General features: G+C 38.3%; 4 protein-coding genes across 10 annotated transcripts; 2 read left to right on the top strand and 2 right to left on the bottom strand.

Moving 5' to 3' along the window:
- Positions 1–42,805: 42,805 nt before the first annotated feature.
- On the bottom strand, positions 42,806–47,646 carry LY96 (lymphocyte antigen 96). The gene is made up of 5 exons (XM_005517086.3): positions 47,329–47,646; positions 46,281–46,370; positions 45,249–45,377; positions 44,301–44,353; positions 42,806–43,317 (listed from the first exon to the last, which is right to left on the bottom strand). The coding sequence occupies exons 1-5, from the start codon at positions 47,504–47,506 to the stop codon at positions 43,216–43,218; spliced, it is 552 nt and encodes a 183-aa protein (XP_005517143.2). The 5' UTR covers positions 47,507–47,646; the 3' UTR covers positions 42,806–43,215.
- Positions 47,647–56,788: 9,142 nt separating this feature from the next.
- Positions 56,789–60,274, bottom strand: TMEM70 (transmembrane protein 70). Of its 2 annotated transcripts, none has more exons than XM_088065567.1 (3): positions 60,221–60,274; positions 58,538–58,649; positions 56,789–57,464 (listed from the first exon to the last, which is right to left on the bottom strand). In XM_088065567.1, the coding sequence occupies exons 1-3, from the start codon at positions 60,257–60,259 to the stop codon at positions 57,007–57,009; spliced, it is 609 nt and encodes a 202-aa protein (XP_087921693.1). In that variant the 5' UTR covers positions 60,260–60,274; the 3' UTR covers positions 56,789–57,006. The 2 variants fall into 2 exon arrangements, with proteins under 2 accessions (XP_087921693.1, XP_005517469.2); XM_005517412.2 differs by lacking the exon at positions 60,221–60,274 and adding an exon at positions 59,710–59,865.
- Positions 60,275–60,712: 438 nt separating this feature from the next.
- Positions 60,713–72,679, top strand: ELOC (elongin C). Of its 2 annotated transcripts, XM_005517087.3 has the most exons (4): positions 60,713–60,853; positions 68,078–68,139; positions 69,563–69,706; positions 72,249–72,679. In XM_005517087.3, exons 2-4 carry the CDS (start codon positions 68,136–68,138, stop codon positions 72,437–72,439), a joined length of 339 nt encoding a protein of 112 aa, XP_005517144.1. In that variant the 5' UTR covers positions 60,713–60,853; positions 68,078–68,135; the 3' UTR covers positions 72,440–72,679. The 2 variants fall into 2 exon arrangements, with proteins under 2 accessions (XP_005517144.1, XP_014112054.1); XM_014256579.2 differs by lacking the exon at positions 68,078–68,139 and having other exon boundaries at positions 60,766–60,853.
- A 9,897-nt stretch (positions 72,680–82,576) lies between these two features.
- Positions 82,577–114,826, top strand: UBE2W (ubiquitin conjugating enzyme E2 W). 5 transcript variants are annotated; one of them, XM_005517088.3, is made up of 6 exons: positions 82,577–82,633; positions 100,744–100,835; positions 103,795–103,897; positions 106,357–106,512; positions 107,656–107,731; positions 111,946–114,826. In XM_005517088.3, exons 1-6 carry the CDS (start codon positions 82,619–82,621, stop codon positions 111,957–111,959), a joined length of 456 nt encoding a protein of 151 aa, XP_005517145.1. In that variant the 5' UTR covers positions 82,577–82,618; the 3' UTR covers positions 111,960–114,826. The 5 variants fall into 5 exon arrangements, with proteins under 5 accessions (XP_005517145.1, XP_087912367.1, XP_087912391.1 ...); XM_088056241.1 differs by lacking the exon at positions 111,946–114,826 and adding an exon at positions 108,471–109,490; XM_088056249.1 differs by lacking the exons at positions 82,577–82,633; positions 111,946–114,826 and adding exons at positions 82,726–82,887; positions 108,471–109,492.
- The last annotated feature ends 11,419 nt before the right edge of the window (positions 114,827–126,245 follow it).

Here is a 126,245-nt window from a genome sequence, read left to right on the forward strand (position 1 = left end):
AGCCTGGCCAGGGCTCTCAGTGTGTAAAACCTGTCTGCTTTATTGCTTTATTGCTCGTGCTCAAGCCTGGCTGATCCTGCTTCCCACCACCTCCACGCTAGCGCCCGTTCTGTGCGTTCTCACGGTGCCAGAGCAAGCATCCCCTTCCTTGGGGGATATAATCACATCTGACGACCCGAGGAGAAGGAGTGGGCAGGGGAGAAAGCAAAGGGAAAGCTCTGTCTTCTCTTCCCAGCTGGCAATCTCAGGCATTCAAAACAAAGTGGGACAAAGAGCCTGAAAACTGTGGGCAGCATCTGATGAAGAAGTTGTTAATTCAGAAGAAGGTAATGCAATTGGTAATGGTCTGTTCATGGCATTATAGGTTCTTTTTGAGAAACAGTATAAAGAGAGAGGAAAAATGTGTCAGAAGGGATATCAAGGGCCAGTCAGAGGAAAAGCTAGGGAAATACGACAGTGGGTGATAAATAAATTAACAACCTCAAAAAATACAACACATGCAACAAGAGGGAGATTTCCCCTTTTCCAGCCCCTTCTAGCAAGCTGTGTCACTTAAAGCTCCCTGTATGTCCTAATACAAATCTTTTCTGTCAGCACACTTGTTATTAAACTGCCTTAATTTCAAAAAGGAAATAGGAAAAAAAAAAATAGAAAACATTATTTTCAACCCCGATTTATGTCTTTGAAATATGCAGGAACTCTATCACAGAATTTTTCCTCGCTCATTAGTGCCAGCACACATTTTCTGTTCCGGAGAAGGAATACTTAGAGCTCCTCCTGACCCAGGCTGCTTTCCACAGGCTCCCGTCAAACAACAGGAGGCGAAGGGCCCCCAGGCACTGCCATCCCCTTGCAAGGACTATCAGTTTGCATTAGTCACAACAAGCCTCCTCCCATCACCCAGCTTTCTCAGCGTCCTTTGCTCGGGAACAGTTGCTGGGCTGAGGCTGTTCTGCTGTTATCTTTTTAGATTGCCAACAAAGGAAATTACAGGTGACTGACAGGCAGTACCACACTCTGTAGGGTTTGTCCTCTGGAACAGCAGCCATCAAGCTTTAACCCACAAATCTCAGACACATGGAGGGCAATTTCTAAATCTGAAAGGCAGCCATAAAAGCTTCATTATGAGAAGTGGAGTTGTTTTCTAATTTCCTGACCTTGAAAGCTATTTCTTAAGAGTCTGCAGGGAGCACAGCTTAAAACTTCATGTCTGATACTTTAAAACTGACATTTTAGAAAACTGGGAGTGTTGGTTTGGTTTGGGCTTTTTTTATGGTTTTTTTTTTTTCATTTAAAAAAAGAGAAGGGGAAAGAGTAGTAAGAAGAAGATCCATACATACTTTCTAAGGAGTTTCTCTTCCAAAAGTAAATTTTGCTGCATATATGTTCAAAAGCACTAATTTGGACCATTTTGAGATCTTCCCAGGGCACAGAGCTTCTAGAGCTGATACCTGAGCACATCATCTCTGCCCACATTCTCAGGCCTGTGCTTCCTATTTAGTTTATTTCATAGCCTGTTATTTCCAAGAACAAATTTCTTTTGCTGGGGTGGATGCAGTCACAATGAGAGGGATGGTCATACGGCAGCACATATTAGTTAACACTGATTCCTGAAAATTCTAACTTAAACCAGATACCAACATTTATTATTGAGTGTATTTAAATTTAAGGTAAAGAAAACTGGTTTATGTTATAAACCAGGATTTATTATATCAGTTATCCTTACCAGTAAAACTGAAACATATTCCTAACAGTGATTTAAGAAAAAGTGACAAGAAAGACAAAATGTGAGGTATGTTTGAGGTGGAATTTTTTTTTTGTTTATTTGTTTTTTTGTTTGTTTGTTTTTTGTTTTTAACCAAAGAATGAGCTCTAGGAAGATGTTACCTCCTTCTCCAAGGCAGTAGTGGTGTTTCAGTGTATTCTGTGAGATGATCACCTTACCAACTCCAAAGCGTGTATATTTGTGTATATGTGTCAAAAGAAATACCTTAAAATCCATATATAGTGTATTCTCATATTAATTCAAAGCATTTACATTTTGACAGGTTTGCATCTTGCCATGGATAAAAGAAGCCTGGACAACTATGTTAATGAAAGCCGGGAAACCAGAAACAGCAGGAAAAAACACAGCAGAGACCTCACAAACAGCACTGGGCAATGAGGAGGGGTAGGGGATGGGAAAGAAGGGGTTAAACATGCCAAGTTCACAGTAATTTCTGTTGAGTAGAATCACAACAAGGTTTGGGTTGGACCTTAAAGTTCATCCAGTTCTAACCACTCTGCCATGGGCAGGGACACCTTTCACTAGACCAGGTTGCTCAGATCCAACATTGCCTTGAACGCTGCCAGGAATGGAGCATCCACAACTTCTCCAGGCAACCTGTTCACCAGCCTCACAGTAAAGAATTCCCTGTTGCCATCTGTGCTGTTCTCCTTTGTCCTGTCACTACACTGCCCAGTAAAGAGTACCTCCACATATTTCCTGTAGGTCCTCCTCAAGTAATGGAAGGCTGCCACAGGACTGCCCTGGACTACATATTTATAAAATATATTAACATAAATACAGTATTTATGAAGTACATAACATAATTTATTTACTTTATATCATACTTTACAAAACAACTATTTTATAAAATAATTACCTTCACATAGCTAGCCAAGTCAGGAAAAGGCACCGAGGAAAAGACAAAAAGGAGGAGGAGATACATTATAAACCAGTCTAGACTCCATTTCACAATATTTGCAGTTTCAAGCAAGTGAAGCCAACCTACAGATAGCACAAGAAGGCAAAATGTGATCAACAGAGCCTTGGCAGCATCAAATCACAGCTGACAGCTGTGGTTAATATTTGTTCCTGTGCCTACCTGAGTGGTGATTTCAATTTGCAGCAGCAGTGATCAAACTGTTTTGATTTTCAAAGTGCTTCTAGGTGCCCAGTGGTTTGGTTATGGTTTCCAGTCTGGCAGACTGAACCTTCCCACACCAGTCTCACTTCTGGCAGTAGCCTTTGGCTGACCTCTTGGAGGGAGACCAGCCATGGACCACAGGCTGAGACCTGGGTAAATCTCCAGACACGGAGAAGGGTAGGATGGACATCTGCTAAGGAGTAACAAAACCACAGTAATTCCCATATAATGTTGCTAAATTGCTCATTACACCATGCAAATGTTTCCTGCATTGATTTTAGTGGAAGGAAGCCTCAATTCCTACAGCACTATCATTTCTAGCTAACTGTGATTTTACCCAGTAATATCTGTTCCCAAAACTTCTTGTCCAAACAAAAGGACTGCCAGGACAAGAATGTCCTGTGTGTGTTGGCCATCTCTCTCCACACAATTAATGAACCATTACTGTCAATGTGACTCATGGTGCAGAAGGATCACATGAGCTGGGATTAATATGATCTATTTTGCCCTATTTCCTACTTCTGTCATGTTACGTTATGCTTGCTGTATTACCTTTATTTACACTTTAAGGATGATAAATTAAATTAATCAGGGCACTACAGTGACAACTCCTGAGGGAAATACAGGCTGTTTTTATGTGAGTGGGTGGTTTAACTGCTGGCTTAAATGTCATCCAAATCCTCCATTTTTTATTCACTGGATAGGTAGTGCAAGAATATGGTGTAAGAAAAATCACTGATATGTCAGACCACCACGTGTAAAGTTGTCTGATGTTTCCTTGTCCTCCTCCACCTGAAGCTCATTTTCTCATTGTCCAGGCTGGGTGGAAACTCCCCTCCCAACAAGTGTAGAGCCCAGCACAGCCCAGTCCTGCCCCAGAGCTGCAGCTCCTGGTCAATAACAGAAACAATACACTTGCCCTCACAGCTCATCAAGAAATACAGTCCTGTTTGTATAAAAATACCTTCTTTTGAATATCTGTAAGCAAGAAAAGCAGCTGCCTGCAGAGGGATAGCCAGAAGACCTTGACACACTCATCCAGCTCTTGCAGCAGGAGCTTTGTGCCTCCTGTGCTCAGGGGCAAGGCAATATCCAGCCCTGGTTTTGAAATCCCTCACACAAACATCCACGTGCTCTGGGAGCTGTAGTACCATAATTCTGACAGTGGGAAAAACTGTGAGCCTGCACTTTGGAAGCTCATCTTACTGACACTTTATCCCCTCTGTGAAGCCAAGCGGGATGAACTTGCTGCGCTCCTCATGAACACTCTCTTCCACCATCTCCTCCAGCTGCAGAATTGTTACCAGCCTTTCTTTCTTGTTCCATTACCATTACATTCTTTCTGTCCCAAGAAAACTGGGCAAGCGGGCCAAAACTAGGTTTTTTTCCCATGCCTTGACTAAGTCTATGATTATGGAAGTCTAAGGCCTCACTGAATCATATTGCTCAGTTCTTCAGCATGAAACTTTCTCTACATGTAGCTCAGTAACAGTGATGGAAACGATCTGCTGTCAGTCTTACAAGTTAATACAAAAGCTGCAGCCTGTCTTCCTTGCAAAGCCATTTCTCTGACTAAGATCCAGGCCTTTCACAAGTTTGTGAGGTCCATTTTTAACTCCTGTTAGCCACGTGAAAGGTCTGGGCCTTAGAGAAATGGCTTTGCATTAAGACACCAGGTACTTAAACAGCTTATTTTCTAAGGGTGAAAATTTTCACTCAGCTAAGCAGGACAAACTGCAGCAAAGAGGACTTTGGTGTCTGTGTCTCCTGAGCACTTTCATCAACTTTCCCTTCAGTGTAGTGCCTGGTTCTGAGGCCCCCTGTGAGAGCCCATGCACCAGCACCCATCTCCCTCCAGCAAAGCCAGTCTTCAGGGCATGTCAGAACCCATGGAACACCCAGGATACAGGGGATCCTCTGTTCCAGCTTTTCCACAGATCCTCAGAAAGGGGCTCTGGCAGCATGCTAGCTTCTAGTCAGTCCTGCACTGCTTCTCTTTCATTCACAAAGCACCACTCACTGCACTGTGGCTTCTCCTAGTCAATGGTGATAACTAGCTTTCAAAAACATGTACATGCAAAATACTGAGATTGTGAAGGCTGTTTTACACTGATTCTGCCTTCAATTGGCCAGATTGAATTAACCTTAAGGAGAAGGAGACCCAAGTAATCAAAGTCTCATAGACAATGAGCACTTCTGTGTAAGTCCTCACCTAACTCTTGTGTGACTTGCTGTGGTCCAGGTGATGGATGTGTAAGTGTGGAAGGTGTGGACAGGCTGAGATGTCAGTCCTGGGGTGACAGATGGCCTGCTCAGCTAGAGAGGGCGTCTCAGTAAGACCATCATTTATTTTAGAAAGGGAAATTAGTATTACACACAATTAAAGGACGATAGGAGATAGCATCACGTAGAGTCATATCAAGTAGTAAAAAGCTTGTTAAAATATGCTGACCTCTCTAGCTAAGTCCATTTTGTCAGGGCTGGACAGTGCTTTTTCTATCCCATTGCGGTTCCCTCACAACAAACCCTGCCCTTGAGATATCCTATCTCCTAATCAATAACCACTGGCACCAGCTTGCTCTGGCTTCTCCAAAGCTGCTTTGCAGGAATCCGTCCCTGATGCAGTAGCACATATTGCTGCCTTCTTTACTTTCTCCCACCACAGAAATCTGCATTGTCTTAATTACCTTTATCTGTGACCTGATATTAAGGGATGCATAAGAGACCAGCAGATTCCCTGGGCTCAGCAGCCCCAGAGGGAGCGGGACATTCACCCTCTCCAGGTATCAGGCTCTTCATGCATCTGATGAAGTCACAGAAATAAAAGAGCGAGTTTGCTTTTCAGGAAGCTGTTTGAAAGCTCTCCTTTCTCTGTTGTGCATCAAAATCTCTTTTTCCTCTTTCTTTTCCCGTCAGAGATGAACATTGCATCCTTTGGGTCCCTCTTTCCTATTGCTGTGATTGCCCAGGTCTAGCTTACACTACTGGTATTCCTCTAACAAATAGCATACCAAGGCTTTCCTTATTTGCTTGGAATTCCATTTAAGCCCTTATTCCTCTATACACTGGAGATATTTTTCAAGCAAAAATCTAGCACAAAGTAACTTGATTCTATGATGCAAGTTTGATAATTATATACCTTAAATATACTTTTTTTTTCCCCCCAGGAACAAGACAATAATTTATGAGACTATTTTTAGTCTTTTTTAAATGTTTCTTTTTTCCATTTGGATGCTTCCATGAATGTTCCAATCACTACTGTTTTTATCCTAATTGAAATAATATTTTCACTTTTAGATTTTTTCCAGTGCATAACATTTTATTTATATATTTATAGTTTTGTATTTATATAAATATATCTACGCTAGCATTCGTGTGCTCATTTTATACTCAACTTAATCTTTTATATAATGTAAGCTTAAATTCTTTGTTAACTTGAGATCAAAATGAAGAGCTTTTTATGCCTTGCCTGGGTTATGAAGATTAAGAAAAATCTCTCCCTAAGTTATTGTATTTTTCAACATCTTTGCAGAAATTTTGCAATATTTCAAAGATTTTATTACCTGACCACAATTTTTTGTGTGTTTTAAAAGATTCTTAAATATCATTGGAACTTTAGGCATTATAAGACCAACTGTAAAATAATGAAGAACAGTGATAATTTAACTGCCATTTTAAATTGCTTCTAATACACAGAATCAAATTTAACACCTGTAAATTAAAAATCTCTTTCTAAAGTCAAAGATGTAGTGGCATAATCTTTTCTTGTTCTGAAAATACATTGCTTTCTTTAAACAGCTAGAATTCACCTATAAACATATTCCTGGAAGAATTTTAATATTGCCTCTGTCTTTTCTGTGAGGTTTATTGCAGTTTATACACTGCAAGATGAACATATACCCAGAGAGTTGTATTTTGAATTATCTGAAGGCAAATTACTCTGTGGGCTTACATTCTCAGAGACAGATCAAATTCTGATTTATCATTGGATTTGCTTCTCTGGTTGAGCTGTTCGTCAAGTTTAATAATCCTATTAATAAACTATAAAGGATAAAGGAGCTAAGGATTAAAGATGCTAGGTGTGTTCAAAAAACAAACAAAAAAATCCTTAGTAATAAGAAAAATAAAGTAATTTCAAAGACCAGAAAAGCTGATTTATTTCTCCAGATTTGAAGGCAATCACTGACTCCATATGGTATCAAAATTTCTGAGACTTTTCAATACTGGCTAAAAATACACCGTGCAAATGCTCATTTGTACAATACCGAGGCAAAGACAGATGGAAATTGCAGTCCCAGTCCTACCCTTCCCTCTGCAGGATCTAGGAAATGCTTACATTTCACTCCTGAGGCTTGCTTGGATTTCATTTCAAAGGGTAAGGCATGGTATGCAGATGAGGAAGAGAGCTCAGTTCCAGAACACCCATCTCAGGAACGTCCCCCTAAGCCTGGCAGAGGGCACAGAGACCTCTCGAGGCTCTCACCGGGCAGGGCAAGGGCTGGCACCTGAGCATCTGACAGCAGCACACGCCAGCACTCTCTGCCCACCCACAGAGCCTCTCCCTCTGCCCCAGAAGTGTCCACAGCTGGAGGAACCTCTGGGACTGCTGAACTGCACGTTTTTTCCTTCAAGCCTGGGCACAGCCACCCCCTGAGCTTTGCACACCTGGATGTCAAGAGGTTCCTCAAGCCAAAAAAGGCCCCTTGTGTTTTCTTCACTTACACAGGGGCGATTCCTTCTGACCTGAGCTCTCAAGCTTTGGTTGTGTTATATGAAACTTCAGTATCTTGGACTGATGTTTCAAAACCAATCACTGTATATTCCTGCATAAAATAAACTCCTGTTGAAGGTGTCTATATATGACAGTTAATCACGACTTAAGGCATTTTTCCTTTTCCTGTTCACCAAATACAATAGTAGAAAGGCTCTGTTCAGTCCCAGGATATCACAGACAACCGCATCACCTGAGGGAACTCCATGCTAGCATTCATATTTCAATTCCTGAACTGTTGGGAAGGCTATTACAGAACCTGATTTCTCCAACATATAGGAGTGTGGAGAAAATACTGAAAAACTGAAAATACTGAAAAACAAAGTTCATCAAGGAATGCAAGCATTGGTTATAGTTCACCAGAAGCAATCTGCATGCCTTAGGAGCAGGAACACTGAGGGAACTTGGTGTACTGCCCTAAGAGAGACAAGGAACGAAGGATGGGGTGGCACAGAGGTGTTGTGGTCATGCTCTGTTTAAAACAATGCAGCTAACAGGAGCTGAGCCAAAGAAATAACTCAGTGACTGAAAGCTGAACTTTGCTCCATTGACTCAAAAACACATATGACTTTTCATACTCTGGTATACGCTAAATAAGTAAAACTGTACATGCTTTACATGTATGACTAAAGTCATTCAAACTCCACTTAAACATGAAATCACATCAACTGTAATATTGCATTTTCTCCTCCCTTAAAAAAACCCCAACAATATAAATGTAGTTTTAATGGAAAAGGAGGTCAGAGATATCATCTTGGTATCCTGGGATGGTTAACCATGGCTGCACCCATCTCCTCCCTCATAAGGACACCCATAGGGTATGACTCAAGCAGTCACCTATACTGAATGCTTCCTTGGGAAATTCAGAACACAGCCTTGTGGTTGTGATCATGCCTTTTGCACTATGGAGTCATCTCTCAACTTACAGCATTCTTTGCTGGCTGTATTATTCATATTTTATATATTCACATGTATTTCTGCAGACAGTGTCTTTATCACTGACAATCCAATAAAAACCTGCATTTCTGTTGTTCAATAAGCTATTTTTCACCTGCCCATGAGAGGTATTGAATGCTACCAGACTTCTAATCCAGCTGGGAGAGTTCATTTGGCATGACCAGACCTCCAGTGTGTGGCACTATTAGTGAATCTGTAATCATGATAGTCCTGGAGAATGTGACTGGACTCATAGAGCCAGTTGGCTCTGCACTTCATTGCTCAGGACCTAAGCCCAGCCACCCCCAGCCCCTCTGATATCTGAGGAACAGCTGGAATACAAGGGGGTTTATTTTCTGCCAAATCTGCCAAATCTCTCCCTTAATACAACAGAAAATTTGCCTCACTCTTAACATGACAGGTAGCCTTATCATTTCAAGCCTAGTCTTGGCACACTGATTTTTAAAATTCATTACTTGGTAAAAAATAAAAAATAAAAAATTAGGGAGCTATCTCTAAATCTTTGAATAATGCCAAAACAACCAAATGCAACCCTCTACCAGTAGCAGATGCAAAGGCAGGCGCTAGACCCAGGCCCTGAATTAATAAACAAGCCTGAATATTTAAGTCTGGTACTATGGGAGCTGTTTATACATAGGAAGAAGGACCTGTCACTAAAGAACTTGACTGAACTGATTCACTTTGTAATGAAGGTGTTTTTCATTCATGAATTAAGGATGACAAAAGAATGCTAGAAAATTTTGTTCCTATATAAAGCTGATAAGGAAGTGTCACCTGACAAATTTTCACTGCTGTGAAGTTTCCCAGTTAGTTCCTTTACAAATGTGGAGTATATTGGAAAAGTCCAATATACATCAAATGTTTCATACATGGGCTTTTGGAGATCCACAGTGTTTCAGTACTAAGCACTGATTGCTGTGGAGGACACTGACACAGGGAAAAGTTGGTCCATCTAATGCCAAAGCAATGTTTTCCCTTTGGTACTCAGCATAAGAGGGGTGTGTGCCATTGCTCAATTAGTCCCAGGGAGGAAGAAAATCTAGATAACATGGAAACTGAAGATGTGCTAATGTTCCAGCTCCCCCAAACTCCTTGGAATGTCTTGTCTGAGTGCCTGGATATTCAGGGAGCCTGTTAATCTGCCTCACTACATGAATCTGAGCAACATGGAGATACCAAAAACATCCACATAAATACCTAAATTTAGTTTTGGCACAAAACTTCAGCAATATAAACCAACAGTCTGACAAAGGGAGAGCAGGGGGACAGGAAAAGATAAAATACACTCCCCACCTCCAAAACATCACTGTATTTTGTTAATATCTTTAAAGGCACATTTGAGTGACCAAGCCAGGTGAACCTGTGGCCAGACTGGGATTAAATACAGTGGCAACCAGTGATCCCATGGGAGGAGAAAGGGGAAGAAAGGAAGAGAAACAACAGAACAGTGTGTTCCTTCTGGCCCAGAGGCTGGGGTAAGAGGTCTGCCTTTCTTAATGAGCTTGTGTCAAAAAAATGTAGATTTAAATGAGAGGAAGTGTAATAATAAGCTTCCCTTTGATGCTGACTCAGGTAGGTCTAAGCCACTTCCAGCACCTTCAGAAATCTCCAAGTGTGAAGCTGCGGTGTGCCTGTTCAATATCACAGCTAGAAAATCACTACAAAACCAACCAATGAGTATCCTTTTCTGAACAGATTATGAACTTTCACCAGAGGTAGAACAGAGGAGCAGAGATGCCACCTGAGAGATGAGCAAAAGGGCCATAAAATGTAGTTCTCCCCATAACAGCAAGAAACTCTCTTACTTCCAACATAACATGAATCAGCATGTGCAGCCCAGATGGTGCAGTGAGGAGGGCTGCAATGCCTGGGAACAAATGAGGAAGAGAAGGAGGTATTTATCAGGAAGGAGGAAACCACAGCCTAGAAGATCCTAGGCTTGTTCTCGGTAAAATAGCCATCCAACTCTCTGGCTAATAAGAATAGTCTTTTCCACTTCCTGAGAAGGTGCAGTTATTTTGGATTCCTAACAGAGCAAAATAAAAATAAAACCACACAGCCACAAAGTATTGCAAACAGAAATGTCTCTTCTGCATCAGGGTTTACTGATTTTTAATTTTTTTTTGGGGGGGAGGTGAGATGGAATCAAAGCAAAGCACACTCTTCCTTTCCCAAAATAGGAGCTCTGTCTGATGATGCAGTAGCTGATCTGCATATGTTATTACTGCTAACAGCAAAACTAATGAGCAGATATGATATATGAGAGATAAGTTAAGCCAGCAAAAACAGGAATTTCTACTTTGTTCATTCTGCTTTACCCTGGTACTGAGAAATAGAATGAGATTATGGCTAGCAGAAAGAAAATGGTAGGAAAGGAATGGAAGAAGTTTTAATAAAGACTTTATTGGGTCCTATCCATTTTTTCAAGCTTGCCTGTGTTGAAAAGAATATATTTCAAAGCTTCCCAACACAATACTGCAAAGCGTGCCTGCTTTGCACTCTGTCTACAAGGCAACATCCTAGCCTCCAATGCTCTCACAGCAGGATATGGTAAACCAGTGCCTCAGCCTCTCAAGCATTTGAAATAATACTCAGGTCATCACAGAGCAAATTTCCCTGTAGAGCTTTACAATCACTTGAAGGTCTAAGGGAAAAATAAAATAATAACATAAACCAGCTGGCCTATTTCTGGGTCAGCACATATTCCTTCCTCCACCTTTCACCTGAACATCCTGTGCCCCTTCTGGAAGTTCCTTAATTAACCCTTACTTTATCTTACAACTATCAAATGTACATTAATAGTCATGTGGGGTCATCTTTCCAAGGTTACACTTCATGGCCTACACCTGCTCCTGCCTGTCAGAATTAAATCTGGAGAGTGCTGAGTTGCTCTGTAATCTGCGTCATTTGAAGATACAGCTTTTCACCTATACAGCAAAGTGCAATCTTAATTTGGGCTTTATGATGAGAGCAACAAAGTCCCAGGAGGGAAATACTCTCTTTACAATTTTTTTATTTTTTTATTTAGGGTGAAAAATAGGATGAATATCCATTTTGGGATTTTATAGCCTTTCTTAACTATCCTTTTTCTTTACACATGGTGGGTTTATTTTAAAACAGATTTCATTAATAAGGAAAATAATTCCCTTACCTGACCTTAGACATATGCAGCCTCCCAGATGGGAAGGAAGAGTGCTTTAGGCTAAATAGGCAAGTGATGTATAGGGTACAAACCGAGGAGAATTCCTCTCCTGTTCTCTGGCAGCTCAGCAGTGAGCAGTAGCAGAGGGTGAGTTCCCAGCACACAGCAGCATCGCTGCTCTCTGAGGGCGGTCTGATCCCCCTGCAGCCCCCACACGCAGCCAGCACGGCCATCCACATGTAAAGCATTCTCAAACCCATTAGTATTGGGCTGATGACTCCATTGGAATAGATATGCCTTCTGTCTGCTAGGGAAAACTCCCAGGGCTAAATTTGCTGTTTGGAAATAGTGAAATTTGAGGCAGCTGCAGGTTTTTATTAACTGACTTCTTAGCCAGGAACTGTGAAACAGATTCAGGGTTATTACACAGTGGTAGATGGAGTAAACGGTACTTAGACCACCACCCCAACAGTAATCACCGTTAACAATTGAGGAAAATAAATACTTTGGAGTGAATAATTTTAGTAAATATTACATTTCCTAGTATAAAATTTTACCCTTTGGTCCTGCAAAAAAGTATAATAATTGAAATTAAATTGCTTTATATCTTCTCTTTCACTTTATTCAAGTTAATAAAATATAAAAGAAGGAACAAGAAAGAGAAGAGACGAGAAGAGAAGAGAAGAGAAGAGAAGAGAAGAGAAGAGAAGAGAAGAGAAGAGAAGAGAAGAGAAGAGAAGAGAAGAGAAGAGAAGAGAAGAGAAGAGAAGAGAAGAGAAGAGAAGAGAAGAGAAGAGAAGAGAAGAGAAGAGAAGAGAAGAGAAGAGAAGAGAAGAGAAGAGAAGAGAAAAAGCAATGGAAAAGGCTTAAAATAAGTCCTGTCATTTCAAAGAGCTTATCATTGTATTTTGTTTCCTATTTTCAGAACAAATTCTCTGTTAAAAAAAAGTGCCCAATATCTTGTAAACTGTCTTGCAGTATTTCCGCAAGACATCTCCCTACATATAACAGTTTTATAATCCACAGCACTAACACCGAGTTTTTAAGACTTCAAGAATCATCCAGTAAATCTGTGCCATTGGGCTACATAAATTAATGTTTCCCAAAGTCCTTGATCTTGATGCCTTCTATCTTAGAATTCTAGAATGGTTTGGTGTGGAAGAGACCTTAAGTGTCATGTAGTTCCAATCCCTCCAATCCCATGGGCAGGAGCATCTTCCACAACACCAGGTTGTTCAGAGCTCCTTCCAACCCAGCCTTATCTTGTACATGTTATCTACATTAATCTGAATAATAATTATTCATCCTAACCTGTAAAATCAGCTATGTACCTGTTACTTCATTATAATATTCAAAATTAAATGTATTTTGATTATTTCTTCCAGGTGACATTGTTTGTGAAGATGAATTTGCTTAAACTCTATCTATGAAAAAAGTATGAAGAATATATTGAGGAGAGTATTTGTAAGAACTACTTGAAGTCATGCCAGTCAAACCTCAAAACAACCCAAAACAGTGCAATTTCTACACCATAATAGCTTTCCTTTTCCTTCTAACACACCCACATAGCAAGTATGCACCCCTTCAGTCACATTGATAACGCTACGTCTGACCACAGGAAAACATCTGACCTCAGGAAGACTGAGCAATATTGGAAAAGGTATTTGTTTCTGCTGCTCCCTAATAGCTCCTCGTTAGAATTGAAGTTATCTTTAGTAGGTGGATTAATATGCCTGTTGGCCAGAAATGGGGCATTCAGTGAATCCATTGAGCCAAAAGACATCTGAGTGTATGGCATTTTTACCTTTCCATTGTATATTTAAGGCTGCCTATTTAGCTGAATTCAGCTACTGGTATATATTCATGTACCTAATTACCAGTAAACACTTAGTAAATCTAGCAAAATTGTTAAAAAGGCCAATGTGCACACACATACACTCAGATGCATGCACAAAAATAGATAATACATTTTTGTACTTTGCGTTATACTAGCACCAGGTGTAACAGGATCTGGAGAAGATAAACTTCCTTAATTGGGGTACAAGAAGAGTTATTTTAAGAAAGACAGGATGTCTAGAGGGGTCAAGCCTTGGACAAAGAGATCCTTTCTGCTTTTTTTCTTAGGGAAGAGGAGACAAGTTGGCTAGATAAAAAAACTCTGTCCTGTTGCAAGCTTGAAGATGGCTCATAGCTCATGCCTCAGTGTCCAGCCAGGTACAACTGATAACACTTGTGTGGGACACGGTGGGCTGTGTGTTTCTACCCAGGTCCCTTACTGGGCAGAATCACACCCAGTATGTTCCATATCCTGGGCATTATGCTGCTAACAACTGACTGGTGTTACCAGCTCGTTTGAGTGAGTGTAGCTTCATCAACTCATTGGAAATGTGTCCATTTGCATCACTTGTGGATGTAATTGAGCGCTGCAATCAAGTTATTGGCATATTAATACTACTCCTGTCCCCATTCTCACCATGAAGACCCAGTAGATTGCATTATTGGGAAGGGCACCCTTCTTAGACCTCTCTAAGACTTCCCATCTGGGTGGGCTTCACTGACAAAACCAGTCAGGAACTGTCAGGGCAGCTGTTGCAATAGAACTGTAATGAAATAATGTTTGGTATTTCATGACTGAATATTTATTCTGTGCATCTCAGACAGCTTCTAAAACATTGCAGCTCTTTGGCCATTGTTATCAAACACTGGTATTGGGAAGGAAGGGGTAGGAATTTGGGCCCTACTACTCTGACTAGAGGATCCAAATCCTCATTTCTCTGTTAGGAACTTCTCTATGTTTTACATATGCATTTAATGCAATGACAGCATTGTTCTTTAGTTTAAGTATTTCCTTCCCACCCTGGCCTTTGTACCCTTGAGATGTTACTAGAAAGTACTTCATTTTTCTGGGTAAAATAACGTATTTTTAATATGTTCTAAAACATCATTGATCTAATGGTAATTCTGTTTTCTGCAAGTATTATAGTGTGAGCTCATAACACTTAATTATGTGTGACCATGACAACAATGAATCTGCAGGAGAGGTCTCACCAGTGCCTTGCAGAGGGGTATATATAGTAGAATGTACCCCTGTGGAGTTAATCCCTATGTAAATCTCTGCTGGAAGTGAAATATTTGATGTATTTTGGTGTCCTAAGTGACTTTTTTTCTCCATTACCATTATAGATTCTTCTGACTATTTTTTAATCTGTAATTTTCAACAGATAAACTCCTGCCATATTGCAAGAAAGAGCTGTTATTCTTCCCCTAAACAAATGAGCCAGCATTTTGTAGTGTTTAATCCAATCCTATTTCTATTATTTATCACAATCATCCCTTTATTTTCTTGTAGGAATCCTCTCTGTCCTAAGATCATGTCATCAGCAAATTCCATTAACAGACAAGTACTCTCTGTGGCAAGGTCATTAACAAACACACAAAACAGGACCTGGGCCAGAGATACAATCATGACCTCTTCCCAGCCTGATAGGGACCCTTTCAATACAATCCACAGTTGTCTCCCTCTACCTGATCCTTCAGCCCTTTTCCCCAGCTCAAACAGCTTCTCCTGTGGTCCTGTACCTAAGGTGTCAGTGCAGGCAATAGGGGTTAGGTAGTGCACTATCTAGCCAAGGTTATCAAGGTTATTTTTCCATGCCTCTCACACCGAATTTCAAACATTTAGAATTTGCTTTCTGCTCTTAAAGACTTCCTTAAAAATGTCTTTTGAATCCTTGCATATGCTGAAGTCAGAGTAGCACACCCAGAGTAATCTAGGAGACATTTATGAAGGAAAAAGTGTGGGGTTTCTGCTGGACTGGGGCCTGCAGTCACTTTGCAGCCCTGTTTCAAAGAGGCCTTTAATGAAGAGTAAAGGCTTCAGCTGTTTTCCAGTGACTTTGTGGGAAAACTGTCTGGACAGATTTATCAAACATTCCCCATGGCTGCAAATACCATCTCAAGCACATTGTCAAGACTAGAGAAGTCACTTCCTTCTTCCTGGCCTGTCCCAGGGAGCTCAGTGGGGCTCCTTGTGCCCTTTCTCCATACCCTTCAGAAGGGCTAACATGGCACAGGTCCTCCCAAAGCCTTTTCTCAAGTCTACTGTTTTTGTAATGAAATTATAAGTCTCCTCCATGCTGAAGTCTCTGAGTTCCTTTCCCCAGCTGACATCAAGGCTTGCTGGTTCAGCAAAAAATGTTTCTCTGTCATGTCCTCGTTGGTCACTGAAAACAAATTTTAAAATGTCATTCCTTTTTTTTTTAGATCAAAGTCGTATTGGTGAATAATGCTGGCATTCCATAAAAAACAATCCATGTTATTGCTAGTAATGTGTACTCTGGTTCATAGCTCAGAAGTTAAAACTTTTAATCATAATTCCTAAAAATCTGTATCTGATATCGTATTACACAGCTCCTCATATACACTCAGGTCAGAGTAGCAGCTCTGTAGCTACCCAGACTTCTTCTTTGTTCCTCAGCTGCTCCCAGGACTGCAACAACTCCTTCTCACATCCCTCCTGTAGTCCTTCATCTTCTGTCATTTAGATTGGTGCAGTATTCCCAAAGCCAAGCTTTTTCAGTTTGTGGTTCATGTATGTGTGATGATTGCCACAGTACATCAAGGTGCAAGCATGGCCTGAAGAGCTGAATATCCTCTGGTATGTCATCAAGGAAAACAACAGAGCTGTTGCTATTGTCACCATCACTACTCCCAACAAAAGAAACCAAAAATAAGTTTAAGAGCAATTGTGTTTAGGGAGCTACATAAATTCAGGCTCAAGGTTTTTAAAGGTAAGAAACAAATATGTAAAGATGGAGAACACAAGATGCTGTACACAGAATACAACAGAATACAACATGCTGTAAACAGCCTACATTAACAACATCTAACATTAACAATAACAGAACCGCTTTAAAAGCTAAGCTAGTTTTCACCATTCGTGTAATTTGTTTCCTTTTTATGTTTCACTCAACTTGAACAGTGACAGCTCCATTTGTATTTCAGTCAGTTCTGTTGTCAGGCAGCAAACCTATGTTGCAGTTCTTGTGTTGGAAATACTTCAAAGGAACAATTTGAAATAAACTCTTTAAACAAAAAATTAAAGAAAATCTTGAAAACCCCTTATCTTAAGGATTTACAGACTAAATAGATAAATTTTCCTCAAAACCTGACACAATGTAACTTCCCTTGGGTATTTAACAGATCTATTATGCTTGGATGCCTTTCTGCCTTTGCATAAAATATAAAGATGCAACAAAATTACCTTTTAATTTTTATTCATATTATATCCTACACACAATTTCCAAATAAAAGTAAAAACTGTGAAAGGTTGTTTGTTTTGAGAACAGCTAGATTTTATTTTCTTCTCAAAACTGGAAGACTTAATGCACAGAGAGCAGCACAAGCTCTTAACCCCCACTTTTTTTTTTTTTGCTGTACTGCAGCTCCACAATAAAACAACAGCCAGGAAATAAGCCACGTTGTTTTCCAAAAAACCAGTGTAATCACAAGTTAACTTCAGTGATTTGCATCTTCTGCCACTCCAAGCATTAACATCCCCAAAACCATCTTTGAAGAGAACAAGAAGAGTTTGATGATGAGAGCATTGTCATCAAACTGCGAGTCATCTTATTAATGATCAAAAACATAACATGGAGATTCAGTATCTCTGGACCTTTGAACAAATGACTTCTTGGAATAGCTCAAGACTCAGAATTTTAGGTTAATAATCCAGAATTTCTGCTCCTAAAAAGACAAAAAGGAAAGGAGAAGGCTAACACACAGTTCTGTTCCTTGTCCTTTGCAGAGGTAGAGCAGGTAGATTGTTTTGAAAAGGGGGGAAATATTCTGCCACCCAAATAAAGACTCAGACTATTTCTGTATGAGAGCTTTTGCCTCAGCTAAATATCTCATGTTATTTCCCTTAAATAAAGATAGAAGATGTAAAGACAAGGAAGTAGTTAGAGCTCCTGTACTCTTTGCTGGGGAAATGTCTGCAGCTGCAGGGGAGCTGATTCAGGATGTCTCAACAAGTAACATTACCAAAAACCTGACTGCCAGGGAAAGGCACACAGAACAGTTTTCTCCTGGTGACTTTTGTGACTGAAATTGTGGAAACAGTAATACAAGATCCTCTTATGCTGGCATTGTGCTCCCTGGAAATTCATCATGGTATTAATTGCATAGAGCAGAAATGGGTCCAAAACATATGATTTAGATTTAAAATCAAAGTGTCTCACAGTTTGAAGAAGTTTAAATTAATGAATCTGAACTTCCCCATCACTGTAAAATTACAGAAATAATTGCTGCCTAATGTCGCCAAGGAAGTTAAAAAATGTGAGAGCGTCAGATCAAAATATATGTAGTTTAAATTTAATGCAAGTCTTCTTTTTGCCACACTATATAATCAGACTATACAAATGGCAACAGAGCACACTTATCTCTGAATCTGTCCTCACCTTCTGCCAAGTCTCAGTACAATGTCTCCCCAAAGCTGCAGCTTTGGAGAAAAGATATCTGGAGCAGCACGTTTTGTGTGGCTCGAGAATTAAGTTTCTGATCCAAGTTCCTGTGATTATCAAATCCAGTCTCCATATTGTAGGGTAGTCAGTTTGTACTGTGGTTTGAACTTTGTTTTTCTGACAATTCAAGAACACCTGCCTAAGTGAACATTTCTACTTTCAAATACAATGTGCGTACCATAATATTACAGCAGTGTTCAAGATGAGGGAGCAGAAAAGGGAATCCAAATCAGACAATAGGAAAAATTACAATTACAATCTAAAAAATGGCAATAAAATTGTTGCAACAATTAAACTATCTTCATCCTTGCAAAAAAAAAAACCAAAAACAAAAACCAGGAGTTCTTTTCCAAGGGTAGCTGTGATCTACCCTGAAAAGAGATTTTTACCATCAACCCCAGAATGGACATTTGATTCCCATGAAAAGCTAGGGAAGTATAATCAGAGCAGCTTTGCTAGGCATAGGTGCAGGATGCCACACATCAGATGTTTACTCAGTTAATCTGAAGTGTGAAACTAGAAAGAGGAGCAGGAAGAGAGAGACTGTGACACAGTATTGTCAGGTCTTGTTTCTGCAATCCCTTCCCTCTCCTCAGAGCTGTGGCCATTTCTGCACACAGAAGTCACATCAGCTTTATTGAAATTGAGATACTTAAGCCAGCAACTTGGATGTGTGCAATTCTGCTTCAAATTAATTACTGGCTCAATCCAAAGTGATATAAATCAGTCTTAAAACCCACAGAAAGCTCTTCCTGTCTTAATTGACACATGATTACAGTATTATTTAAACAGCAAAAATATTTCAAGACCTCAATCGTGCAATCTGTGAGAGACAGGGTGGGCTCTTTCCTTGGGTCAGCCAGTGCATATCCAAAGGCAAAAAGCACAGGTGGGAGGGTTCAGAGAAGTTGTACTAAGATGCACTAAGGCAGTGGACCTGGTACAGCAGATGTTTATTTATAGCACAGTAGTAGTGCACATGCATTCCCTGAAATACAAATCCAGCTCGCATGAAGCAGGCATGTTTCCAAAGGTCTTTGGGAGAACGACAGACATGCTGCTGTTGGAGTTTAGCTGCTATTCAGCTATTTGTCCTTTTCCATAATGTATTTCCTAGCTTCATATTAATTTTTTTTTCTTAATAACTAGCTTCCTAATTGTTTGAGCTTGAGGAGGGAGTGGGCCTGGGGAAACAAAGGTTTTCCTGATGGCTGAAGGTTTGTGCAGAGGACACAACCATTTTCCCTAGATGTTGAAAATAACTTCATGGTGTGAACTGGTGCAGGGGTACTAGCATGGAAGGAACCGCTTTCCTTAATTAAAAATGTAGCAAGGTAGATCAAATTTAAATTGGGGTAGGTGGCCTCAGGCAGGCTGGCTTTGGTGTTGCCAGTGCCAGCTGCTGCCCCCAGGCTGGGATCAGCCTGCATATTGCCAGCAGCAGGAGGTCACAGCCCCTGCTGCAACCATGGCTGCTTTTCTGTCTGTGTCTCTTCTCTGCAGGGATCTTGTCGGCACATTGAAACATTTTTATACTCAATGGCACTGACCCTGTGAGAGATTATACCGGGACAAGCAATGTGAATGCTTTGCAAAACTGCAGCAGACTGTGGGTGGGTGCTAGCCAAGGAGTGAGGATGGGGAGGGTACAAATTCCCAGTGATTAGCTGTGTCATTTGGACACACAGGGAAGTGGCTGCTGGTCCCACAGACAAAAGTTTATATCCTAATTTGCCACCTGCCTTTTGTCTTCATCTGGACTATTTATGCACTTGAGGCGGCAGACGCTGATACCCTGCACCTCCAGCTCTCCCACAAACAGAAAGATGTGTGAGCAGAGAATTGTGTGGGCCAGCCCTGGAAATTCATACAGACCAGCAGGAGCCTAAAGAGAGCATGGCACTGGCTGAAATCAATGGTGGCAAGGGTAGCAGGCACTTTCTTGCCACTGGGTCCTGCCAGCCCCAGACAAGGGGTCACCAGTAACTCACCTGAAATCTGTGTAGCATTTCCTTCCCTTGCCTTTTAAGAGGTGATTTCACAAGACACCACGTCACTAAACAAATTTCTGGTTAATGTTTAGGCACCCTTTGGATGCAAAATAATGAATGTTAAAGATCAATGGGTGAATTATTGATCCTGTCAAAACTCTTTATAGCTAATTATAGCGCTGAATGCTAACAGAAGTGGCTATTGGCTACCTACAAGTCAAACTAAGGTCACTAGTATGTTTACAAAAAACTCCCAAATAACTTTAAATCTGGTACTGTTATAGTATTCCACCTCATACCTTCCAAAGACAATTCACACCACCTGGATTGTTTGGGCTGAGACAATGCTTAAGTACAAGGTCCTGCACCTGGGTGGGGAGGATCCCAAACACAAGTACAAGCTGGGTGGAGAATAGATTGAGAGCAGCTCTGAGAAGAAGGATTTGGGGGTATTTGTTGATGAGAAGCTCAATATGACCCAGCAATGCATGCTGGTAGCCCAGAAAGCCAACCAAAAGCAGAGTGGCCAAGCAGGTCAAGGGAGGTGATTCTGCCTCTCTGCTCTCCCCTCATGACATCCCACCTGGAAAGCTGCATCCAGATCTGCGGTCCTCATTGTGAAAAGGGTGTGGGCCTGCTGGAGGAAGTCTAGAGGAGGCCACAAAAATGATCAGAGGGCTGAGGCAGTTCTCCCATGAAGACAGACTGAGAGACTTGAGGTTGTTCAGCCTGGAGAGAACCCCAGGGAGATCTTACAGAAGTCTTCCAGTACCTAATGGGGGCCTACCTGAAAGCCAGAGAGTGGCTATGGACAAGGGTGTGTAGTGACAGGGAAATGGGGAATGGATCCAAACTAGAGGAGAGTAGGTTTAGATTAGATAGTAGGAATATTTTTTTTTCCTAGGAGGTAAAGAGGCACTGAAACAGGCTATTGAGAGAAATTGTGGATGCCCCATCCCTAGAAGTGTTCATGGTCAGGGTAGGTAGAACTCTAAGAAACCTGGTCTAGTGTAAAGTGTCCCTGCCATGGCAGGGGTGTTGGAACAGGATGACCTTGAAGATGTCCTCCAACCTAAACCATTCTATGATTTTATGCATTACTAGTTTTATGCAACTGTTACCCCTTTCCTCTCTAGCAACAGAAAGCATTGCCAGCATTTGTGTGCGTCTCCAGCTAGGCAGGAACTCACTACAAAGTTCTGTGTGTGTTAGATACAAAACACATTCCCACCCTGGAAAACAAAATAGCTTTGAAATAACTTCAGTGTCTCCTTTACTTTTCCAGGGTCATTTCTCTTGCATTCATTAAGACTTTGTGAGAAATAATTGAGCAACATGGGTTTTCTGCAGCAAGGAAAGTAACAGTGGAAACTGTGCTTCACCTATAACTGAAACTATCTGGACCTTATAATAATTTTTATTAACTATCTGGATTTTTTAAAAGCCATTGGTTTATATAAGTCAAAGTTAAAGCCCTATTACTTATGTCTCTTCCATTAACAACCATGAAGTGCATTTAAATTTGTTAGTCTCTCTCCTGAGGTCTCCGGGACAGGAACAATTTTCTCTTTCATATCTTTACAGGAAACAGTTGTACTCATTTCAGACACAAATTCAGCTTCCAGATCTAATTAGAGGTCTCCCAGGACACAAACCTGGACTATTCCTAGTAGCTGACCAAGCTCACTCTATCTCCCAGTATCACAAATAAAAAATCTCCACTGGCAAATTTGTTTAGAACCACAATTCTCCCACCAGTCCTTTTTACTGCTGTGATTTTCTAATAACAAACGTTCATCCAAAAATCACCATCAGCTGTTCTGTCAGGCCATTTATCAACACCCAATATGCTGAGATTTACTACAGAACTCACCTTGTTTGTTGGACACACACAGTTTAGGAGGCTGCTGTACTGCTGGGTACTGTTCAAGGTGTATTCTGCTGTCTGCACCTGCAGGTAGGTTGAAAAGGAGGAATTTGAGTAGAAAACTGAGAATCTGTCGCAGACAATGTAAAAAGAAAAGCTGAGAAGGCAGGATTTGGATGCATTGTGGCTATCCAGACTACATGAGAGAACCATTTTAAAATTATGCATACTTTCATGCTGGGATTTATTTTCCCTAACTTTATGGTAGATGTCTAAAGGCATCTCTACTGTCAAGAGAAAGAAGATGGTAGTCCTCAGGTACAAATCATCTTTGATTACATGGATATCCAAAAAACTTCATGAAGACGCCTCATGCAGTCCTATGTAGTTGTTTATTTATCTCCATTGATTATTGTAGGGTGGGCTGAGAGATAGTTCAGATGAAGACATTTCAGATATCTGCAGTTTAACAAGAGGAATCTCATTCTGCTTGTGTCTGAATCACACACCATGCACCCATGAAAGAGTCTTTCAAATATAGGACAATCCAGAAAGCTCTATTTCAAAGATACTTCATGGATGAATATGATTTTGGCTTCCTTACACTTTCTCTCCACTGAATTGGATTTTCAGCAATCCAAAAGAGGACAAAAAAGTACTTCTGAAGAATCAGACCCTTGATATGAAAAGCGAACATTCTGGCAGGACACAAAGTGCCTAATATTCATGAACTGCTTTTTTTTTTTTTTTACCCTTTTTATTTAAATAGAGATTTCCTTGTAACTTGCTCAGATGGCATACTCAATGCCTCAGGCAAGACTGTGCAGCTGCCTCTACAGCTTGCAAAGGACTTGGCTACATTACAAGTGTCATATTTTCTCACAGATAAATTGTTCTTGAATAACATTGCCTAAGTAATAGGGTTTCTATCAGTATCAGCTTTGCATACCTCCTTCCTTCTTTTCACCCTCCTTGTATCATACAGACATGTTAACTGTGACCACTGCAAAGAAGCTCTTTTTATGCCTTAGTTCCCCCTGAGTCCCTCTGCCATCTCCAAGGGAATGGATGGCATATGGGATCATGTTCCATATTCCTGCTGCCTTTTTTTAGCACCTGCTTTAAAAATCCAGGGCCAGGGTGCAATGGACAAGGTTTAGTTAGAGCCCAGAGCAGTTGTTGTACAGTAGGCTAGTGACTGAAGGAACTGTCCTCACCCAGCTTTACTTCCAGGAGCCATTCTTGCAACTCCCAGGTCTTGTGAGGACTCGCTGAAGGCAAGGGGGTGGATTTTGTGCATGTGTGACTTAGAGAAGTGTGGGTTTGCAGATTCTAGGAAAGGAATTGACTTTGATGTACCAACAGAAATGCACCTATTTTTGTTTATCTAAATCTCTTATTTCACGCTCAATATTTAATTTATATTCTCTCTTTCTCTGTGTTGAGAAGGGACAATACATAGCCACCTTTATCCTGAAGGAATTATCTTCTCCTAATTAAACTCTTTTTCTCTGTCCAAACAATTCCCCTGATGACACAAATTACATGTCATGAATGGCAGGAGATCAGACTGTGTAATCTCCTGAAGATCATGGGAGTGGCACAGAGCAGGTTGTTACTATACTTGCAGACCATGCACCCAGCTCCCTGTCCCTAAAACGGGCTAAACAAAAGATTTCAAACCTGCATTATGTAAACGAGACTTAAAACCCACCACATCCTTGTCCACAGGTTGGCAGCCCCTCTCTGTCTCTGCAGCTGTTCCTCACCCCACGTGCACCCTGGCTGAGCTACCCTGCTCAGAGCTGTGCCAGCAAAAGCTGCAGCTTCTATTAAACCAGAAACATGACAATCTTCCTCACTGGCTTTCAAAACCGAGTGCTGAATATCCTAAGGAACTCTGACACTGAGTTTGATCTCTTTTAAAAGTTTAATTTTGAATAAATGGAGTTGTCCACTGCTGAATGGGAGCAGAAGGGTTTGTTGTCTTACCCACCACTAAAAGAAAAATTAACCAAACTTTGCCAGGAGAACCAACAGGGAGATCAACACAAGCATAAACCAATATTTACAATATTTGCAGCACCATGTCATCCAGCTGAAGACAGCAAGATGACAGAGTGGATAAAATGACAACATTTTCTGCAGATTTTTCTATGTTACTGCTCCTAACACTGCTCCCACTGATGGGGGATAAAGTGAGGGCAACAACCATGAGAAATTTTAGCCAATGTTTAGTAACATGGCTGCAGCCCAAGTCATCATCCAGAATGTAATTCCACTCCTCTGAAGACTCAGCAGGGCTCATTGCAGCAGATAAACAAGTCGCTCTGTTACCCTGAGGCGTGACAAATACCCCTGTGAAGCTGCCTGGATGGAGAAGAAGGGATCCAGTGAAAGATCCAAGCCCACATTCCTACCTGGGAAGGCTGAAGAAAAAAAACTATCTCAGCTTTCTACTAGATGTTGTCTTATCACAGGCAGAGCATGAATCCCGTATCTGACCCCAAGGCACCAAGGCAGGACTTGAAACTGAATTCACTGTCACCAATGATGTCTTTCTCTCTTCTTGCCTAGGCAGAACATGTTGAGGGTGTAAGCGGGGTGCTCTGGGGTCACTTCTCTGCAGAGACATGGAAATTTCAGACAAATCATTTTGGGTATGTCTGTGTTAAGAGGGCTGAGGGACACCAACCTTTCCTGCTTTCTCTGGGGCCCCTCGAGGCCAGGAAGGAGAATCAATAGAGAAGCAAAGCAAATACTATCTGGCCTGCTACAGGCCACAGGCAGATATCCTTTGGACATAACAACTCTGCACAGTTCTTCATCAGTACTTCTGTATTTTTTCTAGCCCCAGGCTGTTATATGTCATATATCTGCAGCACCATTCAAATTTTACTATTTGGAAAAAGAAAAAAAGAAAAAACCCAACAATAACAACAACAAACAACAACAACAAAAACACCCAAGCTAGTAAAAAAAATATAAACCTTTTGAAGTGCTTTAGGTGTTTTGGTAGGAAAGAATATTAAAGCCCCAGAGAAATATGGCATGATAACTGGTGAACTCTGCCTGTGACATATGCCTCTCCTTAATGCTTTTAGAAAATAAATGAAGCTTGTGCTCCATAGCAACTTAAGTTTTTTATTTTTTTCCACAAAGTAGAGAGACAAAACTCCCAAAAGGTATCAGCAGCATCCCAGCACAGAAGAAATGTAATTTGTCAGGCCACATCCTTGTGAAATACTTCACATGAATTCTCTAATACTTCACTATAACTGGAATTATATGAACTTGGCAGGAACTGTGGCCAGTGGCCACCTCATGTTAGAATTTTACTCAAGAATAATTAATTGGCAGGATGTCCTTAGCCCAGAAAAGCCCATATTTAACATTTCCTAAACCATCATAAATTTCACCATCTGCCATCTTGCCCTAACATGCTCCCTGCCTCTTGAGGAGGCACAAAACCATGAGTGAAGATTTGAGTGTCTCTCTGACTACCAGAGTTAAAGCATCTGTCAGGTACACCATGTACCAGAACACAACACACATGGGCTACTTGAAGTCACACACTCAGTAGTCGATGCTTCTCTCAGACTATTTATAATTCCATCTCTTGGGGAGAGAAAACAACATATAAATTAATGCAAGGTCAGATTCTCCCATAGAAATTCTTTGTCATGCCCCTAGTTTGGTTCTAAGTTAAGGCCCTACTTGATTAAAATTGAATAACAAATAATGCAGAGAAAGCTGCATGTTGCTTGTAAGAAGCTCATGAGCTGAAGAAGCAGCTAAATTCACAGCAAACCTCCACCTCTGTGAATAATCCATTCAGAATTAGAATTCTAATGTCCATTAAATGTTCTCCTCAAACACTTGCTGAAAAATCAAGCCTGTATACTCAGCTAAGATACAGTTTTTGTGGACTCCTGTGCAGACTTTGGTCAGCAAAGATTCAGTGCTTTGTGGAGGAGATACTAAAGCTCAGACCCAAGTGCTTTCTCTCCTTAGCAAGACCATCACATCAGCCTGCATGTCCTGAAGTCTGCTTCTGTCCAGGGTGTGCCACCCCAGAAGCACCATGTGCTCATGGGACAGCAAGTCCATCACCTGTGGGATGAAGGGTTGCTCACAGTCACACATGTCTGGGGTGCTGTAGATGTGAAATGGGAAGTGATGATCAATGACTTGTCTAGAATTTCTGTGTGTAAAACAGCCTAGGAGTGTAGTTACTCTTACAGGAGCCCTGGACATACCAAAGGAAATCTGCTCCTCCTGAGCCCTGGGAATGCCTCAAAATGATACTCTCTCTCCTGAGGATAATGAATTGCACTTCTGCACTTCCCAGTTGCTCACTGACGATCATTATGCAAACTATTTGTTACACTAGCAACAGGACAAAACCCAAAAATCCAAAAGTATTGTCACTTAAACCTGTGACAAGCCACAGCCACAGTTGTGAACAGCCTCAGGTCACCCCAGCCCACAGGGAAGGTTGTGCAGCGATGGCTAGCAACAACACAAACCAGATGTCAGAACAGATCTCCCCCACGCCTTTTGTTACTCCTTGCTGAGACCACAAGGAGTACTTCCCATTCCTTCCTTGCAAGCAGCTGAGAGCTGCTGTACCCACATATCACTTTTCCATTGTCAGGCTGCTAACTGAAATTTAAAGACCTTCATTAGCCGCTTCCCATGGACCTGCATGGTGGATTCATGCAGTAGAAAAGCAAGGACATTGACTAATGAAACCTGACAAGTCTCCCTGAGAAATCCTCCAGGATTTCTGACCTCAGCAACTTGCTCTGTGTGAGATAACCATCCCATGGCAGAGTCAGCAATGGAGACATGCCTCAGCTTCTGCAGGGCTGTCAGGCCTCCGACAGACAGACCTTTAAGACCTCCATACAGTGAGGATATTTCTTTGCCACCTCTCTGCAGAATTGCTTTTACTTCTTTGTCTACTTGTTTGCTCTTAAGATTTCCATTTTCTCACTGGACTGTGTATTGCTGCTTCTTTTTTGTGCTGTTTACTCATGTGCAAGGAAGCAAAACGCAATGGCCAACTTTTAGTTTATTGTCTGATTTTGCTACCAGGCTCTCTGCCAAATGATTACTGAATTTCTAAAGGAACAGGCGCTGAAACGCAGGAGGAAAACGCAGGTGAATTCCACAATCACTTCCCCTCACACAGCGACGTTACTAAGATAAAGGTGCCAGACACAAAAGAGGTGTGGACTTCGAATTAAACCTGCAGTCTCGTGTAACACGGCTACTAATCCCTTGGCAATTTGGGTTCTCCGTCCCAGCACGCTTTAACCCAGCCGGGGAGGGAGCGCAGTGCCCGGCCGTGTGAACCCGCTGCGGCCAGCAGCTGCTCAGCCCCGGGAGCGGCGCTCAGCCCCGCACACGGCAGGAGAGAGGCTGCCACAGCAAGACCCAGGCTTTGGGTAATCGCTGTTTTTCTCAGCCGCATCAGGTGAAGGGGAGCTTTTGTCACTTCTCGGAGCGATGGCAGCAATCAAAGGCGCTGACTGCCGGCGCTCGAGGGGCCGCGGCGGAGTCACCGCCCGCCCGTGACTCCTAATGAGCGAGCGCTGCTCTAAGATTGCTGGGAAACAGCTTTTCCAGAGCACTTGCACAGACTGCTTTCTTATCAAACGGCAAATAATTTTAGAGCTTCTTCTTAAGAAAGGAAAGGAAGTTTTCCGCTGAAATTTGCCGGGTGGATTTAGATTTAGAGTATTGGCTCAGTAACTAAGTAGTGGCGTAGCCTTTTCCTTTGAAAACCCGGCCCCTTCCATCTTCCCTTTTGCTCGTATAAAGCAAGCAAAGTCAGGCAAGGCAGCCAGGACTCATGTTGTGATTCGTAATCGTAGGACTGAGAATCTATTTTCATTGACTGGACAACAGACAGAAATGGTGACTCTGCAGCTGACTCCCAGGACAGCATGTAAGATATGCATGGCATGCTGTAAGCTTTGTAGTCTCCTTTGCAGAGGAAAATTCCCTAGATAAGGACAACAGTAGGGAAGCAAAAGAGGAAAGATGGACAAATCTTACAGCAGCAGCACAAGGCCTTGGGAAACATTAAGGTCTCTTACGGATAGAAATAATTTTCATAGGCTGAAACAAGAAAAAGAGCAAATATTTAAATATCTGAACTTGAATAATTTGTTTAAAGTAAACCCTCACAAAGCACAAATGCAAACAACCTTACTTCACCCCAGCCTTTCTGGATCGAGACATGTCTCAGAGTAAATCTCCTAACACCTACAGAAATAGTGACAGACAAAGAAAAGAGAGAAACTTTAACTCTTATCTAGCTTAGGTGCCTTGGCAAAGATTTTTCTTATCCTCAAAGGCCACAACAGAGCTGCCTTCCTTTAAAAATAAATAGATTTGTTTACTAGAATTGTTTACTTTAATTTACAGGTAATTTATGGTGTCTTGATCTCACATCTAAACTGAATAATCCTTAGAGAGACTCATAAATTGAAGAAAAGGACAGTTTTCTCTTCCTCTTCTAGTTTTTTTACTTCTACCACACACTGAATTGTAATGTACTCTTTGGATATCTCAGTTTACACAATGACATACTCAAAAAATTAAATTTTATATTAGGACCTCATTAAATTTAAAAAAAAAAAAAGGGTCTCACTGTTCTTTATTCAGACAACATGAATTCTCTAATTCATCACTTTATTAATTCATGAATTCTCCAGCTCACAAACTCTCTAACTTCTATGTTGCTGTCTCCATGCCCCAGTGGCTGTGCCAGTACATACTGTGGTGTGGCATCAGCTGTATGTTGGGCCAAAACCAGAGCTGAATGGACAGTCACCCTTGCCACAGACCAAACTCTGAGAAAAACCAGAGCCTCGGTGAGGTGTGGAACTCTTGCCACAATCAGGGGAAGACTTGGGCACTCATTTAAGCCCAAATCAGGTAGCAACTGGTGATTCATTTTTCCAGCAAAGGGAGATATGTGATAAACATAGATATAAAAATATATTATCAGCAAAACTAATAAAATACAGTACAATAATACAACAATCATAGGATGTAATATAAGATGCAATATGCCATTTGCAGATGGTGCATATCTCATAAAAACACCATACCAATGATGTTCAGAAGTTTGTTCTATTTCTGTTGCAATTCTGACAGCGCAGCCAGTATCATGTTTGATAGGAGTGGTCACCTGTTTTGGACAAATAATAGCCATTTCATATTTGGTGATTAAATTTTCAGCTTGTCAGTTTGAAAGCACACCATGTCCTGTGCTGGCCCTAAGGGACCAGTGGGGTCCAGGTTGTAAGCCAGTCTGAAGTTTGCATTATGGTCTCTGTTAAGCTGTCTTTGGGTCTTTAATTACATGAGGTGTTTTAAGGTTAAATTTTTACTTCTCATTACCCAACTCAAATTTGATTCCCAGTAAATTAAATTAATTTAGCTCAAGTTGTCTGTTTCGCCCATGGCTGTAATTGCTGAATCTCTTCCTGTCCTTTTCTCAGCCCATTAGCATTTAATTATATTTTCTCTAGCTGAGGAGGGTTATGGATGCTAACTGTGAAGCAGGGAGCAAGGTGCCTGTGGAAATTGCAGGCCACATAGCTTTCTCAGTCTTGCCTGGGAAAGTGGCCTGAGAATTCATAAGGAGTAATTAAAACAATCCTCAGAGATAGAAAACAGCCTTACAGGTGCTGTTTGTCTGTTCCTTGTTTTCTGGCAAGAGAAGGTTGAGGGGTGGTGAGCCCCACTGACCAATGATGGTGATGTGTTAATTTACTAACCAATAAGAGTTTCTTTTCTGTACTTTTCACGTATCGGTCTATAAAAAAGATCTGAAGCAATAGACTGAGAGAAATTCTCCTGATCAACTCCCAAGAGAGTCTGTGTCATTCTTCTCACCATTCCTGATAGAGCGACATCTGCACCTTCCCAGGCAAGACTGAGAAAGCTATGTGACCTGCAATTTCCACAGGCACCTTGCTCCCTGCTTCACAGTTAGCATCCATAGAGGGTAGTGATAGAGTGCCTTTGGTGGGCACCTGGTATCCAGCCAGGGTCAACCCACACAGCTGCATAGCAAGGAATTCGTTTAATTCTGACACAGGATTAAACCAACCCTGGATGTGGTGTGTGTATGGTAAGCATTACCCAAATGGTTCACTATTTCAACCCCAATCACAGAGAATTTCCACTTTCAGAGGCACATGCCATGGGTTTAACAGAGTGTACTTAATGAGTAACCCAAAGAGCTTTTCCTTCCCTAAGATCTGCTTGAATATTGACAATACAGTCCTTTATTCTATTACAAAATCTACAGGTGACCACTCTCTGTACTATGCCATGACACATAAAGTCCTTAGAATACCAATTATGTTTCCTGCAGAGGAGGTAGCTTGGTGTCTAGTGAGTGAGCTGCAAAACTGTTCTAGCAGGTAATGGCTGGGCAGGGAAATCTGGATTTGAATTTGCCCTCAGATTGTAGATTTCCCTACATTCTCCTTTCTTCCTTAAGCTTTCTGTAGTCATCAAATACCATACTAAAGTGAAAAACCTTCTCTCATCTGTGTATAAACCTAAACAAATTATTTTATCCATAAGTGATGATAGAATATTATTGTGCAGAACTTCATTCTTCATTCTTAGACTTAAATTCACATTTCATGGAGTAGCCAGAAAAAGGCAAAACGTTTCAGTAAGATGTAAAATCAGGAGTGTCATCACTGTCTGCCATTAAATAAACAGGACAATGTTCTGTAAATTAAGTGCTAACCTGGTAAGTCTAATAAACCATCTCTTTGTTTTATTTTGCTGGCATCAACACCCCCATCATTAAACACTTAGATTTTTGTCACTAAGACCACTGTACACTGTATTTTGAACACAGTGTAAAAGCAGCTTTACATTTTGTAGACTGGATTTCCTATTTGCTGAACAGTCTACAAATTTGAAGACACATACGACCCACAAACACAGAATTCTTTATTTCTTGGCACCTAAGTTAGACTAAATATTGCATTCAGTATTAACACTGACCCATGGAGAAGTAAAAACTGAGTTAAAAGAAAGCTAAGCAGGGATTCCTTTAGAGAAGACACACATACAGAAGTCTGGGGGGACTACAAGATACTGAAGTCTCTATGTTTAAATAAACATCCAGTACTGTTTGGTTACCTTAGTCTGCTGTTATGAGGAGACTCAACCACACAACCTTTTATCTAACTATTCAGGGGCAGAGTTCAGTTTCTGTGCCTGGTCCAGGATGCACTCCCAGCTTTCTGGTCTGCCAACCATCCCTGAGACCCGTGTCTCCCCCGCTCAGCCACCTGGGCAAGGAAATTGGGATCTCCAGGCTCTGCATCTCTCTCTACAATGTAGCCAGATTTCCAGTGAAACCCCTTTCAGAACAACATGATTGGAGACTCAGCAGCATAATTCTGCATTAATGGACACTTCAGCTCCAGCAGGAGCATCATGCTTCTGTTCTCCTTGCACCTCCTAAAGCAGGCTCACACTTGGTAGCCCTGTTCCCCCAGTACTGCAGGGTGCCTTTATCTGCAAATCTGAAAGACCACTCACAGTCACTTTTAGAAAACTGCTGTTTGAGTTTTTTGGATCTTCTTTTTTTCAGATCCTTTGAATGAAAATCTTGCTATTCTTGGAATTTCAGTGCAAATATGGGAATTGTTCCTTCTCATTGCATGGAGCATTACAGACACTCTACAGCTGTTATAGGAACATCCTTGAGGTCCCCTATCTGCTCATTAGCAATTACTTACCCTATTAGCAAGCAGGTGAGTGTCACATTTCAAAGTTAGGAAATGAAAAGTCCTAATGCCATGGAACTTTTGTTGGATTAATCTCTGAAGAAACGTAAATTTAGATTAATTTTCAATACTTATAAAAACCTGTCCAGACTGTACTGCATCACATGGTCTCACCATAACCATTGCAAAGACTTTCTAGCTCTGAATAAAATTAATGGGTTTGTATCAACTTTCACCATGTGCAATTTGCCCAATAGTTGTAAAACAATACAAAAAGATTTTCTTTCTTCAGTTTTGAACAGACCATGACTGATAAAACCAGAAACAGGAGCCAATTCTGAGAACGTTTAGCACACAGGTTTAAATGAACTGTCTCATATTATCACTGGATTTTTGAGCACTCTGAATGCTGTAATACTCTAAGCTGTGGCTGCTTAACACCTCTTTACACAAAGTACGACTTTCAAGGCTGTACCTTGAAACAACTTGCACACATTTCCCACAGGTCAGTAGAGTTTTGTTGGTCATCTGGTTTGCGGGATTTTTGCTTTTTGTTAATTTGTGGGAGGGTTTGGTGTCTGCTGTCTATGATGTTCAGAAAATATTCAGATGACCATTTATCTTTATGGATGAGGTCTGTATCTGTACAGAAAGGATATGGAAAGACCTAATGTGGGTCTTTAGCACAGAAATGGCATCCACCCCAATAAACTCAATATTTTCATACCGTAACAGTATTCACAGCTTTGACCCAAATGGGGAGAGTGAAGGGAGCACCTGCATCAGGCTAAGTAGGAGCTTGGACTGCACCAGCCAGTGCTAAAAGAAGCTCCAGACCCTTTGTTGTGTCTGCTGCTAAAGCTTTTATATATAGAAGGACATACTTATACACACATATTCATTATTTGTTTAATCAGTTATTATCTTTGTTTCTGTATTTCGTTATGAATAAACATTTTTAGCATCTGTTGATTAAATAAAAAGCCTATCATTTTGTGGCCATATGTATCATATAGAAAAGCTGTATGAATAATAAGTTCAGTAGTCAAATAAATGTTTAAAAATATATTTATATAGAAGAGCTGGAACTTGTCTTGAAAAGAAAACTGAAAGAATGCAGAAGAGCATGGGGCTGATATGGGGGTGGTAACTGAAGATAACAGAAGCAAGAAAAAATGTTTTAAATTAATACCATGCCTGCAAAAAAGATGCATCTTATTTTGGCATCTTTGGAAAAGCTGCATCTAAAAATAATATTAATGAACATGTCATTGCAGGATATAGTCACAGTTGTATTCTGGACTTCAACAACACCACCAGCAAAAAAAACCCCACAACACAATTTAAAAAAACAAACAAAAACCCAAACAAACAAAAAAACAAACAAAGAAAAGCACAAAAAACCCCAACCAAATTAAAGAAAATGTGCAGAAGACATGTTTTCAGTTTCCACCAGAACAGTAGCTTTCTGCCAAACACTAACATAGAAGTTACTTTGCCCTATAGAATATCTTTGTTGCAGAAGCCACCATACAGTGTAATGAACTTGTTCATTTTTGTAAGACAGGCTTTGGATTGTTTTCTACTATCCCTTGCTTTCTCACAGCATAAGCACACTAGGCACTACCATTAATCACAGTTTTTCATTTGGATCCCTATTAGTTTCTTTAATATTCAAAGCAGCCCTGCTAGAGAGAAAAACAATAGCTCCAAGGCAACGGAAGCTGTTCATTTCTCTGGTTAATAATATTTCCCAGCCTTCCTTTCAGGCTGAGGCTGAGTTACAGAGGTACTTGCTGGATCCAAACTTCTCCATTTCTCTTCTTTCTTCTTCAGTGCCCAGGGGATGTGGGGAGAAGGCGGGAGAGATGGAGACCCGGCGGGAGCTGGTGGCTGCAGGAGCAGCCCCGGTGTGCCAGGGGGACACCAGCACAGGTCTCTGACTTGGGGCCAGGACACTCTGGCACAGGTCTCCGAGCCCTGCAGCCTCGTCCTCCTCCTGGATGCTCGAGCGGTCAGCCAAAATTACCATTCAAACCAAGGATCCCTCAGTGGACCAGGGATCCTTGACTGCACTCTGCTACCTGCTTTCTCAGTGGCTCAGCATTTTTTACAACTGTACTTGAGTGATGTCAATCACTCTCCGAGTTAATTAGTCTGCTTTCAATTACTGGGATAATTAACGCCTCATTTAAAGCAGAAAATAGTTCTCTTAATTTCAGTACTGTATGACTAAATCTGAGTTTGTCTCCAGCCCAACAGCTCCCAAAAGCCTTGACCTGATAGTGCTGATTGGGATCATTTGCCCAAACAAATTACAAAATTACAAAAGCTCTGTCTTTTCCAAGCTTTGCAGGATTCTTCAGGGCTCTCAACACATATTTTCCTTAAAGAATATCCAGGGCGTTGCAGAAGATTCCTTATACAACCATACAGAGAAAACTCTGCTGGCTGCAACAGTAATAATGCAAGTGACCACCACATGAGAGTCCACCTTCATTTAGTTATTTTTTATTTTCATATGGAGCATAGAAAAATGCTGATTCAGCCAGTGATCAATCCTTCAACAAAACCATCTTCAAAACTGTACGTGGAGAGGGGTGAACCTGAGTCACTTGCCTAGCCAAAAGCAGGATTTTTGTTTTGTAGGAGATTTTTGTGCAGCACGTTAATAGTAAGGGGAGGTGGGGAGGTTTTCTACTATGTGGAGAGATCTGCAGGAAACCGAAGACCTTCAAAAGTGTAGTTTCTTCAAGAAATCAAGGTTAAAAAACCTGCCTTTTGAAAAGATTCTTATTCAGTTTAAAGCTGAATGGAGTCAGATTTTCCTGTAGAAAGGCTAAATGAGCATTTAGATCTCTTGCATTTCATTTGAAGAAAGCAAACACCCTAGGAGCCAAAAGGTATTTAACCTACAACTAGCAATCACTAATATTTCTGGTTATATAAGGGACCCATTTTCACATAGTTAAAATTTCTCCTTTCTGCTTTGGTGTTTTTACTCAATCGATTTTCAGGAAAGACATTTTCAATACAACTAAACTTTGATCATGACAGTGACTGTGAAGTACAGTGTCATTCAAATATGTGCTTATTTTTGTGTTTCTCCATTTAGATTGGGAGAAGCTCAGAAGCTGAATAAAGATTTCTGTTCATCAAAACAAAGATTTCTGCAGATTTGGGGAAAATGCCTGTACCACACTGCTTGAAGGGTGCTATGTGATTGAGTTATTAAAGATGGGATCATCATGCTGTAGCCAAAAGGGGGATGTTAAAAATGAATGACAGGCCTGCCTGAAATGAGAGTATAACTACACATGCACCCTTAATATTCTTCTAGCATTGCTTGGAGTTTTTGCATAAAATTTCTTGCAGGAAGAACTTTTTGTTGCTTGACAGATTCGAACTGACAGTCTACAGGTGAAAAGCTTTGTGCCACATTGCAAGTCGTTTGAGTCATTTGGGACAATGGTGACAAGGAGCATTATGTGTAGGCACTCACCTTATCGGGGCCAAGCTGCAAAAAACCTCCTAAAAAATGCCTTCATTGACTTAAGTAAGTTCATGTCATGCTTAAGGATGTGTAGAACTTGATTCTATGCACAGGGCTTCCTTTCATGTTTGATTGCTCATTTTTTATTCAGCAAGAAATAGCCTGTCAGTCGTCAGCAAGGATAAGCTCTCCAGCACTGTAATTCTGAGAGCAGTTGTTGATTTTACAGAGAGGCGCTAACTTGCAGCCAACCCCCTCCTTTTATTCTGAGCTTGATACAACTTTGGAAGTGCTATTAAGAATTTAAAGCCTAAACAGAGTATATTCCATTTCTTTCCTGAACATTTAGGTATTTATCTTGCCTGTTTAAAAGTCAAAGATTACCTTTTTCCACCCACCACCCCCGCCCCACAACAGAAATTAAATACAGAAATGAACAGAAATGAATAGAGAAAAACTAATATAAAGCATGCAGGCAACATAGTTCATCAAGAAAAATCATCCAGGCCCAGCAAGAGACACCAGACAGAAAGATTTCTGACTACAGTACACACTAGGGCAATGTACCTCAAAATATACTGAATTTTTCTTAGTTTCTCAGCCTTCAGATAGAACATAAAAACAGAGAATGTCACTGAAAGACTCAGTGATTTGGTCTAAAGGTTACACCAATGCACTTCTTGTGTTAGGACTTTTTTGATAAAACAGCCACATTCTTTATTGTGGTGAAAAATGAGACAGTTTAGTTTGCCTACCATCTTGTATTTCCCAGAACAGTGGTCATTGTGATATCCCTTGGAAACATGCTAGACCATTGCAAAAAAAGGCAGAATTTTATGGCAAGCACCCATGACATCAGTTTAAACATCCAAAGAATGCATATGGTCAAGACCCATCAGAGTTAGGAATCTGTCTCTGTTTCTATCTTAGCAAAATCCTTAGGTTATGTCATATGCTCTACTGTGCCATGCTGTGTGCTTTTCAGACTGTTAATTCCTTAAAATACAAATTACAGTGGAAACTGCCTTGGAAAATAAGGATTATTTCAGTCTGCCATGCTCTGCAGAAAGTTATCTTGCATGGCACAGAACCAGCCCCCCATTGTGTAGGATTTGTGGGTTGCTCTTTGGAGATGTCAAGCAATCTTTCCTGTAGAATTAAGGGATTCCAGGTCACCCTCTTGGTGTTAGATGTTTAGTAGGTGCTCTGGATCTGGCTATGATTCACATTTCAAAGAACCCTTAAAATATTATTTTACTAATTTCATAAATATTTATATGGTATGCAGCAGGGAAGCAACAGTCCTGATTACAAGCTGCTCACAGGAGGCACCACTGCAATCCAAGTGCTAGGAAACCTGATTGTCATAATTGTAATTGCTGAACACCTCGAGCTTATGGAGAATTTTAGCACTTGTCACAGAATTATGTGTCTTAGTCATCCTTGTATTGACAGAATGTTTGAAAAAAATCATCTCCTTCAAATAAACCTAATATTAATGCTTGACATGGATATGGCAGTGTTTGTTGATCAATATTTCAAACACTTCGCATTTGAACGTATATTTCAGGTAACTGTTTATCCCACATATACTTTTTTCCTTATTTACTTCTATATTTTCAAAACTGAAATTATATTTATAATTTTATTTTGTATTTTCTCCCAGAACACTGTGATTTTGGGGTGAAGAAGTGGATTACCAAAGCAATTGATGGTACCTGTCAAAGAAGCAATGGTAAAACAGCAAGCAGTCGTGTTTCCACTCCCAGCACAGCAGTGACAGTGACTGTGGACTCTGCAGAGTGTTGTTTCTCCAGCAAGGCCAAAAGGAGACACTTCCTCCTGTGTTGCTCCCCACTCTGCTCACAGACATTTGGGCTTGGCCTCCTGAACAAAGTAACTTTTGTACAAAATATTTGCTGTAGAACCAATACCAATCTGGAAGGAAATACCACTTCTTTATTTTATCACAGAACTATCTACACTTAAATAAAATAGTTTGCATTATGACTGCACTAAGATTGGGATAAATAAAATTATATATTGCTGAATATGTCCATCTTGGAGCTTCAAGGAGATTTGGACACCTCTAGTAGAGTTTATCAGAAGTTGGCACATCAGGTCCAGAATGCCATTAAAATATGCTTTAGATTTTGATCCACACTTAAGTGATCAGATAGTTGCATTAGGTGAGCACTGAGGTCCCTCCCAACTGAACTATTTTACTCTAAATTTTGGTTACTCTATCCATATCTAAAGGTGCATACGGAGGAGGCATATCAGTCTGTCAAGTTTTTCTATTTTCTGGAGCATTTACTTTTTGTAAAACCAGAAGTAATAAAAAAAAATTATAATTTACAAAGTTAAAATACATGGTTTGATCTGCTCCCCCTGACAACTTGCTTCCTGTTGTACTCTTTGCAAAACTGTAATGTTGCTCTTTGCTCATCAATTCCAGAAAAAGGCATATAAAGGCATTTACAAGTGGGCTGTACCCAAAAGGACAACTCAGGTTGTCAGGTAAGTACTAACATGAGTACAGTCATCAAAGCTTGAGTCCTGTCTTATCAGCAAAATCACAGTGATTTTGTGGCACAATGATCTTTGCTTGAATAATAACTATTTGTCAAAAAAAAAAAGCAGAAAAGTATTTCTTATTTGCTGATGTGTCTCAAATTTAAAGGAATTGAAGCCTCCTATTTTTAAAGCTATTTGGTCAAAATAAATACACAACATTCTGCAGTAATCAAAATAATTTCTTTTCCACAACCACTTTTTTTCCCTACTACTCATCTGACAATAATGTTTTTTTGTCTTAATATTTTAGATAATTCTAGATAGTAGAACAATAATAGAATATTAGAATTAGAGTATTATAGAATAGAATAATCTTTAAATTTCTTTTTTTTTTTTTTAAGATCCTCTTTCCTTCTTAATTAGAATATTAAAATCACCCAAACTTTCACAGGTTAGAGAAACAGTACAATTAGCAGTCAAAATCATTGGAATGTAGCTTGGAGAATCAGAAAGGAACACTCCTGCTGACAGTCTGTTTTCTGACAGTCATCTGTGAAACTTACATTAATGATGTTCATTGTTCTGTCTACATTACATCTGTTTCAAAGCAACTTTAGTGCTTTAAATGAAATGAAATGAAATGAAATGAAAGCAACTTTAATGCTTTAAAGATAGTGGGAAAATTCCACTACATGCAATATCCACTGACATGTAGCACATCACTGCAGTGTGATATATGATTAGGAAAGATAACTACCAGTCTGTTCTACTGATATTCAGATGTGAAATAAAGTCATGTCATTCTAAAACAGGGTCAAATTAATTCAGAGTCATAGTGAACATTTGCTCACTCTCATATGCACTATGTTTTTTATTGTTTCTTCCTTTAGGCATCTTGTAAGTGAAGGACTGATATTTCAGTTCTACTACTTTCAGAAGACTGAAGCTATTATTTTGTTTTCTGTGTTTATCTTTATTTTTTCTATGGCATTTATTTATTATTTTTTTCATTTGTATTACTGAAATTGTTAAACTGCACTGCTGTGCTAAAAATACAAAAATCATGGGTAATATAGTGAAAACGGAATGTGACTGAACAGAATGTATTTAAGAACTAAACCAACTTCATAATCAGTATGGAGGTACTTCTTCAGTAGAGATGCCAAACCTCTCAGAGAAAAAAATACTCAGTGGATGTGTGCAGTTGGCAGGAGTTACAAGTTAAGGAAAAAAGTATAATCTACTCTGTAGTTCTCAAAGGTTTTGTGCAGCACAGGGAAATGGGGAGACAGGAATATTAGTACTTAAAATGTGTGACTGTTCCCTCCTGTGAACAAGCAGCCAGGCTCGCTATTAAAAGTTTTGCTTTTAGTTATGTCAGCAAGAAATTATTTTAGCAAGAACTTTGAATTTACAAACACAGTACTCGTCGCTAAGACAGCCATTTAAGCTAAAGCTCAATGAAAAATATGTTGTGGGAGTTTTTTTTCTTCCCATACAGAATCTTTGGGAAGCTGTGATACCTGGCCAAATATATGTATGCATATATATATATGCATATATATTAAATATATGTATTTTATTTACATATATTTTTCTTTTTGCCAGTAGTAAAATGTATCTCGAAGAAAAGAGGTTATGGACACACCCATCTACTGCGGCCAAGGGATCTACAAAGATGCCTGGGATCCACAAGGCAAGTACGTGTGCACAGTGGCTATTATCCAAGATTTCCAAAATCCAGTAATTCCTACTGCCAGCAAAAAGACTTTCCAAATTTCCTTTCTCCTTTCCTCTCTCCCCTAAGCTCTGCAGGCAGGAGCCCCCTCCCTTCTATCTCTTCCCATTAGAAATGTCACTGCCCCATCTGCTGCCCCTGAACTCATTCGTACCGGCAGGGACTCACGGGCAGAACGAAGGAGCTGAAGTAGTTCAGCAAAATGTGCTACACAGACCCTTCCAAGGCAATTGCTAGCATTTTCCACCAAGAAAAAGTGTTGTGCAGAAGGGACTAAGGCTGCTATGGTTCTTTTTGATGCCTGTAAGACAGATCAGGACGCATGTCCTGCATCATTAAATCCGACTCCTTGCTGCAGGGGTTTTGTTTATTTGTTCTGCTCGAGTGTGTGTGCTTTGTGCCATCCAAGCTAAGTGGTGACCAAAGGAACTGTTTCCCTGGACACAAGAGATGCTACTGTAATACCTGAATTACATGGAATTACCTTTGTGCAACCATCTCAAATGATACAATTTCAGCCAGCAAATGTACATGTTATTGTGGTCAGCAGGCCTTCACTTACTTGAAATCATGAATACTTTATGGCTTTTATACACAGCTCAAAAAGTGTGCACTCTTATTGGAAACCACATTGTACAGGAACTGCTTCTTCTCATAATTACATATTTGGCAACAGAGGGTGAGGGGGTGAAGGAAAGCCATTTTCCCATCTGCAGAAAATCCTGACAGCCTCTTAAAAACAACAGTAATGAGGGAGAGAAAAAGGGGTATTTGTGAAGGCTTTAGATAACAATTTTATGTAAATATGCCAAACATAAAACCTTCCTTGATTTACTTTTGTTTGCACAGGAGGAGGCTTTGCACCATCCACTGGAACTCCTGGCAAAATACAAGGATCTCAGGGCAGGTAGCTCTCACAGAATATTTTAAGAAATAAATTCTTCATTGATGTTCTATTTCACAGTATTCACACCGTTCCAACTCTAGACAGAAGCAGAAAATTAAGAAGCAAAAAATGGATCGAAGTTTACTGAACCAGTAAAGTGAAGAAACGGGAAACATTCTGATTAGTCTTTACCAAGCCCAAGTAGCTCACTTCATCCTGAGTGAACTCCTCTTTGCTGTGGAGCCCTGAATAAGGGCTCATGGAAGTTTGGAAAGGAAATAAGTATTAACTGTTGTCAGCTCTGGACAACAGCAGAAGGAAGCAAGGAAAGCTTTTTAAGAGCTCTGTCCCAGGAACCAGACATGAAAAGCAAAGCTCTGCCTTCAGCTCAGCCCTTCACCCTACAGTTTTACAACAGTTTCAGGGTAAGTTTTTTGCATGATCTGACACCTTACTAAATCTATATCCTCTTGTCCAGGGGAGAACGTGGTGTGGCAGTCACCAGCACTTGAATAAGTGGAAATTTCCAGTTATAGAAGGAGAAAGCTTGAGGCCTTTGAAAAGTCTTTGCTTTGTAAAGCATGGCCCCTGCACTCTGCCTTGCAGTCCTTTCTGCTGGCATGTACAATTTTAACCCTTCAGCTGAAGGTCTATATTGTAAAAGTCTGCAAGGCAAGATAGTGAGTGCATATGTTTATCTGTAAATGTCTCTATTCAGAGACAGAAATTCTATGTATACCTTTACATGTCCTGTAAATTTTCTGTCACATCCATAAAGCATTAAAACATGCTTATGTAAAATAGAGCACATGAATGTCTTTGATCTCCAGGAGTATTAATCTCTCCTACTTGTGTTACTTGCTGCTTAATAAAAAAAGTATTTCTTCTAACACCCAAATAATTCAGACCAGTGAAAATGTCAGGACACCCTGTCAGCGAAGATGGTTTTGAGATTTGTGGTTGCTGGATGCTGTGAAATGTATACACAGGGACATCACAAGATAAGACTGTTCCATAGGTCAGTAATTTGAAACAGACAGTACTTGAAAGAAGCAAAACAGAAGAAGAAAGGTAGGTATTGCTTATCATGCTCTCAGACTGCTCTTTGACTGATATTTCAGGTTAGGAGTAAATTCATCACAACTGTGGTAAATCAGCTCAAACATGAGCAGAACATGCTGTGATACTCCATCTTGGACCACTCCTGGAATGGTGTGTGGATTGAATAAAAGCACAGATGCTTTGCCACCATCACTTAGATGTAATCATGGTTTCTTATCTCCAGTCATTATACAGTTCTACTTCTGTTTTTATTATTTCTTAATGGTTTTGCTTTATTTAGCCAAACTAGCTATGCTTAAATCCAAGTTTTAAATGGAGTATCTACAAACTTAGGTACTGGGTTTTTCCTTGAGCTTTCTGATACCAAGTTTGAAAAACATCTTTCTTTATGTGTAAAGGGAGATTAAAAGCTTCACTTCTAATTTGCATGCTTGGTATTTAGCAGTCTGAAAGAGGGTTTGTTTGTTCTGGCTTGTAATTTTTTTCCAGGCATTTGGAAGCAATCTGCTGCTAGACACAGCACAAACTAGCCAGCACAAAGTGCAGCTTCAACTGTGTCCTGTTAGTTGGAGAAAAGTCTCTGAACTCACTAAGTTCACTAGCCCTGCTGTCTGGGGGCTGAGGATGAAAACAGGATAGCACTTTTCCTAAGGATCAAATCTCATACTCCACCAAAGTCTTACTGAAGGTCTTGGGTGCAGAGGAGCAACAAAGAGGGCAGGTGGGTACGCAGTGTTGGCTGCCCAAGGGACAAAAGCTACAGGAAAACTTTAGAAATGCTTTAATAGATCAGCCTGTTGGGTGACACCATCCTCCTCCTTCTGAAGGACACAGCTTGTGTAGTCTCTGCCCCTCAGACTCTGAGCAAGAGCTAAAAACATTCTGAGGGATTGCAGTTGCAGCTCTGGATGGCTAAATTCAGCTGTACCGTATCAGTGTAACTGGAAACATGTTCCACTTTGGATTTTATCCACATCAGCTACTACCATGTAACAAATAATTACTCCTCTCTTTCAGCTTGGTGTAGATAGAGCAGAACAAAATGAAACATCAGAAAATAATAGGAGAATAAAAAACATCTCTTAAATTGATTTTACAAACAAGTTTTATTGTTACAAAAAAGGAAAAAAAAACCCAAACAAACCAAACCCCCTGCCCCCCCACCACCTCACACCAGGGTTCCCAAATTCAATTGCTGTGTTATTTTAAATTGAATACTTATGAACTTCTGATTCTTGCACTTCAGAACTTCTTGATTACTTTATCTCAGCCTGAAGGACTCAACATTATTGTAACTCAAGGCATAGCACCAAAATGTAGGACCTGTCTGACATCCAGTCAGGGTAATTCCGTGGATTAATCAGGATGTCTGACTCCAGAGATTTTGTGCACATTGGCTGAGCAACTGATTATGGCTGTGCTACAAATGAGTAAGACTATACATCATATAGCTTCCCAGACAGCACATGATGTATTCTGCCTCAGGAAATTCAGTGTGCATATTACTTCACAGCTTGGATTCCAGTTTCTCACAGAAGTGACCTCCATGTTCTGGAATTATTTGAGAAGTTTGTGGCACTCAGAAAGCATCTTGTTTTACAATCATGGTAAAATTCAAGCATATGAGCATATTATTCTCAGAATCATCAGAGAATCCTTGCACAACAACACTATAATAGCCCTAAAACAAACACAAAAGAAAAAAAGACAATTAGTGCACAATACCACCCGCTCTTGTCTAAGTGGCTTCTTGGAATGGTTCTGGTGACTTCTGATAGAATTGGAAAAGACAGATTCCCATCAGGGACTGTTTTCATGGGTGAAGTCAAGTACATGAGTGCATGAAAATAAAAGTGTTCAACTTTCTTCTCATGGCCAGAGTACTCAGGAACAGCATTTCCTGGTCTAGCAAAGTCCCATCAGGGAGTGTCAGGTCTACCATAAGTTTCTCATCTATAGGAGGACAGCTGATGGCAGAGGATGTTCCTGTCCATTACCAGCTCTGGGGCTACAAGAGGTGTTGGACTGGATGGAGTCCAACACTGTTGGATGCCCAGGAGTTAAGGGGGATGGTGGAGATTTTGGACCAATAGGAACTCTTTAGTGACATTTTTAGGGATTAATGGGGATGATAAGGGCCTTGGAAAAGCTCAGACAACTGATGAGTCAGCTGGAAGAGAATGGCTTAACCTGAGGACTGGTGCTGCCCCTGTGTTTAACAGTGGAGCATTGCTTTTACTTTTTGGAGATTGTTATCCCTCTTCAAATCTTTGAAAATGGTTCCATGGAGTAAGAGAGCAGCACATGAAGAGAATGTAAAATAAAGAATGAAGTGGGCAGAAGGAATATGAATGGATCTACTCAAACAGTGAAAAGGAAAGAGAATAATTTACCAAACAAATTGAAATAATTAAGGTGACATTAATTGATTACTTGGGTCTTTTCTTTTATAAAATAAAGGAGGAATGATAAAGGAATATAACCTTAGAACAGCTAGCATTTCAGAGATGCTACCATTTTAGTGTCATCACTTCTATTATAAGAAAGCTTTCTGACATTTCTGTTTTCTACAGTTTGGGTGAACATCTCTCTTCAGAAAAAAATATACCTGTAAGTATTTGATTTTACTATTATTATTTCTTTATACGAAACATTGAAAAGTACCTTTGGAAACTTTATTCTTGAGCCTTTAATGTCAAATGCTGATATAAGTGTTTCTGAAAAACAGAGATAATTATAATACAAAAAGTTACTTAACCATAAAGCCATCAATCAGACTGCCTAAATAACTTCAAAGCAATATGGCATATCTCTCAGCAGCAGTTGCCAATGTCCTTTACTCTTTCACTGATAAAGCCCTCACCTGGTTCTTCTCTCAGATCTCTGGCTACTTGTTGAAACCTCGTTAGAAAATAGAAATTAACCACAGTGCTCCAGCACCATCTCCTCCAAACACATCCTACTGTGATAAATCCAGTAGTTTAACTTGTAATAGCAGTTCACTTGAATGGTAAATGAAGTGAGCTGATAATGATTTTTAGAGAAAAGAAAACAGACTGTATTTTGACCTCCTTGCAGGTCTTTTTTGGCCTTTAGTCTGCTTGAATTCTCTGAATCTGGGCCTGTGTCATTTTAATACTTCTTAGCCCCTGCCAAGGGATTGACTCGACTCCATAAAAAAAAAAGAAAAGAAAGAAAGAAAAACAACAACAACAACAAAATAACAGCACCATACCTGGGTGTAGAAAATCTCTTAAAAAACATGTCCAGACACATATCTAAATAAACCTTGTTCTGGATATTAGTAGTGCCCACATCACCTCTCAAGTTTCCTGTTCAGTCCAGTCAAGTGCAATCTTTCCATCTCATTTTAGAGACGTTTACAATAAGAGTCATAATGAGATGAAGGATATTAGTAGTCCTCATTTATGTAGATGGAAATTGCAGTACAAGGAAGTTAAAATATAGATTTTGGACATTTTCTACTTCAGTGGGGTTCTGGCACTGGAGAATTGCCTGCTCTGAGGTCTGCTTCCTGCCAAGCAAGGTCTAGATTGTGGAGATAAAAATCTGTTTGCATAGGTTGGTTGCACCATGTATTTTCACACCAACCTCCTTTCAGTGTTCCGCACACTGAGTATTCATCATCAGCTCCGCTGCAGAGGAGTTCTTTCCAGAAGAGTGCTTTGGCACCATCATACCAGACATTGAAGACAACCTTCAAAAAGTGGATGTCACTTCCTAGTTAAAACATTGCAAGTAAGAAAATGGTAACTGGTGGGGAGGAAAAGCATATATGGAGACATGTCATTTAGATAAAACCTAGATTTTTCCAAAATACTGTATTTTTGTAAGACTCCCCCAAAACTAAAAAGGTATATATCTTGAAAACTGCTACTTCCAGAAAAAAAAAAAAGAAAAAGAAGCTATTTTTGTTTTTAACAACAATCACAACAAAAATTAGTCTTAAAAAGTATTTGGGAGAACAATTTCAAAGTCTGGTTTAATTTCTTCAGTAAAGAAAAGATAGTTCACTCAGCTCCACAGCTAACCTAAACAAGTGCTCAAAAGAAGACCTTCATTTGAAGCAGGTGTTGCAAACAATAATGAATGCATCAAAAAGATGTCTTTCTAGGGAAGCAAACCTACTGCAGAAGTATGATATGTTATGATACAGCCAGGTCCTAAACATTTCATTAGCTGAGCTTGATGGATTTAAGCTGGGTTTGAAGACCATAGTTAGGTTTGCACACAAAATCCAGTACCATTTCCAGCTTCTGGAACATGCATATTCTTCATACAAGTCCTGCCATATTTAGATGGCCTGATGATACTCTCTTTCCTTTAAAAGGCTTGGATCTTCTCCAGGCCAGAAGATCAAAATGCACATAGACCTAAACTGTCACAGATTTGCATGTACAGTGACAGTCTGTATGCAGGGCTCTGGTAACTGCTCCAAGTAAAACTCAAATGCATTTTCACAAATCATCATTTCTGTCCATTGCTGTAGTTTATCCATTCCATTTTTAATCCCAGAAAGCAATTTCCAGAATCACTGGGCATTTAGAATGAAGTGTCAGTTTTTCAGTTGTATTTAATTTTTAGCATTTCCAGAATATATTTGCCTGGTTAAGAGAGACTCACTTGGAATCCAGGTAAGAGCAGCCTTCCAGACAGATTTGTTCATCGTGCTGCAAGGTGTCAGATTAAACATGAAAGCATGAGCTGTAGAATCTACAGAAAAAAAGCATTTCACATTGATAGTGTGAACAGGCTTCTCCATAAAAATAATAAGAATATGCAGTTATACACACAAAACCCACATACATATTTTTAAATGTATTTAATATAAGGTATATGATATCAAATAGTCCATATATGTGGTAAATATTAAATATGTATTTTAAATTGTATTATTAATTATTTTTAGATTTAGAGGACAAAACCAGTATCATATTTCTTTAAGTAAAAAGAGAAGTCAATTTTTGGTTGATGATATTTTGCACAAAAAAGACAAGAGACAAAAGAACCATTATTTCTCTTTTGAAGATACACAAACTTTTCATGAGCACTAAACTAAATGGTCTTCTACTGAAAATATCCCCACTTATGCTAATCATGCTGACAACAGCTAAAAATGTTTTTCATGCACCAGCATATTTTCCAGGATAATGTAAATGAACTTTTGAGTAGATTTGCTATGTGAGTGACCTTCCTTGCATTTTTAAAATACACAAAATATCAACCCATGACACAGACATGGCCAGAAGGGACACACTATGCTGTCTCAGAGCCTGATTGGTACCCCAGCTTGACAGAATGTCACATTCTTTCTTTTTTTCTACATAATTCAAGCTTTTCATTGTAACATACTGGTTAACTCAATAGGCATAATTTATACAAGAGAGTACTGTTGAAACAAGTTTAAATCCATTATCTTCTAACATTTCCAGAACGAAAACATGCCTATATGAGAATAAAATTCTCTCTCTCCTAGCTGCTGGAATCAGCATTGTAGTAAGATTTGTGTCTATGAAATAAAATTCTTATAACAGAGTGATTAGTAACAGAAATATACTTTTTATTTTTCTATATTCCTCAAAGAAACAAATTTGAAAGAAAATTCACAATACCTCAGACTACAGTAATTATCATGCATAATTAAGAGAAGAATTACCTATTTTTTACTTACCACAAAAAGCATAGGACATTTCAAGATCTGGTGACATACAAATGAATTCACTGACTCCAGGGGTGAATAAAATGCAAAAAAAGAGTCCAAACATGGTTAATTTTTTTTTTTGCTTGGTGTTCAATGGTATAAAACTTCGTTTGGGAGAAAGAGGAAGAAAATTCAGCACAGTCATCATCAGTCACATGTCTTCAGGGAAAGTTCTGTTATTTATCAAATTCTTTGCAACCTTTGTTAATCCTATTGCAACACGGCCAGTTATCATCACACTAAATTTTGTTGAGAAGAGTAATTCCTGCTTTTGTTGTTACATTTTACCCAGACAATGCAGCTCAAACCAGGAGTGAAAAATGAAAGAGAAAACTATATGAAATGAGGAAGTGAAATGACACTATGACTACCAGAAGCACGTAAAGAGCAAGTTTAGTTGACTCATCAGGTGTAAGATTTTTAAAGGCATCATTTCAAACACAGAGTTTCCTGCACATATTAAAGAAGAGAAAAATATGTAACTGATGAAAAATAAGTCCATTCTTTTATTTTTATGGTAGTCAGTACCTCTCACTGGTTTTCATAATAGATTTCTTACAAAGCTCACCGTGCTTTAAGAATATGCCAGAAATCTGGAGGAATGTAATTAGATGATGTATTACAAATGGAGCTGAATGCAACCATCTGACATTACTGGGTAGAACCTCTCTTGTCCTGCATGATGCCAGACACCACCTTCAAAGCTGTATCTATCACAGTTACACTTAGTGGGAACAAATTCAAAAATTGATGCAATTACAACTGATAATTCCCATATCTGACTCCCAGAGTCTCTCTGCCGCCTTCTCCCAGACTTCTCCACAGTCTCTGCTGGAGAAGCAGCACTGTGTGGTTTGCCCAGAGCACAGAGCCACGCACAGGGGACACTAAAAGTGAGTCAATGACTGGCAAAAGCTGTCCAGTTTTACTGGCATGTTTCTGTAAGAGCACAGAATCTGTCACAACTGAAGGTACCTTACAACCTCATTTTACCCTGTGTTGCTGAAAACACTCCAGGTCACAGATCTTGATACCCAAGTTTGTAACACCAAAACAAAAACCTCTTAAAGCACTTTTGCTATTAGATACACATAATTATTTCTGTCCATTAGTGAATTACACAAAAAATAACGCATTTTCCTGTGTCAGCTATATCAATCCTGTGGACTAAACAGGTTCAGCTCTTACTGCACAAACCCAGCAGTGCTAACAGCTAGCCCCACCTAGTCCCAACTACAGGAACAGATCAAATTAAGCATAATAACTCATTCAGGAAAGCACAACTCCCTCTAACTGACAGGAAATACAACTAATTCTTTTTCTTTTGCTATAATAAAATATGGAAATCTACTGAATTTAAAGGAAGAATGACTTACAGAAATGAAGCAAATCATTTTCTCACAAGTTACCTTCTTGGTTTGTGTATATATCTGCTGACTTCTCTTAGATCAGAAACTGTATTTATTTTTTTAAGAAAAGAAGCAACACATGAAATAGGTATTTGAGTTTGTTTCCCGCTAAGTGGGAAACAGTAAAAATTACAACACATATACCTTAATCAATTGTTCTGACTCTCTCCATTCCCCATCACAATGCCTAAAAGCCTTTATTCTCACAAATTCTGTGCATATTAGGTTAATATTTTACATATTAGAAAGGTAAAGTAGCAGAAGATTAAGAAATTGTTTTTCAGAAGTCTGAACATGTAACACAAAAGATAATTTAGGAATAATGATGTGCAAAAAAACCATGACTGATTGTGCCCAGAGATGGGGGTAGCTTCTAGATTAATTAAGGAAAGTGAAAATTGAATTAAAGGTGCCTGAAAGTACCAACTAATGAGCTACTGTAATAATTCACAAAATAAGATAAAAAAATTAAAATTTAATGCAGCTAAAGAATTCTCTTCAGTATTTCCAAATCTTTCTATAGACCACAGGAAAAGACCACTGGCCTGACAGAGTTCAAAATTTTAAGAAATTTACAGTATTTGGCTTTTAGGTGGGAATTCAAAATTATATAACTTTCCTGACAGATTTCCAGAGTACATACATCACACACAGATTTTTGCTGCTGTTTAACAGGATGCTATAAAACATATAAGCTCTTTGAGATCATAGCAATAACACAGTTCTGTTTCAAGGTGGACAAATTTTGCTTAAAATTTTGTAAGACATGCAGTGAAATTGAAATAAATCAGGCTGTAATAGTTGGCAAAAAGAAATGGAGCAGTGAGACAGTCACAAAGGAGCAATGAAGCAACAACTAAAGAAGAGCTACCTTTTGCACGTACAGCAAAAAAAATATTCCTTTCAACCACAAAGCCATGACCAGTGGTGTGAAGGAGTTTAATCTGTGAGAAGCCAAGCCAGGCTCTCTGCTGAGTCTTCTGTGGCTCCAATAGGTTTAGGACAAGTCCCAGGTCAGTGTGAAGCGGGCAGGAGGTGGCACTGACCGTACCCCACTGATATACAAGATTTCCCAGCTGAACGCCTGGCCCTCTGTGGCCAGACTTGCTGCTGCTCAAAGTGTTGGGTGGCTGATGCACTCATGGGCAGAGTGGAAAGAGCACTGCAGATTGGCAAGATTTTACATAAAACTCTCTTAATATAAACGAAGACAAACTCTCTGCTGAATTGTCTTTCTAGACCTGGTTCAAGCATAGGTGTTTTTTATAGATACTTGCTGCAGAAAAGTTATAGATGAGGAATGAGTCCCCCCTGGTGGCTCGGACAGACACATGCAAAAACCTCCTGCTCCTTCCTTACTGTACTTTTATTGCACAGGTCAGGACTATTCCAATGCTTTAAAAAGTCAGTGTAAGAAAGCTCAGTTTAAAAGGATCTGGCTGGCTAAATGGGAAAGCAGGAACAATAATACTCTGGTATCACAGCTAAAATAATCTTTTTCACCATGATTATAAAGCCTACAACATTGACCGGTGTGTTTGCTCAAACTGTCATTATATCAAAATAACCTAAATTATTTTTAAGTATTTCCAGCAAATTCCATTTTAAATGCTTGTGGTTTTTCATGCCAACATTGATGCTATTCATAGAGGTGATCTTTTGTGATGACTACTAAAGTCCCAAACTAGTGCACTAATGGTGTGAGGAGTCTGTTCTGTTCCTTTTAAGTCAGTATGAGGATCACTGTAGATTATAAAGTTCTATAATTTTACTAAATCCTCTTCCTTTACAATAATCTTTTGCTTATATATTCCTATCCAGAAGAAAGGTGAAAAAGAAAGAGAAGTGGAAAGAGGTACACAATGTTACTTCACTGAGGTTTTGTCAGTGAAATACTTCATTTATTCCGAAATGCTTTGCAAGTGTATTCAGTAGGAACCAGCTTTCATATCCCATTAACAGTACATAAATTCAAGTCTAAAGAATTTAGAACTTCATACCTATGACTTTTAATTTTTTTACATCTGAGATGCTGAGAATAGAAGTTTATTCCAAGTTTCCTCACTGATTTATGGTTAAAATCCTAAAAATAATTCATGATATTTTTATCTTCTTTCTCAATGGATCCAAAAAGTGCTTAACTTACTTGCAACTAAGTTTTTCAAAATAATCACTTTGTATTTGGATTGTTGGCTGCATGTGAGTACATTGACCACGAGAAGTCTAAATCTGTCAGTAAAATCTCCCTCAGAAAAGAGGAAGGTAGACATGCTCATATATATAGTTTATAATATACGTGATCATAATATCCCATCACAGAAAAATAAATAACAGTACACCAGTATAGCAGGGGAAAGTACTCCATTTCAAAGTGTTAGTCAGGCAGAATTAAAGATTATGTCATAACTTTTGACATGTAACAAAATTTCGCTTTAATGATAAACCCTTCTAAGATGTTAACCACATTTATTAAATAAAGAGGCAATAATAATTTTCCTTGCAGGACCATTTGTGAGTTTTTCAAGTAGATTGTTTTGTACCTGGAAGCAGACATTTATTCCTTCTGATTCTGGGCTTAGGCTTGATGCTGAAGGCACTATAACATATAGAGGCTCTATATAAGGCATAAGACTGCATTCACAAAATAAAAACACACTCAACAATCGGCATGAATAGAAAACTGCAGACTCTTCTCAAATCCCCTCACCCAATCTTTGACAATGTTTATAGTGGAAGTTGAAAGTCATGCCCAGGGATACAATAAAGAGGTAGAGGATTCATTTCCTTTACAGGCAACTGATGAAGTGCTTGAGCATGCCATGGGAGTGCAAACCAAGGACAGTGCACTGGCACATATCCAGTGGTGAGTTGGTAGCATTTGAGTAAGAAACCAAGGAGTTTTGAAACATAGAAAAAAGGCTGTGCATTACTCTATGTTTTGTTAAATACTGTATGAACTTTGGCTTAGTGGTTTGATTTGAATATATGACATTAAACCACTGGAGACTATTAAAATATAGCAAATACATACCAGGTGGTATAGCTTTCCTGTGCAAACAATTATGTTGGATGTAACTCCCTGCCTCTTGCCAGTAGCTTTATGGTTTATTCTTTGCAAGCCAAGTTTAGGACTAAAGCTTACAGTTGTATTCTAAAGTATTCATTAAACTATTAAATTTGTCAAAAAGAAGAGAAAGCAGAGGATGAAGGGATAAGAAAGGGATGTGTCCTACCTGAGGCTCACAGTAACCACAGCACAGCAACACTGTCTACCCTGGAATTCTAGAAAGGGAGACAGCTGGACATATTTTGTGGCTGTCTGCTCTTGTTCTCTGTTATTCCTTGCTTAAAATAGCTGCTTGCTGAGATCTGTGTAGCTCTGGGATAATCTTATTATAATGGATCCAACTCATAGCTAAGCACACTTGTCCCATTTCTCATGCAGGCTGCAGCCGGCTATGCTGTACATGGGGGAATGAAGAAATCCATGGTATGAGGCATGAAGAAATTTGTGGTATGGCCACAGAACTACAGAGCAACCAAATTACAGCGGTTCACCAAGTTTCCACCCTCTTAAGTTATACTGAGCAGTTGTAATAATTCACATCTGCTCTTAATTTTTACAGCACGAAGAGCTTTCCATGAAGTTTCCATCACCTAAATTAAGCCCTCATGGTACCATGCAAAAATTTACGGATTTAATTCATCTGTGCCAATGTGACGGCTTTGGTTTGTAATAAAGCAAGCTCCAGTCACATTAGTTACCTTTTAATTCTGGAGTGTGGTTAAGAGTGTGAAGTACCTCAGAGCTTTAAAGATTTCTCTTTGAAGTATCAAAGAGGGATAATTTTCTCATCAAAAATTTTTACATTTGCAAGAAAAGGATGAGGGTTGTGGGATAATTTAATTTAAAAAATAACTTTAAAGAATGACAAGCAGCTTTGTACTTTATAATTAAGAACAGATAGGGACTAATGAATAATAATGTGGACAAAGCCAAAAACTTGAGAAAGCAAGAGGGTCACTAGGAAGAAAATAGCATGTAGTCAAAGACTGAAAATAAAAATTTGCACATATCCTGACTGTTCTTCAAAGAGTAAAAAGAAAAAAAACCAGTCATCTATGACCTTTCGTGGAAGCTTTTAAGGCTGGAAGGGGATAGGAAGAATGTGTCTAGGAAGAAGGCTTCAGTAATTTCATACAGAATCACAGAATTAACAAGGTTGGAAAAGACCTCTGAAATCACTGAGTCCAAGCTATGGCCAAACACCACTGTATCAACTAGACCAGGGCACTGAGTGCCATGTCCAGTCTTTCCTTGAACACCTCCAGGGACAGTGACTCCAGCACTTCCCTGGGCAGCCTGTTCCAATGTCTAATCACCCCTTCTATCAAGAAATTCCACCTGATGTCCAACCTGAACCTCCCCTGGCACAGCTTGAGGCCATTTCCTCTCATCTTGTCGCTGGCTGCCTGGGAGATCAGTGACCCCCATCTGGCTACAACCTCCTCACAGATAAGGTTCCCCTGAGCCTCCTTTTCTCCAGCCTAAACAATCCCAGCTCCTTCAGCTGCTCCTCACAGGACTTACCCTCTAGACTCTTCACCATCTTCATTGCTCTTCTCTGGACATGCTCCAGCACCTCAGTGTCCTCCCAGAATCAAAGGGGCCCAGAGTGAACACAGTACATGAGGTGTGGCCTTACCAGTGCCAGGTAAAGGGGGGCAATCACTGCCCCAGTCCTGCTGGCCACACTATTGCTGTTACACTGATACATTCCTGCTCTTCATACCAGATTGAGTGAAACTGGGACCAGGGTAAGACGTGCCCAGCTGCTATGGACAAGTGATTGGTTGGTCCTGAAAAGGCTGCTGGATCTGTCAGCCTTCACTGTAGGTGTTGCCCTGCAAATAAGACAGTTTGTAAATCACTTATTTCAGAAAACTGGGCTCCTGTATCAGTATTTCCTTCAGAATCTCCACATGTACAAGCACATTCTCTAGATCTCATAAATCGTTTCTTCCATGTCATGTACAAGTTACCTACACCCAGAGAAATGTCAACAACTTCCAGGGAGGAAAATGTTAGCAGGCAGTAATACTTCTGTACTTAGTACTGGTTTTCACCAAGTGTATGAAACTGAAGAAAAATACACTAGAAGAAAATAGTAGTTCATGTAATTAATAGGGTGGTTAAACAGACATGGGGCTAACAGACTTTGGGAATTACCTGGTTGTAATTTGTTTATTGAAACACTTGCACCACAGTTGATTCTCTTGCAGGATTTCTTAGTAGCAAGAGGACGTGTCCTGATTTACACACATTTTCTACTGTAGAAGGACACCAAGTATTTTAGAGCTTCCCACCTGGAAATGCACACAATGAGCTGCAAAAATAAAGACAGACTGCTCAGAACCCAGAGCAAAGAAGAAACACATCTTGAAGGCTTTTTGGATTACAATTCCCTTCCTTTATTTTGATTCTAATGTGAATAACTGCTCTCAACAATTCCAGGGATCCAAACCAGTCACGCATGTGAAAGTGTACTCAAATCCTGGTTCATTTTTGGGCCCCTCACCACACAAAGGACATTGAGGTGTTGAATGTGTCCAGAGAAGGGCATTGAAGCTGCTGAAGGGTCTGGAGCACATGTCTTGGGTGGAACAGCTCGGGGAACTGGGGTTGCTCAGTCTGGAGAAAAGGAGGCTCAGGGGTGATCTTATCACTCTCTACAACTTGAAAGCAGGTTGCAGCAAGGTCTGCATCTGTCTCTTCTGCCCAGTAATAAGCAATAGGACAAGAGGAAACAGCGTCAAGTTGCACCAGGGCACATTTAGCCTGGATATTAGGAAAGACTTCTTCATTGAAAGGGCTGTCAAGCATTGGCACAGGCTCCCTGGGGAAGTGCCAGTCCTCATGCCAGAAGGTATTTAAAAGATACATAAATGTGGCACTTAAGGACATGGTTTAGTGGTGGACTTGGCTGTGCTGGGTTAATGGTTGGAGTCAATGATCTTGGAGGTCTTTTTCAACCAAAATGGTCCTACAATTCCAAGTACACAATCTAAGTGTAGCAGCTAACAAAGCAGAAGCAGGTGGAATAGAGTCTCTTCAGTAAGTCTGGTCTTCTCTTTTCCTAATATAAAAGAACTACCCCATTATTTTCAAGTTGCACACTGGAAGTATGAAATATATTTTCTGAAATTACATCCCAAGCAGAATTATCACCTACCTTCTGGTAGAATTCTGAATTCTTTATTATTATTTTTAATCATCTGTGTGTCAGAAAGCCACCTACCAGCTTCACTTGCTTTTCACTACCAGAAGAAATAATATTTATCGTCCATAGATATAAGACATAGATAGCCACTGGCATGGAGATATCTTACTCTTGCTGCTTAATTCTGAATTGTTCAAATCTCAAATTTAGAAATGAAAACTATTTGCAGTCAGAAGAAAAAGATGAGGATTTTGATATTGCCTATGGAGTACATAAATAATTTGCGGGCGTTTCCTTTACCTTCTCCAGCAAACTCTATTTCCTGTTCTCCCCAAATTTGTCACAGGAAGATCAAGCCAATTCCATTTTCAATGCAAGCACCAAAAGGAGTGAATGCATCAGACATGGAAAGATTACTTATAACTAGGTGCAAAATGTAATTTCAATGAGGACAAGCAGCACAACCAGGTGACCAGAACTGCTTGTTCAATATAATTTGAACCTCAAATGTTCAGTATAATTTTATGAAAAATTTCCTACCCATGGAATGATACTGGCTTAATGAGACTCTATCAGGCTTTTAAAATTATAGTTGTGCCAATACAAAAAAACTGCCTCAAAAATATTGGGATAGGACGATTTGCTTTTTAATTACTAACCGTAAGTATATTGAGGTCAGAATAAGAACATTCAAAAGCCTGGTTTAGTATCATCTGTGGTGTCATCCTACAAAAGGAAATTGAAATAATAGTATTGGAAGACATTTTGACTTTTAAATACAGCTTTTCAGCTACAATTTAGGAAACAGCTTGAAAGTTAGCTACAATTTTTTTATTTGCAGGATCAGGATGACTAGCAGCAAGCATCAGATTTTCTTATTACAAAGGGTACTGCTAACACAAAAGGATTAATTTTAATTTTGCTTTTTTTTTCAATTCAGTAATTTTCATGTCTCAAAATATTTAGGCACTTCATTCTTCAAAAACAAGTATCTGTCAGTTTATGTGCCTTGGGCTAAAAAATTTAAATCCAACCTCTACACACTTGAGGCAGATGAACCAGTTTAGTACCACAAAAAGACTGGATCCCCTTTTTAGTTGAGTGAAAGGTGGTTTTCTTCACAGTGCTTAAAATCAAGAGGTATGTTCTTTAAAGGCATAATTGCTTCCCCACCTTACATAAAAATTGACAGAATGCATTTTAGCCATTAGCTGCTAGAATTTTCTTTGTCGATTCAAATACAGCATTTCTTGTCAATGGGATGCTCACAGAGCAAATTTTATGCCATGGTGCTTTCCCATGCCCAAGAAGAAAGGCTTCTTGGTCTCCACCTTTGGGGACAGGGTTGCTTGGAATGGGACTTTAGTTTAAGAAACCTGAGAGTAGCTTTAACTGGCCAGAACTTCCTGCCCTATATATACACAGCCATTCTCCCCATATTCTTCTCTCCTTTGGGAGGAGGTTGTAGCAGGAACTCACAATAATACCTGTCTGCTTTCCAGAAACTGCTCCTGGCTACTGATGGTCTCACAAAGGGAAGGGAAAGCCACATTCACTCCCTTTATACCATCACCAGCAGTGACAAAATCCCAGTATTTTCAGATTAAGTACAATTAATATTTAAGGCTTAACATCTTAACTACATACTTGACAGGTAATGAGTGTTGATGACTTGTCTATCATGAATGGCTTATTTTGACATGGAGATGGCGAGACTGCCACACAGCTCATGTGTTTTACAGTTCTTTGGAGAACTAACAACAAAAATCAAACCAAGAATAATCAAGCAAAAGACAGGGCTAAGTATCTCCTTTTTTTTTTACTGCATTTTATGTCATTAATACTAAAGAATCTTCACACTGCTTGTAATATTTTTTAAAAAGTGTCTCTTTTTATACATTCCAAAACACATATGGAAAACGCCAGCTATGTGATACTTAGCAAGTGTAATAGATTTTTACATTCTTTCACATATATAGTACTGCATTATGGACAATGATACTGATATTATCTTCAAATTATTTCCTTTCATCAGCTTCCTTTACCTCCTCTAAATCCTCAAATTTAAAAAATGAGGATTTGTCATAGCCCATGAGATGGTTATAATCCTGAGGATTTGGGAAAAGCGTAGGATTAACAAGCATTGATTTTGTTTTAGCATAAAATGTTGTAAACATCTTGGTGATGTCTGGAATCTTTACATCTTTCTGATGGAAAACAGTCACTTTTTCTGCCAAGACCGCATTGTAGGTAATGGCTGTGTAGGTGTCCACTTCATCTTTATAATAGAGCCGGATCACATAACCTTTTGTAAGGATATGCAAAGTAACCGGAGTTACAAATGTAAAAATCCCGATCAACCCATAAAAGGCAACTTGGACAAGCAGACTTTCCACTCCAATACCACTTTTCAGCATGATGTAGGGCATCATGAACAGGTTGAATATGCTGGTGGAGTAAGAGAAAAACTTCACACCTGCATAAAAGAAATCAAAGAAAATGAAAGTTAACACTTATGAGCAAAACCTTCTCTACAATTATATATATTTTGCTACCACATAACAATGCCATTACTCGAACTGATGAACTTACTGAAAACCCCTTTCCTTCTTTTTTAAGCTCATGGACAAACTGTTGAAAACCCAACCCTGTCTTGTTGCCACTGTTCTGATTTGTTTGTACCTTCATGCTGGGTTTATCAAAGCTGACGCTATTTCTCTGATGCAGTCAGCTATTAGCTGTCATGCACACATATGAGGTTTTTACTTCACAGGCACAAAAACTGATATCTAATGAGACATGACTCCATTCATGGACACGTAATGGTGCTCATTGAAGAGATGGCAGACAGGGAATTTCTCTCTTCATCAACAACTAATTGACATTCAGCGTGTATTACAAAGAAGCCAGCTTGGCCACCATGCATAAAGCCTGGGTTACTAAATATTAACAAGTACTCCCCATCCATTCTGCATGTGGCTTGAAAGACAGTAGCCAGTGCTGTGGACCACCCACAGTGCTTAAGTCACCAAGAAAACCAGGACCCCAAGATGCAGTGACAAATAAATAGGTTAGGACACATTTCAAAAATGTGTATCAGAAAACATCCAATGACTTTACTTTTCACTAGCTCTTTGTGACATTAACTGGCCAAAGAAAGATTTGCAAAGTCTCATTACAGATGGAGTGTTTGATCATAGTACCTGCCTGCCTGGAAAGCATTTCAGGAACACTTCCAAGCACACAGAATTCAAACACCAGTTATAGCTCATCTTTGTTGCTCACTGGGTTGGATAAGACACCCCAAGCACTGCAAGGGAAGGCTGAGGGGTTACAGAGATTACCAGAGCACCCTGCACACCCAAGCAGAGAAATAGAAACCAGGCACCACCACTACCACCTTTGTTTGTTTTGATGTACGTATGATCCAGACTTTGGCAAACTTGGAAAGGAGAACACTCACTTTTAATGTTCCATTTTAAAGTTACTAAATATTGTTAAAACTACAACAACAAAAAAAGGCAATATAAACCACTTTAAGTCACATACCCAACACTGCCTTTGCCAGATTTCCTTTATAAACTAATCTTCCATGTTCTGGGTGATCATGAGGGGAGGATGTGCTGAGGCTGCGAATAGCCACACCTTGAAAAGATGTAACCTGAAAGATGAAACCAGTACAGGGCTAAGGAACATCAGTACTATACCTTACATCCACCTATCCATCCACATCCACACTTACATATGTGTATATACTCACACAAAGCTTCTCCTTGCCCTGAACCCATCCCCAGCACTTCAAACTAGGGATTAAAGCTAGGTTACACTCCAAAGCATGCCAAAAACTCCAACTAATATGCTGCCTGTTTTAATAACTTCCCATGTAAATATCCCAAATTAGCATTAAATATTTGCAACCCCATTACTGCTAATTGAGACAGCAATCAATTTACACACAGCTTTGCAGGGAGTCATTTATGGTACCCATGATCATCACAGCTATGTTTGATCACAGAATAACAGAATGGCTTGGGTTGAACTGGGCCTTAAAGATCATCCAGTCCCAACAGCCCTGTTGCGGAAAGGAACACCTTCCACTCCACCAGTTTGCTCCAAGCTCCACCCAGGCCAGCCTTAAACACCTTGAGGGTTGGGGTATCCACAGCTTTTCTGGGCAACCTATTCCAGTGCCTCACCACCCTCACGGAAAAGAATTTTTTTTTCCTAATATCTTAGATTAGCTAAATAGCTTCCTTTACATTAGTTATACCTACTCTCAGTTATAATCCATTCCCCATTTTCTGGCACTTCACACCCTTGTAAAAAGTCTGTTTTCCCTACACGACTTTCTTGTAGGCTCCCTTCAGGTACTAGAAAGCCACAGTTAGGTCATCCCGAAGCCTTCTCTCCTCCAGGCTGAACAAACGCAATTCTCCCAATTTTTCATCGTAGGAGAGGTGCTACATGCCTCCAGTCATTTTGGTGGACTCCTCTGGACTCGCTCCAGCAGGTCGATGGGGGCCCCAGAGCTGGACAAAGCATTCCAGGTGGGCTCTCAACTGAGCCTAACAGAGGCGGTGCGCCCTGAGGAGCACCTCGCTTTCCTCCTCAAAATCCCCCCTACGGGCAAAACCGCGAATGCCAAGGCCGCCGCCCTTTCCCCGGGGAGAGGGAACACTCCCCCGTTCCCACACACAGTCCCCACAGCCCCCACACAGAACCTGTCGGGGCCTCGCGGCGGCAGCGGCCAGAGCGGCCCGGTGGCGGCAGGCGGGGTGCGCGGCGCCCCGCAGCCATGCCGAGGCGGAGGCGCGGCGGCAGGCGGTGGGGGCGGCGGCCCGGAGCAGCAGCAGCGGCAGCATGGCGGGGCCGCGGCCGCACCGGGGACACGGCGGGCGGTGTTACACCGACAGCCACCGCCGCGCCGCCGCCACGCCGCGCTTTGGTTCCGCCCGCGGGAAGACTCCTGCCGGCTCCGCGGCGCCCCCGTCAGCATCTTCCATACGCCGCTCAGCCGCAGAATCACAGAATTAACTGGGCTGGAAAACACCTTTGAGCCATCGAGTCCAACCTATGGCCCAGCACCACCACGTCACCTAGACCATGGCATTAGCTGCCACATTAAAGCATCCCTTAAACAACCCCCAGAGATGGTGACTCCACCACCTCTCTGGGCAGTCCATTCCAATGTCTAACACTCCTTCTGTGAAGATATTCCTCCTGATGTCCAACCTGAATCTTCCCTGGGGCAGCTTGAGGCCATTGCTTCATGTCCTCTCGTCAGCTGCCTGGGAGAAGAGGCAAACCCCAACTATTATTGTAATTTCAGATAGTCGTAGAGAGACGTAAGGTTTTCACTGAGCCTTCTCTTCTACAGGCTAAATTACCTCAGCTCCCTCAGGTGCTGCTCACAGGACTCGTGCGCCAGAACCTTTACCCAGCTTCGTTACCCTCCCCTGGACAGCCCCCAGCTGCACTCGATGCCGTGCGTTAACTGAGAGGCCCAGAACTGAACACAGGACTCGAGGTGTGGCCTCATCACGGCCCTGTTCCTGCTGGCCACACTATTCTGCATACAAGCCAGGATGTCACTGGCCTTACAGGCCACCCAGGCACGCGCTCGCCCGTATTCAGCTGCTGTCGACCGACACCCCCGAACCCTGACATGGTGGGCCTGCAGATACCCCCGGGAACTACGCGCCCCAGCATGCACCGCTCCGGGAGCATAGCATGCCGGGAGCACGGGAGCCTCACGGGCTGGGCGCGGGGGGCCGGAAGCGGCCCGTGACCCGAGCGGAAGCGCTCGGAGGCAGCTGGGCCGACACCGCGGCCCTGCGAGCGGGGCGGAGGGAGCGGCGCCCACGGGTGAGGGGCGGCCGCGAGAGCGAGACCCCGCCGGGGCCGCGAGGGACACCCCGGGGGCGGGGCGCCCCGTCGGGCGGGGAGCGGGGAGCCCCCGCAGCCGGCCCCGCGGAGGGCAGCGGGCCTCGGCCCGCGCCTGGCGGAGAGGGTGGGGGGGGGCAGAACGAGGGCCGAGCGGAGGGGCTGGGGCTATCGGGGTGCGCGGGGCGCGGTGCCAAGCCGAGGTTCTCCCACTGAGGTGGTGGCGAAAGGCGCATTCCTCCCCCAAATCGCTCTCTTTGGAATCCCGGCGCCGCCAGAAAAGGGGCTCTGGAGCTGTGCTGGGTTTGAGCACCGCTCCCAAACTCCTGCCATAAGTGACGTTTGCCGTTTTCCTATGCCAGGCCGTAGAGAGAGGGGAAAAGTTATGGCCGAAAGAATTTAGGATGCGCCCCCAGGGGTTGTTTTGTCAAGTTAAAGTTGGTTAAAGTGATTTGGCTATAATGGTCGGCGAATGTAAGGAAAGCAAAGGGTGATACACCTACATGTAGCAACAGAAATGAGCATTTGCGTGCCGTGTGTTCCTCAGAGGGAGGTCCTGCTTGAATACAAGGTAACCTGAGCATTGGTAAGTTATCGAGGGCTTCCCATTTGTGTGTGAAAAGGTGGTGCTGCTGGCAGTTTGTTTTTGGCCAATTTGGTCTTCCACCACTTTTATTAAGTATTTCTGTTTGCTACTGTGAATTGTAAGTTAAGCGTTGCGTTCTGAGGAGACCTAGATAGTCACAGGCCATTTGTTTACTTGGCTTTGATAGCATTTGGAAGCAAACCGGAAAACATAGATAAACAGGCACGCGAGAGATCTTTAGGGTAAGAAGCACTTTGTGCACTTATTTCTGCGTAGTCCCCTACAAGCTCCCAATTTTCTCCTTTCGTTATAATAAGGACCAAAATAATTGTTGGGGGAATGTTCAATTAACTGAAGAGTTACTTTGAAGGGGAATAAGTGCTTATTTGTTTTCCTGTAGTACATTTGCTACATCTTTGCAGAGGTGGCATACCCCTGTATGCCTTGAGCTCAGCCTTTTAATGAGCTTAAGTTATAGCAATAAAATGTTTATGTCAGTAAAATTTTTGCTAATGTTTCCACTGGGAGCTTTAAGATAATTTTTAGGAACTTGTAGCACTTTGGCATTTTTTTTTTTCTGTACCAGAGTGGGTGATGAACAGATTTAGATAGTTTCTCATAGTCTTAATGTGAAGAATTTTAATATTGTTAATTGTTTTAATATTGTTGTAGGGACACAAATGAATATCACACTCAAGGATACTCCTCTTCAGGTGTTTTACTGTGTTTTTACAATTCTCGTGTATGTTACAAGGAATTCTTAAGTTATGTCATGAAAGTAGGGGGTTTGTCAGATTATTTTAAGGAATTTTGGTGTATTTTAACAAGTCTCTTAGTACCTAGAAAGGTTCAGGATTTAGTTAGCTCCATTGTGGGATGGTTTGCATAACAGCAGTTTTTGGTGAATGGTAACAAGAGGGCAGAAATCCATGCCCTGTAAATTTTTGCAGTATTCCATCAGCCTCTTTTCCCCCCATGGCAAGAACTGTACAGTACAGCTTGGAAGTACTCTTTGGAAGAAAACAGTAACACCCCCCTCCCCATGTTTTTGAGTTATTTTTTTCCTTGAAGCTTTCTGGGGAATTCCTGAAAAGGGAAGTTTCTTTAGACAGGAAAAGAAATCTTAACTAAGATCTTTGGTACTCTGTTAATGCTATCCTACCCCATCTCCTGTCTATTTCAGCTAGCATTCACATGTCGTATGCCTTCCTGTCACATTCCAGTGGGTCCCAGAAAAACTGAGTTATAGAGCCTGAGTATTTGAGTAGTGAATCAGCTGATTTGGAAATCATGCTGTACCAGTGTATCCTCGTGTTTTTTCTAAATATGTTTCAATCCCTTAATTATTATTACCTTAATTATTTCTTGATGTGTGCTGAGCAGTGAATGTTAAACTGAGGAGCAGTGTTTTAAAGCACGTTACTGTACAGGATAGGGTAGAATTTAGGATTGAACAGTAGGAGGCTGGGATTGTAATACACAGTAGCCTTTGGTAATTGATGAACTCTTACTGATATATAAATAATAATACCAAAAAATGTCACATTTGGCTTTTAAACAAACACAGGACTTTGTGAAGGCAAATTTGCCACATGTTTTCCAGAAATGGATAGTGTAGGATACATATGTTAGCAGCTGAAGTATACAAAAGTCACATGTGTGTTGTGTAGCCAATGAGTTGTAAGCCATTTGAATTTCCTTAAACCAGAAGCTGACTTTTTAAAGGATTTTCCTGTGTGATCAAAGAATCTGAATGCTTGGAATGTTTGCATAGATTCAGTGTTCTTGTGCTAATGAGAACAGAGCAGTGAGGTTCTGGAAGTTGTGCAGTGGTCCAGCATGTTCAGCTACATTAGCGTATGTCCTTCAAGTCTGTTCCACTCATTGGCATACAAGGCATACAAAGAAATTATATTCTGGAAATTCTGGCAAACTTGGGAGATGAGCATGCAGCTTTGGGAATGAGCTGGGATGGTTGTGAACATGCTTCAGTTTTGTTCTTGCATTTGATGGTCAAGAGAAGCAGGAAGATCAGACTAAACTCACTACACCATCCTTTTTCTTAGATGAAGACATTGAAGTAGGGAAACAAGAACACTTATCTTGTGTGGATCAATTGCCATGGTTTAGAGGTTTGTGATATTTTGCGATATTGTACCTTGTAGGTGTGAATATTCTGGCAGCCTGTGGGAATTTTCAGTTCTCTAATTAATCTAATGACAATTCTATGTTTTCTGCAGCAGGAAGTCTTTTTAGACTGGTTGGAAAGTTTCTGTGCCAAATACACAGGGTTTAGTTGTACTGTACTCTCCCTCTGATTAAGAAGTGCCATATCCCTTTTATGTAAACTTTCTCTTAATAAATGCAGGTGGTTTTTTTTGTTTGTTTTTTTTTTAATAAGGAGGCAAAGCAGGAGAACAGTAATACTTAATATATGTGCTTTTTTGAGATTTAAGTCAGGGAGCTGAGCTACCTTATGGTAATGCCACATAAGCTTCTTGAAGGGCAAATGGAATTGTGAATGTACTTCAACATAAATTAGTGGTTCTTTGCAGGAATCTGAAATAGTCAAGTCAAAAATATATAAAAAGTACACTTTAACAAAACTTGGATTGTTCTTATCCTGACTGCTGCGTTAGCGTAGTCTTGGTGAACTCAGAGGGCAACTATAAGGTGTGGAAAAAATAATTAATATATAGGTAGGTATAATCAGGCAGTTTCAGAAAGCTGTCTGTTTCTTCCTATTGTCTATATTGCCTATATGCTGCTTTCATTATACAGAAGGAAAATATAATGATATGGTTTAGAATAAACATTACACTGGAAATACACTGAGAGAAAATAATTTGTTGGAAGACAACATACAAGGTTGCTTGAATCTCCTTGACCTATTACTTAAAAGTGAAGACCATGCCATTGTTAATTTAAAAAAAAAAAAGCAGAAATTTTCATGTTCCTTTTGTACTCCCTATATGCACAAGTGAGAATTTGTGGGAGGTATTTCTTTATTCTTTTGATTTATTTTCTTCATGCATTTTTTTCTGGCTTTGAAAATGTTCTGCTCTTCATACAATGTCATGACACACTGAACAATTCTTGATCCAGAAGAGGAACCATTACTGTTTTTTTTAGGTTTGTTAGGATTCCTGAGTTTCTTGTTTTTCTTTTCTCGTCATTTGTTGCATTGGCTCTCTGATCTTTCTGGGCTCTGCTGTTGGCTGTTTTCTCAAGAATAAATCTATACTGCTATTAGTATTCATGATTTTTTTTTTCTTTTAATGACACATCATTGCATCAGAATGGAAACTGAGTAAAACTCAGTGTGTCCCTTGCTAACATGTCAAATACATCATATATTGTAACATACTATGTCTTTTTCTTAAAAGCAGGTTGGCTTTTCTGCATCTTTTACTTTTGGCAATAGAATGTTTGGGGTTTGCCATATCCAGAACTAAACCTGGATTCTGGAATAGCACTATGAATTTTATTCTTTTTTTTTTTGTTAATGTTCATTAGTTGAACTTAAACTGAGATATTATGTTGGCATAGTTTTCCCATTGATGCTTGTCCTTTTAATGAGTTTTTATATTTATCTTCATTCCAGTTTTGCTAAGCTGAATAAGGAAGATTAATTTTTCTTTTATAAACAGGCTTTTTGTTCATATCAGTAGGTTCTCTCTGTAGTTCTTGTAATTCAAACTTCTTTTTCTTGAAAAAAGGAATTCAGAATTGTGTGTGGTGTTCCAGACAAGTTGTTGCTGATGTGCAACATTGCTCATATCCCCTATCTTTATTGAAAAGGAATCCTTAATGTGCATTTGCCTCTTTGTCCCTCACCATTTTTTTCTTTCACCCCCACAGAGCTGCATCAGTTTATAGTTGACCACAGAATTACTATAACCTCAAATAACAAGCCCTGACTACATGGAAGAAGATTGTATTGGTCCCTTAATGCAGGACTCTTGATTTCAGATGGCTTCTAGTACACAATTTTTCAAGACTGGACACTTGTCTGTGTTACCTTTTGTCCCACTTTTATTGCAATTTTTTCCACTTCTGTCTCATCCAAATCTGCCTATTCTTTTCTGGTAGCATTGCTAAAAAAAAAACATTTAAAAAAAAAAATTTTTTTTGGTGGAACTAGTAGTTCTTTTCTGATCCAGTTGTTCTATGTTTGCAACACCATCCTGTATTCTTACAGTCTTGTAGAAAGGTTCTTTCTCATTTTAAGATTACTTTTTATCACAATTATTTAACTGAGCCCAGATTGCATCTTGTTTGAGTTTCCTTTTTCCCAAAGAAAATGACTGATTAATTTCTTAAATACTAGATTAGTTCAGCATGCCCTGGAACTACAAAGGCTTACTGCATTTTTATCCTGCTTTACTGTTTAGTGCAATTGAATTCAGACCACTGAGCCTGATATTTTTTTTCTTCTTTGTTAATTACTATATTTTTTCCTCATTAATCATATGATAGCACATTTGATTTATTAAAATGCTCTTTGTATATTTTTGTGACATCTAATTTTTTGTGTAGACTTTTTCAGTTCTCCATTTTTAATCTTTCAATGTATTAGCTTCCTCAAGTTATGCTTTTACCTTGAAAATTCCCACTAACTAGCCTTTATTTATTCCTAAGCTTATTCCTGAGTTTAGTGGCATTATTTGTATTTTAAACCAAGGCACATTTTATCATCACCAACACTTCTAAAGTGTGGTATCACTTCTATGTTGTTTTTATTTATTTTTTTCCCAATTATTATTATTTATAAATCATAGGTGGCTTCACTACTCTTTTGGAATGTAGCAAATTGTTTTGTGGCTAGAAAAAGAGGTAGTACAAGTGGTCCCCTTCTGCAAAGTAGAAGTAATAATGTGAGGTATTTCTTCAGTTCCTGAGCAACAGATACTCTCCAATAAGATGACTGATTCCCATTTACAAAAGTTGTTGAGATATGGTGAAAGATGCCAACGGTTTTGGGCCCTGATTGTCCCAGCAGCCAATGTCATTTCCTTAGATGAGTTCCTGGAATTACTGAAAGTGATGAAGGCATTTAACACTCCATTCTCTATTACAGAACACAAAAATTAACTCTCAGAGAACATTCTCCAATGTGCCTTATATTCAGGAACTTTTCACCTGCAAGAGTACAGCTTAAGATTTTCCTTATACCAGTGGTAAGGAAAATATTTTTTAGAGATAGTTGTGTAAAGTCAGGATAATTTTCAAACGAAGCTGCAATGTAAGTGGAAGATTATTTTTATTTTCATTTCTCTTCAGAAAACTAAAAACTATTGGTTATGTGTGTGTAGTTTCATTAGTACATAACGAAATGCCTTTCTATGAAAGCTTGAGGAAGCATTTGGACTATCTTATATTTGTAGCTATGAAAAAAGACAGATGGAATAAACCAGCAACAAAATGTTTTGCAGAGGTGAAGTGATCAGCAATAGCAAAGAAGTGTCTGTAGTACCTCTTCCACATCGTGCAGCTTCCTCAGCTTGCTTATATTTTTTGCTAAACTTCTACCAGAAACATAGGAGGGCTCCAGTGTGGGTTGTGGTCTCTGTTGTGATCTCTTTGCTGCCCTCAACCCTGAATATCAGCCAGGAGACCTCCTAGAATTATTTGTGCTATTTTCCTGAATCTGTGGGCACACAGCAGTATCGTTGATTTGTACTGGGTTAATGTTTGCAGAGTGGCTGTTGATATGAAAGGAATTTTAGGATAGCAGGTGAGTGGATCGAATTTCTCTTACAAGGTTTTCTTTTAGACAGCAGAGATGCAGTGTGGGGCAAAGAAATAAAAGTTGTATCTGAACATACAAGATTTGTTTCGCAAATAAGTACTTCCATTTCTCTAACTCTTTAAATTTCCTTTCCATGGAGAAATACATATGCAGCAAGCTGGATATTAGTATATAAGCTATGGAAGCTCCTGGTTAGCTATATCTAAGTTATATGTCTGAAGTAGATTATCTAGGTGATATTAGTGGTGATATTGGGAGCTGTCAGTCAATCTTCTGTGAAGGACAGGTTGAAGGCCATGTATTTAGTGCATACTGATTAGACTGATCCTGAGCCTTCTCTTCTCCGGCCTAAACATCCCCAGTTCTCTCAGCCTGTCCTTGTATGGCAAGGGCTTCAATCCCTCTGTCATCTTTGTGACCCTTTGCAGGACTCACTTCTGTCATACTGAACCCAGCACTCCAGATGTGTCCCAGCAGTGCTGAGGGAGGGGCAGGATCACCTGCCTCAGCCTTCTGGTAGCGCTTTCAAATAAAGTCCAGGGTGCTGTTGGCCATCTTTGCTGCAAGGGCACACTGCTGGCTCATTCAACTTGTCCACCAGCACCCCCAGGTCTATTTGTGCAAAGCTGATTTCCAGCAGGTCAGCCTCCAGACAGTACTGGAGGTGCTAAAGTTGACAGTTTGCAATACCCATGGATGAACTTCGTACATTTTCTGTTTTCAAAACCTGCTGCTCATCAACACTTCATGTTGTCTGTCATCATATTCTTTTTGGAAGAGTGTTTATGGTAACACTAAGACTAGTAAGTAAAGGAGAATTTAAAAACTGTACTGCTGACTCAAAATATTGCCCCTTGTGTTTTTTCAGACGCTCCTTTTGCAAAATCTGCAGTTGAAAAAAACCAATTTTTTTTTATAAGAAGAGAATGGGTAAGTTCACAATCTTAGAGTGTTTCTTGTTTTCATATGGTTTGAAGCATTTTCTCTCGCATCGGTAGAGGAGGTGGATTCTAAGACTTTACATGTTTATCTTATCACTTGTAGCCTCAAATTTCCTACAAATGTTTTGTGGGAAAAATTTCTCAAGTGACTGTTCATTTATTGGAAGACTTGTTCAGGAGGTATCTCTTCTAACAAAAATTTTCACTTGCTTAACATGCATAGCTCTGAAAATATACATGCTAAAATAGGAATGCCTTTAGGCTTTTGTAGCACTAAACTTGTATATAGTGGCCAAGGAAATTTCACTGTGTACTTTTTAAAATAATTCTTTCTTTGTTTGTTAACTAAAGTCAGTCTGTTAAATTCTGGCTCAGAGATCATAATAGGGACTGATTTCTGATAAATTGCATTGTGTGTGATATGACTACATTTCTGAAACTTGTTTCTGCCTCAACAAATGACTGGTTAATGAAACAGGTTTGGGTGGATTCTGGTTTTGTCTATACTTTCTCTGACTGTATGTAGTATGTTTGGCACTGGCAGTACTTTATTAAAGTTGGCAATAACTACATAATTATTCAATTTTAACTTCAAATTCACAAAGCAACTTGATTGGGGGAATGTTTTATTTGCTAGCAACAGTAATTCAACTTTTAAATGTAGCACTGTTGGGATGCAATGAAAGAAGGCACAAAAAGGAAAGGGGGCTAAAGCCTTTAGGAGGAACAAAGTAAAGAGCAGGTATTCAGTGAAACAGAAGGGAGAAGGGAAACAGAAGAAGCACAGTCAAACTGATGTGTGAAGAATTTTCAAATCTGCCTGGGTTTAGTGCTTTGGCACTTTCCATGCTTTCTGCCAAAGGCCACAACACACAGGTATGCACTGATGCTGTATGGTTCTGGGTCTGGTTGGGTAGTCAGGGAGGATGAATCTTATTTCATGTCATTTCTTCAGTGCAGGAATATTGACTGCTTTTGCTCTTACCAGTGCTTCAGAAAGCATTTTTTCCTTGCTGTCTGTATTTTTCTGTATCAGATATGTTTTTAGTTAACTTTTAGCAAGCATTAGTATGATAAACATGACTGTAGATTTAATGGAAAGAAGCAGTAGCATGTTCAATTGACTTGAGAATGTATTAAGGAGAATTTCATTCCTATGTAGATTTTAAAAATCATGTCAGGATTCGATGATGGAGGGATGTTAATTTAAAAATCCAGGTTCTGCAAAATTACTTACTTTAAAACAGATTGCTAGTTACTTCAGAGAAATCATCTTCAAATATGCAATTCCTGGTTGTATTGGGTCCTTCAGTCTGCAAACATAGTCATAGAAAAGACTGCAATTTGTATTTTTAGTAATGTGAATCAGTATATTGTGTTCCAAAACCATTATCTTTTTTTTTCCATTACAGATGGAGAAGAGAAAACGTACGGTGGGTGTGAGGGCCCAGATGCTATGTATGTGAAGTTAATATCCTCTGATGGCCATGAGTTCATTGTAAAAAGAGAGCATGCATTAACATCAGGAACAATAAAAGCTATGTTGAGTGGACCAGGTAGGTACAGAAGACTTAGTACCTTTACCTTCTTTGTTTTCACTTTTGGACATTTTGAATTTTTATCGTTTAGTAATGTTAGTGAAATTTCGAAAAAAATTACAACTTTTCCATATCCTGCCTAGTTCCTATTTCCAGCAGAACAGTCCATCTCTGTTGGGGTATTGTGATACCAGAGTTGAAATTGGACTCTATTTGGGCAGTTAGGGATCTTACACTGTCTTATATTGCTACTGTTTTCCCATGAAAACTTGAGGGTATTATATGAAACATGGAGCTGCCAAGTTCAAAATGAATGAGAGCTGGTGGTTCTTCATTACCACATCCATGGTGGAACTTCTGGTATTTCCATGTGGAATTAATTTTCTTCACAGCAGGTCACAGGGTTCTGTGCTTTAGATTTGTGACTGAAACAGAACCAATAACACAACTGTTCTAGCTGTTGCTGAAAGGTGTTTGCACACAGGCCTCCTCTGTCTCTCATTCTTTACCCACTCAATAACCAGACTGGAGAGTATGCAATAGGCTGGGATGGAACACAACCAGACACATGACTTCAACTACTGAAGGAGATAGTACATTCCATATGTCTTGCTCCAAAGTAAAAAAGGGAGAGGGGTAACAAAGAGAAGTGAGCCATCTTTTGCTTGAGAACTGGTTGGTCATCAGTATGTCCATGGGAGGTGGTGATTACCATTGCATCACTTGTTTTGTTTCCTTTCTCTTCTCTCAACCTACAAGTTTTCTTGCTTTTACTGTTCCTTTCCTCTTCTCTTGTCCACCCACAGCAGGAGCAAATGAGCAAGCAAAACTGTGTGGTGCTTTGCTGCCTACTGTGTTTAAGGCCACATGTGGACAACAACCTATGGCAAGGAATTCCTGAGCTTAATAATGAAAGTTAGCTTGAGGCAAGGGTAGATAAACTTACAGGAGGGCAGGACCTCATGTGTTACTGAAAATGATTCTATATCTGATTTAAGAAGTGTCTGAACTAGTTTTTGAAGACCAAAATGGTGGGGGAGAGAACAGGGAGAAGTTAACACAAGTCCTTTCTCTCTTCTATACCCTCATCCTGTATGTTTACCTTTGGCCACTTGAGTGGTTGGCAGTAGGCTACATGGAGCTTGGAGCTGAATATGGTCATTCTTATGTTCTCGATTTTGGTGAGGGGGATTACTGGAGAGCTCTATTGGTTTAATATATTTTTTAATTACTTAGTAATACTTGGGCAAACTGACCATCTAAAATTCTCAGTGTCATTTTAATGGTAGCATTTGAAAATATGTAGTGTTTTGTGTCCATGTCAGCCTCTCAGGCATCTAAGAGAAAGAGTAGTTACAAGACCTGCTCCGAATTCATTCAATGTTAAGGAATAAACAGCAAAGTAGCCTGCTTAGAGGGCTAGAAACTGTCTCTGTAAAGGACTCAGCAGTCAAGAATATTTTGTATAAATACTAACAAGATAAATAGGTCACAAGGAAAAGTACTGTTGCTGTCTAGTTCAGTAGGTCATAATTTCACTGATGTATAAGTCTTTTGTGTCAGTGCTGTGACTTGGCCAATATGCTAACATTTCTTCTTTTGCTTCCAGCTGTTCCTGTAGTAAAATAATAGCCAGACTGGCTTCAGTGCATGCAGATATTTCTACACAAATCTATGTAGACATTAGTAAATAGCTCTGCTTTGTAGCTAGAAGGAGATGCCCACAGAAATAGTGGGAGCTAAACATTTCTAATCTCCCATAAACATGGAGTTAGTGTTTTTTTAATTGTCTTTCATTTTAAGGAGTTGAAAGTCAAAAGATGTGAGGGGAAGAGACAAAACTAATAGAAATCCTGTGGGACTAACCATAGAATCCTAACTTTTGTATCATCCAGGTTCATGGTTATAGGCACTACAGAAAGCAAATTTCAAATGTACTTGTATTTTGAGATTTGAATTTTGAATAAATACTTTCATATCTAATAGGGATAAACTTTGACTGCCTGTTAACTTCCCTCCAGTACAGCTAGAGTTTCCCTATCCCTGCTGTTTACACAGCTTATCAAGTTAATAGATCTTTGAGGTTTCAACCCTCTTGTCAAATCTGCCTGAAACTGAGGAATTTAAAGCTGAGTCATAGAAGGGACTACTGATATATACGTGTGCATGTGCAGATATGAAACATCCAGAAACCCTTTTTTTCCTTGGACAAGACAGCTAGAAATTTGAATTGATGCCTCTTAGAGCTTAGCACACAGCGAAGTACCTATCAACTGTATAGAAGTAAACCTAAATTTCTGACATAGTTGTTCAGAATAATGTTGATAGGCTGCAGCCTAAATAAATATTTCATAATGCTGGGTGTCTTAATATTCTTAAGGGCTCTGAATGTGGCACATACTGCTTTACAACGAAGAATCTAATACCCTGGAAGGTGAGACTTAGGCAGGTGTATTTAGAATGCATTTTATTAATATGGTAAGTTGTTTCATTTTGCAGTGAATTGAGATTTTGACTTCTGGTTTGGTGTTCTTTTGTGTTGTTTTTTTTCTTTCTACAGGTCAGTTTGCAGAAAATGAAACAAATGAGGTCAATTTTAGAGAGATCCCATCCCATGTCCTATCCAAAGTATGCATGTATTTCACCTACAAGGTCCGCTATACTAACAGCTCTACGGAGATTCCTGAATTCCCAATTGCACCTGAAATTGCACTGGAACTTCTGATGGCTGCAAACTTCTTAGATTGTTAAATAAAATAAATTATAATTAAAAATGTAAAACTTTTTTCAGTATTTAATACATGTAGTTCAGTTAGTAACTTTTTTCAGATAGCATGTTGCGTGTGTGCTGTTGAGAACTGTAAAGTTCACTGCAGAGGCAAATGCCTTCCGTTCTTTTGCATATAGCAATCATTCAGTTGGAGTTTGTTTTGCTGCTTACACAAATAAGGACCTTTTCACAAACAGACAAATAAACAAATATGCCAATTAGTAGATGGCTATGCCTTATCCTTTAGGTGTGGTAGAACTTTCTTTTAATACAATGACCATAGCGCAAATACTGGAGTTTAGTCTAATACTCTCTAAAAGATAATGATAGTTACATTTGAGTAGCTGTTTAGGGTTTCTAGCTTTCTCTTATTTTTAAAGTTTCTAAACATCTGAACTTAATCTCCTTTGTAAGATAGCTGTCCTGTAGCATAGTTACACTAACTAGATTAGAAGTGCCCTCTTTGTATACTGACAGTGATATTCCATTTAGGTTGAAAGTGGAGTATGTAGGAGAATGCTTAAGGCTTTTAAGTCATAGTATAGACATGTGCAAAGGTGTACTTGATAACATTTTGCTTCTATAACCTTAATCTACCCCATTAGTAATTTCAAATATTCCAGTTACTTGTCTGTACAGTAAGACTGTGATCCTACTGACAGTGACTTTTAAGGGGGAAAATAACTATTAAAATCTGTGTATATTATCTTCTATATAACATATATGTTTTTTCTTAATATACTGTCACTTGACCTGATAAGGATTTTATATGGATTCAGTTATGGTTTATTTCCATAGTTCTGATTGTTTATGTAAAGTCTGTATTTAATCTCTAGTGTAGTAGTCATTTAAATTTTGTAACATAGCAACTGAAAAGATAGTTGTCCTACCTTTTAACCTCTTCCCCAACCTCTTCCTTGTACCCATAGCAAAAGACCCTGAAATGTGGAGGTCTTTTATATTTGAAGGAAAGGACATTAAGCAGATGTTTTAGGAGCTGTTTTATAAATTTCATAGGTATTTCCAGTGTTTTTACAAATGTTTTAGGGGAAAAGGATTGGCAAGCCACTGACATAATACTAGAGTGGAACATATCTCTTGGTAGATCCTGCTGGCAGTTGCCTGTAGTATCAGTTCTTTGTTCAAAACTAGTTTCCATAAAGAAAACAACTTGAGACAAGAAGTTGCTTTTTGTTCAGCTGCAGCCTGAAGAACCCTTCTGCTAAAATCTTCTGTAAATGAGAATAAAACTAATGCATCATGAGAAATGATGCAAGAAAAATGTAATTAGCATTTCCATCAGCTGCCACTGCTTCAACTTTGTTTTGATCAAGAAGTGATTGTGGTCTATCATGGAAAAATCCCACCAACTGATGGTGGAACATCTTTCTTAATGTTTTAACTCACAGCTAATTTAGAGGGCTGAAACTCTCCTCTAAACCTGTTTGTTAACATAAATACAACTTGGAAGAGATTTTCCTGGATGAAAAGTAGTAACTTAGATAGACTATGCAGTCTGCCTGTGGAGGAGGTCAGTTCTGACAAATGAAATTTTATTCTGGGCTTAAACAATGCTGACGTTTGTCAGTGTGTAGATTAGCTGACATTTATTCACATCACATACTTTGGCACAATTTAATGTGTTTAATGTGGGGATGTTTGTGACTAGATTGGCTTTGCACGGTAAAGCTGAAGTGCATTGTAGGGTGATTGTCTGAAATTCCATGTGTAAGCACTCTGGTCAGTGCTGTTAGTAACTCATTTTCAAGAGCACTAGAATGATAAACCAGAGGTACCCTGTTATGCTGCTGTTGTTAGAGCCGCTAGGAATACCCTAAAAGGTCAAGGAATACCAACATGGATATTTTAGTCACGACTATATATCAGTCTGAGTGAGGCTTAAGTTCATTGGCCATTTTTAATAGTCTTGAGGCTAATGACTTGAGGCTAAAAATTATTTAGTTTTAAACTAAGGCAAAAAGGATGTCCTTTTTTAAAACAGTGGGGTTGGTTTTTTTCTTCTTTTTTTTCTCTTCCCCTTTTTAAGCATTCTACAACAATTTTCTTAATTTTGTTAAAATACATTGCATTTTATGATTCTGTACTCTAGCAGTAAGGTAAAATAGCTGGTTTAGCTCTGAATAATTTGCTGGTTTTCTTTCAGCTTAATGTATTACACAGTAGCTTTGAACACTCAGGAATTGCAGTAGTGTCCTAGATTGCACTATTTGCAAAACCACCGGCTGTTAAAATGAACCAGATTTCTAAGGGGGAGGTGGGCAGGGGGAATTAGTGCAATTTCCATGATAGTTAAATGGGTATGCTATTATCAGACAATTGGAAACTTACCACGCTTAACCCCCGAGTTCTAAATAAATTTCAAAGTTGAAAATTTTTAAACCTGTGTTTCTGTTGATTTATGACATCTTATAGAAAGTGTTCATTTTCATGGCTATACTATATAATGAGAAAAATGCTAATGTAATTAGTATTTGAGTAATAGGTTGTGAAGCTGCATGTATAAAATAAAAGGTGGTGGGTTTTTTTCATTGTTCTGAAGAGTTTCATAGATTTGAAGTGTTAAGATATCTTTGTGCTGCTCTGAATAACAAGTATACACAATTCTCAGCACCAACTACTAAAAAGGCATGGTATTCCTGAACAGGCTTAGAGGATATTTTCAAGGATATCCTACTGGGGATATTTTGAAAAGTTCAAGTGTTCCATAGTATCCTTTTTTACTTAGAAAGGTGGCCCTGTATTTGGGGTTGAAGTTTTAAGATGAACTGCTGATTTAGTCATAAAAACTTCCAGATTATTTATTAACTGCAAACAATGAGTACAGTTATGCTGCATTATGGTTTGTCACCATTTGAGTGTGTATAAGCTGCTGAAGAAGTCTCTGATGGTCTTCAATGTTAAATAGTCTGTGCATCTAGAACGATCAGAACTCCCTTCCACAAGACATGAAATTCCTTTTTTGGTTTTAAACTTGAAGAAAGGAGGATCCACCATCAGGATTCTCTGTGCCATTATATTCAATAGATGTTGAACACAGTAATGAAATGCATTTCTCAATTAATGCTAGGAAGTTTGGAAAATTGTTTGCTTCTGTTTGTGTTTTATCACTGTCTGTTGTATTTCACAGGCCTAAATTGCAGTAATGACTGTTTTTTTATCCCTTTCTTCTTTTTACTTTGCCCATTGAAGGAGTGATCCCAAAACTTGCCTAAATCTGTTGGTTTCTGTAATGAAGTGGACAAACACCGTAGTAGGGCAGGAAAGTAACCTTTTCAGTCCATGTTTTTATTCCTAGTTTAATTTTGTCAGGTCTCAAATATTGCAGTATAATTTACGGGAGTAACAGTTACTGCAGAGTAAATAAAAGCACAAGGAGAAGTAGTAGTATTCCTACCTAAAAACTAAGGGTCAAAGCTGTGGTATAAACTTAATTTCAACACCTGAGTAAGACAAAAGAGCAGGAGTAAGAGAAAAATAGGAAGAATTCATTAAAGATTGAGTGGATTTGGAAATTAAACGAGGATGTTTGCTCTTAAAGACAGACTAGAGCTTTAGAAAAAAAGGCGTTAGGGATTTTTTCCCATGTAAAAAGTTCAACTTTTGAAAGCTTCTGACAAACAATGAACTGGATTTGAGTTGGATTTCTTTTTAAATAGAGTTTATTAGATGGCAATTTTATGGGAGGATACCAATGCTGTGAACTGCAGGTGTTGCTCAATGTTTGGATGAGCAAGGAAAGAGGACAAAGTAGACTCTGTGTTTATTATTAGTCACCTGTGAAGCTTGAGTGTCATCACTAAGGCATCACAGAGAAAAGAAGAGGGAGTTTTTATCGAGTTTTAACAAGTGTTATGTGTCATGAAATAAAGCTTTGCATATGCTGCATCTGAAATGTAGGTTGTGCAATCTCTCTTCTATGGGAGGAAGGTCACTGAGATTAAAAAAAAAAAAAACAAAACCAAAAAAATATCTCTCTGTCATTGCCATGTTACTGTATTATGTTTACAGAATACAGGATTTTCCTCCCATGCTAAATGGGAGGAGATCAGAATTGCAAGATCATGATTTTTCTTTGACAAATGGAGTACTTCATCATTTTATCCTTTTGAACTTTCGTAATCCGTTTGCAAGGTGTGAGTCATTTAATGTTTTGTTGTCTCACATGTGGAGGGTAAAATTGGAAAATTAAAATTACCCCTGAAATATGTACTGCCTTTTAGAGTAACAACATAAGCGCTTTTAGATAAATTAAAATCTACAGTTCAGTGCTAAAGTTGCTAGTTTTCAGAATAGTTTTGTGGGATTAGTTTTTTGTGAAATACATGCATGGATTAATGCTAATCTGTATTTGTTTGTAGTTAATTTCTTTTTTCAACCAGAAGTTACTTTGAAGTTAAAAAAACAAATATTGTTAATTCCATTGATGTTAATTCAAATTTAAAACTGCCTTTTCAGGTGAGAATTCATAGCTAAGGCTTTTCTTCCCATGAAAAAAAATACTTCTGGTATCCTATTTACACTAATAGAAAACTTTTATCTACCGATTCACCATTACACAAAACTATAAATAATACAAAATCCCTATCTTGCTATGAATTTTTTATAAAAATTCTGTCTAGCGAAACAATGGGATGCCTGTTATGCAGATTAAGAAGTTGTCAATTTTGGTTGGTATCACCAAGCTTGGAAAATATCTAGAGTTTCAATTAATTTGGCACAAAGGATTTATTATCTCTTTCTATACAGGGAAAAGCTTCCTGCATTACCATGCTAAGCTGACATATAATGTTTTCCAGAAGTGGCACTCCATTTGAGTCAGATTTAATTGTAGTTTGCTACAAATGAAACATGAAAATTATATATCAATATTTAACTTTTAAGCTGCTTTCATAGTTGTCGTAGATATTTGATTTGTAATAAACAACTATGACTTAAGGAGAAAACATCTCAAAATATTCAGCTGAAATAGTCAACTGCTCACCGATCCTGGTTTTAGATCATGGCTCTCGTTTACAGTACTCATATCCCATATGAAGTCTTGTCTTTTCTGAGGGACATTAAATAAACCAACAGTCATCTTGGTGTTCAGGCCTGTGAAATGGAATTCTTCAAGCTCTGTAAGTAGTGTGCATGGTCCAGTGAGGGCAGTGTGCAGTCTGATGTGCACAGTTGGAGGAATTGATTCTCAGCCATTGGGAATTGTGGTGGTTTATCACACATCTGTAGAGGTTACCCAAGGTCCTACACAGTCCTCATTAAATTTTTACAGCTTTTGTCTTTATAAGTGTTTATCTTTACGACATTTAAAAGAGTTAGAGGACTCCTGCTGCCTAAAAACATGTCTTGACAATTACTATAAATTGATAATTACAGCCCATGGTGCCAAACAATAGGACAAGAGACAATGAGCAGAACCTGATGCACAGAAAGTTCCACCTGAATATGAGGAAGAACTTCTTTACTGTGCAGGTGACTGTGCATAGGAACAGGCTGTCCATAGAGGTTGAGGGGTCTCCCTCACTAGACATATTCAGAAACCTCCTGGATGTAACCTTGTGCCATGTGCTCTGTGATGCTGCTTGAGCAGGGAGGTTGGACCAGGTGACCCGCTGTGGTCCCTTCCAACCTGAGCCATTCTGTGAGTCTGCATAATACTAAAGCAGGCAATTCCACACCTTTCCCTAGTCCCATGTCCTCCTTATGCAGTAATTACAACAGTATCTCCACATAATATGACAAATTATTTTCTGATCTGATGGAAATTACTTTGGTAGTTTAGTCCTCCTGTGGATAAGATGAAAGCCACAGATCACTCAGTGACTTCAAAATTGTCAAATCTTAAACAAGAGAAGAAATGGAGGCATATGTCATCTGAGAATAAGATCATAATTTCCTGCAGGAACTGCCCATATAGCAGATTAGGAAAAATATGAGACTTTTTCTTAGCCTCTTTCCATCCCTTTGAAAGTCCTGGGATGGAAATGACATTTTGCCTGTTACTATTAAGAACTAAGATGAAAATGAAATAGAATGTTGATGAAAAACCTATATAATCACTAAGGAATAAAACAACAATTACATCTCAACAGCTCAAAGTTATCTTGCAAATTTAGGCTATTTTCATTTTTAGCTATGTGTGCAATTTATTACTTTTATATTCTGGATATAATATTGTATTGGTTTGATTCTGCATCTTTAGTTGATGGTTTCTGCAGGTGCACCAAGCTTGATCTTTATTCCACAGAGGTTTTAAACTCAGTAACCTTCCTTAAATTGGCAGGTAGGAGCAGAAGAGGTAGTTGGCACAATTGCCAGCAAATTGCCTCCTCTGAGGGACAGAGAATCCTCTATGCTCAAGAGATGCAGTGTCCTGGCTCTGCTGATTACAAGGGCGATGCCACTTGAGTAATAAGTTAACATGAATGTACAGTTGGCTTCTGTGTAAGGAAACAAGATGAAAAGCTAAAAATTACAGCGGACACAGGTAAAAGAAATCGAGCTCTTATGTCACTTTAGTATCAGGAATCATAAAGAAGGAGGTAGTGACAAAATTTTACTAGGAGGTACAATTTTTATTTTTTGCTCCATATGTTTTCAATATGTGAGTCATAATCATGTATTTGATCAGATCAGTGTAAGATAGCCTCTGAAATAATGAAGATAACAGATAAAATTTCTCTTACCCCATAAGCTTTGAATATTTGGGACCCAGGACTCTGGTCCCTGAAGTCTCTGGCAAAACTTAGGTTGACTGGTGAAAGATCAGACTACATTAGCTAAATAGTAAAGCATTCTTTTTAAAAAAACAAACAATTATTGTGTTGTCCATCTCTATACCTGCAACAGATTAGGAAGGGTTAACTGCAGAAGTGTTTTCTTCTGTTTTGCATAGGTAAACACTAAAAACTAAAAACAAATTACAATAACCTACTCCTAGTGAAATTTACCCTTTCTGGGAATTAGGGCCTTTCCTTAGTGGGATTACTGGATAATTTAAGAAGAAGATGCTGATATTCATATATTCTTTCTGGGAGTCTGATAATAGTGTTTGTTTTCTTTACTGTGCTTATGGGACTGATTCCCTAGTCCCTATATCATTATGCACTGTACAAAAACATCTCTGCAAGCCAGGTTACCAAGAAATGAGGAAAGAGAAAAAACACAATAAAACACAGAGATAATTCTCCAGATGCCCCTATTCCCATGATGACAAGGAGCTAAAAAATTGTTTCACATATATATTAGGCACTGCATGACACTTTAAAAAACAAAGATGTGACAAGAGTGGTAAGAGACACCTTTGGTAGTCCTGTTAGAATAAACTCAAAGCGGATTCAGGGATGGGGGATTCTGCCCACGAGTTTCAGCTGCAATGTAATGCTTTAGTTACATACCCAATTAAGATTGAGTAGGTAGTAATTAACTCATGCTCTATTTATATGCAGGGCAAACTGCCCCTTGTTTTTCATGCCTTCTATCCTCAGGAATAGGATTTGCAGCATAGATTAAGTTATCTCATTAAACAATGCTTCAACAAAAACATAGTGGGTAACTTGTTTTTAATATTGAAAAGCTCTGTGTGATAGAAGAATAAGACTTATTGAGCATAAGTTAAAAGCTATAACTTTTTTTTTTTGCAAAGGTGGCTTTTCATCCAGAGATAATTTTCCTTTATTACAGAGTAGAAGTAATATTTGTGCTAAATACAATTTGCTTAAGACCGCAAAGCTGATCTTTCCACACAAAACCAGCTTGCAGTCTATGAAGTGTTCTTCATAAGCTTATGCTGCTTTATATCTTCTGACCTTCAACAGGGTTTTCTGGAAGAGGCTTAAGAAACTGAGTATAATGGTTTGAAATCAGTTGTATCTCACTGTGATTACATCAACACAGATAGTCAATATGTCCATGTTTATAACTGAACACATGCCCATTGCTGAAACTTGATGTTCTTGCTATCTTTGTGGCATATGGCATTAAGAGATGTATTTTAGGATAAACATATGTTTGGATCATGCAAAACAACAACAGCAACTAGTAAAACAGAAATGTTCCACTTAGTGCTGTAACAGCCTAAGTTCATTCTGAAGAACTGCAGGAAAGAGAAACCTTTACCAGCTATATGTGTCTACTTAATGCAACAAATCCTCTGCAACCTAAATGGACTTTCAAAAATCATATAGTAATAAATACTGACTTCCAGGGAAAACGTAGTTGAGCAATGCCAGGTTGCATGGCATCAGGAGCCCATAGTTTGTGAATGAGAATTGATTTTAGAAGACAAATGTGTAGGATGCAGCTTACATGACAATACTTTTCCCATCCTTACTTTTGGTAGGCTAATTTCCTTTCCTACTCAAAAATCAACATACATTGATTCTGTCTTCAGTAAATTCCTGCAAAATCAAGTGGCTTGTTCCGTTCTGCAGCTACCTCACAGGGTAAGGATTCTCCTGCTGTCTTCTTCTCCTTAAAGGGTTCTGCCTTATAAGCAAACCCCAAAGATTGTGTGCTTCCTTTAACATCAACGACACTGTTGATGCTGGATCAAAGTTGGAAACTGATGCCATGTTGTGCTGGGGTTTTGTTTTCCTCCAGTTAACTGTTTTCAAAGTTAAGGATATTAAAAACATACCAGACAGTAAAGCTTGTACATAAAGGTAATACTTGCATCACCCTAAATAAGATGGTTGAACAAAGTAGACAGGCTTTTGGGTGCAGAACACTTCTAGAAGTCTAAAATTAAAGAAGATTTCAAAGGTAATACAAACTGCAAAAAATTATTCAATGATTTCTTTGCTACCACTGGAGCAGAGGCGATTTTTTAACATCATCAGAAGGGAGAGGGGTGAAGGGGCTTCAGTGTTTTTTGAATGTGCAGCGTAAGCAGTGAGGAGCTGGGGATTATAATGACCTATAAAATCAGTTTTTCTGTTAAATCCTTAGTTTTACATAACCACCGGGATTATAAATTTTATAGGTTGTCTTTGGATAAACATTTTATCTTGAGGATCCGTTAAGTCTGAAACACTAAGCAGGAATAACAGCTTTATGAAGTGTGTTTCCGCAAGTTGTTTAATTCCTTGATTGCACACAGTCACTCTACTGAGTGCTGCCTGTTTATTTTCGCCTACACGAATATGGCAAAATCATCTGGTGCAAAGGACAGGGGTTATTCCAGTCCAGAAAAGGAAAACGTAGAATCCAGAAATGCTCCGACATAAAATACACCCGAGTTAATTTGGACTCGTACACCAGCAGACCCCCGGCGCAGGACACCGGGATGATGTGTGGCAGAGCAGCACAAAGGGAAGCGCGCAGAAGGAGAGCCGCTCACCAGGAGAGCGGCGCCCCCCGGCTCCCCGCAGCCCCTCAGCTCCGGCTGCCGGCGCCGAGCGCCCCGCGGCCCCGGGCCGACCTGCGGCGGGGTCTAGTGACAGGACACGGAGTAATAATGGGACACACTGAAAGAAGAGGGTGTTGGGTTAGATATCAGGAAGAAATTCTTTACTGTGAGGGTGGTGAGGCACTGGAAGAAGTTGCCCAGGGAGGTTTGTGGTTGCCCCATCCCTGGCAGTGCTCAAAGCCACGCTGGAAGCGACTCTGAGCAGCCTGGTCGTGTGGGAGGTGTCCCTGCTCACGGCGGGGTTGTCGGATCTAGAGGATCTTCAAATCCCCTTCCCACTTCTTAACATTCTATGGTTTTATGGTTGTATGACCCCCGCGACAGGGCACAGCAGGCGTGAGGGGAGCCCGGAGACGCCCACAAAAGGGAGGAGCACAGTCCACAATAATTGAGTCACTAAAACACTCTGCACGTGCAGCTCTAGAAACGTTCACAAACAGAAGCCGGTGGGGGACCAACTCCTTCCCGCCTCCGCGGGTGGCGGTGATGGACATCGCGCCGCTCCTGGCCCGGCCGCAGGGCGAGCAGGGTCCGGGCAGCGCCGGCGGAGCCTCTCTAGCGGCCGGCGAAGGCGGCAGGGGCGGCAGCTCCCGGACACCGCCCGCCCCCCCCGCCCTCGCCCAGCGCACGCGCGGACGCTCAACGGGCTGGCGCGGGCACGTGACCGGGGAGCGCGCGGGGCGGGGCCGCCCCGGCGGCGGCGCAGAGGGGAGGGAGAGGAGGCGGATCCATCATGGCGTCGATGCAGGTGAGGCGTCTGCGGCGGAGCCCCCGGGGCAGCGCTGGGGCCGGGCGGCAGCGGCGGGGGGAGCCGGGAGCAGCCGTTCCGCCGGGCGCGTGCGTGCGTGCGTGCGTCCGTCAGTGCGTGGCGCGGCGCGGCGCGAAGAGCGGCGCGGAGGGAGGAACCGCCCTGGCAGAGGTTGAGGGCGTCGAGCTGCCGGGTAGCGGGGCCGTGGAGGGCAGGTGGCGGCAGGGAAGGGCCGGTCCAGCACCGGGATGGAGGTGAGACGCGCAGGGGTGTGAGGGGCGAGGCCGGGACGGCGACGGGCGGGGCGGGCGCAGGGGAAGAGGCGCCTCAGGGAGGCGTCTGGCAGCGATGCCGCCGCTCCCTGGGCAGGCGAGGGAAGGGCGAAGGGATCCCTGCCCCGGGACTTTTGGGGGCCGCAGCTTCGCTGGGCGCCGTGGGAATGTGTAGCACACCGTGCGGAGTGGGCGGTCAGGAAGACCCTCCCTATGGCATCGTGGGGACCGTGACCGACAGCTCCGAGTTCTTGGGGGTACGGCACTGTAGTTCCCCTGCACGGGGACAGGGACATGTTCTGCTCCAAGCCGCGTGGTGCCCGTGTGGTTCTCTTCCTCTTCGTAAAATGAGGCTGTGCTGTGGTGTCAGCCCTGTGGACAGGTAACGTCTGGCTTTCTCGGCCGGATGGGATTGCTATAGGTACGGTAGCATGGAACATCTTGCTGCCTGACAGGTATTTCCAGCTGAATTATTCATTCATATCTACTCCGAAGGGGTTCTTAAACAGGGGCTGCGGAAATTGCTATGGTAGAATGGATCACTTTCACTGTGTGCTGCTCTGATTGGGTGGTGCTTTATTGCGACTCGGGTACGAGAAAAGATCTCTAGGTTTTGTGATAGTGGCCCCTGTCTCTCCTTATTTAACCAGCAACTTCTGTACTTTTCCTTGGATATTTACAGTTTTACATTTTGTTTTTATATTTGGATCATCTAGATCTCCTCTCATTTTGGTCCAGTATAGCTTATATTTTTTTTTTTTTTGTCACTAGTAATAGAACAACACAGAGTGTGCAAAACGAATGAGATTTGTTTAGTTTTTCTAATAACCTGGATATAGCATAGCCAAAATGTCAAATTTCTGAACTCTATGGGATAAAAATTACTCTCCTGAAATTTAGAATCATAAATACCCTCCCCCATGGTGTGTCTTTCAGAGTTACTGAAATGAAACGAGATCAAGAAATTGAACATACTGTACAGAATGTTCTTCTTCTAGTAGTAGCTTAGGCAGGTAGTCTGATCTGCCTTGGTTTTATTAGCTCTATCTGGCAAATGAGTTTTTTCAATTCTCTTTTTCTAATGTGCAGACTTCTGTAAGCTCAACTGCAAAATAGAGGCTATAGTTTATTAAGAAATATCTTTTATAAAACTGAAAAGTAGGGAAATGGAAGCTGTGAACTGGGAAAGGGACACGCTGTAAAGGGACTTGGTAAAGCTGTGCTGCGTCGCTGTCTCTGGCCTAGTTCTTCAGCGTGCCTCACCCTAATTCCTGTTGCTCCTTCTGTAAAGGGGAGAAAATGGTTACATATTAAATAAGGTTGTTGAGGATACATGAATGACAAATGTTGCCTAAACATCAGATGTATGGAGGGCAATACTCGCTTCCTGAAATTACAGCTGTGCTAAGGCTGATGTTGTAATTGGTTTCATTTTAGAAATAGCAGCTGTAAGATGACACTTTTTGTTTTTTTACATGATCTTCTGTTGTCTTTTGATAAGAGATTCAAGGACATTTTTGAAGGTTTTTTGTCTGTATGCTGCTAATTGCACGATGCTTAGTAAATGACTAATTTAATAATGTAGTTTAGCATATTGGAAGGGAGTTGTAAACAGGAAGCATAAATAAAAATTTAATAAGTGAACAGTAGAACTAGTATATTGTAAACATGCTCCCAGGTGGTCAGGATTTCAAGACCCTGAATTCTGTCAGTTAACATTTAAGTTTTCAGTGTGAAAAAATGTTTTACAAAGGAAACTTGTATCTATAATTTAAAGTATTTTTTTCGTTCAGAATAATTTAATTCGTTATAATTAGTGCTGTCTTCTAAGTTGCCTGACACAACAAAGAGATGTCTTTTTTCTGATGAAGTATAGTGTTTTTAAATACCCAATGTTTACGTAACCCATTGCTCTCTCTGACTTTACCATTGGTTTGACACTGTACTATAATGACAATATTATTTATTTTATTGATAAAAAATGATACATTGGTGCACAAAGTAAGTTCTAGTTACTTCTTAAACTGTTGCAATTTTATACAACAGTGCAAGATGCCCCAGGTTAATTACATTTTATCTTTACAGATCCACTGAAAAATCTTGGATTAAGTTGCAAGAGTTAGCTGATTAGCCCTGTTCTTAGTCTACGGGGAAGTTTTGGAACTTGTAACAAATTGCCTCTTTCTGCTAATGGCTCTGAGCATCGACCTGAATAGTTACTGCAGTTCAGTGGATGCCCAGTAACTTGTAAAACCTGTGACTTTGAGCCTTTGTGTGTATCATTAAACTTACAGTGATTTTTGTCTGTGTGGACAGTCTTTAATGGGAATTTTCTGTAACCCTTTCTTTCTTCAATAATAGATGCTAGTGCTAATGAGAGCTTGTGTTTTGTTTTCTAACCACAGGGTTGTTACTAATTTGCCACTGTTGGACTGGTTTAAACTGGTTTGCATAACTTTAGGCAAATCATATTTTTTCTTAAAAAAAGTTAACACGCCCCCAGACAAGCACTTATTTCCAAGAATTTTCCCAGAAAAAGCCCAAGCTTCTGCAATGTTCTCCTGGATAAAAACCACAGAAATATTCTGAAAAGGTACAAGTAATGTAGAACAAGGGAATAGAATGCATTTGCTTTAGAAAATTTTGATATAGCTTCTTTAATAATATGAAGCCTTTAAAGGCAAACACTAAAGAAATAGTAAACAGTTGTTCTCAGTACAGCTGGAAACACAGGACTTGCATTAAATATGAATGGAAGAGCAGGTAAAAAATAAAGTAAGGAAGTTCTGTTGAAACTGTACAGAAAATATGCCGTTGCTGTACAAAGTGTTAAATAAGGCCTTTCCTTAACAACGTGCAGATATGAACTATTTGCATCATAAACTTGAAAGATTTACTTTATTGGTAATACTGACATCTTAATTACTATGATTTACCTTTCACTTCCTTTTAGTTTTAATACTACAAACCCTGGATATACGTGTGAAATTGTGGAAATTATTAGAGGAATGGTTTTAAGTTTTTTTATCACCAGAATAACTTCTCATATATCCTGTAAAGTTAGGCACATAAGATTTGTATGTGTAGGTACTTACATATGATTGAATGCAAAGCTAATGTAATTAATGACACAAACAACTTTAATAAAGAGTGTAGGATGTTAGCTTTCACTGTACTTCTGTGTTACACCTTGAAAACTGCTGTGGTGGGCTACCGTTAAATTACATGCACATGCCTAAATAAAGTGCTACTTGAAAAATCTTGTTCCATCAATAGAATTCTTTTGAAAATGTGTGTCTAAGCAGCCATTTAATAAGCTAACTGTGTGAGATGACAATGCAGAATTCATGGGCAGTTTGAGATCCCAAGGAACTTGTATCACAGAACGTAAGCTATTTAGCAGTATGAAAACTTCCTACAAATTTCACCCCAGTATGTTCAGTCAGTGGGGTAGGGAATGAGGTAAATATTTACAGGTTACTGAAATCTCCAGAAAAAATACGTGTACTCTTGGTTTCACTTCCTTCTATTCTTTACCTGCACTTCTAGTGTTAGTGGAAGTTCTGTGTTTCCAGCTGTTCTCAGAACAATTAGTTATTGCTCAATCTTTGCTCAACACTGGCAGTGTTTTTATTTAATGATTTGGCAATATTTTTTTCTTATTTAAAAGCTTTGTCCAGGAAAAAGTATTGAACTATTTTTATTGTGTGTTCCAAAATAAGCCAAAACCCCAACCTTAAGTGAGGAAAGCTTTCAGTCAATTGGAACTTGGATGGTTATGCACCTTGGTTCTGTACTGTTAAATGTCATGGTATGGGATACTATTTGTGTTATTTCAAAAAGGCAAAAAAGAAAATGAGTGGATACTGTAGCTATATAACCAATTTTGGGATATAAACAGAATACAATTATTGGTAGTTAATAAAGTATTTAGTAGTTCCATTGGTGAAATGCTATTGAAGATTGAAATTTCAGTGATTATTTAAACAGAGAAATGTGAGTACCATAATTGAAACCAGAATGAGTAGAGAGTAAACCTAATTTCTTCTGTCCACTAAGAGATTGTTAGTCTTCTACATAACCTTTGGTAACCAGTCTGTACTGATGTGTGCTGTATTAGCTTTGGCATACAACCATGCTAGAGTGAAATAAGATAAATAAAAAAAAATTAGTAATTTTACCAAGATGAGTTAATTTAACCTTGGGAGTTTATTAATAAAGTTTTGACTTGACTATCAACTGAAGTTTAAAATTTATAGTCTTCATTCAGTAAAGATAAATAAAATAAAAGTTATGGCTTTAGGCCCTAAGGAGTCTCATTTGCCTGTTTTTGCATCTGCCTGTGTAAATAGAATTTTGGGAAATACTTTGCTGTGCAGCAGCTGCAGAATTTTTGAGCTAGGATGGAAGAATTCACTTCCGAGAAAGAAAGCAGTAGTAGAAAAGCTTATTGAAACCAGTGTCCCATGAGCATTATCAGCAGCTCTTCCTTACAAACAGACCAACTCTACAGCTAAAACGTAAAAAATCACGGATGCTTTCAACCTGTCACATTGAACACTGGTATCTCATGAATATGTGTATGGTTTCAATCAGGAAAATAAAATAGACTGGTATCTGTTGTTAAGAGTAATTCTGGTTGATTGCAATTAATTTTTGCTCTGAGTTTTATAGTATCTTATACTTGTGTTTAGGTCTAGCTATTCAAGTTCTGAGAAGAGAAAAATAGAACACAATACATTTCTAAGAGCCAGGGAATGTTGTCTTGTTAAGCTGCTCCCTTGGAAGGCTCTGTGAGTTTGTAATTAATAAGCTAAAGCAGCTTAGCTCAAACAATGTGCGAAACTCGGTGATCAAGTACTTTCTCTAATTGTCTGCTCCAATTCTACCGAGCTAAGAGTTTCAGACTAAAGGATCTTCACTATATATTATACAGGTATCGGCCATACCAGTGACTACGCCCAGAGACTGAGATTAAACTACCCCTATTCATGTGAAAGAGAGAAGGCACAATTCCCATTGAATTTACCCATAGCTATGGGTGTGTGCAACAAACATAAATGCCTTCAGATCATTAGATCATGTCTCTCACACAGCCTTGGTTTACAACTGAGAGATGGGTGTTCAAGCAGATTACAGGCTAAAATTTCCACTAGGGCAGAGGGGAAGAGGATGACGAAGGTCTTTTGCTCAGTACTCGGAGCCAGAAATTTTGTGCGTCTTGCATGGCTTTGAAGTAGTGAAGGACTGTGATAGAAGTGTCAGCTGGATATATAGTTTTTGTTTTTTGAAGGGAGGAAGAGATAGTATTATCTATTTGCTGAAAGCTATTGCAGCTTCATTTATTGAAAGCAAATAAAAATAAATAGGTTAAATGTTTTAAATAAAAATAGCCAGTAAGCAACCTTTTGTGATACATGAAGGTCACGTAACTTGCCTTCTGTCTGCTTTTGATAGTTGAAGGCTTTCAAAAGGTATTCTGGAATCTGTTCGAGCCTTTGCAGTTGTTTGGGGTTTTGTTTTGCTTTGTTTTACTTTGTTCAGAAATGTATTCTGGAATCTGTGCAAGCCTTTGCAGTTTGGTTTTTTGTTTGCTTGTTTTTCCTCAGGTGACCTTAATTACTGGCATGAAAAACAGGTATCAGTCAGGGATGGCAGGGAAAGAAGCCAGAGAACCTTATAATTTGCCTTCCTAAGAGCAATATTAATATATTAGTAAAGGAAGGACAGAAGTTAGTGATGATAAGTCAGGAATTCTGAGACACCTCATTTTTGCTAATTAATGATCTCATTGAGGATAGTAGCTATTCATCCTTTCATACACAGTACTAAAATATAATTGTTTCTCCTTGGGTGATTACAAATACATAGTTGTTTGTCTTCTTTTTTTTATTTAACTTAATTAAAAGTACTGCTTAATCAGTCTCAAGAAGAAAATCTGTATATATGTCAATAAATTATGATAATAGTTTACTAGAGCATAGCAAATACTGTCCCTGAAAGTCTGCTGGAATAAAATGCTTCATAGAATGTGATGCTACTTTTTCACATTGATTTATTTATTTCTTCTTCAGGAGGAATTGGTGGCCAGTAATAAGAAACCTAAATCCATTCAGTTTCCTTGCCCCTTCTTAAGTTAGAAACTCTCCCCCTGTGATATTTAGGGATATGGATAGTATGACTATTTAAATCTTGTTACTGTTTCCTAGTTCAAACATTTTACCTATTTTTCTCTCTAAAATGCTCTTTGTCAGAATAGAACACTTTATCTTGGTTACCAACCTTTGGAATGTTTTTATAAAGATAAGAAATTCCCTGGTAAACATATGGTTGACCTCATTGTGCCAGCCTTCACTATTGTCTTAAATTAATTTCTTTAACTGAAGCAGTTCAAGTAGTGCCAGACTCTTTTCCTTGAAAGATAAAATTATCTGTAGTTGACTTTTTATTACTGTGCGGGGCTTGTGCTATATTTAAGGACTTTCCTATATTTAAGGACTCCATTTACAAAGCAGATGACTCGCTGTCAGTTTCATCTTATTCTGTAATAGTGGATTCCACTTAATTTGCTTTCAAATGACAGGTTCATTGTAAAGAATTTGATTATCTGGTAAAAAGCTTTTCAGACTGTGAAGTACAGAATGCTTCCTTTGTGTTTGTATAGTTATTGTGATTTATCTTTAATTATACTGTAGTTATGATTTCAGGTTGTTCTTGTCTCTTAGTGAATTTAAGTCAAGTGTATTATTCCCTTTTAAAGAGGACTGTTGCTTTGACCTTTCTGTCAAATATTTTAGAATATCTTGGAGCATGTGAAGATAGTATTCTGTTACCAAACTGAAAAATCAACAATCCTTCTTCCCACCACCCTCAATTCATAACTGAATTTTTTAAATTTTTAAATGCTCAGTAGAACAAAAGATGAGTGGTGGAAACTTACTGTAAGTAGCTCAATAAAAAGATTCATGCATTGCCATTTGATTCCTTTAAAACAAGATAAATGTGCAAAATGCCTGACATTCAGATCTTGAGGTCTGGATTGGTCTGAGGAAATAACATTAGAACTGGGTTGCCAGATGTTAACATGTTTTATTAGAAATGAGGAGGAGACTAATCTGCTTCTGCATTCTCAGTATAGATTGAAAACCTGCTATTCAGCCAAAAATAGATAAAACTGAAAAACAATTCTTTGAGCTAAAATCCCAGTATTACTTTTTAATAGACAGAGTATTTTGTGGAGCTGTTTTGTTATGCATCTTGCTGAAGCTTTAATTGACCGCATCCAGACAATTATATATCTTTCCTCTTCTGGGCCTTGATTAAAGCTTAATAGAAGAACTTTGAGAGGAAAAATCCATGCAGGATTGTGATAATCAAGTATCTGGATGGTTTGTGTTTTTGAGAGTCTGGAGCAAATGATTTCACCTGAATTATGGGATATAATCTGCAAGAACTTCCTTGAGTGACCTGGTTGACTGGGAAATAGAGGTTTTTATTTGAAGGAACTGCCATTATCTAGATTTCTTATATAGTGAGATGGAGTATAGCAGGTAACTTTTTAAAATGTCACCGTTGTTAATCTTGATGCTGTTTCTTTTCTGTTTGAGAGCTTTTTGGTATTTTAAGTTAGGTTTCTAATTAGAGAGTAATGTGCAATGAGTTCCTGGAATAGTTACTGTATACAATAGTATTGGGTTTTTTTTCTGTAGAGGAGTTTAGTTTGAAAAGCTTAGCTATCTATCTGGTGTTCATATTCTGGATTTGAGGGACTTTTCAGTATGAAAACATGTGAATGGAAGAAACTGAAATAATGAAAATAGAGTTATAATGGTCTTGCACTCAGGCTAGCAGCTTGTACTAACAATCAAGCAACAACTTTGCTTATGAATCAACATGGTGTTGTTGTACAACACTGTCATTACAGCCTATTTTCAGCTCCTGTTCTTGGACAGGGTTGCTGTTTGTCTCTGTACACTGACTGTCACCTGCATGTAAAAACTTCTTCAAAACAGAAAGGATGTTTTTTTGTGAAACATTTTATAACTTGAATGGGGGAGGAGGTGACAGGCTGTAGCTCATAAGCAAAATATAAATTCTTTGCCACAACTTTACCGTATCACTGACAGTGTTTTGGTGCTAACAGAGTTTGGGCCCATTTAAATTTTTGGATGTGGAAGAGAATTTTGGTAGTTATGAAGGAAATATTGTCATGTCTCCTTAGGGTGCAGCAGCTTAACCAATATAAAATAAAAGAGTGGAGCCTCTGTGGGATTAATGTTTAACTTCTAACTATTTATGAGTTGATTTTCTTCCTCTTTGATCTTTGATCCAGATTAAGATTTGAATTTATAGGAATGCTTGGCCTTGGAAGACTGTTCCTTTCTTACATTGACTGTTTCTTGCAACATAGAGAAGGGAATTTAAGTGCATAGAAATAGAAGGTTTGTGACACAATTCAAGTGCAGATGTTTTGGTCCTGCATGTTTCCTAGTCTGTGAAGGTGCTGTTCCATCTTTGTTTCTTCATATCATCCTGATACTACCTTTTTGGACATGGCTAGTTGAGTTCCTACCAGTCCAGGTGAAAAGGCTACCACATTTCAGTTAAATTACCCATCACAGCTTGTTTTAATGGTGAAATAAGGTGTGGCAATGAAACATTTCCTCCAGCAGAAGTGAAAGGAATCTGTTTGTCCATTTGCCACGTTTTTGCTCTCCTTATAAGTTTCTGCTCTACTGATAGTTTTGCTTTTTTCTTAGCTATTTTCTACCAAATTCTTACCACTATATCATGTCTTTTGCTGAATCTGCTCTGGACTTAATCAACTCAGCTTTTCTCCTTCTTGCTTTATTTCTCTATAAAAAGGAAAATCACTGAAATAGGTTGTTTGTAGGTAAGGTATTTGACTAAGATAGCTCATCATTTAGTTTATTAACTTAAGATATTGCTGATTTAAGACCCTGCACATTTTGTACTGCTTTTCTTGAAATACCAAAAAATTACATCTTCAAGAATTGCTGTTTTATTTTTTTTGTATCACTTATATTTTCAAAGTTTGTAATTTCAGCTCATAGGAGAAAATAAGCCTGGAGTATGGGCATACATTCGTACTTGATTGGATTAATGGGTTAATACTTTACTGCTAATCAACAGCCAGTATACCTTACTGTATGTACGCTTTGCCTGCTCCAGTTATGAAGAATAAAATGTTACCTGAAGCAACACTCACTGGTTGGCCTAGGTGCTCTCAGTTGTATGTACATAAGTTGTACTTGGTAGTGACCCCCTAACTTCACTGTACACATTTGCCCATAGCTCTGTTAAACTTTAACTCTCTGTGCTCCACTTTTCCAAGGGAGGGGCAAAGCTGTTTTAAGAGTTCTGACAATGGGCTTAGAACTGAAAATAGATTGCTTGTATTGTGATATTCTTTTATAAAGGCATTGAGAAAGGCAATTTTCAGAGGCCTACAAGAGCTAGGGAAGTTTTCATGGTGGGTAAAGAAAATACCTTTGCATTACTTCATTGTCAGAGATTGTGGGTAAAGTCTGTTGTCCTATCTGTTCATGGGTGTCCCTTGTTTGTGGTAGAATGAGAAAAAAGATCCCTGGTTTTGGGCAATGTGATGGTGATGATACCATATGCTTTAGGAATATAGGTTATTGACGCTTGAGGTAGCTAACAGGGACACAGAGACCAGTTAAATAATATTGTATCTGTTGATAAGCATTTATGTGCTATAATATCCAGCTCAGATGTACACAGTGACCAAACAACCTGTTTCTAGAGCTGATTCTGAAATACTTATATTGAAAACCTCTACATTTCTTCCTGTCCTGTATTGCTGCCCCCTCTCCCTTTTCACATGTTGCATCTTTTTTTACATGCAGGCCCTGCCTGCTTCTTTGTGGTTCACCAAGAATCAACTCAAGTGAGAATTCGGCTGTGGCATTTGAGATGTTATCTCCCCAGAGGTGACCAAGTAAGATGAGTGCTAGTTTGGAGAAAGAGGCATGTGTATTTTTGTTAGAAGCTGTTGGCTTCAAACATGCATTTAACTTGAACCATGACAGACAGTGAGTGATGTTGGTCAGGATAGAAATGGTTGTGAGATGACTGGGGAGTTGTCAGAAATTTTACATCACTGGCACCAGTTAATTTTGTATTCTTTTTTTCCATATGCTGTAAAAAATGTTATGGGTTTGATACCGTAGAAAATCTGTGGAGGATAATTGAAGGAGCTGCACAAATCCTGTTTGACAGAATTAGCAGCAGGATACAAACCATTGCTATGTCAGTCATGTCTCAAGTACTTGAATAAACTTCTTTTGGAAGTGATTCTTGGATCAGTGTTAAGCTGTGTTCTTTGATTTCATCCCTGATTCATCCTTTCCTGTAGAGATTGATGAATAAGTAATCTTAATTTCAAAGACTTCCACTTTAAAATACTTCAAGTAACTTGAAAATACTTCTAGAAACTACTGGTTACATCACTCCTCTGCCTATTGCAGGTGATTATTCCTTTAGTTGAAGGACTGTACTGTTAACCAGTCTTGGGTTTGTGATATTCTTACTCAGCTGTTCTGTTTCCCTCTAGATTGTGAATGTTTTTATCAACTTGATACGTTTTAGTTCTGGTTTACTTTAAAGTTGTATTACAAGAATGTTTAAGCATAAGACACTCTCTCAAAAATGAGGAAAATAGCAAAGTTAGATTGCCTGTGCATCCTTCATGTATTCCCCTATAAGTCTGCAGCTTGCTTTCTTCCAATCCCCTTCAATAGAAAGTGGACAAGCAGGAGAGGTGCTTCTATATGAAATCTTATGATGGATTATCAGAAACATTAAAAAGAGTGTCTTGTGATGTGAAAAGGACAATAAAACAACCACAGCTCCCAAGAGTATATCAATGTTTGGAAAACATCTGTTTGGGGGTTATTTTGGGCATGAATAGCTGCACTAGCATGTATTTTGACTTGAAGGAGCTGGTTGAGAGGCTGAAAGTAACTTGAGTGTATGATGAAAAAATGGTATTCCTGATTCATGGTAAGGAAAAAGCCAAAAGCAGTTGTGGTATTGACTTTAGGTATGCACATCTTAATATAGCTGGACTGTTGAAGGGCTACGGGCTTTTGGAAAAAAATTTCTGGTGTATGGTATCAAGCTGTCCCAATATAGAAGAAAGTAGGAATAAAAGTCAATATGGCAACATGAGGGCCTGTTCAGTGATGTAAAGAATGAGGAGGCTTTGTATAGAACAGAAAAATGAAACTAAGTAATTCCTGTTAAAAGGACAAGCATATAAGAGTGAACTCTACTCATGATTCATTGTTTTAAATTGGTGTATTGGAAAAGCATTAGAAGATGTCCTTATAAATCATTAGAAAGATGAGGAAAGGTATGAGCCTGTAAATAGGAAAGTGAAGTAAAGAATAGGTCACAAATACTTGAATTGATGACAAAGCACACCAAACAAAAAGAGCAGATTCAATATCTTTTAGACACTGGATATTATGTCAGTCACTATAATTTAGCTCTGTGAGTTGGTTTGCTTTTTAAAAGTGTTTAAGTAACTGAACCTGAGATTTTTGGCAGTTCTTTTGAGTGAGTTTCCAGATGATAAATATTATTTTTATTTTTCTACTATCATGTGAAAGTTTGACTTCTGGAAAACACTGGACAAAATAGTCTCTGATACCGATAGCAGACAATCAACAATTACCAGACACAAGTAGCTAAATGGATTTAAGAAAAAAAAAATCACATTGAATTAACATTATTTCCTCCTTGTATTGGGCTGTAGCTGTTGTGAAAGAGGAGCAATAGCTGTATTTTGACTGTGCAAAAATTTCCCAGGTGTGTTGGTGTGACATTTGAATAATGTACACCATAAAGACCACTTTACAAGTTATCAAACTTGTAAAGTTTGTTTTTTGTTTAGACTGGGTGTCTGATTGAGAAGGGTGTTTGGTTCTGTTGAACAGTGTGAAACTGCCAAAGGGTTTTTTTGCATTGGCGTGAAAGTGTTTACTTGAGTTGAGATTGGGAAAGGTGAGATGTGACTTGAAATGAATAAAATAACTCTTTTGTGTCCATGAAGCCTAAGAGAAGTAATTTGACTATAATTCATTCAACCCTAGATCTCTTACTGTAAAGAAAATTCTTCCAGTTATAAAAGCAAGAGATAAAGTGGTGTGAAAAAATATTAAAGGCTTTTAACGCAACTTCCTTATGTTAGAAAGGTGTTGAGGTATCTTTAAGTCCTAAGTTTATAAGATTCTATGAAGGAGAGTTGAAATGGTCTCAAAAGTGTTAATCTGTTATGTTTTGTCCTCCTATGTATATTGCTGCTAATTTTTTAGGATGTTTTTGAAAACAAAAACAGTAATTCTGCACTCATGACTGCCAAATAGAAGAAAGGCTTTCCCACTGCTGAAACTTTCCTTTTCAAATGCTTAATTTGAGGAACTTGCAGTTGCAATGTACCTTTTGTAGCTATTGTGTATGGGCTTGATATATCAGAGTCTTATTTTTTTAAAGTACATTTGTGCACTCTTGAAGCTAAGAGTGTGTGTTGAGACTGTGTTGCTGTAAGAAAATTAATGTCCTTTGTAACCTTTTTGGTCAGCAAATACTACTCAACACTGAAGAGAAATTAATTTTGAGTTTTCAAATTTGAACTTTAGATGTTTTCTGAATTACTGTGGAAATGAGGAACTCGGTTTCCTAATTAAACTATATGAATCTAGTCTTTAAGGGCTTCATTTAAGAGCTTTTTTTTTTTTAACTAGATCAGTCTCCTGATAATCCAGTTTCTGTATTAATGAGAAAACAAGAGACAAATTATTGTAAGAAAGAGAGGAAGAAAAAAAATAATCCTTCATAATAACTGTGGAAAATATCTTCAAGTTTTCTGAATATCTTTAGCTGCACATTGAGCTGTCCATGCAAGCATGGAGCCAGCAGCTCATGGAAAGTGATTCTTCTCTTCTCACTGGTACTTGAGACCACATCTGGAGTGCTGTGTTCAGGGAGCTGCAGTACAGGACTGACATTGGGGTACTTGGGCGAGTCCAGCAGATGACAGGATGGTTGGGGCTGAACTGTGTGACCTCCAAGGAGACTGGGTTTCTTCAGCTATGAGAAGAGAAGGCAAATGAGTGATCTTGCTGGTGCCTACAAGAACATAATAGGAGGATATCTAGGGCAAACAGAGCCACAATGGGAAGACTAAGGGCAATAGATACAAATTCGAACATGAGGTATTTTGGTAAGATACAAAAGAAACATTTTATACCATGGATAGTGAAACACTGGAATGCATTGACCAGAGAAGTTGATTTAAATATTATTTTCTAAATATTGTTTAGTCTCTCCCTTAAAATATTTTTTTTCACTGTTTGAATTAATACTGTTTAGTAGGCCCTTTGTCCCCTCTACAGTTTTATTCCAGTTGCTATAGAGTACTCTCATGTTCTGGAAAAAGCCTATAGACAGCTCTTTATTATTCTGTACAGAAATAATTGAGTTAATGTTTGATAAAAAAAAAAACTTCAAATTTTGAAAATGTGTGGTGAAAGCCTGTTAAAGATACCCAGATAGGTTCATCAGATTAGGAATGATTAACTTGTGTGGTGTTGTTAATGTACTAGTTGTTAATGTAGTAGAGCATTTTGAAATATAAAGTATATTTTATTATTCCAGCTGGGGAACCCCCCCCCCCTAGCAAATAATTGTCTTGAATGACATCTTAAATGTGTGTCTGTTGGTCCAATAGAAGTCATTATCTTCATATATTAACTGCCTTACTTCTATCTCTAGTGGCAAGATTAATAGGAAATCTTTAAAAGCATTTTTTCACTCAAACTGTTTAACACTTTCAAAATTCCTGTCACTGAAGATTGGAAAAATCCAGGAATTTATTACCAGACATTTTTTTTTGATCTTTAATATCAAGGCAAATTATGTAGATAATTTAGCTGGAGACAAGATAAATGAGGAAGTTCTCTGGCATTTCTGATAGCAATTGTTACTTTTCCATCCTGAACAATTCTAGGGTGAGAGTCTCTATTTGGGAGGGAGCAGTGCTGAGATACATAAAATCCATCAAGGTATAATATAATATCCAATATAATAATCTCCAATATAATGGAGCTGATGGAATACAGGTTCTTCAGGCAGACATAGGGTTAGAGAGGTTGCTGTAAGACAGAAGGAAATAATGCCTTCTGCTGCAACTTGGTTTTGTTTGTGATATTGCTCTGAATCAAGAGCAAATCCAGAAGAGGTGTATGTTTCTTCACCTCTAAATCCCTTCCTTCCCTATCCAGTGAGGAGCTGGGTCCAGCAATTTACCATTAATCAGAATTGCACTGGAATTTCCTATGCTAAATAGATAATCATAGGATCTTTTGTGGATTCCCATATTTCAATATGATAAAATTATTTGCTATAAATTGTTTTCATTATAACACTTACAGTATTAGTCTTTTCTGGGTTACTGAATTTCTGTAACTTAATAGATAAACATTCATTTTATTCTGAATAAGCTCTTTTCAGCTTTATAGGGGAATGGCATAGATTTTTTTTTTTTCTTTTATTGATATTTCCATTGAGAGCTGCGAATAGAGGTCGGATGGAACTGATTATAGAATGTTTTGGATTTGAAGGGACAGTAAAGATAATTTCACTCCAACTCCCCTGGATGTGTCTGTCCAACCAATTCTTTATCCACTGAACAGTCCAGCTATCAAATCTATCTCTGTCCAACGTAGATAGAAGGATGTTGTAGACCATGCCAAAGACGTACCAGAAGTCCAGATAAATGACATCTGTAGCCCTTCCCTTGTCCACTGATGTAGTTACTCCATTGTAGGTCACTAGGTTGGTCAGGCAGGACTTGGCCTTGGTGAAGCCGTGGTGGCTGTCCTGAATCACTTCTCTGTCCTGCATGTGTTCTAGTACAGCTTCTTGGAGGATGTGTCCCATGAACTTCCCAGGCACAGAGGTGAGGCTGACAGGTCTCAGTGTCCTCCTTGTTACCCTTTTTCTGGTCAGCTGGGACTTCACCTGACTGACATGACTTTTAAAATACGGAAAATGGCTTGGCAGCTAAATCCACCAATTCTGCCCAGGAGTGTGGAATGCAGCTTGTTGAGTCCCACAGATTTGTTTATATTCAGGTTCCTCAACTGGTCATGAACCTGACTTTTACTTAAAGTGGGAGGGACTTTGTTCCCTCCTGCTGTCCGTCCACTTGAGTGGTGTGGGAAGAGAGGTTACCATTGAAGACTGAGGCAAAAAAAACCCCAACCCAGTTGTTGAGCACCATAGCCTTCAGCTAATCAACTTTTTCCAGTTGTCCGGGATTTTTTATGGCTGGGAGGGGTTATACCTTCTTTGACTTTCCTTTCCTGGTTTACATTGATACTTATTTGAATTGGCTAACTGGGAAATAATAATTTCTTTAAAAATATGACTGGTTTGATGTGATGCATTTGACCCAAAGTATAAATAGTATTTCCTGCTATTTCTCTGGGTTATGTTTTTTGAATTTTGTTTTGAATTGCAAATGATGAGAAGCAGTATGTTGTCTGTATGTATGATTTTGTGCTGAGTGGACAGACCCTCATGCCAGTGTCAGCAAATGTTTTAGGATCAGAGGAACAGAGCACTTCAGTCTTACTCTGTTGTTCAAGTATACATTTTAATTATTTTTTTCTTTTTGCTACTGGCTTTTTTGTTCAGCGATGACCATAAATATAGTATGTGAGAACCAAAAACCCATGAAACAGGATATTTTTGCACTAGTGAGATGGATAAAATCGTGACTGAGTCTGTGTTAGACTGAAAAGATGGTTGCTGGATAAAGGGCCAAAGGTGCAAACTTGAAATTAGATAATATTTTAAATGTTGGTAATTTGAATTTTTTTTTAGGATACAGAACAGACAAAATTTTCTCTCTTCAAATTACTATCAGACACTGATAGCTTAATGTTTCTGATTTTAATTAAATTCTGATATGTGTTTTCGGCTCCTTTTTATAAGGACTAAGTTGTATAGTTGGTCTACATGTGTAAGTAAATGGATCTACTGAATTATTTGCTGTTCTTATATACATATGTTCTTTGCTATTTTGCAACCAATGTTTCCAGATTTTCTCTTTGGGGGAGTTTGAATTCATTGCCATAAAAGGTTCTCATCCCTGAACTTTTTTAATATTTGTAGTAAAATACTGTATTTGACAAAGTGTACAGGTTGACTGCCTTTGAGGTTTTTTTGATGGTGGTCTGCTCAAGTGCCAGAAAGAGAATTGATTTCAACACATCTCTGCTATTCAAATTAAGGATTTATAAAATGGTTTGTAACTTTGCTCCTTTGCATTTTAATTCATAATAATGGTGTTGGAAACACTAAATGTTTTCCTAATCTGGGCTGAAAGAAAAAGGTAAACACTAGGATTCTAACTTGTTTTTCAGTGTGTGAGCGATGTATACAGCTTATGAAAATGCTAGCATTGGGTTTTCAGTCTGTTTATATTATATCTCAGTGCCAGGTAGGAGCTTTCAATATAGAAGCCCAAGGAAGTTTTCAGGGCTGCTTGAAAGAAAGTTATTCCAGTATTTTCAGAATGTAAATTTTAAATGTATAAGGGTAATTTTTTATGAGTTGTGTGGTTATTGTAGTCTGACTTTAAATATATTTGATGGGCTACTGAATCGTTTCTGTGTTGACAAATCAACACTTCACTTTCCTATGGGAATTTTTCTAAGTTCTGCTAATTAGTGGAAAACAGCTACAAGAGTATGGTAAACCTGTTTTTTAAAAAATGGGATATTGAATGGAAATGAGGTACTAAATCCCCAAATTGTATATTTTTATTCCTTTGGAGTATAAGATCCTTTTGACTAATAGTGTGGTTGAAGTGAACTTATAGATAGTAACCTTAAAATTGTTGGCAGGAAAAAGGACAGTAGAAATGAGAAAGCCTTGAACTTTTTGTCATGTAGATGGCTTGGAAATGAAAAAACGTATTGTATAACTGTTTACATGGAGAAAATTGACTCTGAGAGCAGTGCCAATGACAACATTTCACAGAGGTTGCATTTCCCTTGCCCAGTAGATTGTAAGAAACTGTTCTGGTAGTTGTTATAGAAACAGCTGGTTGCAGTGACCGATTTATCTCTGTCAAAATAGACAAGAATTACCTGAGCTACTGCCATAACACTTTACTCAAGTGCTGTGACTCTGTAGGTTCTAAGATGCAGTTAGTGTAAAGATTTTACTTTGTGTTGTGCAGTCCAAATAGTCTTGTTTTAGTTTTCTGTTTTGTCCTCTGGGATGACTTAGAACAAGGCAAAGGCTTGCACAGATGCCAAATGGAAGTGTCTTAGATTACTTAGAGGAGGAAATTGTGCTGTTAAAGTCTTGTAGATTTAATTATAAATCTAATGATGCTGTGTAAATATGAAATGTTCACTGCTAGGGGTAGAGCTCTTATAGATATTTTTGTAATACAACAAATTCAGTTATACCTCCATGTAGTTTGTAACATAACAACCTAATAATCTTCCCTTTGCAGTATTGCAAACGTAAGTGCCTTTGCATTTTACCCAAAAAGTAAATTTAAAGCTTGTAACTTATTTTGCCTGTGTCCTTTCAGTTAAATTTCTAGGAGCGGAGTCATCCCTTTTTCTCACCCTTCAATTTCACTTTGTTTTTAAATTGTCAAGTGAAACTCCTTTTACCTCTCAAAAATCGATGAAATGTGCTTAAATGTGTATGTTTATTGTTGAAGTTTATTTAGTATTTCAAATATTCCATGCAATTTCTTTATAGAAACGATTACAAAAAGAACTATTGGCATTTCAAAATGATCCACCTCCGGGAATGACTCTAGATGAAAAGAGTGTACAAAATTCAATTACACAGTAAGTATATATACTGTTTTATTTATGGTATCATGCTGAAAAGACTAAATAATGAGAAGTTCTCTTCACACTTCCACCATTTACTCCAAGTAACATTGTGAATTTTGCTTTTAGTCTAGGCAATGAAATACTGTTCTCCTTAATAAGCATACTGGAGTAATGTGTTGGACACTTTCAGGAACAGGGTAGTAAATCTACTGAATTTTTATTAGGCATTTTACTGTCTAACAAACTGTCAATTGGTAAAAGCTTCTGCATTTTTTAGAATAAAATAATTACCTTTCATAGCTACTAACCTCCAAAACTTTTCTAGATTTATTGAAATAATGGAGTAGCTGTTTTAGAGTTCTGTAATATTTTAATAGAATATATGTCATGGCTTTTAATTTTCATCACCTTCTTTCTCTAAGGCAAGTGGAGAAAACTTGCTAAAAAGCAAAGTTGTCTGCGTACACTTGTTTGCACTTTTTTCCCTGCCTTGCTTTTCTCAGTGATTCATGAAATGGGAAGAGAAACATGGAAAATATTCTTTGTTGAAATGGACAGAGGTTGTTCTTGGTATTAATCTGTTTTTTAATTGACAGAAATTCAAAAGATTCAGACTGTGTTGGTATTTTTTTCTTATAACTTTCTTAGTTTCATTATAGAGAAATGTTAAAAGTTTGTCACATGTAAACATGGTTGAGAGTATGATCTCAGACTATATGTTCCGGACTAGGGTATTGATGGAGCAGCTTAAAACATAGAGCTGAATTCTGATGTTTTCACATCTGCATTTTGGGTGGTGGCACTCAGACCATGTTACATGAGTCTTCTGAGGCTCATATATAGTGAGTTAAACACTCACTGCTTTTTAAATGATGGTGGCCTTTGTGATACTTCATGCAGATGAACATGACTAAAATTAAAAAAGCAGTTTTTAGTTTTCTGTGAAAATTAGTCAGTCTAATATTGCAAGTGGTATTCACTTATTTCAACAAAAAACTATTAAATAAAAGTTTAGAGCAGATGGAAAAGGCTGTCTCTGTTTCCAGAGTACTACCTCATTATAATTTCTGCCTGTATATACCTTTCTGCCTTTTATACCTTTCAATACCTTGCACATAAAAACTTCCTATTTACTGTCATGCTAGATTTTAAAACTGTTGCTGTTTTAGAAGCATCCTGTCACAAGTAAAATGATTTTTTTTTTCTCTTTGAGGATTTTTGGTATTAGGTAGCCTGTTTTGAGTTCATTAATCAAGTTACAGTTTGAATTGGTTGCATTAAAAATTTGTGTAGCAATACTTGCTTGGGTTTTAAAGATGTTGAATAAAATAATTGGATCAGTTGATGTAACTGGGTCATTTAAAACATTGAGCAATCTTTTATTTTAAATATACAAAGATTAGAAATTTGAGAAGGCTAAACTCTAAAGCACACAGGAAATATGGGTTCTACTGATTCCTTGACCATAAAAGGAGCAATATACAGGCAAAATTATCTTCTCCTTAGTAAACTATTTTAAAAACTTGAAAATGGAAGCTCTGAATCACAAGAACCAATAAATTTAAGAGTATTGGTGCACTCTGTTTATAACTGTAAAAGCAGAAGGCATAAGAAAGAGATAAGTGATCTGGAGTGCAAATAGATTAAATCGAAAGCATCTTCACAAAGTTAAAATATGAAATGTACTTCATCAGCCTTCACTGTACAGCCGTCACTGTGCTACTGTTGAAGATGCATTCCTCTTGAAGGGTGTGAGAGCTAGCAGTGTATTAAATATGCAGATTTCTCAAGCCAAAAACCAAAACACAGCAATAACAATACATCCAGAAAAAATCCCCAACGAGTGATAAAGGGGAAAATAAAAAATATGCATGACTTAAATACAGAGGGAGAGTATATAGGAGGGTGGAGAGGCTGAAAATAGGATCATCAGAGCTGCCAGCTGGAGATGCTGACTTTTCTGAGTACAGTGCTGTTCTGCAAAATCTCATCTGCCTTCCTTGAGTCGATGTAAACCATATCTGAGTATTTTTGTAGTCTCTTTACCTTATCGTGTTGTTTAGATCTGCAAAACTCCATCAAAACCAAAAATGAGGAAGTGATGCTGCAAAGGATAGTGTTAAGTGGTCAACAGTAGAACTCTAAAATCATAGAAGTTAGATAGCAGAATGTTGCTGTATGTGTTGAATAATATACAAAGCATCTGTTTTTAGCTGTATTAAAAACCCCATAATGCAAACCCAAACCAAATAAAACCCCCACATGCAACACCACCACCCTCTTCCCCAGCAACTCCACCTGTCAGTTACTTCAGTGTTATTATGGTGGAAGGAGCAGAAGCAGAGGAAAAAGAATACTGGTATGTTGAGGTGTTATCTTAGTTACAGATTCAAACTACCCTTTTATTTGCTTTTGTTTTAATTTACTAGGACCTTTTAATTTTTACACTACTAAACTTTTCCAGTTTTCCAGTTTTGATTCCATTAGCTGCAAGATACCATTTAATTTCTGAGTTTTTCACAGATGTAAGTACATGATTTTTGCCCCTTCCCCTTGGTTACAGATTTTATTTTAATAAACTGTGTTGATATTTTCCTTGACAGAAAGGTAGAACAACACAAAAGAGAATGTGTACTAGCTTGTTTCCTTCCAAACCGTTTAAATTTTCAAGCTTTTTTTTTTTTTTTTGGCTTTGTTGTCTCACTTTCCTTGGGACCTGACAGATCTGTGTATAGTTCAAATCATAATTACATTTATAATTTGCATCACTATGTCAGTGCCTGTATGCAAAACACCAAGCTTGTTTTTTTCAGATACAGGCTTGATGTATTGCTCACCTTTGTGGTTGTTGGAAGAGAAGTTAGATGGTGTTGCTGTGATTGATATTTGCTTTGATTAGTCCAGTGCTCCAGGAGTACAGGTATTAATTTTTCAGTACACAATGCTAACAGCTTTTTCCCCTGTTCTTTAGGTGGATTGTAGACATGGAAGGTGCTCCAGGAACACTCTATGAAGGGGAAAAATTTCAGCTTTTATTTAAGTTTAGTAGTCGGTATCCTTTTGATTCGCCTCAGGTAACTGATGCCTTCTTCCTCTCTTACTGCTGCCTTCAGGTTACAGCTGTATGACATGTGCTGAGTGTTGTATTGTCCACATAGCCTAATGTCAGCTTCACTTACTTTAATTTGTGTTAAACACATTGTGCAGATGCCTTTTCTTTACAAATGATTCTGCAGTGAAGTTTAGGGCTCTGATATCTGCTTGGACAGATGAAAGTAGTGTAAACTGGAGGCTCCTTTGATGTTGATATTTGTGTCATGAAATACAGGGTAAAGAAGATCCCCTTTACTGTGATGCAGGAGTGAAGTAAACAATAAACTGCTGCTTCATCCCTTCTTACTTCCAACATATTTTTCTCTGGTTGATTTTTAAGACTCTTGCATCTTCTCTGCTGCCGTTGTTAATACAGCTGAAGAAACACTTGCTTCTGATAGGGATTCTTACAGATACATGAGGTGCTTGAGAGACCTGCAAGATAGTGTTATAACTGAAGTATGTGATACTGTGTTGCTTTCAAGGCAGCCTAGAGAACTGAAGGGACAGCTGAATTTAGAGACTGCAGAACATGGTGTGTACATCCATTCCTCCATTACCTGCGGGAAACATTTCAAAATATGGCTCATAAGAGTAGTGGTCAGCTGTCACCTCTGTTTTTCTGAAAAAGGAAGGAGAAAAGCAAGAGTGCTTTAATTCTTGTCCTGTCTGTTTCAGCTCAGAGTTTAGAAATTATCTCTGCAACTTCTCTTGATGTTAAAACTGGAGCATGGAGCTGTGAGAGACACTTAAGCCATAAAAATGAATTTATTTTTAGGTACCATGATAAACACTAGAATGCTGACTTTTAGTCTTTTACAGAACAAATTGGCCACCTGAACTTCTGCACCTCATCAGGTTTGCAAGGTACTACTTATAGGTGATCCACAAGAGAGTAGCCAATTTAATTTGGTTCCAGGTTGTTCGTCTTCATTACCCAACCTGTGTGTGTGGCTCTGTGCAGTTTATTGTTAAGTAGCAAATTAGATCCATACATCTACACTGAATTTTATCACAGAAAATTAAATTTAAGCACTGGATACTGGATTGTTTTAGATGACTGTAATTTCAGTTTTTCAAACGTTGCTATGCAGTAGGGTCATTCTGCACTACAAATCCTTGGTCATAATTACCTCTTCTGCAAATCTAGTTACTGTGAATTGACAGTTTTCACTTGTGCTGCTTTAATCACTTGGATGTTTTCTGCCTTTAAATGTATGTTGTCTGTCATAGAGTGCATGCTTTTACTCACCCAGTCTGCCTAGTTCAGGTTGTCATTTAAAAGTAGGATATTAGTTACAAGTGAAATACATTGCAGGATTATGAAGGTAAGCCCTTTAATGCTTAAGAAATGCCAGTTTAAAGACCTATGAAAGATCATTCTGCGTCCAGTTTCTCTTACACCTTAGAAACCTGTCTGCCATTTTGCAGATAAATTAAGCTCTCTAATTTCAGTTTCCTGTATGATGAAGGTGTTGCTTCTTGTCATCAGTGAGGAGGTGGGTGTGTTGTGTACATGTTTACATATTTCTATGCATACTTATATAGCTGAAGAAACACTTAAGAAACTACTGAGTATTATAGTTACAAGTGGTAGAGATTTATGATTTCTTTTATTGTATAAAAGGAGTTGGAAAAGGAGTTCAGGAATATAATACTGATATGAAGATTGCAGTTTTACTCTCTTTCCATTGGTCCTGAAAAAAACTTGACGTAAGAGCAGTAGTTGTCAAAATTGCTTTTCTAGCCTTTTTTTGACCGTGATAGTATCTTTTAATAGAGAGGGATTCAGGTTCTAAACGCTTTTCTTCCATATTCTCCGTGACAAATAAAGACTTTTTTATTTGAAGTAATGTTTTAAAAGTATTTCCTATTTGGTAACATACTTTGGTTTCACAAGTACTTTGTTTATAGTTAATAAGATTGACGAATTTTAATTTTATTCTTCATTTTGGAACCTGGATGAGTTGTCCAGAATTTTATTTCTGTTACATCCAGGTTTATAGAAATACTCCTTTTTTAACCTTGTTGTGCTTCTTGCTGTATAACATTGTGGCTTATAAAATCATTAAAATCCAGTATTTTGGCTAGACAGGTATATTCCTTAGGACATGGAAGACTGAAGCTGCAAGACTTTGCACTGTCTTTACATTGTTACCTTTGCATTTTTCTATGCTGTATAAATTTTAATAGAAAATCCTCTATATTTAACCATTTATTTAAGTCCATTTTCACTAGCTATTTAGGCATCCATTGATTATTTCACATTTCACTTAATAGTTTCCAAAACTAAAGTAACCCAACATGGTAAAGTATATTATTTAGTGTAAGTGAAAATGGCAGACCTGCTTAAATAACATTATATTGTTTTCCCCAAACCAATACAGTTTTCTTCAAAACGGGGACTATAAATTAGTTATTTTTGTTCTTCTTTTTTTAGGTCATGTTTACTGGAGACAATATCCCTGTTCATCCTCATGTTTATAGCAATGGTCATATCTGTTTATCCATTCTAACGGAAGACTGGTCTCCAGCCCTCTCAGTGCAATCTGTTTGTCTTAGCATTATTAGCATGCTTTCCAGCTGCAAAGAAAAGGTATGGGCTTTTTTAGCACTGTTGAAGTAGAATAAGTAAAAGTTAGTAATTTTCTACTTTACAAAGTAAAATTTTCATTTCTCAAATTCTAAAATAGGCAAAACTACTGTATCTACATTTCTACTACTGAGAAAATACTAAGCTAGAACCGCAAAATAAACAGTGCAGTAAGTACTTTGCCACTGTTTTCATGGTAACCGGCTTATATATCATTACTGGAAGAGTAGTGGATGGAACCCTTCCAGTTGTACTAACTGTGAAGTTCAATCATGCTTTAGGACAATTCTTTGTAAAATTATCCTTCCTCTAAAGGCAGTGCGGAATGACTAGTGAAATGACTTTAGTGCAGATGCTTCTAACTTTGCATCTGTACTATTTCAGTGAACTTGATAATTTTCATTTCAGGAAAGTAAATGGTGCTAAGCTGCTTTTTTGGCACTAATACCTTAGACCTTTATGTAAAGAGATTGCCCTTTCACTTTTGACCATTTCTTTCGCAGAGGGCTGTCTGTGGAAGTTATATGTGGTCAGAGCTTGTCCATATGTGCTATTCAAACATGCCTATTTATTTTGCATCCCAATTAGTCCTAGTCATATACGTACTCAAAAAACCACCCCAAAATGGCTTTCTATTGTATTCTATCTGTGAGTTTTGTAAATTATGACACTTATGAAGAAAAATGAAGAATATGTAATAAGGATCAGATACCAATACTTAAGTTAATTTTTCCATCCACTCTAAGCTGAGCCTTTGAATGGGAATTGGATGAAATGCATCAGAATTAGATTCCAAACTGCAAAGGAATTTAATTTTGGGAGGTTTTTTGAACAACAGCTGTTTCTTGTGATTTAGTTTCTTTTGTTTGTTTATTGTGTTTTGGTTTTTTTTTTTTTTTTTTTCATTTTTTTTTCTCCCCCTATTTATCATGAGGCTGTTTGATATTTTTTACTATTTTATTTTCTTGGAGTATCTCAAGTAAACATTTGTTACCTGGATCTTTAAGATATATTTCTTGACCAGAAAGGTCTGTTACCTCATTTTCACTGCATTCACATGTTAATCTTTCATAAGCTTATTAAACAGCTCATTTATTACAATACGAGGATTGTTTGATTATTTGTAGGTCTTTTCTTCTGTTGCAGAGGCGACCTCCAGATAACTCATTTTATGTAAGAACATGTAACAAGAATCCAAAGAAAACAAAATGGTGGTATCACGGTGAGTATCTAACTAGGACCAGAAATTTGTAACTTCTTTTCAGGGTGAAGGTAATTAAATTGCAGGAAAGTAGGATAAATGTGTTCAAAGCATTCAACTATTTTTTTCAATTCAAAAAGTTATTTAAATCCTGTTTATGAGACACTCTGCTTTGATTTTTTTTTTTTTCTCTATCACATTTGAATAATTCCTGGAAGGAATTTTATTTGAAGGAAATTTTATTTAAATTTGAAGGAAATTTAAATATGTTTTAAATTGTATGATTGACTTTGAATGAAAGTTCTTGTAAAGCATATCAATACATGACAAGTTTACAGTTTGGAATTGGGGAAAGTCCATCATGAAACTAGGTTTTGCTCTAAACCATGTTTTGGTTATTGTTGTTAATACTTTAAAAATTTATATGTTGTTGAAAAGATAACTATATATTTGTAAACAGCTATGTGTTTTGATAGATTTCCACTCTTAATCAGAATTTCCAGTATGGGACAGTTGACTGACCTTAAAGACTCCTAAAAACTAATAATAATATAGTAATAAGATTCTCCATGGACACCATAAAGAAGAAGAAAAAATAATATTAAAACTGCTAGTGTCTGCAGTGCTAAGTGTTGTGTTGGGGATTTTTTTTACTGTTTTGTTTTGGTTTGGGGTTTGCTTTGCTTTTGCGCTTTTTTCTTTTATTTATATGTGTTCTGTGTCTTGCTTTATACTGTGTGGTTTCTTTCTTCTGCCTCAGCATTTGTCATCTTCCACCCAGAGCTGCTGTTGGCTGTATGTGCTTGTCTTATCCACTCCATTGGTGAGGAAAGAGAGAAGAGGGGGATAGAAATGGGCCATGCTTTGTTTCTCTCCTTTCTTGTTAGCAATGCTTTCCTTGCTTTCCCTAGGAAAATTATGTACAAACAGTAGTTATTGGAAGCACAGGTACTTTGGGAAGGGATATGTCAGAGCAGGTAATACTGTATGCTAGTGTAGTGCAGAACAGTTGATTCCACCATGGCCTCTTGCTGAAGGTTCCACAGTAATACATCCTTTGTTTTTCATGGCCTCCCCACTCCAGGATATGTTCTGTTCCTGAAGTGAAACTACAGCAAGTATTTTGAGGCAATGAGAGTTCATGACTGGAGAGGCAAATTCCAAAGTCTTCACCCTTAAAATTCTTAAGATTCTTAAAAACCCATGGACGGCCCAACAAGAAAAACTTGATAGTTTCATAATACTTGATGAGACCTGTGGGGTTTTGACATATGGTGATGTAACAGAATGAAACTCTGTTTCTCATAATGCAGTAATAGTAACTTCAAAACAAGGCTCAGTAAGAGAAGTGCAGTATGTCATGAGATTTGGTATATCTAAGAAACTTGGGGCCGTTATGTGGTTGTTTTTAAAGCTGACTCCAAGAATAATAATCATCTTGCACACAACGATAGATTTTTCATCCTCACCAGAGTATTCAGCACTTTATTTTCTCTCTCTGTTTTCATGCTCTTGTAATGTGTTTGGTGCTTCTCCACTTCTAGTTTTGGTTTCTCTTAAATGGCAGTTTTGGGAGAGTTTTTGTTAACTTTCTATTTCACTTGCTAATTATTTTTAAAGAGAAACAGGTAAAATTCCATTTATTGGCTTTATCTTGTGATTAAAATGTTTTATCTACTTTTAATTTGTACTAGTCTTATTTTGATTTAGAATAGAAATTTGTAAAAGGAGGACAGTCTGCAGATATTACTTTTATTTCTTCATCATGAAATTCAATTTGTGTTAAACAAGCAAAACGGGAACTTAGTATGAAAAGAAATCTGATTCTGACAGTTGCTGGGTTATTATGGCTCTAAACAATGGCTTACAGTTCATTGAATGGGTATTTTAGTTACTAGGAAGTAACTATGCCGGTTTTTTTTTCTCAAAGTCAGAAAACCTTACCCCTCCTCAAATTCAAAGCAACTTAAAAACCAACCTGAGGCAAGAGAAAGTCAGTTCGTTTAAATAACTCTCACTATCTTGATTAAAAATTCATTGGGCTCCCCACCACCTTAAATTCTTACATGAAAAATAAAATATTCCTGATGTCCACTAGACAAAAATTTCATAAATGATTAGAGTGTTTTCCCTTCCAGTTTTGTGCATGTGTCATTTGCTTCTTTTCTCAGTTAATTTTGTTTCTCCTATGTGGACATAGAACAAGACTGCCCAGGCATAATCTTTAAATTGTCAGTGTTTTCTAAACAGCTTTAAAGAAATGGTATGTTACAGTAAAATGGGAAGTGTGAAAAGATGCTTCTCTCATGTTTATTTTCTGCTCATGCTTCAACTGAATTGTGTCATATATTTAATCTTGTGGTTGAACCACATTTGCCTGGATAAGTGAGGGAAGAAAAAGCATTCCTACCCAGGAAAGAAAACCAGCTGTCCATGGATAACTGCTGTGAGAAATTAAATGCCAGTGTTAATACAACAACCTATGGAAGGAAGTGTGGAGTGGTTCTGCCACTTCTACTGTCAGCTGCTCATTGGACTGGTTTAGCTTTAATGTGACATTGGAGCTGTGTTTTGAAGAGATAGGAAGAAGTCTGTCATATGTATTAATACATGCATTTGAAGGAAAATATTTTTTTCCAGCATGTACCTGGAATTTATTTACTTGGAAGCAAAATAGTCCATGGTTGGGATATAAAGCAAACCCAGATGATCACAGAGTGATAAAGAGGCACTTTAGAGACATATTCTGACATGTAAATATGTGTCTACATTCAATATAGTACAGATTTTAATCTGTCATATCATCCCTGCCCAAACACAGCAGCTTATTCCACAGAGTTATGGGGCTTTGTTTGCTACAAAATTGTCCTTACGAGCCCTGTTTTGAAGCTCCTGAGCTATGATAACTGAAAATATTTCTAGGCTGTCTGCCCTACCCAGTGTGTGTTTCAACTGTATATTGACTTTCCTGCTGAATTTCAATCTGAGAGTTGCTCGTGTTGTGTTAAAGACAGGGGAGGATCCTCCAGATACTGTTTACTTGGGCATCCAGACTGAAATTGGTTTCATAAAGCTGTTGACTTCCTTTTTTGTTTTCAGAAAGTAGATTTATTTTTTTTTGGTGGGGTGGGGTGAGGAAGGGAAAGGCAATGGTGTTTGTTTTCAGTCCGTGCTTCCTTGCTGCTTTTAGGTTTGGAGGTTGGTTTGGTTTTGGTTTTTTCTTAAGTAGGAAGTGTTTTCTCTGGTATTTGGCCTAAAATTTTAATACACTATTTAAATACCCCTTCTCTCTCTCTCTTTTGCATCCTTGTCCATTTTTTTTTTCATGTACTGTAAAAAATTAAAATAGTTATTTTACAAGTAATAGCTTTGATATAATATTTTCTGATGAGAATGCATACTGTTTATGAGGCTACATTTTTTAGGTGTGGGAGGTTACAAGTAAGTCCTTTAAAAATAAGCAGACAGTAAGTTTGCTTTCTATTAACAACTCAATATTTACTGCTAGCAGGTGCAAATATACTGCAGGTTGATGTGTGAAGGAGAATGTTTAAAAGGGAGAGCATTAATATGGAGCATAATGCAGAAATGATAGGCATAGAACATGCATTTTTATAGTAGGTTCTGTCTAATCACACTATCTAAAATTTAGTGTATGTAATTTACTTTCATGTTTAGGATTTTAGGATTATAGTAGTAACCTGTTCTTTTTGCATAATCTGTCACCTATTGTTTTGTGTTGAGTCTTGCTAAATAATATACATATATATATATATACACACATACACATATGAATGTATAAAGGGTTGAGAATGCATCAGAAGCAGCCCACTCTGCCAGGTCTTATCCCTATATATTCCTTATGAAAGGATGTCTTAATTCGGTAACTGTTGTGGATCTGCTCTACTTCAAGGGTGCAAAATGTTAAGCATATTTGATTTTTCATTTTCTTGGCAAGTAGCTTTCTAAATATCAAGCATGGAAATGACTGTCACTTTAATGGGGTGTTTGCTAATACTTATGTCTTTGGGGGATGTATGTGTATTTTGGAAGTTTAATTTTTGATACTCTTCTCCCTGAGTTGTTATTGAACAAAACAACAGAATTATTCAATCAGGGTATATCCTCTGCATGTTACTGTCTATGCTAGGAATTGTTTCTGCCTATAGCACCTTGCTAATTTGGAATTAGAATGTTTATATGTTTTCCATAAATGCTCTTCTTTTATTTTAAAGATGACACATGTTGATGCCACCATTTTGTGATCCTCGTAGCAGAAGATAGTCCTACTGAGAAAATGAGCACTTTGATCATTCAGTCTTTGAACTTTAACCTTTGACTGGAAGTGACCTATAGGCAATGAAGACTACTTCCTTTGACTGCATTTTTACTAGTGTGCATTCTGGGCGCATGTTGATCGCTGGTTCAGTCCATGCAACTGACATGCTTTTATTAGTCATACAGTATTAATGCAGGTGTCCAGAAATGTCAGAATAATTCCATTATTTTTATTTTAAGCTTTTGGAAGAATTCCAGGTCTTCATATATTGTGCAATAACACTGAGCTCCTTGGCGGTTTTGGTGCATCCATTGCCGGCAATGGACATTGTACCAGGGAAAGGTTTTGCTTCTGCCACAAAAAAGATTGACACATGACAGAGCTTATGAAAGTTTTGGATATATTTGGATTATAAGCAAGGGATTGACAGTTACCTTAAATCCAGCCCATTCTTTTATATTTGGATTCTATGCACTGTGAACACAAAACTAGCAGCATAAGTTAACATGCCTAGCTGAAGGACTGTAATAAGATCATTACGTATTTATTAAATTGTTTATCTGCTGTCAAATTGTTTTGACATGGGCGGTTTTCCAAGTGACACTGGCAGAGAGGTACAATGTTATCCCTATGGTGAAATAAAACTACTTTTTGTATATAGTTATTCATATCTCTGAAGCAAAGGTATGAGTAATTTAGGGTATGAGTGATTTAAACAAGAATTTATTTTGGAGATAGAGGATGGCAGTGATATAACTGAATTTGCTGCAGTCCGTAATTGGGCTTGTAATTTGTACTTTAGAGCTTTTTCCAAATAGATTGCACACTGTTATTTCCTGCTAGCCATCAGCATGAGCCCTACTGCCTACACCAATATTTCATTTATTTATGTGTTCGAAAGCAATCCATATAACATTTTTTTGTTTGCATTCACTGTTTCTTTTGTGTTGTATGTCATGTTTGAATGTTACAAAACAATATTTTGATTGAAAAGCTTTGTCAGAAGATATTTTCATGTAAATTATTTCTTTATCTTGTAAGCATCATCTTGTCTTTTAATCCTGTATTATAAAAAAACAAAAATACATTTTTGACAGAGGCTTAAAGTTTTCACAAAAAAGTGTGGACCTTCTTATTTAAGTTTAGACTAAAGTATATTTTCTTAACTTGCTTGACCCACATAGCCATGCCAATTTTTCCAGGCTTTTCTTCACCAAAAAAAGGGGGAAAAAGCCTAAAATCAGACATTTTTCTGTGGAGCAACATTTATTGAAATGATAGTTGTTCTCAGCACTCTTTAATATTTTGATACTGCAATTAGGATGTCTTTTTAGGAAGCACTTTTGTAAACTAAATACCTTTACACATATGCAAAATTTCTATAATTTTTTTTTACTCTTGCCTTATTGTTGCACTCAAAAGTTCAAGCAATTAATGCATGAATGTCTAAATCAAGTAATAGTTTGATGTAAAAACAAACAAAAGAAAAAAAAAATCCCTAAACCAAATTCACAATGAATAACTACAATAAAAACCAGAAAATTGGCTGAAAAGACTGATTAATTTTTTTTTTAATCTGCTGTATGATAGCTGGCGTTTTATAGCCTTGTACATACTTCTCTGTTACCTATTGTTTTAAACACTTTAAAAAAGGTATAGATGCTTAACTCAGGGTGGATAGAGTTTAGATGGATTTGCTTCAGAGAAGTATTTTGTACAGCATCAGAACTGTAGATACTGGCAGTGAAGTGAGGCTACAATATACTTCAGGAACTGCTTTTTTTTTTTTTCTACTGTACTGAAAACATGTCTTGGCCTTTAAAACTCAATGGTAAAATCTAGCTTTGGATATAAATTTGATATGTGTATATATTTTCACAATGAGCCTTGGAAACATAGAATTAATTCTCTTTTAAAAGCCAAAAAAAACCCCAAATTTGTTTTGAACAAGAGAAATACTTATGCTCTAAACTTTTTGTTTAGCAAAATTTTATTGTTGTGAGATCATCACATGTTATTTTTGGAAATGGTTCATATGAAAGAGCAGTAATCTGATATTTAATCTCTATAGTCTTTTTTACTGCTCTGTGTTAATGGAAACAATTAAGAAATAAATGTATGAAAGGTTCACATAATGGATCCTATTAAAATAGTCCACAGGAAAAAGACCTTAATGTGACCAGGTAATGTCTGAAGAAATGGCTTAACTACATCTCAGATTTAGTTATCTTTTCATATAGTGACTTGGAAAACTACAATACATGGTTTCAGAGAAGCTTTATTACATACCATATGTATTTTATTGAAGATGGGTGTTGTAGTGCAAAGCATTATACATTTTATTGACCTGTGCTATCACATGGACTATACTGAAGTTAAGTAACCAAATTTATGCTGCTCTTTAATAAGCCCCACCCCCTATAATATACTTAGATCAAGAAAATGCAAAGTAGATTAGTAAAGAAAGTACCTCAGGTCTTATAGTTTACAGTAGAAATGCCTCATTGGTTCTCTTGTAGATCTGTGGGTAAGTTCACCTATATAGAGAGGGCCAAGACAAAGCTTATAAACCACTGAAGCCCTCAAAATAATGCAACTGTTCTGACAATGTTATGATGTCCTCAAAAAGGGCTTGAATCAGATGGAGGTGGTGCCATCCTTTCCCAAGGGTGACCCTGTGTATGTAACTTTCTTTCACTTGGAATTTCTCACATGGAATGGTTACAGAATTGGCTTGAAACTTGCTTTTATTTTGTGTCAATATTCATGTTGTTAAACACTGTTTTGTGTTTAGTGTCTTTATACTATAACACAATAAATTCTTGTTTTAAAATAGATTGCTACCCTTGAATGGAAATACGTGTGGACCTTTTCATGGTGGAATGCAGAAGCATAGTTCCTTACATTCAGCCACTCTTAAGACAAAGCTGCCACTAATTCTGAAATGTTGTGATGCATATCACAGGAGGAATTTGCATAACACCAAGGTGTTTTCTTGTTCTCCAGAGGGTATCTATTGTAACAGCTAAAAGAAATAGTTAATTTTAAAAAAAATTGCTAAGATGTAATGCTTTCACTTTCACAGATGAGCAAATAGTTCTTTTTTTTTTCTTTTTGCCATTTGACAAGCACTTAAAATAGTTAATGAGAAGTTTCAGGTGCAGAATTCTTGTTTGCCTGCACAAAGAAGTGGTGGGAAGAGCCTTTCTATTATTTTGTCAGCATCTATCAGGACTGTTTAATCAAATCTGTGCCTCATAGCAATAACTGCTTTCAGATTTTTTTTTTCAAGAGATGTCTTCTGCTTTGCAAAAGGCAAGACACTGCATACCTAAAACATGTATTTTTATGAAAAATTAAGTTTTAAAAATCCATATATTTTCTATTGTGAAGGTTTTTCTAAATGTTTGATTTTTTTATTTACTACTATTTTTTTGAAAGTCAGATAAAAACCTAAAATGTGAACTGTATTTAAAGATATGCTTTAAGGAGATCATAAAGTTTGCAGGTCATTAATTAAAGATTTTTTTAAAAGACAGGGCAAGAAACCCTAATTAAAAGATTTGCAAAAATGCAACTGTAGAGTTTCACAATTTGGAGGAAGTCAGTATGGTTTTTGCCTCCTCTGGTAGAGCAATTGAGCATTATGTTGTGTTTGCATGCTCACAAATCCTGATCATCTTAAAGAATAGGTTTGAATGCATTTTCTTTTAAAACAAGTTATTATTAATCCCTATCACCCAGTTCAGTGATTGCCTCTAATGCACAGTGCTGAATAGTTGGGTGTTGAATTTAGTAAGGGGAATTAAGCTGTCCTAGTGATAGTCCATCTTCAGCTGCAGTTACACAGCAGCATGGGAAGAGAGACTTTGGATTTGATTCGTGTGACAGGTACTTGTTGGCCTGTTGTTTCTAGGACTAATACTAAATTTCCAAACCTCCTGGCTTTAAAATACCTTTATAAAATTGGAAGAGTAGAAATATCATGAGCCCCCTTTTACTATAAAACATAATTCAGAAGTACAAATTTGAAAATCCTTATTATCTGTTCTTATTTCACTCTCCTTTTTTTTGGTGAATTTTCCACGCTTTTTCAAATAGTGTTAAAGGAATTTTGATGAGCTGATTCAATGTAGCAAATTCTCCCTGGAGCTACTTAGTGATTTTTTTCTTTTTAAAATTACAAAGTAAGAGTATTCCAGTAACATTGTAGTTCCAAAGGAATTTCTGTCCTGAAGTATGTAGGCAAAACCGTATAGATTTCATTCAGACAATTATTTTGTATTTAAAAAACAAAAATTAAATGCAAAATCAGTTGACTGTGCAGTGTATATAAGTCCAGAGATTGGATTTATAAGCCTGTGTCTATAGTCTCTAACATAATACTTCACAGGAGCTTTAATGTGTGAGTCAGTAGTACTAGGTTAGATTATATTAACTCCCTCTACTTTACATACATGCTATGTGCAGTGTGACTTTTTCTTTTGAAGTGACATTTTTCTCTTGACCTCTGCTGGTGAAGGAGCAGCTTGCAAGAGACTCTTCTGAACAGGGATCCAGTGAAGAATTGAACGTTACAATCTGAAATCTTGTACCACTGACCACAGTTCTTCCCTCATGATGGCCTGTTTTTTGTTATTTAAAATCTCCATCATAAGACCGTAAAACTTTTCTCCTGCCTTCAGCAATTGGGGAATCTGTTTTCTTCAAGCCCTTTGAAGTGCTTTGTGCCAAGTAGGTCAGGGTTACATCTGTTGAGATGAACGTTCTGGGCCCTTTCTTCCCAGGATTACAGTATTATCTGGATGCTGCTTATATAGTTCTCCAGGGCATTTATTCCTTAAAGATAAAATCAAGCATGGTTCCTGCTCTTACCAGAGGAAGAAGAATTTGTATTCCTTCCTTTCCAGTCTAATGATTTGCATTCCTACCTTGCATCTAACTTTCTTGAGTCTGCAGTGAGATGATTTAACATGGTAAACCAGTAGGAAACTTGACTTAAGAAAAAGTGAAAATCTGTCTTCTCAATTAGCAAATTAGATCAGCTTGCTGCATAAGCAATAGTTTCAGAGCTAGTGCAAGAAATGGAAAACTTTGTGTAGCTGGGGTTTGGAAGGTGGGAGCTAAAACATTGTTTGTATCTTTACAATTTTCTACATAATGTAAAATATTAGTAACCTTGTGTTATGCAGAAGCTATGTGCTATGAGAAGCATGAGAGCTGGAGGTCTGGACTTCCTATAACAGTCTATGGCAGGGGGCTCCTATCTATTTTAACTGTTTTCCAGTAAAAATATCTGAAGTTGTTCCAAAACCTTCAGGTGATCTGTTACCTCTTAATTTAGATGCCTTGAGTTTTAGTGCTCAGGAACAGGTTGGGTTTTTATGTTGTTGGGGTTTTTTTGTGTTGGTTTCTTGTTTGTTTTGTTTTGTTTTTTTGTTTGTTTTGTTTTTTTTTTTAATGTAGCAAGTCTGTAGTCATTGTTCTGTGAGGATATTTTTAGTTAACTTTTTATCAGATCAATGTTGTCAAACCTTAATCAAATATAGTTACAGATGTGGTGAAACTGTTTAGAAAATGCCAGTTGTTTTCCAGAAGGAAGGCAATAATGTTACATATCAAATGTTCTTGAGATTAGATAAAGAGCCAGATGTGTTTACAGTCATCTAACACAGAAAACACTTGTGTCCCCAGTCTCAGAGGTCTCATTTGTCTATTGTATACTTGAAGAAGCAGGACTCTTGAACTATTGTAGGAGGTTTTCAAGACAGAACCACACTGGTTGCCACCTCATCCCTTCCTCTGAAGGTCTTGTTCAAGGAATGGATTTGTATTTATCTATGCTGGGTCAGTGAAGAGTGTGTGACAGCTGTTACTCTGACTGGTGATGAAGTGTGAATAGCTCTTGAGTCTCTCATTCTCTAAACTGTCTGTATGTCTGCAGAAAACATTGTTAGCTATGTTTCACATGCACAGAATAAAGTACATTTTATTTACTTGGTGTAGACAATTTATTGAAGATTTGAAGGCTGGAAGGTACAGTATAGAATGTATACAAAACTAAGTAAACGGTTGATAAGGATGTCATCCAATCTCCAGGTGACAGAGTATATCAAGCTCAAAGTCTTGATTTGCATAAGGCTTTAAATTTGCAGGGCTTGAGGTGAAGGGAGAAATTGGGGCATCATCTTGCACTGGTATCTTGTGTATTACACTTGGTTTTGGGCTATAACTCTTTTAATTTCTTAGGTATCTGTATGTTGTCATCTGTCCCAAGCAGTAACTACTATCTTAAGCATTATGATGGAGTAACAGGTGACTTTGTATTCCTTAAATAATAATGATCCAGACAGTCCTGTATTGAGAATGATTTTTCAATGCTCCTTCAAACTTTGTTGACCAACACAATGAGGATACCACATGGAGACAGGCTATGCTCACAAAGCAGGGTGGAAAGGAGAACAATCAGTTCCTGAAGTTTTAAGTTTGATAGCATCCTGAAGATTCTCTAAAAATCAGTGGCATGGTGTTTTGGGTTTCTACGTTTTTGGGATTTTGGGTTTGGGTTTGTTTTTTTGGTGGTGGTTTTTGTGGTTTATTTTTGTTTGTTTGTTTTTAAGAGGACATCAGTAATTGCACCAATCTATAATTCTTATGTTACGAAGTTCTTCAAAATTGCAAAAGGGTAAATGCAATGCAACTGTGGTCATGATGGAACTGAAGGCTCAAGGTCCTGTATGACAACCAGTAGCAGTTTGTTGAGATGTGATATACTAAGGAAAAGAGAATGGGTAACCCTCTCCATAAACTGAGGTAATAGGTTTCTTTTTGCCTTTGCAATAGTTTTACCAGAAACCCTAATAAACAGCAAAGTAGATTTCATACTGTGCCTGACAAGAGATTTTCAAGTATTGCAGGTGGGAAATAGACTGGATACAATAGTTTGCTATGTGTTTTGTAATTCTGAAAATTTCTTCTGTTAGCTTCCTTTTTTTAGTCTGTAGGAATAGACTAAATCATACTTAGGCACTACTTATGTCTTCCTGGTATCTTGGGTACTACTGTGGAATGCTGTATAGAAAAGCCTGTAACACTTTTCTCTAAAAGCTTCTCTGGATTGTTGTTACACTCAATTAAATACATCATCTACTTCTTTATGTTGCACATCAGCTTCTTTGTAATGTTGGGGGTTTCTAAACTCATTTCTCTGCAACACTTTTTGAAAGTGAACATTATAAAAGCTTACCATTTGGATATTGGTATAAATTGTTATTTCATCCAGAAGACAAGTTTCCTTACCTTAGTAACTGTAGCATGCAATATAGTAAGGCCTAGGCCTTTCTGAATGATTTCTGAAATGTAAATCCATCTGAACTTTTTATTCAGTATGTACCTGGGTAAGTATATCCAGAATTGTCTTCTGCTAGCCAACTCAGTCTGGAGCATCCCTGCACACCAAGTTTAATGTCTCAGGGTTTTCTTTGGAGTAAACCAAAGATCTAATTGAAAAATTTGTGGTGATTTCTACATAAGGTGATACCATACTGTCTTGTGGTGAGATGGGTTTTTGTGTATTTCAAGGCAGCTCTTAATGCACTGGTACCTGATTTTGAGAAATGGGTCCTGTCACTATTGAGAGTTTGCCACAGGGTAAAGCATTTACGTAATTCTTTCTTTCTTATATTTGCAAAGTATTATGGCAGAATTTGGCCTCTGGAAAGGAATCCTACTGCATGGTCTGCACCAGAATGCTGTTTCTCTCTGCCATAGAATTTATTTCTTGTGTTTCATCTCAACAGTAGTTAAATGTGTGGGTACATACTAAAGGTGGGTACTAATCTTGCTTAGGCCATGCATTAATTGAGTTTATTTTGGTGTATCATTATCTGTTTTACCTTACTTTATGTAGTATCAAATACCTTATTAATTGCAGCTTTTCATTTAAAAGAGCAGGGTTCCATCAGCATTTACATTTTCATTCTTTATGGGTTTTTTTTATAGCAAAGATACTGCATTAAAAATAATGTGGATAAAAGGAAGTGAGAACTTGCTAGCTTTTGTCTGGAAGTTAAAACTTACAAATTCTTACAAAATACTCCTTTCAAATTTCAATTTTTTAATATAAGGTATTTTTTGTTGATTTTGTTTTTCTTTTTTCTAAACACATTTGTGTAATGACATTAAATTTACCTGATACAGTTACAGAGATCAAAGGACACAACTAGTCCAAAGAATTCAAGAAAGATGCTTCCCATTCTGCATAGTTCATTTGCTTCCTATCTGTCTCTGTTATAAAGTTACACTTCTGACTACCTTTTATTGCAGGACAGTGGAACAATTTTGCAACAAGTTGAAAAGAACATGTATTTCTACTATTTTGTAGAAGTAAAAAAATTACTTAAGGATTTATACAGCAAATTAAACCTGTATTAAACCAGTAATTTCTTAAATTATTTTTCTCTTGGAACAAGAACTACCTTAGACTTGCATGAAGCCAAACTGCAAGAGCAGAGAAGAGAAATTGTCTGTACCCAGCATTCATACAGAAAAAAAAGAGTTCCCCCTCTCCCAGCCCCAGAAAAAGAAAGGTTCAGAAGTTACCAGTACTGCAAACATGACTCAGTACACGACATAAAGGGCTTATTGTGGTCAATGGGAACGGTAATAAAGCATTGCCTACATATGCTTCTAAGTATAGAATCTCATGAATGGAAACACTAAAAGCAAGGGCAACTGGCAGCATTGTCACTCAAATGATGTTTATTTTTAGAGGATTACCAATGCTTCCAGTCTGCTGTTAGTACTACCTCTTGCCAGCACACACAAGCTTCATTCTGTCTGCCCAATTTTTTAAGTGACAGCTCTTAGAGCAACAAGACTCCTGCTACTTCTAAGGACCGTAACAAAACAGCTTCAAAACTGGTGGAGTGTAATTGAGTAAGCAGCAGGTATTTTATTAGCTGAAAATACAGAATCCATGCATGTTACACCTACATTAAATGTAATTGAAGTCCTCAGTTTCACCTACAAAATACCCATTTCCAAGAGGTTTACTGTGCAGGAAGTTTACTGTATATTATGCATGTTAGAGCAACAAGCACTGTAACTTTCTCAGAGGACAGCAATGAACAACTAGTATAACAATGTATTTGAGTGAGACAAATCACATCAATATTAGATGAAGTTGGTTAAAGTTGTTTGACTTCACGTCATTTTGCAGTCCTGCCAAAATTAGGACCCTACCTCTTAGTAAAGTTTTTTTGAGTCTGATTACAAAATTATAAATTATTGGCTGTAATGAAGCACAAATGTTGTCATGTACATAAACTGACAAAAAAAGCTGGACTAAATTCTATTGCTATATGAAGGTATAATACAGTAGACAGATTAGCAGCAGTTCTAACTCTATTTTTTTTTTTTAAATGAGTGGTTGGTGCAACATTCTCCCATTAATGATATAACTCCCACCTTATCCTGCACCATCACCAAATTGTAAGTTTGCCATTATGTCCTAGCTATTCCAGGACAATGGGAATTTGGGAGTTAGAGAAGCCCTAGGATATTTTGAGAGTTCATACAAATGCCCTAACTGCACATTTCTGCTAAATGTTGCTGCATAACACATTGAGCCAGACCTTTCCCAGCCATCCAGTAATTTACTGAAAGCACTAGTTTTGTGATGGTTGAATGTTGCTGAATTTGACAATTTAAGCAAAAAGAATTTGACAATTTAAGCAAAAGATAAAAAAAATTATCCCAACATAATTTGAGAAGTTCAGTGTTCATTTAATGAGAGAATAGGACCAACCTATTATTTGGAACAATAAATAAAAATGCTTTAAAAAGGCAAGGTCTATGGCAGATCTATACATCTCTGAATATCTCTGAAAGTTTAGGTAAGAACAGTGCTTCCATTCCTTCATAGAAGTTAGAGAAACATCCCCATGTCTGACAGTGTTTTGATTTTTCAAAGCCATATTAAGATAAAGCATAAGCAAATTAAAGGGCACTGCATCTTTACAGACTGATTTGCAAATCTTGGGACAGTTTTATCTGTTTCCTTGCTACACATTAAGTTCACTATGGAACACAGCGTATTACTGATTTTCATATAACACCTTTGATAAAAGAAAAACAAAAGACTTAATTTTCATGTCCAACACTGGCCTTAACTTCAAGATGTAAAAGGCCTAATCCCTGATTTCTCTGGGATCTTGTCTGCTACTTGTAAGGGTGGCAGTAGATATGATTAAGTACATTCTCTCACAAGCATGACTGCAAATAATTGTGGCTGGTATGGACACAGATGTACAAACCGGTCACATTACTGGTGTCACTGGTTACGTTTCAAGTGTTGTTGTAATCTTTGCCTGCACTGAGAGGCACTAACGAGAATGCAAAGCATTTCAAGATGTGTGTGATCCTCTCATACAACACTGTCAGTGGAAGCAGCATCGTGTTTGGGCTTGTTTGAAGGCCTTTTGTGTAGTCAAAATTCTATCAGTAAAGCAAAACCCCCAAAAACCCCAGGCTTGTAAACAGGAATTTAATCTTACACAATCTATTGCTTCCTTAGCCTGTAATTACACTTTGGCTTTCCCATACTTCTCTCCTGAGCAAAGGCAGTGTAGTTTCATCAGGTAGAAATGCCTACTAATGCAGAAATGGGCCATTTATAAATGTTTGTGTGCTTTGTAATGGAAAACCAATAAACCGTGATCTTCAGCTTGCTAGTTCTGTTATTATTGCTGATTTATCAAACTGTAGTTACCTTTGTCTTCATTGCTGTACTCATTAGGTGTGAAAACCCTGGCTCATCTGAATTATCCTGGTTTTCTTCTACCATTTTATGCTCTGCGCTTTAAAGAAGTAATCCAAATCTTGTTGGGTTTTGGGTTGGTTTTTGTTTTTTTTACTCTGGGAAAAACATAGAATATTTGATAAGTTTCCAGTGTTCATAATGGTTGATGAACTTGTATGAAGTATCTCTGCATGTACTTACACAAAGTTTATGCAGTAACTATACATACTAACTAGATAGGCATAAATATGCAACATCACATTTTCTGTAGTTGTAAGAAGGTAAGATGGCTGTACTGAAAGCCACATTTGTGTCAAAATGGAAAATTATGGAAATAGCTGTCACAAATTAAATGTGCAAATTAAAAGTAGGGACTTGGGGCTATTTTATGCAGTTTTGGATACATGAACTATGCTAATGAGTGAAGTTTTCTGAATGTGCAGTACAACTCCTAATACTTACTTGAAGTAATTTACCAGTATAATTTTAAAGTTTCACTAGCATTGTTCAAAGGGTAAAGCATTTATTTACACATGCCTTTACTGTTCCCAGTACTGATGTATGTGGTACACACGTGTGTCACAATGGCAGCAAGTGATTGCTGGGAAATACAATGCTACCTGCAAAGTAATCTAAATTTTGGTCAACTAATAAAGAAACAGCGTTGATATCTTTAATAAAAGGAGACCTAGATGGAGGCTGGTAATTGCAAAATCAGCTCATCTTTCTGGTTGGGTTCACTTTGTATTTTAAAAAAATGATACTTGTTAAAGGAGATGAGGACCTAGAGGTTTCTCAATGTCCTTATACCAACAGTGATGGAATTCAATATATGCTGACAAGTGCAAGTTCTATTTCACTTAATTTAGATTCTTGAAGTGATTGTGTGATTCATCTGGTTTAGGGAACTCACATTTTAGACATGAGTCATTAAAGACAGTGTGTTAGTGTGAGTTGTTAAAATTCATTGCTTGTGAGACCTTGTTGGAGCATAAGAAGTAAATGGTTTCCATTACCTAAGAAAACTCTTCACGGTATTTACTTACAGTTTGTTTTGTCTTGGTTTGTTCATGCCTCTCATTCCGTATACTACCTAGTGATAAATTGATTTAGTAATTTGTCTGTCATACGTTGTAGTTAAAAATCTACTTTTATAGTTACAGTTCTGCACCTGTCATTGGGGAGAGCAATGGTCTGACTACACTTAGGTTCACTAATAATACTGGGTTTTAATCAAATATAATCCCAAACTCCTGGGTTTTGCTTTTAATGATTGGAAAAATAGTATTAAAAAAAATTAAGTGACCCATTCTTCTGGTACTAAGCTATTAGAGGCTTTTATTCAGTTGAATGACTGACTAATGTAAATAAAGCATTATTCACTTTTTATTGTTATTTTATGAGCACTCTATTAGCTTCATTATGCTTTCAACTTCAGTATAAAATATCATCCAAGTTCTTTAATAAATAAATAGTACAGCTACAAAGAAACTTTATAAAACTCTGAAACAGAATTCTGGAAGAGGCTGTAAAATATCTGGTCTTAGAGATACTCAAGAGGAAACCAAGCAACCTGCTAATTCGAAAGTCAGATCCAGCTTCAAAGTTGGTCCTACTTTGAGGAGACAAGGAAGGTAGTGGAGCAGACCTTCAGAACTCCTTTCCAATCAGTTCTGCAAATCTCCTACTTCTTAAATATATCACTGAGTATTTTCTTTGGGGATTTATTTTTGGTTTGGTTTGGTTGGCTTGTCACACCAAAGTGTATTGAGGGGTGGAAACTAATTTCTTGATTTTTTTTAAAAACTACAATTCTTATAATAAAATATATTAGTAAAAGTTAGAGTATTATGATTTTTTGCAAGTCAGTGTGAAAGTGCTGATTTATTTTTTTCTGAATCTGAGGTTAAAAATGACAAAGTGAAATATCTTCAAGTGTCCTGCACTCATGTGTACAGACCAAATACAGTAAGTAATAATAAGAATAAATAATAATACCCACTGAGGTATTTATGCAGGCGTTTAGGCATTTATTTTCAAACTGCCTACTGAATCAATCACTCCTGTTAACAACTTGCATACTGAAACTCGATTGCTGGGCAAGTCATGACACTCCTATTATTTAATAATGGAGTAGAGTGAAAGAGTACATACAAACTGTGCATCTTGTTTTCAAAACCTGAGAAGTTTTTAGGTTGTATTAAGCTGCTTTTACTGGAGGTACTGAGTAGCCTTTATCCTGTATCTCAGCAGTAGCAGGAGAAACACCTTCAAACGTAAGGGTGTAGTAAATCTAAAGAAGTGACTAGTAATTTACTTGCAATTTAGTTGTTCATATATGTAGAGCTACTAGCATACAGGAGATGTTAAAAAAGCAAAATACACATATGAACTTAAAATTATTATCAAATATATTAACCTTTGTTTTATAAAATATGTTTATATATGTAGTAAGTTTTGGGATAAAATCTGCTCTTTTGTATTCAGTTTTCTTCCAGCTACATACTGTTTGCAGCACAAAATGTATATCAAGATTCAAGACCTCTGAGATGATACATGTATCTCAAGATATGTTTTTAAACTAAGACTTTGTCTATTTAATAATAGCAATGTTATAAAAATGTTAGGTATTGAAATAAAAGCAGAGATTGGGGATTTTAGAGGCTTGTTGGAATTACATCTGTCTGATGCAGAAAAGTTCACAAAACTTGCCTCGTAATCTAATGCTGACGTTCACTGGATGCATTTTTCTCTGGGTGCTCTGATGCATGTGCTATACTGTTGGGTTGTTCTTCAAACTACATAGTAAGTAAAGCAAAAATGACATGACATAAAATTATGAAGAAAAACCCCAAGAACAAACAAATGAAAAAAACCCCACAAACTTCTGTGGATAGTACCATCATGATTCAGCATCTGAATGAACTTCACTCACGCAAAACCTTGTAGTAGCCTAATGAAAAGTACTTGCATTATTATCCATTGCTACATTATAACAGAAGACTACAAAAGAAATTGTATTACACTGTGTATTTCTGTCCTCAGTTCTTAAATTAAATTAAGGGGTAAGGAATCTCAGAATCAGAAAACAAAACAATGGAGGAATGAGAAGGGGAGGATTATACCACTGCTGAAACAGGGTATGTATAAAACTCTCATAGCAAAGGTTGAGTTCCCAACATATGTTTAAACAAGTTGTAAATGTCATATTAGTGTTCTGTTAGTATGAATAAAATCTTGCTATCACTTAGATACTCACAATGCAGCTCTGCCACTAGATGTCATGATGTGTATTTGGTGTGTAAATTGTCTACAATATGCAAGCTTACTACCAAAATTCACCTGGGCTCTGTGCTTTTAGAGTATTCCTCTACAATGCTCGGGAACATCTTTTTTTTTTTTCCTCAGTACTGATCCGCCTCTTGGTAACAAGTAATAATTAAAAAAAGAATTGT

The sequence above is a fragment of the Pseudopodoces humilis genome, chromosome 1 (assembly GCF_049639895.1).
Source record: "Pseudopodoces humilis isolate 2021_Gansu_Grassland_sample_001 chromosome 1, ASM4963989v1, whole genome shotgun sequence".
Lineage (NCBI taxonomy): Eukaryota > Metazoa > Chordata > Aves > Passeriformes > Paridae > Pseudopodoces > Pseudopodoces humilis.

What these genes read in the sequence shown, in the direction of transcription:
- LY96 (XM_005517086.3), bottom strand. Translation starts at nt 47,506, where the DNA reads ATGATGACTGTGCTGAATTTTCTTCCTCTTTCTCCCAAACGAAGTTTT. An exon ending in TGCTCTTACCTGGATTCCAA is followed by an intron (nt 45,378 to 46,280) that starts GTGAGTCTCTCT and finishes TGTTTTAACTAG; the next exon opens with GAAGTGACATCCACTTTTTG. An exon ending in CAAGAATAAAGTTTCCAAAG is followed by an intron (nt 43,318 to 44,300) that starts GTACTTTTCAAT and finishes TGTTTGTTTTAG; the next exon opens with GGCTATTATAGTGTTGTTGT.
- TMEM70 (XM_005517412.2), bottom strand. Translation starts at nt 59,850, where the DNA reads ATGCTGCCGCTGCTGCTGCTCCGGGCCGCCGCCCCCACCGCCTGCCGC. An exon ending in CCGCCGCGAGGCCCCGACAG is followed by an intron (nt 58,650 to 59,709) that starts GTTCTGTGTGGG and finishes TTCATCTTTCAG; the next exon opens with GTTACATCTTTTCAAGGTGT. An exon ending in TCTGGCAAAGGCAGTGTTGG is followed by an intron (nt 57,465 to 58,537) that starts GTATGTGACTTA and finishes TCTTTTATGCAG; the next exon opens with GTGTGAAGTTTTTCTCTTAC.
- ELOC (XM_005517087.3), top strand. An exon ending in AGCTATGTTGAGTGGACCAG is followed by an intron (nt 69,707 to 72,248) that starts GTAGGTACAGAA and finishes TTCTTTCTACAG; the next exon opens with GTCAGTTTGCAGAAAATGAA.
- UBE2W (XM_088056241.1), top strand. An exon ending in GTACAAAATTCAATTACACA is followed by an intron (nt 100,836 to 103,794) that starts GTAAGTATATAT and finishes CCTGTTCTTTAG; the next exon opens with GTGGATTGTAGACATGGAAG. An exon ending in ATCCTTTTGATTCGCCTCAG is followed by an intron (nt 103,898 to 106,356) that starts GTAACTGATGCC and finishes TTCTTTTTTTAG; the next exon opens with GTCATGTTTACTGGAGACAA.